At 42.6% G+C, this 144,179-nt stretch overlaps 1 protein-coding gene across 1 annotated transcript; it reads left to right on the plus strand.

The window, feature by feature from the left end:
• The first annotated feature begins 3,109 nt into the window (after positions 1-3,109).
• BTC (betacellulin) lies at positions 3,110-108,994 on the plus strand. Its single transcript, XM_073601023.1, has 6 exons — positions 3,110-3,356; positions 53,273-53,371; positions 92,800-92,917; positions 94,052-94,198; positions 97,537-97,638; positions 104,125-108,994. The coding sequence occupies exons 1-5, from the start codon at positions 3,284-3,286 to the stop codon at positions 97,634-97,636; spliced, it is 537 nt and encodes a 178-aa protein (XP_073457124.1). The 5' UTR covers positions 3,110-3,283; the 3' UTR covers positions 97,637-97,638; positions 104,125-108,994.
• Positions 108,995-144,179: the final 35,185 nt, after the last annotated feature.

Consider the following 144,179-nt stretch of genomic DNA (forward strand, 5'->3'; position numbering starts at 1 on the left):
TGGACGCAAGATTGCTGGCAGAAAACGCTGGTTGAAAAACGCGCTTTTAACAGCGTTTTGTACTAGCTTTTATGCGTGTTTATGCACGTTTTTTAGTGTTTATGGGCGTTTTTAATAAAAGTACACAGAGGACACTCCAAAAATCCCACAATGCATTCCCAAACTCCCACAATGCATAAAAAAAAATAGAACGCCGAACGCAAATTAATGCGCGTTTATGAGCGCTTACCAGCGTTTTTTTAACATTTCTTGTGGTCAGAAAAACGGCACTTTGAATGCGATTTTATGGTGTTCAGAGAACAGCCCATAAACTCCAGTGCTGATAAAAGCTAAAAAACGTCCATGTGTGCATGGACTCATAGGATAACTTGTGGTCAGAAAAACGACTCCTGAATTTGATTTTATGGCATTCAGAAAACAACCCATAAACTCCACTGCTAATAAACGTCCAAAAACGTCCATGTGTTCATGGACACATAGGATAGCAGAATGGAGTTTATGGGCTGTTAAAAAAAAACACCCAAACTCCAAAAAAACATCCGTTTATGAGCTCCAGTGTGCATGGAGCCTTAATAATAATAATAATAATAATAATAATTATTGAAACAATAAACACTCAAACTTGAACAAAAAAATACATTATAATAATAATACATTTTGTGTTAGGGGGTTTAGTTAATTATTATTATTATTACTACATTTTTTAAGGGGTAAGGGTTAAAGTTAAGATTTAATTATTGATTTATTTTTACTTAGTATTCATTTATTGAATTTATTTATTTTTTATTTATGAATTTTATTTATTTGTGTATTTATTTTACATTCATCTATTCATTTATTATTGTTTATAGAATAATAAATGAAATAAAATACAGTAAATATAAATAAAACAATAATAAATAACCCTAACCCCAACTCCTAACCTAACCCTAACCTAAACTGAATTCGAACCCCTTACCCGAACGAAAAAACATTATAATAAAAATAATAATAATAATAATAATAATAATAAAAGAAGAAATAAAAGCTAATGGAAAAGCTAAAAAAGCTGAAATACCTAGCAACAAATGATGCAACAGATAATAGTTTTCTCTATTGGCTAATAAAAAAAAAACGCAAGCCGTGCAAAAAAATGCTGTAAAAGCGCTCAAAGACGCTATGCTCAGATGTTATTGCAGCCTCAGAAAAAAAAACCTCTGCCTTTACAACTGCTTTAAGCAGCTACAGAAACAGTCCTTTTTTTTCTTTTTGGATAAAGGTTTTACATAAGTAAAAGCTGACCGTTGTGAGCACCGCTGTCAGTTGTAAATAGTTTGTCTCAACCCTCCAACTGCCACTTTTGCTGTACAGCTAAGAAGTTGAAAAAAAAAAAAAAAAACAGCAGGATCAACAGGTAAAAAAATAAAGTTCAGAGGAGACTCGGAAAAACAAAGACTGCGGAATTAATACTAATAACAGACTGCATCATATAGCTCATGTTAGTAGCATTTTAGGAAGATGCAGTAATTCATGATAGGAAAAGTGAAGGACATGTGGGGTTTCCCCTAAGTCCCCATACACACTATTAGATTTTCTGCAGATTTTTGTCTTCAGATTTGTAGTGCAAGGGCCTGCCTGATTGCATACAAATTGAAACTCTTAAGGTTTGACCTCATATTATATGGTTTTGGTAAATCTGAAGACAAAAATCTGCAGAAAATCTAATAGTGTGTATGGGGCTTATATCATAAGACATGGCAATTCTTGAGGCGGTGGCAGTGGTAGAGGGCACAGCATGAGTGGTAGAGGGCACAGCATGAGTGGTAGAGGGCACAGCATGAGTGGTAGAGGGCACAGCATGAGTGGTATAGTTCACAGAATGAGTGGTAGAGGGCACAGCATGAGTGATATAGGGCACAGCATGAGTGGTATAGGGCACAGCATGAGTGGTATAAGGCATAGCATGAGTGGTATAAGGCACAGCATGAGTGGTATAAGGCACAGCATGAGTGGTAGAGGGCACAGCATGAGTGGTAGAGGGCACAGCATGAGTGGTAGAGGGCACAGCATGAGTGGTAGAGGGCACAGCATGAGTGGTAGAGGGCACAGCATGAGTGGTATAGGGCACAGCATGAGTGGTATAGGGCACAGCATGAGTGGTATAGGGCACATCATGAGTGGTATAGGGGCACATCATGAGTGGTATAGGGGCACATCATAAGTGGTATAGGGCACAGCATGAGTGGTATAGTTCACAGCATGAGTGGTAGAGGGCACAGCATGAGTGATATAGTTCACAGCACGAGTGGTATAGGGCACAGCATGAGTGATATAGTTCACAGCACGAGTGGTAGAGGGCACAGCATGAGTGATATAGGGCACGGCATGAGTGGTAGAGGGCACAGCATGAGTGATATAGGGCACAGCATGAGTGGTAGAGGGCACAGCATGAGTGGTAGAGGGCACAGCATGAGTGGTAGAGGGCACAGCATGAGTGATATAGGGCACAGCATGAGTGGTAGAGGGCACAGCATGAGTGATATAGGGCACAGCATGAGTGGTAGAGGGCACAGCATGAGTGATATAGGGCACAGCATGAGTGGTAGAGGGCACAGCATGAGTGGTAGAGGGCACAGCATGAGTGATATAGTTCACAGCATGAGTGATATAGTTCACAGCATGAGTGGTATAGGTCACAGCATGAGTGGTATAGTTCACAGCATGAGTGGTAGAGGGCACAGCATGAGTGATATAGGGCACAGCATGAGTGGTATAGTTCACAGCATGAGTGGTAGAGGGCACAGCATGAGTGATATAGTTCACAGCATGAGTGGTATAGGTCACAGCATGAGTGGTAGAGGGCACAGCATGAGTGATATAGTTCACAGCATGAGTGGTATAGGTCACAGCATGAGTGGTAGAGGGCACAGCATGAGTGGTAGAGGGCACAGCATGAGTGATATAGTTCACAGCATGGGTGGTATAGGTCACAGCATGAGTGGTATAGGGCACAGCATGAGTGGTATAGGGCACAGCATGAGTGGTATAGTTCATAGCACGAGTGGTATAGGGCACAGCATGGTGTGATTGTTTTGGGAATAGCTTGGGAAGGTCTTTCAGTGACAGAGGAGGAGCATGTCCCTGGGACTGAACAAGCAGTGTGCTGAGCTAGTCACCTCCCTGGTCCCATACACAGTCAGTGTGTCTCCTTCTAGATCTGCATGAACAAGGCAAGAGCCCTTCTGAAGTGTACAGTCCTGGTGTGGCAGGAGCTCTGTGCCTGCCTGCCCTTCATACCCCATGTATGCTGGTTGGGCACACATTGATGGACGCCCTGAATGTCACCGAGCACCTGCTGCTGCTGGCCCTTGTGTGTGGTAAGGAGCATTTTCTGCACTGATCTCTGCTTTACTAACTACAGCTGGGTTCTGTAAAACCACCTAAAGTCATAGCAGTAAATGTAATATTAGCACAGATCAGGTGACATTCACAGCTTGGGTTTCAGAAGGCTGACAGAAGTTGACAGACTATTATGTCAAAGTATAAAGTCTGCATGTGTTTTCATTTAGAGAGTATATTGTATTTATGTATAATCAAACAATGCCGGCAACGATGCAGCACTCAATAACATTGTTATTGTTATTATGTTATTATTGTTTGCTATACATCTGGGATCCTGGACTAAACCCTGGTTGATGGCACCAGAGGGGTGAGATAAAGCAGTGTGGTACACCTGTTTGTTATAATATACTGTGTGTGTGTGTGTGTGTGTGTGTGTGTGTGTATATATACATACAGTATATGCATGTTTAATTGATAAAGAACTTGGTTTGTTAAAAACTGTTGCTTATACCAGGAAAATGTGATTTGTATGACCAGGCTTAGATTTACAAGTAAAACAGCAATTTAAAAGATTTATGGACTGTACATCCTTTGATCCGTTATATGTTTGCAGCAAGTATAGAGCCTGCTTGATGTAGTGGTCACTCTTCAGTAAATATTTACACTATATTACCAAAAGTATTGGGACACCTGCCTTTACACACACATGAACTTTAATGGCATCCCAGTTCAATATTGAGTTGGCCCACCCTTTGCAGCTATAACACAAGGTTTAGGAGTGTGTCTATGGGAATGTTTGACCATTCTTCCAGAAGCACATTTGGGAGCTCAGGCACTGATGTTGGACGAGAAGGCCTGACTCGTAGTCTCCGCTCTAATTCATTCCAAAGGTGTTCTGTCTTGTTGAGGTCAGGACTCTGTACAAGCCAGTCAAGTTCCTCCACCCCAAACCCACTCATCCATGTCTTTATGGACCTTGCTTTGTGCACTGGAGTGCAGTCATGTTGGAACAGGAAGGGGCCATCCCCAAACTGTTCCCACAAAGTTGGGAGCATGATATTGTCCAAAATGTCCTGGTATTTTGACACCTTAAGAGTTCCCTTCACTGGAACTAAGGGGCCAAGCCTGACCCCTGAAAAACAACCCCACATCATAATCCCCCCACCACTAAATGATTTGGACCAGTGCACAAAGCAAGGTCCAAAAAGACATGGATGAGCTAGTTCTGGGTGGAGGAACTTGACTGGCCTGCACACAGTCCTGACCTCAACCCAATAGAACACTTTTGGGATGAATTAGAGTGGAGACTGCGAGCCAGGACCTTCTTGTCCACATCAGTACCTGACCTCACAAATGCGCTTCTGGAAGAATGGTCAAACATTCCCATAGACACACTCCTAAACCTTGTGGACAGCCTTCCCAAAAGAGTTGAAGCTGTTATAGCTGCAAAGGGTGAGCCAACTCAATATTGAACCCTACGGACTAATGCCCTGTATACACGGTCGGAAAATGTGTGATAGGACCTTGTTGTCAGAAATTCCGACCGTGTGTAGGCTCCATCACACATTTTCCACTGGAATTTCCGACACACAAAGTTTGAGAGCAGGCTATAAAATTTTCCGACAACAAAATCCGTTGTTGGAAATTCCGATCGTGTGTACACAAATCTGGATGCTCAGAATAAATTAAGAGACGAAAGCTATTGGCTACTGCCCCATTTATAGTCCCGACGTACGTGTTTTTTGTCACCGCGTTCAGAACGATCGGATTTTCCGACAACTTTGTGTGACCGTGTGTATGCAAGACAAGTTTGAGCCAACATCCGTCGGAAAAAATCCATGGATTTTGTTGTTGGAATGTCCGATCAATGTCCGACCGTGTGTACGGGGCATAAGACTGGGATGCCATTAAAGTTCATGTGCGTGTAAAGGCAGGTGTCACAATACTTTTGGTAATATAGTGTATACCAAAAGTATAGACCTGTCAGTTTTTTTGCCGTCTGTGCCCCCATTAGGGAGATTCACCTTCTCCATTGGTCCTGGTGACCTGGTGTTATCATTGTATCCGGGCAGTCATAACAATACAGTATTTGGCAGTGAAGACACCTCCATTCATGCTGTGTAGTTTGGATAGGGGTATCGGTTGATTCTCTCTCTCATTTAGCCCGCAATGTTTGGATAGTTTTAGACATTTGTCACTTCGGCAATAAGCATTTCTTTTCCAATGGCAATTCACATTTTTAATTTTTTGCCTTACTTTTTGTTATAACAATAGTCACTATGAAAAATAAAGAGTGGGGACACAGCCAGCAAAAAGTACCTGACAGGGTTGATGACCCTTCCCTTATTTATCCAAAACAAAATATTTTTGGCCTTATGCCGCGTACACACGATCGGACTTTACGGCATACTTGGTCCGGCGTACCGGATTTAGTTGGACAATTCGATCGTGTGTGGGCTCCAGTGGACTTTGTTTTCTCAAAAGTTTGAAGGACTTAGATTTGAAACATGTTTCAAATCTGTCCGACGGACTCGAGTCTGGTCAAAAAGTCCGCTCGTCTGTATGCTAGTCCGATGGACAAAAACCGACGCTAGGGCAGCTATTGGCTACTGGCTATGAACTTCCTTGTTTTAGTCCGGTCGTACGTCATCACGTACAAATCCGTCGGACTTTGGTTGATCGTGTGTAGGCAAGTCCGTTCATTCGGAAAGTCCGTCGTAAAGTCCGCCGGGCAAAGTCTGCCGTAAAGTCCGGTCGTGTGTACGCAGCATTAGATACACTTTAAATGGCCTCTTTGCAAGAGTTCATTAAAGTGCCATTCAAACTTATGCGGCTTGTCCTGCGACTGCAAAGTCGCAAGACAAGCCATACCCCATGATTTCAAATGAATACCATTCATATCTGTGCGACTTCAAAGTAGTTCCTCCACTACTTAGGTCTGGCTTTGATGCGACTTGAGGTCCATGGACCTCAAGATTACACAGGCATTGTTTCAAGTCGCGTCAAAGTCTTGCCTAGATCGCACAAGTGTGAATGGGGTCTTAAGTGTATCGATGGTCAAAATTTGAAATCATATGTAGCAAAAACTTCATTTGGGGCGACACGGGTGTAAAACAGGGTATATAACAGGGTACTCTGCTTTCCTCAGAGATGTGCTGTGTCCCCGTATCAGATTATTACATTAATCTCTTCAACCCCAAATCTGCTAATTATTTTTTTTCGGGCTTACAGTTACCTTGCTTCCAGTGTCCATTCTAGGAGTACTCATCACTCGTTCAATTGAAACACTGGCTCCAACACTTAGTCCTTTTTTTCTCTTTCCAAGCTTTATTCAGTAACATCACATGAAATAGAAAGACAGAGGGTGAAAAAGGGATTCAGGTACCTTGGACGTTGCGATCAGAGATAATTTCTACATCCAGCAAATAACACTTTCAAAGCTGGATTCAGCAATCACCAGTTAGGTCCCTCTCACTGACCTAGCAGCCGATGCAATGCTCGAAGATGGTCTCTGCCACAGACCGTACAGTCTTGAAAGAACTGACTGTGATACTAATCCAAGATGCGTCTCCGACTGAGTTCCCAGGCTCTTCTCAAGATACCAGCCTTATGCTCGGTCCTCTCCTGAAGAGTCCTCCCCTGGTCACTGCAGTCCATTGCTTCTTCCTGCAGGCCTGACAGCAAAGAGACCATCATGCTGACCCATAGGCCACTAAGACTCTGATCCTTCCTTTAGTAGTTAGGCCTTAGTTCTGCCAAGCTCAAGGCAGAACTTTAAGGATTCGTAGTCTCCCAGGCCAGGAGGGCCACGAGGTGGGGAGCGTCAAACCACCCCCCGAGCCTGGGGGGTCAGGAAGCGCGGACCAACTGATATCCATAAACCCTGTCAAGATGGCGTCTGTGCCCCTAAATACCCCTACCCAGAAATGTCCGGTGTGTGAACCACTCCCACCGAAAAGCCTCTGAACAATGAGTAGTCAATGTGTCAGACCAGACTGTATTTCCCAATCCACCAATGGCGACAGCACCACCCATGGTTAGATGGAAATCTGCACAGTTCAGCCAATCTGGCACAGAAACCATTACATTTAGGCAATAATAAGTTGAGCCAAAACTGCAGCTACAACTAATTTAAATTTCAAAAGAATAGCATCTGCTCTTCAGGAGCAGGGCGCTATACATATATTGATTTCAACATTGCAATTCAATTACTTCTAGCCTACCCTATTAATCTGAATGATCTTGAAGTTTGTAAACTTTGTGAAGATCCCCACACATTTACTTCCTTGAATTCTGTGACCCATAGTCACTAATCCCTGTGAGTAGGCACTGCTATGTCAAACAATTCACAGAGCATGTCCACTGAGCTACAGAGGTGCTGAGAGGAGGATTTTCAGGAGGCGAAGTCAGTACAGGAATCGCTGCTTGCAGGTAGCAAGGTACCATGGGATATGTAGTCCTTAGAAATGTAAAGTAAACAGCAGGAGAAACTGCAAAGCATGCAGGGAATCCAGGAAGTTGTAGAAAGAGATGGCCAGCAGACAGGCAGAACTCACTACAAGAAAGAAGATTTTTCTTTTGGATTGTGAGCTATAATATTGGATTGCCAAATATAAATATTGTTTGTAATGGTATTACAATGCTGAATAAAAAAAAAAAAATAAAAAAAAGTGTATGCTGTGATCATTGAACACTTTTAAGTTAAACTCGGGAGCGAAATTTTTGTACCTTACGGAGTAGGTCATATTGAAGGTTCTGCTATCTGCAGTGCAGGTAATCCAGAGGAACTAGTCAAAATGATTTTTTACTAGTCTGTCTACAGTAAAGTGACATGCTCTTGGTCGTTACAGGTAACTGGGCTTTAAACATCATTAATGTTCTTTGCAATGGTTTACTAAATAAACTTGGAGGTGTGGGAAGCATAGCAAAGCTTGGCTTTAAAAAAGAAAACCGAATGAAATGCTATGTGAAGAATGTGTATGTTGTGACATACAGCAGGATGAGACTGCTTCTCTTTTACATAATGTATGTAAACAGAAGTATTCAGCTCTCACAATGTGAAGCATACAATACCTAAAAAGAGTTGTTTTCGTCTTAATAACAATGCATTTTAGATCATAGGCAGGGTTGGTTTTCTGCTCAGTTGTTCTAAGTCAATATAGCTGTAGGCCAATTGCACACGGATGTAAGAATGTACTCATGCTTATATTCAGGATCTTGTTGACAAAAAGATACTGAAATGTTCTGTAAAGACCTTGCGTGAACACGCTGTAACATGGGGGACCCTTAGCTCTAGTGGTAGATGCATTTTCAAGTGATTCACATCAGTCAGCACTTCAGTTTTAGGGCATGGCAGCCCATTTTTAATAAAAAGGGAAACAGAAAGTCCAAAACATATAAAAATATAAAGGATTTCTCACACTGGGGTTCTTCTCCACTAAATACAAATAAATGCTTGCCCACCTGGCTCTTAAAGGAGAAGTCCATCCTCAGCTTTTAAAGCTGGGCTTCTCCTTTGGGTCACAGGAGTGCAATTCGTTTTGCACTCCTGTGACCCGTTTTCAGTGAAGAGCGGTCTGAAGTCCGCTCTCCGCTGACGTCACTGGAATCAGTCCAGGCACCGCGTCAATCCGACTTAGGTCGTCTGGATCCACCAGGTGCCTGGACTGATGGCAATCTCAGCCTCTCAGCCAGCCGCTGAGACAGCCGCTCCCCACCCCTCCACAGCTCAGCGCTCCAGTGAGCATGGCAGAGCAGAGCAGGAGAGCTGCTGATTGACAGTCAGTATCTCTCTGCTCGGGGAGGTGAGAGAATCGAGCCATCGGCAATGTTCGGTGGCTCGGTTCTCAGTGAAGAGGCGGCGGGGGACAGATGCAGCATCGGCCTGATGCTGCATCCACCTAGGTGAGTATGAATCTACAAAAAAAAAAAAACTATACTTCTCTTTTAAAAAGGAGGTCCAGTCCCCCCCATGAAAAATTCAGCAGCTACAAATACTTCCCTACTGCACAGGCACAAAGCGCGCTGCACTAATTGGTCCAGTGGCGGAGGAAGGAGGAGGGGGCCGAACTTCCAAGAGACGGCACTGGGAAAAACAGGTACCTGTTCCCCCCTCCCCCCTAAAAGGTGCCAAATGTGGCACCGGATGGGGGGGGAGGAGACGGATAAGTGGAAGTTCCACTTTTGAGTGGAACTCCCCTTTAAGCTCTCACTCAGCTTTAGTCACAGTACCTCTGCTCCTTATGCTGGTCACCCAGACCAAAGGTTCTTAAGTGCAGACGACTTCACTTTAGCACCCACAGCTCTGATCTGTTCTTAGTCCTCAGGCCATTACCTGTCTCTTGCAGACATACATGCTCTGGTTACCCCGTGCAGCCTCTGAATCCTGGAGACCTCCCGTCTCTCTTGGGTGAAGCATTCTCCAACTGGACCTCCTAAACATCCTCTATAAGGGCTGTGTGCACCTGAGCACACACCCTACTAGTCCTCCACAAAACCTGGACACTGGGTTGGAGATTCCGTCCCACCCAAGATACAATGGAATGTCCAAACTACAGAGCCCCATCCAGATATACCAAAACCTGGAGAACACTGCAAAGACAAATTTCTCCACTCCACATCTACGCTCTGTAGTCCTGCATTGAGCCAATGTGCACACCCTGTGTCCTTTAAATGACCAATTTCATAGTGACAGCATCTGTCACAGTTGCATAAAGTGGTGTAAAGGGATAAGCGTATACAAGAAAACAATTATTTTTCATTGCCAGTATTGTAATATACGCATATACTCTGAATGCGCGTAAGCATGTGTATATGTGCATAAACATGTTTCATATACTACACTCAAGTGTAAAATTTTTTTTTTTTTTTTTTACGACTCTGTACTCTCTTTGTTATAGATCTTTATGCAGCTGTGTGTATACATAGTTCCATAGACAACAATGCATCTATATCCAGATTAGTAAAAAAAAGTTCAGTTTTTTAATCCCGTGTGTAAGAGGCCTAATTTGGTTGTTCTTGTTGTTTATCATCAAAAAACTCTGATGTGAACTTAAAGTATTTCAGCCAAATATACAATTGTAATTCACATATGTGTAGTGCTACCCCCGCAGGAGCCACTTAAATATTCTCTACTTCTTCAACCCCAAGGACAGTCTCAACCCCACTGGCACACCTGGCAGTAGTGTAGTGTAAATAGCACAGTAAAGGACACAGGTTATGGTGAAATCAGAAAGTAACTTTTACTGTGAGCTTGCTTAAAAGAGAATGGAACAAATAGTCACAGTAATATAGGGCAGTAAACAAGTATGGTGAAATATAACAAAGGACAAAAAAGTTACAAGAAAAATGAACAAGATCAAGGCTGTCTGCTTTCAGGGGACTCCTTTAAGTGAAATGGGCCCCAAGAGCAGAGGTAAACACATGAGAATAACAAGTAAAAAATGTAACGTTAACTTCAATACCTGGCAACCTCAAATAAATTGGGCTATATGAGTCCAGGCAGGAGGAGGGTAGAAGAATGACCTGGTTTTTGTCTGTCAGTCCTCTCCCTTCCTCACCCCAGCACCACAGTCCCAGCAGGCCTCCTTAACCACAATACTTGACCCAGTGCACTGAATCGACCACCAGTGTGGATCCACTAGTAAGTGACCAATGTCCTGATACAGATGGGGCCCTTAAGACTTCGGGTGACTTTAGGGTAGTGTACTTGTTAATCTCCTGTCATTAGGTGAACACAGTACATCCAGAAGGGCTTGGCATGCAACTAGTATTGTAATCCTATTGGTTAGTGGATAAGTGTGTTCATTGCCAGGCAAGGTGTAACAGCATCACATTCCCGTGTAACTAAGAAAGGCAGAGCAACAAAGATGATTCACAGTTCTGGCTTAGGGAGGATTGGGCGAAAGCCCTCTCACCAACCCCTGTGTACTGTGATACCGGTCCTTACAAGTGCCCGATTGACGCCTCCTCATGGGAACATCACATGCTGAATGGTGATGGCTGGAGATGCACTCGGGGTCCTTCTTTAACTCTGGACACCCGCCGCTGACCTCCTAGCTGTAACAGGCATGATCCCCCAGATCTCAGGCCCACATCCAGACTCTCTCGCGCCTTGTGATAGCTCCCTCTCTCCCAGAATGCCTCCCAGGGTAACCTCTCCTAAACCACAATCCTTGTTGGGATCTGTAGTTCTCTCCGTGCCAACTTAAATGAGGCAGCCTGTGCTGAAAACTCCATCTCCCAGAGTTCTTCGTAGCTTATCCAGTCCTCTCTTGATTGGCCAACTTGACTCTGCCTATGAAGAAACAAAGGCAGAGTGGGCAGTTCTGCCTGTAAATATGTCTATGGCTCATGACTCGTCCCAGTGTAAGAAAAAAAAGGGAGGTGGGGGGGGATATCCCTCCTTCAGAGCTGACAGACTATGTCTTTCCTCAGTGAGAGTCCCCACAGCTTGACAATGTATTTAGATGTGGAGTAGCTGCTACACATGTATGACTGTTTTACTTGTTAGGGCATATGTAATATTGTTCAGCCATTTTTGTGATTCACATACATTCCTGCCACTCTGTATAGCTAGAAAGGTATCATCAATAATTTCTGTTGGATTTCCCTTTATCACCTGTCTGTTCATTGTATTATAAAAGAGCATCATCATACTGAGAGGATTCTCCGTGCCTCCATCACACCTAGAAGATAAAAAATAGGAGAAAGGAGAATAAGGGAAAAAGACGGGGGGAGGAGAAGATGACTTTTGAGATGTCACTGAACTGGGGCGCTGTCCCTAACATGGACCCTCAGAGGCAGAAGAAAAATGTGGGGCTTTTTAAAGACTTGCTAGACCCAATGCTTGACTTCTATAAAAGGAACAGTCTGGGTTTTTCATGTGCAAGCAATTACCTATTTGGCTGCAGTAAAAGTGTGTTTGATGAGTTTGAATTGGTTAACACATACTTCAGGCTATTTCTTTAAATGGGCCTTATAGGGGTTTTTGCAAAAAGACCTGCCTGTGGCCGTATATATCATTTGATCCAAAAATACCTTTGGGCAGTTCCAGTAAGTTTACCTAAAAAAAGATTCCACCTGACAATCGGGAAAACAAAACGAAGAGTAAGCTTGAATTGTACAGGATATTTGTGTAGGGATCAGACAACACTGAAGGAGGAATTGGTACTTGTCCTTCACTGCAAAAACATAGGCAGAACTACTGGCTGTACTGTCCCAAGTCTAATTCCAGTCCTCTTTTACCCAATTCTTTTTCTCATTTGAGAGCATTGAGGGAAGGGTGCAGGAAGCTTGTGCAAGCAAAAAGTACTGAGTACTGGGATAATGGCCCCCTGTGCAGGAGTGACATCATCCTGCACAGGCCAATGAAGAGGGCTAAAGACTGGCACTCAGCAGAGGATCCTGGCAAGGGACCATTGGTCAGGTGGGTAATAACCCTTCAGTTCTGCTGTAAATGTGATGGCTACATTTGTTTTTCTTTTGAGGCTTTTTCTCTTTTAATTTTACTTGGTGATCCGCCCAGTAATACACTTCTTGTCTCCACTAAGCAGCAACTGAGAAGGAGCAGCAACTAGGGAGAGAGTAGTGTTAGATGTACAGTACTAGTGGATTTAGAAGGACTTGACTATTTAGGGCCTGGATCACACCTATGCAGGTTGCAGTTTGCATATCCCAGGTGCATTTTGCGTTTTTCAATACACGTTTTTAATCCATTGAAGTCTATGGAACCAAAAACTAGAAAAAAGTCCCTGGCCCTTTCCATAAAATGCACAGATGTGAACTACATCCATAGGAAACCATGTTAAATGGACTGTAGTGTGTTTCTGCAAAACTGAAAACGCACTAAGAAATGCATAGGTGTGAACCAGGTCTAAAGCTCAGCTCCAGCTAATACTTGAATCCGGAAGGACCCCAGGATTGTCACCTGACTGTGGCTTCAGGTAAGTATATATCCTGGAGTGGTACTTTAACCTCCCTTGCGGTATGATTATTTCAGATTTTTGCGTCTCAAAGTGGTACAATTGTTTTGCATAGAAATTTGGCGGTTTATATTGTAGGCCTGTAATTCTTAGCAATAACACACTTAAATCTGTCCAAACCAGAGTCTAGTAGATATCCCGGGTATGATGAAGTTTGAAACACAAAATCATAAATTATAATATAATAAATAAATATAAATAATTAAAAAAAAAATATAATAATAATAAAATAAATGTACCCATGATTCACTATCGCTCAATTCTGCAAGTGTTCTAATTTACTATCGCTGTTTTCTAGCTGGTCTAAAGCCACTTGACGTAAAGGGACACTTTTTGGTTCCTATGGACAATCTCCAGTTTCCAGACAGAAAGAACAGTATATATAACATAAAACTGCATGCAGGGCATTGGACAAAGCACTTGGGACAAAAGGGATGTGAAATGATTTCATACAGTACTGTAATATGTAAGATTACAGTGTACTGTATGTGTTATGATTTTGACTTTTTTTTAATTTGCCACCAGGCTCAGCCCCCGTGCGTCGCAACGCTCGCAGGGAACGGAGCCTGGCACAGAGAGGCTTCAGGCAGAGGACGGAGCCCGCAGACAGCGCTGGGGGACATCGCAGGATCCTGGGGACAAGACAAGGTAAGTATACTGCACCAGGATCCTGAGATGTAATCCCAAGTGTGGCTCGGGGTTACTGCTAATGGTGCTGAAATTTAACCCCGAGCCACACTCGAGAATACCGTCAGGGAGGCTACGGAGGTAGCGGTGTAAAAGCTGGCCATACACGATTCTTTTTTTTTCTTTGTTCAGCCAGTGGCTTGAACGACAAGAAAATCTGATTTCCTCATTCACACATTTGATGTGGATAGAAGAATCCTTTCCACTGCGTTATTGTGTTTTATTGGCAGGGAGCCTTCCCCGCCCATTGGAACACATTGATCAGTTTTGCCAACTACAGCCGGGGACACTTATTATTTGGCAAAGAACCGATTAGTAGATCGACTTGTGTACAACCATATTGTCCATACATGGATAGAAATTCGGTCAGTCCCTGCTGAACCTGCCAAATTTTGATCCATGTATTCCTTAAGGTGTTACTAAACCCAGGGCCCTGCATTCACTATATCTGGTCTCCCACAGTACACAGAACATGGAAATGCAATCATTTTAGTAAATATAAACAGCTAAATACCTTTTCTGATCAGCAGTTAGAGCTTGTGACTTCTAGCAGTGTCCAGCCATGTACTGGCTAAAGCTTGTAGAAGGAGTTATCTGACTGTCCTATGAGACTGCAAGACCCCTGAATCTTTGTCTGGACAGTGATGATTGGCCTTGTCCTGATCACATGCACTCTCCGAAAAAAAAAACAAAAAAAAAAAACAAAACCTCTCTAGCAATACACATCCAAACTGAGCATGTGCAGCCTGACTCCATAGACTCTGTGTTATCAGGAAATTATCAGGGGACAGTGGAAGGAGGGGAGGATCAGAGAAGCCAGTATAAAAAAGCCTTTTTAAACAATGTGGAGGGTTAACCCCTTAGGTTCCACAGAGAGTTTAATAAGCATGCTTTACTGGATATACAGACTGATTTTACTGTTGTGGGTTTGGTAACGCTTTAATTGAAAGGTTTATGTTTTTTTTTCTTTTTCTCTGCAAAGCCTGACTGGTTAAGCTGTGTAGGTTAGTTTTTCTTTTGTTTTAAAGCAGACATACATAAAGAGGATCTATTATTAGACGTCCTGAGAAGGGGTAGATTCTAAAGCTCAGGAATGAACCTGTCCCTCACTGTCCCTGTAGTTACTGTGTATTTTGTTTCTTTTTTACATTCTAAGTGGGAACCTATTTTTAGACAAATATTTACCCTGCTATATGTAGAGCTGCTATATGTATTACTTAATTAAGTAAAAGAGAAAATATGAGTGGCAGTTGTGTGGAGGAAAATGCCTTGTTGATGTCAGAGGTCAGAGGAGAATGGGCAGACTGGTTCGAGATAATATAAATGCAACAGTAACGCAAATAACCACTCATTACAACCAAGGTATGCAGAATACCATTTCTGAAAGCACAGCACATCAAATCTTTAAAGCAGATGGGCTACAGCAGCAGGGGAATGTGGGTAAAGTAAAAATCAGAGGCCAGCAACTCAAAAACAACTTGGACTCACCTTACTCTAGGTTCACATCTATGCGGTTGATGCGTTTTTCTGTTGCGTTTTGCATTTTTGAACATGCGTTCAAACAGGAAAGGCTACTTAACAAACTGTGAATAGCCGATTGTTAAGGATCGGGCGGTCGCTGCGTCCTTTACAACCGATGACTCATCAGCTGTTAGCAGGATTCTCCGCTATGAGCTGAATGTAAACAAAAGAATTCCGGCATTAAAGGCCCTTCAGGTCTAGTACAGATTTTAAGGGGAACCCCAATGCCCAATTTTTTTTTTTTTTTTTTAAATGGTCCACCCAAAGTTCAAAATGTATTCTGCTACATGTCTTTGGTGAAAAATCCCAAAGAGTGTATATGAATTGGTTTGTGCAAAAGTTATAGCGTCTACTGGCTGGGAAGGGGTTAACAACTAGGGCAATGAACGGGTTAACTGTGTGCCTAACAAGTGTTTATTTGTGTAATGTTTTCTGCTTTTTACTAATAATCGCTTTAGTTCCTATCCCTGCTTTGCAGTGATAAGAAACAGAGAGATTGTTTCCTCTCTACAGAGCCCTGTGTTGATTGTCAACACAGGGCGCTGGGCTGTGATTGAACCCAGCCGATCAGCAGGTCCCGACCATGAATCATTTGCCGGGGTCTGTGTGTATTGGCAGGGGGGCATACATGTGCACGCCCTAAAGCTAGAAACAGGCAGCGATGTACCAGTACGCAAGTAATTTAAGTAGTTGGAAAAGCTTAAGGATTTTACCTGCATGCATTCTAGTGATGCATCCAGTTATGTAAACAAGACCGGCTGTTGTCGCAGTTCTCTGTGTGTCTTATGGACACACAGAACAGGGCTCAGGAGCAAGCAGGCACAAGTGCCCTCATAGCATGCTATGGGGACATTTGGCAAGGGGGAGGAGCCAGGAGTGCTTGCGGGGGGGCCAAGAAGAGGAGTACTAAACCACTGCATGAGCAGGTAAGCATGACATGTTTGTTTGTTTGTTTTTTAAGTTTGAGCCTTTAGTATTACTTTAAGGTGGGGCTGGGGAGAGCAACTTTTGAAGTTTTTTTTTTTTATCTTAAGGCTGGGTTCACACTGCTGCGGTGCGGGAACGCTGCGAATCTACTGTGGGTTCCCGAATCGCACCGACTCGCACAGCAGTTCACACTGCCATATGCGAACTGCTGGGGAGTGTCATACAATGTTAACGACACCCCCAGTTCAGCTCGCATATCGCACTGCGAACTGACAGTTCGGACATGAATCGGATCGCATAGGTGTGAACACCCATGCGATCCGATTCTGGTCCAAACAAAAAAAAAGGGTCCTGTGCGTGTTTGGACCGAATGCGGTGCGATATCAGCCATACTATCTGTATGGCTGATATCGCACCGCACAGACATCGCATGTGATGTGAACGTCGCAGCAGTGTGAACCCAGCCTTATGCAGAGAATGCATTAAGGTAAAAAAAACTTTTTTTTTTCCTTTATAACCACTTCAAGTTCTAATAGGCCTAAGGCTGGGTTCATACTGGTGCTATCACAGACATGTGATTGGCTGAAATCGCATTGCATTTGCACCATTTCGCACCATTATGGTGCAGGGCCCTTTTTTTGGTCCACACTTTTTTCTTAGTGACAATGGTCATAGTACAAATAGGAAGTGAATCTCTCCAATAAGGACACAGACTGCAATAAAAACTTGACAGAGTGTATAACCTTTCACCAATCTAGTCAAAATAATAATAATAATAAAAAAGCAACACTTTTAAAAGAACTTTAAGAAAGTTCAACCTTGCATATAAAGTTAGCTGCCAATTTCTCTGCATCCACTGAAAGTTTTGATGTACATTTTATATGGAAAGTAAGATCAGTTATTATAAAAATTTCATTGCGTGATTAGTTTGCTTAGGTTTCTGAAATACTGTACTAAAAGGGTCAATAATTCCAAAATTATACAAATGCTTCTAGTTTAGCAGTACAGAAGACAGTCATTAGGATATTAGAAACATTTTTGTTTTTTGGTAAAACTTTAAAGGGTTATATACGGTAGTCTATAAAAAAAAGAAAAAAACTGTTCCCTGTAGGTCAGCTTTCTAGCTTTTTATCAGTGGTCTGTGTCTAATTACGATTGAAACCTTCATTTGTTCTGTTCTTCATGACAATACTGGAGCTGGGGTAAATGAGGTAAGTAGTTTGCAAGATTGGTTCCTTGTGTGAAATAAATCTTTCATGAAGAACGGGCCATGTTTTGTCTTTTCTTTTAAAAGTGGAGAATGTTATCTTTGCACATTATCCAATGTCTTGTCTGACTCCCTTAGATTTTTTTTAGTTCCAGTAGTTTAATGTTAAGTCTAAGACCCCATACACACTATTAGATTTTCTGCAGATTTTTGTCTTCAGGTTTACCAAAACCATATAATATGAGGTCAAACCTTAAGAATTTCAATTCTTTGTCAGGCAGGCCCTTGCACTGCATGGTTTTGGTAAATCTGAAGACAAAAATCTGCAGAAAATCTAATAGTGTGTATGGGGTCTTAGGCCCATTTCACACGGGGCGGGCTTCGCTTGCTCAGCGGGAATCGCTCCATTGATCTCCGCTGAGCAGACGGATGACAGGTCCGTCTCCGCTCACTGTGCCTGTCTCAAAAACGGACAGGCAGATCCAATCGGTCTGATCGTGTGAAAGAGGCCTTAAAGTGATTGTAAAGCTTTTATTTATCTATTTATTAATTTTAAATAACAAACACGTTATACTTACCTGCTCCGTGAAATGGTTAGCATAGGGTAGCCCAAATCCTCCTCTTCTTGGGCCCCCCGTTGCTGCTCTTGGTTCTTCCTCTTCGGCAAGTGCCCCCATAGAAAGTTGCTTTCTATGGGGACACTTGTGAGGGTTTGCTACCAAGCCACCCTGTCTGTGTCTATAGACACAGGCAGCTCGGCCCTACCACCTGCTCCCTTGGCACAGAATTTAACTGACAGCAGCCGGAGCCAGCCGATGGCTGATTTTAGCCCACTGTTGGCTGAACACGGGTCACAGCAATGTAGAACGAACCTCACTCCTGTGATCCCCTGGAGAAGTAGGGTCAAAAGCTTTGGCCCTACTTTTCCTTTAAAAATTATTCTTTGCATTGGGGCTGCACAGACACAGCAACACTTACTTGCTTGTTAAGGTCTAGGAGGCATAGAAAAGAAGATCTACTTACCCGATCCTCCACTCTGCTAGACCAGTCTCCGTAGCGTCTTCTTGCCCATGCTCCAGCAGTCTAATGCCACGTACACACGACCGGACTTTCTGGCAGAAAAGGTCCGACGGAATCATTCCATCAGATATTCCAATCGTGTGTGGGCTTCATCTGACTTTTTCTTTAGAAAATTCTGGAAGATCTAGAAATAGAACATGTTTTAAATCTTTCCGACGGAATCAATTCCTATCGGGAAAACTGTTCGTCTGTATGCTATTCCGACGGGCCAAAAACGACGCAAGGGCAGCTATTGGCTACTGGCTATTGAACTTCCTTTTTCTAGTCCCGCCGTACGTCATCACGTTCCAAACGATCGGACTTTGGTGTGATCGTGTGTAGGCAAGTACATTTCAGCAGAATTCCGTCGGAACTCTGTCGGAAAAAACGTCAGAGTTTATTCTGACAGAAAAACTGGTCGTGTGCACGAGGCATTAGGATCTGATGTCATCAAAACCTATTGCAGGGTCCATAGCTTTGCACTGGATGTGATGATGCCAAAGGGTCAGTCCACCGAAGGAACATGGGTATTAGGTAAGTAAAAGTGATAAATTCTCTCTCCTAGACTAGAATTTAAAAACAATAACACAAATTTAACCCTTGCAGTGGAGGCACAAGGGATAATTTTTAAGTGTCCTGGAGTTGGGCTGTAAGTGTCTCCTTTTGAGGAGGACATTGTGGAATTCAAGCATCCACAAATTTATACTTTCAGCATATTCCACAAAGCATATTGTTTCAGGTGGAGATAAGGCTAGAAAAGTGTTAATTTTTTGAGCGAATCCATAATTCCCTGCTGCAGAAGTCTTCAGGCTGGGCCTCTACTCTGCATGTGCAAAAAAATCTCCATGCATTGCTATTGCATCCTCTTTTGTGATGGAAAGTAGCCTGCCTCTATAGGAATTACTAGAGATTCTGAAACATGTCAAACCTACCCAGGGGACGTCTGCAATGGTAGCTGTGTGGCTCCCAGAGCAGTAAAGATTGGCAAGTATAAGATGCTGGGGGAGTTGTTGGAGGAGGTGGGTCATTTAAAATATAGGTCATAATAGTGGTTAACACATAGCTCCCAACTGTCCCTGATTTCGAGGGACTGTCCCTGATTTGGAGCAATGTCCCTCTGTCCCTCACTCATCCTCATTTGTCCCTGATTTTGGTCTGATCTATAGAGATGTATATAAAATGCACTTTTTATCTATCAAAAAGTGTTTTCCAGTGCTAAACTTTTAATCTGATTTCTAAATTGCTGCATTTGTAAATTCCAAAAGCCAGTATAAAGGAATAGTAGTGGTAAAAAAGCAGTTGTAGGTTTTTTGTACAATTCTCCTTTAAGGGGGCGTGACAAGGGGTGTGTCCTATGCCTGCATACTTTTGCTGATAGGTGTCCCTCATTCCCATCTCAAAAAGTTGGGAGGTATGGTTAACATTACTCCTCTTGAGCTACAGGGCTTACAGCCGCACCCCATACACATGCATGGCTATATAACTTTTTGTGATATCAGTGTCACTGTTTACAATCCCATAGCTGGGTGGGGGTGACACCCTCCAGCTCCTTTCCATTGTCCTGCGGTGTGTGCCCTGCATAAACATGCTAGGTGAGGTCTAGTTGGCATTCGTGCCTGCAGACTGCCTTTGGTTGTGCACCCTCAAGGGTGATGAGGCCATCATTTTATTAAAATGCAGCGATTGTTGGCACTTTCAGATCAAAAGTTGAGGTGTCTGGCTTTAAAGTGGGAGTAAACTCTCCTGGTTGATATCTACCTATAGGTAAGCCTATAATAAGGCTTACCTATAGGTACAGCCTATAGGTAACCCTATAGTAAGGCTTACCTAGAGGTACAGCCTATAGGTAAACCTATAATAAGGGCTTACCTAAAGGTACAGTAAATATCTTGTAAACGTGCACTGTTTAGGAGATATTTACTTGTGAATGGGCCAGTGACGTCACCAGCGCATGTGCTCTGAAGGAACAGCATACCCCTGCCGTTTCTTCAGAGTTTTGTGCCGTGAATAGCGGCTCGGCCAATCAGACGCCGGAGGACGAGAACTCGGAAGGAAGACCAGGTGAAGATGAAAGTCCTGTCAGCGGTGACAGCTCGTTGCTGGAGGGCTTGATTTTAAGGTAAGTTTCACATAGGTGTCCGTTTATGAAGCAGTGATCAGTGGTGATCCCGAGGATCGCCGCTGATCACAGTCCATAAACAGTTTATGAAACAGTGATAATTGGGGGAGAACATGTTTGAACTTGTTCTCCCGCCGATTATCTCTACACACGGAGAATCCTCATTGACTGACACAGTAATGGCCAGTTTATGAAGCGGTGATCTCAGCGCTTCACTGGCGATCTGTGTCAGAATTCACACTCCCAGGTTCACCAGCTCAGAGGTGGTGAATCGGGGAGTGAAGAGGAAATCTGGGGGGATCTGAGGGGGAAGGAGGAAGATTTTTAACTTCCTTATGCCTCGTTCAGACCCCCCAACACTGTAAGCATGTCCCCCTGTCATATTTATGTGTATACATATATATACATATATACATATAATGTATATATATATATATATATATCCACTGTTTGAAGCATTTGTAGATCTCTTCACTCCTCCAAAGGTGAAGCGATCTACACCGCTTCATAAACTGGCACACAGAGGAGAAAAATCTTCACTGTGAATGCCAGAGAACGAAGCAGTGATTAGATTTCACTGCTTCATAAACGGACACCAAAATGTGCTAGTATGTGATGCATACTATAGCACTTTATAAATTTACCTTGCAGGTTTGAAAAAAAAAAAGCATGGCGGTTTACTACCGCTTTGAAAAAATATTGGTAAGAATAATGCAATGAAGCATGCACAATTAGGGTTCATATACATTTTAAAGATAAACTCCGTTATGCAGATAAGGAGAGGGAAAGGTCTTCTTCATTCCAGCTATGAAGAGCTTTGGCAGGGCTGGCAATGCTGCTTGGAATTTCATTGCAACAGAAGCCCTGTGTCATAAGTTCAGTAGAGGAAATTGGTAGCACATTGGATTACTGGCAGGTCAGCAGGTATTTTACTGTATTTGCAGAGTTTTTAAACAGACAGAAAATAGGAAAATGCGCATGTATTCAAAGATGTATTGAACAGGTTTGCCCAACCATACACATTAAAGTGATCGTACAGTCTAGTTTAAAAATAATAACAAACATGTTATACTTACCTCCTCTGTGCAGTTGGTTTTGCACAGAGCACCCTGGATCCTCCTCTTCTCGGGTCCCTCTTCGCTGCTCCTGGCCCTTCCCTCCCGTCGAGTGCCCCCACAACAAGGAGCTTGCTGTGGGGGCACCCGAGCCAAGTCACAGCTCCGTGTATCCATTCAGACACAGAGCCCCGACCTGGCCCCGCCCCTCTCTCCCCTGATTGGCTAACCGACTTTGATTGACAGCCTGCAGGAGCCAATGGCGCCGCTGCTGTGTCTCAGCCAATCAGGAGGAGTGTCCCTGACGGCTAAGACACTTGTGGACATCGCTAGAGAGAGATGCGGCTCACGTAAGTAATTAGGGGGTGCTGGGGAGGCTGCCACACAAAGAAGTTTTTTTATCTTAATACATAGAATGCATTAAGATAAAAAAACCTTCTGCTTTTACAACTCCTTTAACCACTTCCCTGCCAGCCTATTGTCAAATGACAGCTGGGCGGGACATTTGTCATTTCAGGTGGACGCCATATGACACCCCCACGGGCCGTGCTGCGGCGCAATCTTTCACCGGCTGTGTTCACTGGACAAAGCCGATGACTGATCAGTGTACTGGTCCACTGCCAGTGCCATGTGATCACGGTGACCAGTCACAGCATATCACACGACAATTGTAAACAATGAATGTCTTTGATTTATGACTATTTGATTCAGAAAAAAATGGTTGCTTATAACAGTGAAAACCAGTTGGAAATGCACACAAAACAATTGCAGATCTTTAGAAAAAAATGAAGTTCTTTAGATTTGCACCAAATAAGCACCTGATTCTGTTGGTATCCAGCTAAATAACCAACACCCAAATAAAACTTTTGGTTTATTTGCATTTCGACATTTTGCAAGATATCTAAATTTGTACACTAGTATTTATAACATAAATCATTGTTCTGCTCTACATAAATCCTGGGCTATTATGTTAGACATTTGCAGACCCCTAGGAATTAGGCGTTGGTTTATAATCTTGCAACACTGCCAGATACTCACGAAAATCTTTATTGGTAAGAGTGTGAAAAATAAGTAAAGTGAGCTGAAAACTTATTTGGGTGTATGTACTGGCATCAGTTATACAGCAGAGTAATATGTCTTCAGCGCATACACTACACAGATAGATTTCAAGCAGGTCCAATGGAGGTTTTTATTTACAGGCCCTTGTAGAGGAAAAAGTTGATTATAGTAAGTGATATACAGTATGGATTGAAATCAAATTTGAAATTACAGGTCTGCTACGTGACAAATACCTCACCACTGATTTAACTGCCATCACTTCACAAATTTCTTTTCAAAACATATTGCATCACTGGCAACACATAATCTAATCACATTTTTTATGTTTTCTTAAATAACGCTCAACACTTTCTGTAGTCACTGGGTGCAGAATTTATAAAAGTCACATTCATGTGACTTTTATTTGGTGCAGATGGTAAGATTTGGCAATGAGCATGGAGAGTCATGTTAAAGTAGGTTTGCATGTTTGGATAGTGGGTGTGTCCCCTCCCTCGTCTGTGCTTTCATTCATGAAATCTTTAATGTTCCAATGATACTGGATGTTTATCTAATGAAGTTTTGGATGTCATAGTCCTCCTTGAATAAAATAGATGCTGTATGGCCATTTTCTGGATTTTCACATTATATAAATAAGATATTTCCAATGATCTAAGTTCCCATTCATACCAGTGCACTGCAGTAATGAACCCTTCACCACAATACAAAGGTAACACATGTCATGTGCATTGGTATGCTGCAGTGCTATTTATTTTAATCATCGCCCTTTGTTCTTTACTGCTGCACCTGTGTTGCAGTGCACTTGCGTTGAACTGATCAGACTTGCTGCAGGGGAACTTTTGTCCCCTGGGGTGCGCTGACATGATGAATATTTTGCAAAATGTCTGTTTCTATGTTCTGGACTGAATTATGAAACATAAAGAAACAATTTTTAAGTGATTTTTTATGTGAACTGTTTTTAACGCATACTGTTAGACAGGTTGATTCAGTTGTCCGTGGGCTGGTTGGTAAGTAAGCTTGGAATTTTTTCTTGGATTTATCCTTGGCCTTGTTTATATGCTATGGTAGACAGCCTTTCTTTATTCAAGATTTGTGAAGCTGAAGGCAAAGCAGACCAGTCAGTATGTGCCAAACTACACTTAGCCCATTTAAAACCCAGCTGATATGCTGAAAAAAACATAAGCTAATAGAAAGGTCACTAGACCAAATGATAAAAGGGTTCAAATTCATTTATTGGTTTGCACTAAAAAACGGCCATGTTTCGGGGGCTAGTAAAAACTCACCCTTTATCAGGGCTACATAATACAATACATTAAAAAAGGAAGATGCGATTGATATACCAACAACATAAAAGGTCATGAGAAACATAAATATATACATATATACGTGCATACATGCATGGCTTTTTTTCAGTTGGAATACGGCGGAACAGAGTTTCATCACCTTTAGCACTGGCGCTGTGCTTGCTGTTCACTACTTTCACTTGTAAACAGAGAAGCCCAGTTGTTTACACATGACAGCACTCCTCTCCTGGCGCTGCCACAGAACCCTCCCTGCCCTGCACCTCCCTGTGATAGCAGATGGAGTGTGCAGGGGATGTACATAGCCACGCTAGTCTGGCAACAGCAGCTCCTCCTGAAGTCTGTGCCCTGCCCACAACCTACACTCTCCTCTCTTCTCCTGAGGTAAGTTGTTGCTTTTCTGCAGCATCAGTTCTCTTTCTGGTACTCTAAAGGTGGGGGACTTTTGGGTGGGAGAAGAGCTCTGTAATGGGTTTGGGGAGGAGTGCTCCATCCTGGCTTTGAAGGGGAGAGCTCTGCATTAGGTTTGGAGGGGAGAGCTATGTACTGGGGGGGGGGGTGATATGGGAGAAACAGGAGTGTCATTTTTGGTTGTAAAGTGGCCGTTGAGATATGCACTACCGAACCCTACACTCTGTACGCAGTCCACTCCAGAACCCTGCACTCTGCACATAGCACACTCCTGAACCCTGCACTCTGTACGCAGTCCACTCCAGAACCCTGCACTCTGTACATAGCACACTCCTGAACCCTGCACTCTGTACGGAGTCCACTCCAGAACCCTGCACCCTGTACGTAGTCCACTCCAGAACCCTGCACTCTGTACGTAGTCCACTCCAGAACCCTGCACTCTGTACATAGCACACTCCTGAACCCTGCACTCTGTATGTAGTCCACTCCAGAACCCTGAACTCCGTACATAGCACACTCCTGAACCCTGCACTCTGTATGTAGTCCACTCCAGAGCCCTGCACTCTGTACACAGCATACTCCTGAACTCTGGACTCTGCACTCTGTACACAGTGCACTCCTGAACTCTGCACTCTATATGTAACACACTCCTGGTATATAACATTGCCCTTTTAAGACCCTCCCACTGTTAATGCAATTTAGTCACACCCACCATTTGATACGACGTGTGGGGAGGGGGTTCTTGGTGGAGGGCGTGATTGAGTTCCTGCACCTATTCTCCGAGGAAAAAAAGCCCTGTATACATGCGTATATACTACACATGTATACACATATTGAAAGAAATAAAGATAAAGGAATATCAGATGGTAAGTTATAGTTTGTAATAAGTTAATTTGGAAATTATTATAATCAGATACTACTTGGTCCATACATACCATTGTACATATAACTTAAATAAATACTCATAAGATAAAATCATAAAAAAAAAAAAAAAAAAAAATTTTATGTTTAATTTTTTATTTGGAAGTAAAGGGAGATGGATTAGTCTGCCCTTAGTGAAAATTGTCACCATGAGAAGAATAGGAAAGGAAAGAAAAATAAGGTATGCAAAGTATAAAAAAAGCTGCTATTATCTATAGGCATCTGTAGATTGCCATTACTAAACATTTCATATATATAATATATAATATATATATATATACAGTGTATGTATGTATTGGCAGGTGCTGTCACCTTTTCATGTATGTTTTGGCTTTTATAACCTGGTGAGAGGTTGTGCTCATTGATAAACTGCAGCTGCTATTATTTCCACTGTATAGCTATTAGCACTTGGAAATTGTCTTTCTTTTACGATAGTTTTTGCTCAAATATGAGCGTACAGGCTTCTTTCGTATGGGAGACATGACGTCCGAGGGTGAGCCTACAGATCTAATGGGCAGCTTATCAAATATGTCATTGGAAAACATAAGGGTGTGTAGAGATTGTCGTATGTGTAATTATTTCTTGCTCTGGGTGTTATTCCTGCTGAAGTTTGGGTACTATGACAGCATGGGATGAGATAATCTGATATGATTATGATGCATCTGTCCCTGCTGAAATCACTCAGCTGTGCAGTCCATACTGTCATGCGTATTTACTATAGTAATACTAACACAGACATTGCAGGATAGAATAGCCAAAATGTATGCAGGCACTGATGTAGTATGTTACTGGGACTTGGAGAATCTGTTGTTAAATAAAATTGGTTGTAGCAGGTGGAAAGTATAAGCATTCTGGCTTAATTCCAGATTGCTTTGATGGGCAAAGCTTTGACAATTCCAAGTAGTGTTATGCCCCGTACACACGGTCGGACTTTGTTCGGACATTCCGACAACGAAATCCTAGGATTTTTTCCGACGGATGTTGGCTCAAACTTGTCTTGCATACACACGGTCACACAAAGTTGTTGGAAAATCCGATCGTTCTGAACGCGGTGACGTAAAACACATACGTCGGGACTATAAAGGGGGCAGTGGCCAATAGCTTTCATCTCTTTATTTATTCTGAGCATGCGCGGCACTTTGTCCGTCGGATTTGTGTACACACGATCGGAATTTCCGACAACGGATTTTGTTGTCGGAAAATTTTATATCCTGCTCTCAAACTTTGTGTGTCGGAAAATCCGATGGAAAATGTGTGATGGAGCCTACACACGGTCAGAATTTCCGACAACAAGGTCCTATCACACATTTTCCATCAGAAAATCCGACCGTGTGTACAGGGCATTAGAGCTTGCTGCTAACCCCATATTCCTGTTGGGCCACCACTAGTGGGCTTCTGCACTGGTCAATAGCAATGTGTTGGAGGGTGCTAAAGCATTTCCTGATGGAATTGCATGGGATTCGACAATGACGAGAGGGAATGGGGGGCTGTTGCAGGTCTATGTAGTTACATCTAGGTTCCTGCAGTCTATATCAGGGTTCTTTTTAATTTTAGTTTTAAATCTGTTCTAAAACAAATATTTTTTTTTTTTGCATTTTATGCTATAGTGATATACAATGCAAACTGTTTTTGAACAAATCTCAACACATAATCTGATTGTATACCTAATTAAATTCATATTGCTTTATATTGTATCCCACAAAACCTGAAGGAATTTGCATTGACATATTGTATTTTTTTTTTTTTTGTACAAAAGATTTTATTGAACATATAGATTATTAATAGTACATAGAGAGGAACACATAAATAATGAGCATAGTACGAATACATGTTTACATAGTCTTATTACCAACAAAAGGGAAATGTGTTACATAACCATGCATCAATAAACAAAACACTGAAAAGACAAAATATGTTCATGAACCTTTGTCGTCTTGTACCTTGTCCCTGTCAGGGGTAAGCCTGCGGGTTGAAGGGTATAGAAAAGTAGCAGAAAATGTAGGTGGAGAAAGGGGGTAGAAAAGAACTGACATCATTTTTTAGAAAAAGAAAGAGAGGGGAGAAACAGAGAGGAAAGGGTGAGGGGAGAGGGAAGATGGGGGGAGTCCGCGGAGTGGGGGGCCTGAAAACTCGCTACAGGGAGAGTAGTGCCGAATCGAATCTGGAGGGGTGGGCATAGCTTACCCATGGTTGCCATGTCCGAAGATATTTGTCATGTGTGTCTGATAACACTGCTGTCAGTTTTTCATTAACCATGATATCATTAATGCGGTTTTTAACGGCTTCAAAACTAAGGGCCGGGGTTTTCCATGCTTTTGCAATAGTTAATTTAGTTGCAGTAAATATATGAGATGCCAACTGACGTTCTGGTCGCAACAGTTCAGTGATTGGTTTCCCCAAAAGAGCCTCAAAGGGATCCCTTTTTATAGTAGTGTTGAGGAGGTTTCGGAGAAGTGCATAAACTCTGACCCACAGTCTGCATACCTTAGGGCACTTCCACCAAATGTGTGCCATTGTGCCTTCTTGTGAACACCCATGGAAGCATAAAGGGGAATATGATGGGATGAAACTCGCTAATCTGGCTGGGGTATAGTACCATCTATAAAGTATTTTGTAAGCATTTTCCAAGGAGAGAACATTCTTGGAACACTTGGATAATGAAATAGTCATAACCTGCCAGTCCTCTGGGTCTAGCTTTTTACCCAATTCTGCCTCCCAGTGGAGATGATATGCTTTTACAGGCGGTTTTGTGGAGCCAATAATGGCAGCGTAAATTAAAGAAATCAAACCTGGGGACTGGGGTGGTGATCTGCAAAGATGTTCAAAGGGAGTTAATGTATAAGGAGTAGCTTGGAATTTTATAAGGGATAGGAGGAAATGTCGTATTTGTATATATCTAAAATGTTCCCTGAGGGGATGTCATGTGAGGAGCGTAAAGCTGCAAATGTTGTGATCCTGGTTGGGGAAAGCATAGAGTGGACATCCACAAAGCCATGTTCGGTCCACCACCGGAATTTCTGCGGATTATCGTGCCCCGGCGGGAACAATGGACAGTGAAGAAGGGAAAGTAGAGGAAGGTGTGGAGAGATTAGGCCTGCAGAGTATTTGACTGAGTCCTATAACCGTAGTGAATGGGCCAAACATGGGCCCATTACACTTGGACAGTATTCTTGAGGGAGCCATGGAAGAGAGGCTAAGGGTATCGGATGAGAGTCTACCATATCCATAGTGGCCCATAACGGCATCTGAGTTTTCTCATGAAGATGGGATAATGGAGCTATGGCTGCCGCTGTGTAATAAGCTTGTAGATTGGGTACTGATAGACCTCCATTAATCTTACAAGCAAAAAGCACCTGCTTCTAAATCCTAGGTCTCTTGGAGCCCCAAATGAACTGCATGATTTTGCGTGGGTGAATACGGAGGATATGGGAGGGGACCTGGACCGGCAGAACCCTGAAATAGTAAAGCAGCTTTGGGAGGTAGGACATGCGAATGGTAGCAATCCTACCAAACCAGGACAGCGGGAGAGCGGACCACGAGGAGAGCATTTCTGTGAGTTTTCTAAATAATGGGTGAAAATTAGCGTGAAATAAACCTGAATACTTTGGGGTAAGTCGGATACCGAGGTAAGGTAAGGAGTTTAACCACTGGAAAGAAAAGTGTGACTGTAGGGTTTCTAATTCAGAGGGTGAGAGATTTATCGACATTGCTTTGGATTTAGCGGAATTAACAGAAAGGCCCGAAAAGGTGGCAAAGGTATCCAGAAGAGATAGCAGATTAGGGAGGGTGATTCTCGGTTTAGTAATAGTCAATAAGATGTCACCTGCGAACATGGACAATTTATGCGGGGTACCTGCTATTTCCACGCCGGTTATATGACATATTGTATTTTTAAAGGAGATCTTTGGTCACACCACACACTTTTTCCCTGCTGCTGTGGAAGGAGACTGAGCAGCTCTCATTAAAAGATCGATTTCCCTCTTCCCCTCCCTCCTGGCAAACTGTGGAGGAACCAATAAGCACAGAGAAGAGGAGGATGATGGGACATGTAGTCTCCAGACAGCGCTGCCCATTGGAAGTAGTGGGGCATGAACTTTAGCCCCCACCAATCTTTGCTACAGAGGAGGAGAGAGAGAGAAAATGTTGAGCAGGCAAATTCTACAAAAAACGTTCAGTACAGGACAGGCAACCTCAGTGAGAGGGCAAGCTGTGGGATGTCATCCTGAGAGAGACAGAAACTGAGCCACTGGAAACCATTGCAGTGTGGGGAAGCCAGAGAGAATGTGGAGATACAGAGCCATTGCAGGGATACAGACTTTGCTGTGCTGCCTATCAGAGTAGCCATAGGCAACTCAGAGCGTGCGGATGCCTAGTCAGAGGGACCACTGCTGCTGTGTTGCTGGGTCTGGTGAGGGGGACTTGTGATCGTTACTTGATACCACCACTAGAGACTGAGCCCTTAGGAACTACCTAACCAGCTAACTTATAACTACATTACTGCCTACAGGCCTTGTTGACTATCTCTATGTGCGCTATCGGATATTGGGCCCCATCATTTGGCCAGCTGAAGAGTCAGGACTAAAGACTGTCCTTTACCTGCTACTCAGACATCTTTGCTCCTTTGCTTAATTTAAGAGGTACCTTTCAGGAAACTCTAGTCCATACTCATAACCATAAACCAATCCCTTAGACTGCACTTCAAACCAGTGTAGTATTATTATCACTCATGCTGCATTTAAAGCTGATTTCCATGTTTCCTGTCACTTTAAATTGTTTGTTTGGACCAAGCTGGTTTAAACAAACTATTTCCTTCACTAACTGCTGCAGTGTCTCTAAGCGCTGCATAAGCTGCATGTATCTTCAGCATCATACAGTATACAGTGCTTTGTTGCAGCTGTGAGACAAAAACTTCCCATCTCACACCTGAAACAATGCAGAGTCAATCTGAGTGGTGCTCAGCCTTTCATAGGCAGCTTTGTATTCTGTGAGTATAAAGCTTCCTCTGATTGACAAAGTCAGAGATTGTGACATCTGAACTTCTGTCTGTAAATGAGGTCAGTTTAACCACATAAAGCGAGCCTTCAGTCATTTTTTAATATTTTCATCTATTAAATCCTCTGCCCTTGTTGTTAAAAAACTTTGGATAGTAAAACATTTTTTTTTTTTCTGCCAGTAAATACCTTCTACAGCCCACTTCCTGTTTCTTGTCTGGAAAAAAGCCTATGCTTATGACATCATGCACAGCTCTCTCTCTCTCACTCTTGTGAGAGTTTGCCAGGAAGGGAGGGGCGATGAGTCATAAGAGGGCCAATGAGAGCTGCAGAGCTGGAGGTGTGCCTCTGTGTGTCTCTGTAAATCCAGGAAGTGAACAGGCAGCAGCTTCAGCTGTCCACAATTAAAATTGCTGCAGCCAGACTCAGTGGAGGGAGATTTCTGCAGCATATTTGGCAAGTACAGAATCACAGTATATACAGTGGGGACAGAAAGTATTCAGACCCCCTTAAATTTTTCACTCTTTGTTATATTGCAGCCATTTGCTAAAATCATTTAAGTTCATTTTTTTCCTCATTAATGTACACACAGCACCCCATATTGACAGAAAAACACAAAATTGTTGACATTTTTGCTGATTTATTAAAAAAGAAAAACTGAAATATCACATGGTCTTAAGAATTCAGACCCTTTGCTGTGACACTCATTTATTTAACTTAGGTGCTGTCCATTTCTTCTGATCATCCTTGAGATGGTTCTACACCTTCATTTGAGTCCAGCTCTGTTTGATTATACTGATTGGACTTAATTAGGAAAGCCACACACCTGTCTATATAAGACCTTACAGCTCACAGTGCATGTCAGAGCAAATGAGAATCATGAGGTCAAAGGAACTGCCTGAAGAGCTCAGGGACAGAATTGTGGCAAGGCACAGATCTGGCCAAGGTTACAGAAAAATTCTGCTGCACTTAAGGTTCTTAAGAGCACAATGGCCTCCATAATCCTTAAATGGAAGACGTTTGGGACGACCAGAACCCTTCCTAGAGCTGGCCGTCCGACCAAACTGAGCTAACGGAGAAGAGGAGCCTTGGTGAGAGAAGTAAAGAAGAACCCAAAGATCACTATGGCTGAGGTCCAGAGATGCAGTCAGGAGATGGGAGAAAGTTGTAGTAAGTCAACCATCACTGCAGCCCTCCACCAGTCGGGGCTTTATGGCAGAGTGGCCCGACGGAAGCCTCTCCTCAGTGCAAGACACATAAAAGTCTGCATGGAGTTTGCTAAAAAACACCTGAAGGACTCCAAGATGGTGAGAAATAAGATTCTTTGGTCTGATGAGACCAAGATAGAACTTTTTGGCCTTAATTCTAAGCGGTATGTGTGAAGAAAACCAGGCACTGCTCATCACCTGTCCAATACAGTCCCAACAGTGAAGCATGGTGGTGGCAGCATCATGCTGTGGGGGTGTGTTTCAGCTGCTGGGACAGGACGACTGGTTGCAATCGAGGGAAAGATGAATACGGCCAAGTACAGGGATATCCTGGACGAAAACCTTCTCCAGAGTGCTCAGGACCTCAGACTAGGCTAAAGGTTTACCATCCAACAAGACAATGATCCTAAGCACACAGCTAAAATAACCAAGGAGTTGGCTTCACAACAACTCCGTGACTGTTCTTGAATGGCCCAGCCAGAGCCCTAACTTAAACCCAATTGAGCATCTCTGGAGAGACCTAAAAATGGCTGTCCACCAACGTTTACCATCCAACCTGACAGAAATGGAGAGGATCTGCAAGGAGGAATGGCAGAGGATCCCCAAATCCAGGTGTGAAAAACTTGTTGCATCTTTCCCCAAAAGACTCATGGCTGTATTAGATCAAAAGGGTGCTTCTACTAAATACTGAGCAAAGGGTCTGAATACTTAGGACCATATGATATTTCAGTTTTTCTTTTTTAATAAATCTGCAAAAATGTCAACAATTCTGTGTTTTTCTGTCTATATTGGGTGCTGTGTGTACATTAATGAGGAAAAAAATGAACTTAAATGATTTTAGCAAATGGCTGCAATATAACAAAGAGTGAAAAATTTAAGGGGGTCTGAATACTTTCCGTCCCCACTGTATAAAATAATATGCAAAGTGGTTGGAGGGAAGCTTCAGAATGGTAAAGATGTTTTTATTACAAATTATGTGAGCAGACTACAGTTCCTCTTTAACCGCTTCCCTACCAGCCGCCGTCGTTAAGCGTAGGCAAGTCGGCTCTCCTGCTCAAAACGCCATAGCTGTACGGCAGCTCGCACAAAAAATAAAAACCACAGAGGTGATCAAATACCACCAAAAAAAAGCTCTATTTGTGGGAAAAAAAGGACGTCAATTTTGTTTGAGTACAGTGTTGCAAAACTGCGCAATTGTCAATTAAAGCGATGCAGTGCCATATCGCAAAAATTGGTCTGATTCTAAGGGGCAAATCCTTCCGGGGCTGAAGTGGTTAAAGACAAAACCTTTTTTCTTTTTTCTTGTTGGTTACTAGTTAAAATCAGTATTTTTTGCTAGAATATTACTTAGAACCCCCAAACATTTTATATATATATATATATATATATATATATATATATATATATATTTTTTTTTTTAGCGGAGACCCCAGAGAATAAAATGGCGGTTTTTGCAATATTTTATGTTACACTGTATTTGTGCAGCAGTCATTCAAACGCAATTTAAAAAAAAAACAAAAAACGAAACAGTAAAGTTAGCCCAACTTTTTTGTATAATGTGAAAGATGATGTTATGCCGCGAGAATCGTGATCTTTATTCTAAGCAAAAAAATCGTGATTCTCATTTTAGCCAGAATTGAGCCAGCGATAGACCCCGAGAACAAATGCTCAGGCCCAGTACCAGTGCTGCCGCCAGCGAAAGACCCTGAGAACAAATGCCCAGGCCCAGCACCAGTGCTGCAGTATCACCCCCAAGTACCAGCTCAGGAATTTCAAATCCCCCAACTACCAGCACTGGAGTGTCACGTCCCCCCAAAAGTTAGGCTACATACCTCCCAAATGCTCTTGCCAACCCAACATGGGTGCCTTCCAACTCGTGATCAGTATCCCCCCTTTTACCGTACAGCCAGGTGTGCAGGCCAATACGCAAAATTTCTCAGAAATTGAAAGTTTTTATCTATTTTTGCTGGACACTTTGCTGCAATTTATCGTGGACCAGACCAATCTATATGCCCAGCAACATGGAGTTCAAATTGTTTATGAGCCTCAACATAAACATGGGGCTTACAAATAAAAAAGAAGGACATGCTTTCTGGTCCACCAACCCCATCCACCATATGCCCATTTATTCTGTTGTAATGTCCAGGTCCTGATATGAGTTAATAATGCGCTTCTTAACTTCAGCGACAGCACCCAGTGCCCTCCCCGAAATCATCCAAATTATGATAAATTATGTAAAATTTGCCCACTCATAAATTTTTTTCCCAAAGATTTGCAGAACTCTATGTCCCCGATCAGCATATATGTGTGGATGAGTCCCTGGTACCCTTTTCAGGCCAGCTAGGAATAAAACAATATATTCCTAGCAAAAGGGTAAGATACAGAGTAAAATTTTATAAGCTTTGTGAGAGAGTCACGGGATAACTGTATGCATTCCGCATATATGAAGGAAGAGATTCCCAGCTCCAGCCCCCTGAGGGCCCGGCCTACATAGGCACAACTGGAAAAATTGTATGGGACCTGATACCCACTGCTGAACAAAGGTTATATAATATATACCTGGATAACTATTACACCAGCCTGCCCCTTTTCAAACACCTATACCTTGGAAAAACCCTGGCCTGCGGAACCTCCAGAAAGAACAGGAAGGACTTCCTACGATCTATAGTGAACAAAAACCTGCAAAGGGGGGAAAACAAAGTGCTGGCCTTGAGGTGAAAGGATAGCAGAAATGTGTACACGATGTCCACCATTCATGACACTGCAGTTAAGGTTCAAAGAAGACGAGGTCCCATTGAAAAGCCAACATGTGTCCAAGAATACAATCTCTACATGGGGGTGTGGGGGGGGGGGGTGGATTTCAATGACCAAATGCTTCAGCCCTATTTGGCATTAAGGAGGACCCATTTCTGGTACAAGAAAGTAGCAATTTATCTCATCCATTTGGCCATTTATGATGCTTACATAATCTACACCAAATCCAGGGAAAGCCCCACGCACTTCCTAAAATTAATCGAAGAAGTTGTCACGTCCCTCATCTGTCAACAAAGACCCTCCCAGAAAACCTTCGCTCTGATGCTGTTAGCCGACTTCATGAGCGCCACTTCCCAGACAACATTCCACCATCTGAAGCAGGCCAAAGACGCCAAAAAATTATGTCGCGTAAAGAGTATTTTGAGGAGATACCAGCTATGATTGTCCCCAGTGCCCCACCCAACCCGGCATTTGCATTGGTGAATGCTTCCGACTTTATCTCACATCCCTAAATTATTAGCCCATATTTTTAACCATTTCTCAATTTTCATCACCTGTGCTGACCATTTTCCATGCTTCCTTAAATAACCATGCCACTGCCTTCCACGTGAACTGACCTTGGCTTGTTTTTCGACTATGCCTCTGCCTACCATTTGGAGTGCTTCCATGTGAACTGACCCTGGCCTGTTTTATCGACTATGCTTTTGCCTATCACTTGGACTGATCTGTTGCCCTGCTACTGTAGTACACTGGGGTCTCACTAATGTAAGGGGCTTCAGAATTGTTTTCCTGGATGGAGAAAACAAATTTTTTTGTTTTCTCCGGGTTTCATAATTTCCGGATTAGGGTCCTGAGTCTGGAGGCTTCAAAGAGATTTGGGTGGGTAAAGCCTCTTCCCCCGTGCCCAGGTCTTACCTGACTGAGGCCCACAGCCTGCTGCTGACTTACTGACATCATGCCTCTGCCTGCCGCATGAACTGACCACACCTCAGCTTGCTACCTGAACTATGGAAATAATTAACTGTAGCAAGAGGCAGTATGTTTATGAAGGGCTGGAGAGAGGTACAATGAGTGTCTGCAGGTAACAGTGTACCAGGACCAATATTATGGCTGTGCTGGCTGTCTCTGCCTGAACCATTCCTATGGACAAATGTTTTGGTTGTGCTTACAATATCCTTGTACTGACTATGACAATATTTCTGCCTGCTGCCTGGATAATTACTATTGCTGTCACTAAGCACATCCCTGCCTGATGCCTGGACCAATGCTCTCCTCTGTGGACAAATCCACAGGTAATACTTTTTTTTTTTACCCTTTCCTCAATAGAATTTATTATGGATTGCAGGGTCGCCATCAGGGGGGTACAGGCATTACACATGTAAGTGGCCCGAGTGTCCCCGCCAGTCAGGGCCCGCTCCCCCCCATCCAGAACCGCAGCAGATGTGACACAAGATGTGACACTTTCACTTCCGACAGCACCCCCGCCCCCCCCCCACGGTGGGTTGATGTTAAGCAGCTCATTCGATTTGCAAACAGGTTCAGAAACATCACGACAGCACCCCCAACCCCCCCGCCCCCACCGGCAGATATCAGATCTACAAATAGGAAAGGTTAAGCAGCTGATCAGAACTTGTATGCGTGCGGCTGCAGAGAATAATCCAAGACACTGTAACCTGCACCATCCATCCCTCCAGTCTCCACGACGCATTCCCATCCACACCCTGCACCATCCACGCCCTGCACCATCCATCCCTCCAGTCTCCACGATGCATCCCCATCCACGCCCTGCACCATCCACGTCCTGCACCATCCATCCCTCCAGTCTCCATGACGCATCTCCATCCACACCCTGCACCATCCATCCCTCCAGTCTCCACAATGCATCACCATCCACGTCCTGCACCATCCTTCCCTCCAGTCTCCATGATGCATCCCCATCCACGCCCTGCACCATCCATCTCTCCAGTCTCCACGACGCGTCTCCATCCACGTCCTGCACCATCCATCCCTCCAGTCTCTACGACGCATCCCCATCCATGCCCTGCACCATCCCTCCAGTCTCCACAATGCATCCCCTCCACGCCCTGCACCATCCATCTCTTCAGTCTCCACGACGCATCCCCATCCACATCCTGCACCATCCATCCCTCCAGTCTCCACGACGCATCCCCATCCACACCCTCAAGTCGCTCTGACTTAGAAAAAGGTTCCTGTACTACTTGAGGGCGACTTGGGAGCGGCTTGCATTGACTTCTATTACAGAAGTCGTTTGCAAGCCCTGCTAAAGTGGCGCTGTATGGGGCGGCTTCAAAGTCGCATGACTTTGAAGCTGCCCCAGTGTGAACCGGCACTTAGTGTCTCAAGAAATGAGATAGGCCTTCAGTACATCAGGTGTGATCAGGTGTGATCAATTTTCAATGATTGGCACCATGGCTTGTAGACTCTATAACTTTCACAAAGACCAAATACATTGATTTGGGTTATTTTTACCAAATGTAGCAGTATAAATTTTGGCCAAAATTTATGAAGAGAAATTACTAATTTGCTAAATTTTATGACAGAAACACAGAAAAAGGCATTTTTTACAAAAAATTTTCGGTCTTTTTTTATTTATAGCACAAAAAATAAAAAACCCACTAGTGATTAAAGTGTTTGTTAACTCAAAAGGATAACTTACTGCCAGCCCCTCTATTATAGGCAGGCATACCACATTGTATAAGTCTTTTCTAAAAATGAGGATTGTAAATACCTTTTTAGGGCGATCTTCAGGCCAGTCACGTGACTTGCAGCCACTGTATACCTCCGATACATGGCTGCTTCCAGAGGGGCCGAGATCTCCCTCTGGTTAACAAACACTTTAAATACCACCAAAAGAAAGCTCTATTTGTGTGAAAAATTGGACGCAAATTTCATATGGGTACAGTTTTGAATGACTGAGTAATTGTCATTCAAAGTGTGAGAGCACTGAAAGCTGAAAATGGGCCTTGGCAGGAAGGGGGTGAAAGTGCCCTGTAGGCAAGTGGTTAATATCATTGGCGCGCAGAATGATAAAAATGAGTGTAGTGTTCAACAGCAGTCTAGTGTAAACTTGGGCTCATTAGATGTGTAGACTCCTTGAGGCAGCAATGCAGAAAGTGGAGCCAGCTCTGAGGACAGCTAGGGTTATAAGGACTAGGATACTATGTAGCAATGGGAGACAGATAAGAAGCAGGGCAAACTCAGCATTCTGGAGTATTAATGGCCTTATGCTTTATATTTGGCTTTGATGGCCACTGCTTAGTGATGGAAGCAGCAGCAAATGTGATAGATTTTGTGAGGCAAAGTGTCAGTGGAGAGAAATGGCTCTTTATCAAGTGTAAACTGAAGGGTTAACAGATGGTTGTAACTGTAATGCAGGTCAGAAAACCTCTCACTGGGTCCCTCTGTAGGCAGTCCTCTAATGGCAGCAAGTGGTTTGTATTGTGGAGGGGTCCCCTTATGATGTGGTACAGCAGACGGCAGCAGATGTGATGGTGACTTGGACAGCGACTCTGGATGCAGATGTCCCCACTCGGATCAGGCTCATGCTTCCAGCATCCAACACAATAACCTGCTCTCCCTCTGACACTGCACTCCAAGTGATTTTCTTCCATGGCATCTTTATTTTCTGTTTCATGTATTGTATGTGGGCTGTTTTTAAATTTAGATCACTCAGATGTAATTCTTAGTTAAAGTGGAAGTCCATGCAAAATCTAAAATCCCTTCATCTATAGACACCAGAGATCTAACACTAACCTCTCTATCCCTGTAAAGAAAAAACGAGTATACATTAGGGTTGCCACCTCATCCCTTTAAACCCGAACACATATGAATTACACAGATTCTGAGGCTAATTTAATGCAGATAAGGCACCAAGTGAGTTTAAAGCGGGGGTCCACCTATCTATCGTTTTTTTTTTTTTTGAGTTCATTCACAAACTTTTCTTCTCAGCATTACATACTCACATATTGTGTGTAATATGTCCGCCTGTGTCAGATTTAGTCGGAAAGAATAACTTATATTATTCACTGCAGGCGGTTTCCATCTTCATTGTGGGCATTTGAAGCCCACAAGCATTTATTTCCTGGATGCGGTGAATGCTGTGCTCCCAGCATTCACCGCTCGTTCCCGTACATGCTCAGTGACATCCTGGGAAGCCTGAGACTAGCTCCCAGGAGTCTGGGAGAGGCTAGAAACACGCCTACTCCCACGGGAGGAGAACCAGGAAGTGCAAAGAAGAATAGAAAAATAAAAGGTAATTACGGCAATTTAAATTTTTTTAAACGGCATGTCAGCATCTAGACAAGGAAGAGAATACATACAGATATTGTTCAAAATTTGGGTGGAACCCCGCTTTAATTACCACCTTAATCAGCCACAGAACCCATGTAATTAATATGTGTTCGGTTTTAAATGGATGAGGTGGCAACCCTAGTATACATACCTTTTTGAAAGCCGATCTGAACCGCTCTGACTGGATCCCACACTGAGCTGTCAGCTGCAGCTTCTCTGTAGAGGCGGGTGCAGAGGAGACGGAGGACAACGGTGACGTCACTTCCTATTCATTGTACAGCCGTTGTCCTCCGTGTCTTGCAGAGCTTCAGGCGTTGGAGATCGGGTCAGAGTGGGTCAGATCGGTTTCCAAAAAGGTATGTATACTAGGGTTGCCACCTCATCACTTTAAAACCGAATTACACGGGTTCCGTGGCTGATTAAGGTGGTAATCTTTCCTTTACAGGGATAGAGAGATTAGTGTTATGCCGTGTACACACGACCGGCTTCATCGGACCTTCAGCGGACTTTTTCAGTTGAAAATCAGACGGACTTTAGATTTGGAACATGTTTCAAATCTTTCCGATGGACTTGAGTCCGGTCAAAAAATCCATTCGTCTGTATGCTAGTCCGACGGACAAGAAAGGACGCTAGGGCAGCTATTGGCTACTGGCTATCAACTTCCTTATTCTAGTCCCTTCATACGTCATCAAACCAACTTAATTTCGAATGTACTTTAGTCCGTTCATGTGTGGGCAAGTCCGGTCGCTCGAAAGTCAGTTCTAACGCCGTCAAAAGTCCGTCGGAAAGACTGTCGGACCTTTGATGTTGAAAAGTCCGGTCGGGTGTACGCGGCATTAACTCTGTGGTGTCTATAGATGCAGAGATTTTAGATTTTGCATGGACTTCCATTTTAAAATACATCAGCCCAAGCAAAATGTTTCTATTGCCATCTGCACTGAAATAATATAGAATATTATATAGTCAAAATACAAGATGGGAACATTTGTAAGGTCTCATTTTGACTTGAGATTGGAGAGCATTAAAAATGCACATTCATAGCAAGAAAGTCGAGTATTATGGTCTATAGACATGGGCATTAAAAGAGGACAGTCATTGTTAATTCCTAGCATTCCTTGGCACTGTACTTGAACCTTAACACACACAAGCCCTAAAAAAATGTTTGAGTAACAATTCTTAGCGGTCCCACATTCCTTCTGCTTGGGCAGACTGCAGTCCTGATAAACTATGCTGGGGATTTTTAAATGACTGTGACATGAGATTACCAAGCTATCAATTTACTTTATTTGAAATAGGGTGATTTTAATATGCAGCAAAAGATGAATTAGTCTAAAAGGTAATCAAATGCTACTGAGCACATTACACATTCCCTGTGTAGTAGCCTTATATGAGTTATACAGAAGTTATAGTGACAGATCCCCTTTCCTATGTGTATCACAGAAAAGATCTTAGCGTAATCACAGAGGATACTTTTAGAAACTGATGCACAGAGCAGCTGCCAAACCCACTACCTTGCACAGCCACAAAAATAGAAACTCACGTGATCTGATGGGAACACAGATCTATGAGTCACTCTGTTTTGGCTTCCATGTAGGTAATTTTGTTCCCACGTACTTTGACAAGAAAGAATTCATTGAATATCTTCATAGACGTGTTTGGAAGCTACAAAATGTTAACGTAAAAGGGTCACTTGTTGTAGTAACTTTGCCATCTGAAAGCAACAAAATTTTACCACTTACAGTATCTACTGGGACAGTTTTTTTCAGTCACAATCGTTTTTATTAAACGTTTTAGTAAAACAAAGAAAAAGGAGATCATTTGGAGCAGTGAACAATCCTCAAGCGCTCCAGGCATGTATCTTAAGAGACATACTACTGGGACAATTTTTTTACATTTTTGCCTGTCTGTGTCTGCAATGTGATGGTGTTTTGTCAGATAAGGCGACCCGTCAGATTTTGTAATGGAAGTGACCTTCCGTCGCCACCATCTTGCTACACCCCGCACTCGTCCACAGTAAGGATTCAGTGAGAAGGCGGCATGCGGACAGGGCCGCTGATAAGAAAGTACAACTGGCCCTGTTGTATGGGGCCGGCCAGCAGGGGGGCCCAGGCAATCTAAACAGAGAATGAAAGAATGCTAAGTAATAATAAAAAAATAAATAAAAAAAAATTCTCCAACAAGAACCGCCCGGTACCCTCTGAATAGATGTTCTTGTGGGTGTGTGGGAGGGACTATTTCTTGTAATTCGGGCACATGTAACTTCCGCAGCCGCTCTGCTTTACTATATGATGATGATGATGATTGATTACACACTGTATCTTTTTGCAGCATCTACACATTATGACATTGGCAGCATGGGTGGCACTGTCTCTGCAGGCAGCACAAATATAAAAATCCCTTCATCTATAGACACCAGAGATCTAACACTAACCTCTCTATCCCTGTAAAGAAAAAACTAGTATACATTAGAGTTGCCACCTCATCCCTTTAAACCCGAAGACATATGAATTACACAGGTTCTGAGGCTAATTTAATGCAGATAAGGCACAAAGTGAGTTTAATTACCATCTTAATCAGCCATAGAACCCATGTAATTAATATGTGTTCGGTTTTAAAGGGATGAGGTGGCAACCCTAGTACACATACCTTTTTGGAAGCCGATCTGAACCGCTCTGACTGGATCCCACACTGAGCTGTCAGCTGCGGCTTCACTGTAGAGGCAGGTGCAGAGGAGACGGACGACAACGGTGACGTCACTTCCTATTTATTTTACAGCCGTTGTCCTCCGTGTCTTGCAGAGCTTCAGGCGCTCGGGTCAGAGTGGAGTCGCAATGTCAACTGTCAGCTCAGTTGAGTTGCTTCCTCTGCCGCCATTCAACTCACTGCTTCTTCTGCATTATGGGCCATAACGCATATGCTGCCTGTAGAGACAGTGCCACCCATGCTGCCAATGCCATAACGCATTTGCTGCCTGCAGAGACAGTGTCACCCATGCTGCTAATGCCATAACGGCGTTGGCAGCACGGGTGGCACTGTCTCTGTAGGCACATGCATTATGGCATTGGCAGCATAGGTGGCACTCTTGTCTCTGCTGTTATGGAATTGGCATGGATGGCACTATCTGCAGCACATTATGGCATTGCCATGTCCCACTGTCAAGTCGCTGATCGCCACCATTACTAGTAAAAATAAATAAAAAATACATCCCATAGTTTGTGGATGCTATAACTTTTGTGCAAACCAATCGTCGCAGAATACATATTGGCCTAAATTGATGAAGAAATTAGATTTTTAAAATTTTTTTATTGCATATGTTTTATAGCAGAAAGTGAAAAATATTGTTTTTTTTTTTCAAAATTGTTTTTCTTTTTTGTTTAAAGTGCAAAAAGTAAAAACCGCAGAGGTGACCAAATTCCACCAAAAGAAAGCTCAATTTGTGGGGAAAAAAATGACACAAATGTTATTTTAAGGCGGGAGTCTGGGGAGGGGCCAGGGGTGGGACTAGGGGTGGGGCCAGGGGTGGGGCTGAAGGGGGCCCCGTCAGGTAGGCTGCACAGGGATAAAAAGGAGGGAGGTACCCGGTGTAAGAAACCGGGTGAGGGGTTACCTTGGCAACAAGTATTAATCAAACCAAAAGTTTCACAATTTTTCAAAAATATAGACTAGATTTTATTAAATATATTGTTTTACAAATATCAAAAAATATTAAAGAAGCGGATGGTTAAAAAGCAGGATCAAAAAAACTACTGATCAAGTCCAAAATTGGACCTTGTTACAGTTATCATGATCTAATTGAACAAACAGGACAAAACATAAAACAATACAAAACAAAAACAAAACAACATCAGACGCCGTCTGGACGCATTGAGTTGGCAAGCAGTCATTCAACTATTTCTTGAAGAAATTTGAAGGTTGGGGAATGGAAGCCCCCGAATCCCCCGAGGCTGTACAGGGCCCCATGATTTCTATCAGTGGCCCTGCATGCGGACATCTTGTGACACCTGCCGGAGTCATGCATTTCACACTTAATTTTAACAGTAAACTCAGCTTATATAGTGAAATACAGTATTTAAAAATCCATCTAACTGTTTAGATTTTGAATTTTAAAAGCAGTGGCAAGTCTGCTGATCTCACAGGTTTGTTAATCTGACAGAACACCGCTGCTTTCAAAAATCAACATCAAAACAGATTTCAAAATACTGTATTTCACTATATAAGCTGATTTTACTGTTAAAAATAAGTGTGAAATGCAAGACTCTGGTGGGTGTAACAAGATGTCCGCTTGCCACCTTCTCACTGTATCCTTACTGTGGACGAGTGCAGGGTGTAGCAAGATGGTGGTGACGGAACGTCACAATTCTGTTACAAAATCTGACAGGTCACCTAATCTGATGAAACAATGGCAAACAAGAAAGATATCTGCTTCTTGACATATCTGTTTAAATAATGTCTTCTGTGCCAGACGTTATAAAAGTTCAATTCCACACTGCAGTCATGTAATCAATGGAGATCTCAAACTGCCATAAGCAGATAGCCCACTGCATAAATTTAGCAATAGCATAGGCAAGTCTCCAGACCAGAATTACAAACTTTTCTTAAAATTTTTCTGTATGCTGTTCTCATATCGAAAATGAAGACATTACTAAAGTTACGAAAATTCTCGTACACTAGAATACAGCTTCGGAAGGGATGTAATGTATTGTATTGTATGTATTCTTTCATATCCGAACAAGCGCAGTCTTGGTCACCTGATTTTTTTTCAGATGAATACTGTACTGATTAAATTTAAATTGTTCGTTCTGGTATTGTAACGAGAAAAATTTTCATGCTTGTCCCTTGGATAATTTAGCATGAACTGTTATGATCGGCTCTCAAAGCTGTGTACCAACGATCAGATTATGGCACGGCCGCTTCCAAAGCTGTATTTTTCATCCAATTTTCTCATTGTGAATTAGGCATAAGCAGAATTTAAAGAGGTGTTCCGGGCGCCCACGAAAAAATTAAAAGTCAGCAGCTGCAAATACTGTAATATTAGGACACTTACCTGTCCAGGGTTCCCGTGTTGTCAGGGAAGGAGGATGACTGCAGTAGGGCATGAAAAAGCGCTGGTTATCGCACTTATTACATCTGTGCAGGAACCTTTCAAGATGGGGGATGCAGCAGTGGGTGCGGTGGAGAGACAATACCTCTTAAACCGCCTTGCGCGGCGAAAGCGTTACCTTTTACCTCTTATCTTGACAATATTGTCCTTGAAGACTGGGAGGGTCTAGAGTGCGTTTGTGTTTCTAAAAAAAAAAAAAAAAAACTGCTTGCTGTGAGGTACCCATTTGGAAATTCCCCTGCCATTGCTGCATTGCTGGACCTATGGTCTAGGCACTGCAGTTTGTCAGCTACATCTCATGGCCGTAGTTCCCCTGGTTGCTGACCTTCTAAGGTCTCCTCAGTGGTGCTTAGACAGGTATTTTGGGGGCTACCCTGGATGTCAATACTTCCAATGGGCGTCTACTGCCGGACCGCTTGCTGTTCTATGCTTAGGGGGGATGTGCAAGCTCTGTTGCTGCAGAGTGTGGTTGTCACGGTTCCCATGTCGGGAAAAGCTTAAGGCCCTGACCTGCCTTGTGTGGGTACAGAAGGTCAGGATGGAGTCCGTTAGCACGGCGGTAGCACCCCTTCATCATGGGGACCTGGTTTCTATCGACATCACGAATGCTTGTTTACGCATTCCGTTACGTGCCCGACTCCAGCACTTTCTCCGTTTTGCTGTGGGTGCAGCGCATGATCAGCGCATAGTCTGGCCACCACTCCTTGGGTATTCGTGAGGTGTTGGCCCCGGATCGGGCATGATTGCATCTGTGGGGGTTTGCGGTCCTGGCTGCCTGGACGATCTTTTTCTGCCACTCCTCTGCTACCCCAAGGGGCAGTGTAGTTTCTATACAGACCTTGAATGATTTCAGTAGGCATCTATACTATCTGAAGTCTGCCTGGGCCCTTCCAGAATGTCGGATTATCTAAGCCCGAGCTTCAGCTTTGGCCAGCGTGTTTTCTTCTCTTGGACAAACTCCAGAAGTTGCATGCCGCATTTTTTATTTTTCTGTCCGGCAGGTAGACCCACTGCGGACATGCGTGTGAGTGTTGAGTCTGAGAGGTTCTACCTTTTTTAAATGATTCCATTTGAGCAGTTCCATACAAGCTCCCTTCGGGGAGATCCTGGCATGAGACAAATGCCCGAGGGCTTAGGAAACCAGGTCTGGTGGCTCACTCTCCGGTTCTTCGGCGGGATAAACCCTTTCTCCCCTTGTATTAAACAGGGTGACCACCAATGCCAGTCGGTTCAGGTAGGATGTCCTGGGACTGAGCTCTGCTCAGGGTCATTGTACGCTGGTGGAATCCGGACTACCAGGTAATGTCCTGGAACTTCGAGCGATCAGACTAAGTCTGGATCATGGACGGATCGACTTCGGGGGCTCCCGGTATGGTTCTAGTCAGACAAGGCAACCACGATGGCTTTTGCCAGTATTCCCCGGGGGACAGAACGTTTCGTCCGGCCCTTTTCCGGTGTATGCATTCCAGGAGTGGAATGCTGACAGGCGGATACCTCAGTTGGCGAGGGTTGGACCACGGATGGGCCCTTCACCGGGCCGTGTTTCTTCGGGTTTGTTCCCGCTGGGACACTCGAGAGGTAGTTCTCTTGGTGTCCTGGTTTAACTGGATGGTACCAAGGTTTCTGGTAAGGTCACAGGTTGCTCTGGCAGCTCTGGTGGCCCATGGGGCCAGTGACGTTTCCCTATGCCTTTCCTCCTCTCCAGCTTCTGTTGTGGCTTTTACGCAGGATCACGGCTGCGGGGGTTCAGGTCATTTTATTATCCCAGGATGGGTCCAGTCAGTCTGGGTACGCCGACCGGGTGTCTGGTCGCCCCCGTACCTTGTTGACTGCTTCTCAAAAAGGATCTATGGTCCCAGGGCCGTTCTTCCATCCTACCTTAGAGTCACTGGTTTTAACGGTCTGGCTCTGTTGAGCCAGGTGCGGCAGTTCCGACACTGTTGATGGCTAGGTAGCCCATCTTTTAGGAGGTTTTGACCTCCGGGTGTGGAGAGCGCATATATCCTGGTGTGAATCACTGGGCATTCATCCTTGTTCTTTCTAGGTGGCTCCAATTCCGACCCCCATTTACGGGGGGGGTTTAGCAGGAATGCACCTTGAGTACCATTGAGGGCCAGGTGTCAGCCTGGGTGGTCGTCTTCAGCATCCCCTGGTCTCGTGCTCCCAGGTGCGTACCTTTTTTCAAGGGGTTAGACGTCTGTTTCCACCGGTGCGTTTTTTTTCTACCGCCGTGGGATCTGAACGTGGTGTGGCATTATCTTCTCGTTCACCTTACCTAAGTTTAGGTGGTGCTTTGCCCTTTTCTATAGTTCTGTCCCTGGGTTTCCATTTGAACAAGGACATTGTGTTTCCTTTCTTGTGTCCCTGGCAACACATCCCAAGGAATTTGCCTTATCTGCCCGGGATGTGGTTTGGGGGATTCGGTTGTACAGTCAGGTCCATAAATATTGGGACATCGACACAATTCTAATCTTTTTGGCTCTATACACCACCACAATGGATTTGAAATGAAACAAACAAGATGTGCTCTAATTGCAGACTTTCAGCTTTAATTTGAGGGTATTTACATCTAAATCAGGTGAACAGTGTAGGACTTACAACAGTTTGTATATGTGCCTCCCACTTTTTAAGGGACCAAAATTAATGGGACAATTGGCTGCTCAGCTGTTCCATGGCCAGGTGTGTGTTATTCCCTCATTATCCCATTTACAAGGAGCAGATAAAAGGTCCAGTGTTCATTTCAAGTGTGCTATTTGCATTTGGAATCTGTTGCTGTCAACTCTCAATATGAGATCCAAAGAGCTGTCACTATCAGTGAAGCAAGCCATCATTAGGCTGAAAAAACAACCCATCAGAGAGATAGAAAAAATATTAGGTGTGGCCATATCAACTGTTTGAAACATCCTTAAAAAAAAAGAACGCACTGGTGAGCTCAGCAACACCAAAAGACCCGGAAGACCACGGAAAACAACTGTGGTGGATGACCGAAGAATTCTTTCCCTGTTGAAGAAAACACCCTTCCCAACAGTTGGCCAGATCAAGAACACTCTCCAGGAGGTAAGTGTATGTGTGTCAAAGTCAACAATCAAGAGAATACTTCACCAGAGTGAATACAGAGGGTTCACCACAAGATGTAAACCATTGGTGAGCCTCAAAAACAGGAAGGCCAGATTAGAGTTTGCCAAACAACATCTAAAAAAGCCTTCACAGTTCTGGAACAACATCCTATGGACAGATGAGACCAAGATCAACTTGTACCAGAGTGATGGGAAGAGAAGAGTATGGAGAAGGAAAGGAACTGCTCATGATTCAAAGCATACCACCTCATCAGTGAAGCATGGTGGTGGTAGTGTCATGGCGTGGGCATGTATGGCTGCCAACAGAACTGGTTCTCTTGTATTTATTGATGATGTGACTGCTGACAAAATCAGCAGGATGAATTCTGAAGTGTTTCGGGCAAAATTATCTGCTCATATTCAGCGGAGCATCACCAGGGATGAAACCCAGCATCTGGTGATTTCTATGCGTTCCAGACTTCGGGCTGTAATTGACTGCAAAGGATTTGCAACCAAGTATTAAAAAGTGAAAGTTTGATGGATGATTGTTAATCTGTCCCATTACTTTTGGTCCTTTAAAAAGTGGGAGGCATATATACAAACTGTTGTAATTCCTACACCGTTCACCTGATTTGGATGTAAATGCACTCAAACTAAAGCTGAAAGTCTGCAGTTAAAGCACATCTTGTTCGTTTCATTTCAAATCCATTGTGGTGGTGTATAGAGCCAAAAAGATTTAGAATTGTGTCGATGTCCCAATATTTATGGACCTGACTGTATTTGCCAGCCACTGAGTCTTTTGGAGGTCAGGCTCTCTGTACTCACAGACAGGCCAAGAAAGGGGCTGTCTGCTTCTTCTGGGACCTTCTTCTGGATGGATCAGACAGTTGATGACTCTGGGCTATTCTGTCAGGAATCGGGTTCCTGCTTTCCCTGTTATGGCGCATTCTTCTCGGGCACCTAGTGCGTCTTGGGCCTTCTGTCTTTAGGTGTTCGTGGCGCATTTTTCACAAGTTCTACAAAGTGGATGGGTTGGCATCTGCGGGTGCCTTTTTTGGCTGCAAACTTTTTGCAGGCTGCTGTTAAGAGGGGGTCTAATCCCTCTTGAAGGGATATAGTTCAGGTTAGGTTTCAGCTTGTCCTGTGTGAAGCTCCTGTTACCTGGTTGGCTTTTGTGTTAGCCTTGTGATTTTTTGCTGTCCTACCCCTCATGTTCAGCACTGCTTTGGGACGTCCCTACTGTTCTGAATAAAGAAGGCTGTGTCTGTCAATGAACGAATGAGAAAATAGGATTTTTTACTTACCGTAAAATCAGTTTCTCTGAGTTCATTGACAGACATAGCACCCACCCCTCTATGGAGTTTTTTGATACTTCTATTACTGCTTGCTACTAAACTGAATACCTAGAGCAGGGATGGGGTTATATACTGACGGAGGACAGTCCATGGGCGTAGCCAGGGGTTGTTTTTTTGTTCAGCCTAGTCCTACTCCTGCAGAGATAATATAACCCTACCGTCCTGAATAAAGAAGGCTGTGTCTGTCAATGAACTCAAAGAAACGGATTTTACGGTAAGTAAGAAATTCTATTTTTCCTTGAACCTGATTCGGAATTCTTTACATAGTGAGGCTATACCATATTTACTAATCTCTGGTGAAAATGAGTGAAACTGCCCTTGCAAAGTGTATAGTCTATTTGCCCTTATTAAAACAACCCCGTTGAATACATACCTGTCTGGTAGGCGGAAAATCCAGTGCTCTCTTTGATAGTAAAGGGCACTGCTGATATCCAACACTTCCTGGTGTGTTGAAAAACATGTTTCCCCATGTGTTGTGGTTTCACTAGCTGACTGCTATGGCACTACTGTGGTTTTATCCGCTGACTGTTAATGCTCTACTGTGGTTTTACCCGCTGGCTGCTAAGACATCCTCTAGTAGCTTTGCAGGTGCTAGATGGAAGCACAGAGCATTATGTGAGACATGCTTTCAGACATGCCAGGAAGTGTCAGACAGCAAGAAAGCAAAGACTGGTATTGCTGCCCACCAGTCAGGTATTTATTTATACTGCATCTTCTTTTACAGTGTGCTTTGGTCTCAAATTTTTTATCCTAATTACAAGGTTGCTTTAAAGTAATTTTTCATGTGGTGTTTTTAAATGCTTCCTCTCCCATGTTTTTGTCAATGTAGTAAATGTAGTTTGTAGTTCAACGTGGTGGCTTAAAAAAGGTAGATCCAAACAGAAGCTGTAATCTTTAGGGCCTGTTCACATATGCAATCTGAATGGCACCCCAAAGCACCTTCTCAGTGCACTTTCTTGCAGCTCAGTGCAACATGTGCTGCAGTGAGCTGACATAAATGCTACATGCAAGATATTATGTGGTTCATTAGGAATTCCATTCAAGCTAATAGGCTGCTCTAATGCAAAGTAATTTAAAGTGATTGTAAAGTCTCCTTTTTTTCTAAAAAAAATAACAAACATGTTTACACAGAGCAGCCCAGATCCTCCTCTTCTCCGGTCCATCTTTGGCTCCCCTGGCCCCTCCCTCCTGTTGAGTTCCCCTACAGCAAACAGTTTGCTCTGCGGGCACCCGAGCCAAGTCACAGCTCCCTGTGTCCATTTAGACACGGAGACGGGGTTTGGCCCCACCCCCCTCTCTCCTGATTGGCTAACTGACTTTGATTGACTTTGATTGATTGATTGATTGTTTTATGAAGGACAAAAAATGGCCTTTAAAAAGTACAAAATGGAGTGGTCAGTGTCAGCATTCAAACAATACAAGGAATGCAATGTGAGGTGTAAGAACGCAATCAGGGCGGCTAAAAAAGACTATGAGAGACACAAAACGGAGGAGAGTAAAAATAATCCCAAGAAGAACCCATAGGCGCCATAAAGGATGAGGAAGGGAAGGTGGCTACAGATGACAAGCAGAAGGCAGCTGTGCTAAATGCTTTCTTCTCCTCAGTCTTCACACAGGAAAAGGAGGGGTATAATGACCACGCCATTATTGTTAGCAACACGCCACAGGATCTACCCTTGTGGCTAAAAGAGGCCGGAATCTGGAAACGATTACAGAAGCTTAACATGAATAAATCACCGGGACCAGATGGCTTACACCCGAGAGTCCTTAAAGAACTCAGTCAGGTTATAGCCAGGCCGCTATTCCTAATCTTCCTAAGCTTACTGACAGGATTGGTACCATCTGATTGGCGGAAAGCCCACGTGGTGCCAATATTCAAAAAAGGGCAGAGATCTGTTTCTGGCAACTATAGGCCTGTCAGTCTAATGTTGGTAGTTTGAAAACTATTTGGGGGGATGATAAGGGACCATATCCAAGAATTTGCTAATGAAAACAGTATAATTAGCAGTAATCAGCACGGGTTACGAAAGGTCACTCTTGCCAAACCAACCTATTAACATTCTACGAGAAAGTGAACTGCCATCTGGACAAAGGTAGGCTGGTGGATGTGGTGTATCTGGATTTCGTGAAAGCATTTGATATAGTCCACCACAAACGCTTAATATACAAGCTGAGGTCTGTAGGCATGGACCATAGGGTATGTACCTGGATAGAAAACTGGATACGGGGGTGTCCAAAGGGTTGTGATAAATAACTTATACTAAGAATAATCTAGAGTGGTTAGTGGGGTACCCCAGGGCTCTGTCCTGGGACCAATTCTGTTTAATTTATTTATAAATGATATAAAGGATGGGATAAATGGCTCGATCTCAGTGTTTGCTGACGACACAAAAATATGCAAGGCAATAACAACACAGCAGGATATAGAAACTTTACAAGAGGGCCTTAATAAATGAATGGAGTGGGCTACTACATGGCAAATTAAGTTTAATACTGGTAAATGTAAGGTAATGCACTTGGGGGGTAAAAAAAACGCAAGTTACTCTTTAGGGGGAGAAACTCTAGGGGCTTCCAGAATGGAGAAGGATCTAGGGATCCTAGTAGAAGACAGACTGAGCAATAGCATGCAGTGTCAAGCTGCGGCTTCCAAAGCCAGCACAATATTAGCATGCATTAAAAAGGGAATTTACTCCAGGGATAAAACGATTATTCTACCACTTTATCAAACTCTGGTTCGGCCGCATCTGGAGTATTCCGTACAGTTCTGGTCACCAATCCTCAGAAGGGATGTGCTGGAACTATGGAAAGTCCAGAGAAGGGCAACTTAATTAATACGGGGACTGGAGGACCTCAATTATGAGGAACGACTACAAGCGCTAAATGTATTCTCCTTGGAGAAGAGAGGAGATATTATTACAATGTACAAATATCTCAATGGGGATCCCAGCATAAGTATGAAACTTTTCAGTCCCAGAGAGTGTAATGCCCCGTACACACGATCGGACTTTGTTCGGATATTCCGACAACAAAATCCTAGGATTTTTTCCGACGGATGTTGGCTCAAACTTGTCTTGCATACACACGGTCACACAAAGTTGTCGGAAAATCCGATCGTTCTAAACGCGGTGACGTAAAACACGTACGTTGGGACTATAAACGGGGCAGTGGCCAATAGCTTTCATCTCTTTATTTATTCTGAGCATGCGTGGCACTTTGTCCGTCGGATTTGTGTACACACGATCGGAATTTCCGACAACGTATTTTGTTGTCGGAAAATTTTATATCCTGCTCTCAAACTTTGTGTGTCGGAAAATCCAATGGAAAATGTCCGATGGAGCCCACAAATAGTCGGAATTTCCGACAACACGCTCCGATCGGACATTTTCCATCGGAAAATCCGACTGTGTGTACGGGACGTAAGAAGACACGATCCACACAATGAGACTGGAAGAGAAGCGATTTACCCTTAAGCTGCGTAGGGGGTTTTTCACTGTCAGGGCAGTAAGGATGTGGAACTCTCTCCCACAATCAGTGTCAGCAGGAAGTATGGAAGGTTTTAAAAGACTCTTGGACGTACATCTTAACGTAAACAATTTAAGGGGATATAGGAAATGACTTTTCTACACACACACGCACCTACACAGGTTGAACTGGATGAACTGTTGTCTTTATTCAACCTTACCAACTATGTTACTATGTTAACCTTCTGACTTTGGACAACCACTTTAACAGATAAACCAATGCATGGGCAGTTAACACTCTGCAGCTGATCAGGCTGGTAAATAAAGGGGCCCTTACCCTTTACAGGTTAATGTTCAGAGCATAGCTAGGTTTGTTCCACAAACCTCAGATCTGCTGCTTAGAGCTAACAATCTTGTAGGTAGTGGCTGTGCACAGTAGTTACATACAGTAGTGCAGGGATCTCCAAACTTTCTAAACAAAGGGCCAGTTTATTGTCCTTCAGACTTTTCAAAAGTAGAAAATGCCTCAGGCTTGGTGGTCAGTGAAAGAAAAAAAATGACATATCGCTTGTGGTCGGGAGGAGGAATAGTGCCCCATCATTGGTGTCAGTGGAAGGATTAATGCTCCATCGTCGGTGTCAGTGGAAGAAATAGTGCCTCATCAGTGTCAATAGAAGGAATCCTGCCTAATCGTTGGTGTCAGTAGTGGAATAGTGCCCCATTGTTGGTACCAGTAGCAGGAATAATGCCTTGTATCAATGAGAGGAATAGTGCCCCAAGGGCCAAAACTTCATTCATATGAGTATGACCTCTGTGACTGCACTTGACTTCCGTAGTAGAGAAAGACTTCCCACTATAAGTTAATGGTTGTATATAATTTTTAAAAAGTAATAAATAATATTATACATTAGATAATGTGTCCATACAGCCTTTTTCCATTAAACCCCAACCCTTGTCTTAGCAGAGGGGTGACTGGTAATAGCTGCACCGCCACTTCAGGCAAGCAGAGGAATTTTGGGTTGACAGGACTAGGTTTTTTTTTTTTCAGTTTTTGATACAACGGAGAGGGATTAGAGCGCTTATTAGGTTTTTATTGCTGTCTTTGCCCCCATTAGGGAGAATCACCCTCTCTATTTGTCCTCTTTACTGTTTTCAAGTAAAAACAAATCCCAAATTTTGGGATGTCCCCAGAACAGTAATAGAAGGGATATCTTCCAATGGGGATACTAGTTCTGGTGACAACCATGGATTCTCTCACTTGGAGGGATTTCCTCCCACTTGCAGTTGTTGCTTATGGGACAGGAAGTGAAAGAAAATCCCCCCAATCAGACACACATGGCAAAATACAAACAAACAGCAGGGGTTAATTTTACTTATAGTTCTACTTTAATACCTAACCTAGATTCTGATAACCAGTGTTGTTTTTGCTGCTAAAACTATGTACATATCTTTTCTTTTTTTTTTAAGGTTTTACTGTTTTTCCATGGGTGAGTTCAGATGGAAACTCAACTGCACAACCAGAAACAAGAAGTGTTCCATGCCCTATGTACATAGAGAATTGCTCAGGTATGTGATTGGAAGCATTGGAATATTATATTAATAATATTCAGCACATGGCCACACCTACAGTATAGCTTTAAAGTGGTTGTAAACCCCCTCATATACCCAGTGAAGTGAAGAGAATAGCTTCAGATGATACACAGAGATGCAACAAATCCTCCTTCATAAGTTTTACTTGTTTATCTGCAGTCTCCTTTACATCCCTTCAAAAGTGCAGATGTGTAATAAAATCCTTCTTCATCTGTGAGGAGCAGAGAGGAGGGTTTGGAGAGCTGCAGTTACAGTGTGTGAGAGCTGATTGGAGGAAAGGGACGCACCCCCCCACCACCACCACCATACACTGCACAGGACCCAAGGAAGAATGCAGAGCTGTTTTCTGAATAGACAAGCTGTGTGCTGAGCTCTCCTTCCCCATCACAAATGTATCTCATGTGTCAGGAAAACTTCTCAGAAGTGACTCATGCTGATAGCAGAGGAAGGAAGCACCAGAGAGAAACAACGCTTAAAGCTTTGGAGATATGTAAACACTCCAGATATATATGCTTTATTCAGATTTCATTACTGAGGTTTACAACCTCAGAGTGGCCCAATAAGAGTTTTTTTAGGAACAACAGTAATGAAATATTAAACTAGCTTTTTCAGATAGGGCTATAAAGTGAATGTGAGGCAGTATTATTTGCCATCATTTTCTTTATCCTTCTGCAAGCAGACCACAGGACATCTCTGTAGCAAACTGCAGATATCCTGTCCAAGTAAGGAACAAAATTCCCCACAGTTTTAGTCACATCACTTACCTGTACTAAAGTATGTCCCACATTGCGCAGACAGCTGGATCTTGGAGATATCTTCACTACAGGGATGCCTGTCCTCTTCCTGTCTCTGAACTTCTGGTGCTGCGGTGGTTAACAGCTTTGGGTCTTTAAACAGAACAGCAGTACAGATGGCCCCCCTCCTTCCTCCTTTCCCTGGGAAAAGTTTTAAGTTCAGAGCCAAGAAGGGGATTGGTCATCCCTGCAGTGAAGATTTCTCCAGGATCCAGCTGCCCGTGCGACATACTTCATTACAGATGAAGTGATCAAAACTGTAGGGATCTATTTTTTTTTGTAGCTGAAATTTAGCTTTGAATTATACCATAGTCTCTCTGTATTTAGAGGCAGGGGTACTTAAAGAGTTTCTCTGTGAGCAACAAATGTATTTCCTAATCTTCTTGTATTATGGTATGTGCTTGATTTTGGGGAAAAGGTGGTCAGAATAAAAATATCCTAAAAATTTTACATAAAGTTGGTTCATTGGAAAAAATGTTACTTTACCAATTTCATAAAAAACAAACATGTTTGCTGGAATACATCACACTTTATTCTGAAAGGGATTTTCTCTATGACTCATTACTTGACACAACACCAAAAGGAAGACATGATGCAAGGAGCTAAGATCTCATTAAAACTGGAATTTGCCAAGGAAGACCAGTATTTATACAGAGTTGCAAAGCAGAGTCTTGTCACAGTATACTGCACATAAAAATGCACTGCAAAAACATGTTCAGTAATATGAATTTTTATGCATTATTGTGGGTAGCGGTTTGAAGAAGGCACAGAGAAAACCAATGTTTTCTATGTGCCCTTGAGGTGATCTGTGTTTATCCAGTGCAGAAGAATGTAGGTCACTGGACATGGCGTGAACGAGTCCTTATACTTTATAAGGTAAGCACATCTTAGAGGCTTGAATGTAACTTATAATAAAAAATATTTTTTTTTTTTACTTAATTATTTTAAATTGCTTTTAGTTACTGTGGTGACTGCAACTGATTCCCTTTCCTTCTAAAAATGACATTTGCTTGGCTGTTGATTCAGTGTTTGTTGTGTCTCTGACAGATTAAATTGCAGCTCCACCCAATAGGTGAAGTTCCGCTTGTCTGAACCCCCTCCCCCTCCGGAGCTACATTTGGCATCTTGTAGGGGGGGGGGGGGGGCGGGTACCTGCTTTTGACAGGTACCCGCTCCCACCTCCTGCTGAGTTCGCTGTGGTGAACTTAGCCGGAGGTTCGATCCTCATCGCAGCTAGCCCATTGAGAAAGTGCAGCGTGATTCGTGCATGCGCAGTAGGAATCTGGCTGTGAAACTGTGTTCCTGAATGCTGCCACACCATTCACAGTGTCACAAGATCAGTGCAGGCAGCAACAGTGTTCCAGAGTGCCGCCACACCAGGGCCAGTGTCACCAGACCAGTGTAAACCAGCAACAGTGTTCCTGATCCCTGCCACACCAGTCCCAGTGTCGCCAGATCAGTGAAACCAGCAACAGTGTTTATGATCATCATCACACCAGTCAATGTCACCAGATTTATGTAAGCCAGCAACATGTTTCCTGATTGCTGATTGTCACTACACCAGTCCCAGTGTCCACAGACCAGTGGAAGCCAGCAATAGTGTTCCTGATTGCTAGCCACACCAGTGCTAGTGTCCCCAGACCAGTACAGCTAGCTTCAATGTTAATGAGCGCTGGCACATCAGTGCTATTGTTTCCAAACCAATGCAGCCAGCAACAGTGTTACTGACCACTAGCCATACCAGTGTCAGTGTCATTAGAGCCAGTTCAGCCAGTAATGTGTTACTGATCACTGCATCATCAGTGCAGTGTTACCTCTGCCTGCAGCCTACACTAACCCTGGTCTGTTTGTTGACCATGCCCTTGCCTGTCACCTGAACTGAAGCATCTGGACAGCCCTCTGACTACATTCCTCCGAGACACCAGGCCCAGCCATCCCCTGCGGACAACTGCACTTCTGAAACCACAGGAACTCTTTTCTTCACCCTTTGTTCGGCCTTCAGCACTTTCTGTTCAGTGATAATAGGACTAACCATGTTTCTTAAAAATACTTTGGGTGTGTTTGCATTCCAAAATGCGGTGCCTTGCGGGTGTTTGTACTGTCCTGGTGCTCCAGGGCCTCCAAACATGTGATGGGTAGTGAGAAACTCAGATGCCTATTTTTTGCCCCTTGAAAGCTCCTTGGATTTTGGGCCCCTCTATGCAGCTAGGCTGCAAAAAAGTCTCACATATGTGGAATACTTGTAGGCAAGTGCATACAGAAGAGTTTTTTTTTTTTTTTTTTTGTGCTGACTCATGTTCTGCAGCAATCTGGGTCAAGTCTGCTGTCTGTTCTGTAAAACTGTTACAATGTAGATGTGTGGTGGATCTGAAGGGTTAATTGGCTAGATTTTCCTGCTAATTTTTCACAGAACCACATAAAATTGGGCCCTTCAGTGCCCCAAGATAGAGCTGCTGGAAATACTGACAAGATGTAGACCATTATGCTGCCGGATGGCATCCCCAGCTAGGGGGGGTCACTCAGGGCTCCCTGAGGGACTAGGAGCTTGAGATTTTTTTAACTACCAATCTTGGACTTACTTCCATGGACTATATGGACTCTGTGCTACTTCAGGTGGATTAGTTATCAATCATGGACCCTGCCTCTAATGGACACTAAGGCTGGATTCACACCTATGCAGTTTTAGTGCTTTTTGCATTTTGCAGATTTGCACTACAGTCCATTTAACATTGTTTCCTATGGAATGCGTTCTGTAGTGCAAATCTGCAAAATGCAAACAGCACAAAAAATGCATAGGTGTGAATCCAGCCTAAGGACTATCTGCTGTTATTCAGGTAGGAATACCCTATGGGCACTAAAGCACCTGTGCAGTAATTCATGTGAGAAACTGCCTGTTAAGAACTGTTCCTCTGTGTTGCCTTTCTTCAGTAAAGTTACTGTAAACTGTTTAATGCCTGGTCTAAAGTCTCTCTCTAGTGGTATATCCAAAGAACAGGGCTTGTAACAAGAGGACTGTAGGTTAGAGTAGATACAGTACACTTTAGTCCAGCATGTAGTTTGCTGTCTAGTGTAGGCCATATGGCTGTATATGTATCATAGCTTAATGTGGATATAAACCCTTACATGTACCCAGTGAAGTGAACATCTTCAGATGATACACAGAAATTAAACAAATCTCCCTACATAAGTTTTACATGTATATCTGTTATGGAAATGATTAAGAGCTCCAATCGAGCCCAAGGTTATCTGCTGCTGTCTCTAATTTGAAAAGTGTTGATATGCATGCATATAAAAGTAAACACTCTGAGACACGCTCAGCACCATTACTTTTTACACTTCTAATTTATTCAAGGCGGTGTTAATGTTTTATACACACAAATACGTCATTGCTATGTTAGTCTAATAGGTACATCTCATTGGTTAAGATAGAAAAAGAAAATGGAGAATGTTCATAACGAGGTCTGGCTGATCTTTGGTTTTATCTTGTTCCGCGTTCTTCTGATGTGTGGGATGTAGGGGGTACCCGCCATCTTGAGAAAATATAGGAACAGAGCAAACCTGTATACTTATATAATGAGTAAGGAGAAAAATATGTATGCACATAAGAAAATAGACATTTTCAGAATACTATTATTATTATCTACATCACATTCCTTCACAATCCCCCCTAAAATGACTATTTTCTCTTTTCTGTCCCTAATACTAAAGGTCCCACTTTAGCCTGGCCCTTCTCCTCAGCAACTCTTTTAGGCTGTATATAGAATTGGGCAGCAACTGTTCACTTCCCTCCTCGATACAGCTGGAGAGGCAGTCAGGTGCTATCTATCCCTATAACCCTATAGGATTGTGAGATTTTGGACAGGCAGTGACTGTAGAGGAGTGAACGGTTTGTCATCTTCCATCATAAGGGGGTCCTCTTCTTCTTGGTGGAGAAATGTAGGTGTGCTATTGTCTACAGCCTTGCTCATTAACTTTTTATGAAAGGTAGAATACAGCATACAATCAGGGCTAAAAGAACCAGGATTATTAATACTGTTACCCGTATCTGGGCGAGCACCTTCTGCCACCCACTCATCCAGCTAAAATATTGGTCCCATGGGTCTGTGATACCTGAGTTCTTCTTCAACTCCAGTGACAGATCTTCTAATTTCTTTATAGCTAAAGTAACCTTACCATTTGGCCCAGTATTATCAGGAATGTATGTACAACAGGTTCCCGTTTTTTCCTATGATTTTACAAAACACCTCCTTTCCCAGATAGCACCATGTCTAAGGCCATCAGGTCCTGGAATGTCATGTAGGAAGTGGAGGCTAACTGGTCAGCAATTCGCTGGAGGGCATCTTTAGTGCAATTTACAAATCTCTGTTGGTTATAATATGTGTAGTGTCAGGTCACCTAGAGGCTGGGTGACAGATGCACACCGTCGGGATCAGGAGTGTACCGCAAGGTAGTGGACCCTACGGCTGACTGCTGCGGATTGAACCCTGAGAGGTTCGGGAAGCAGGTCTACTGGATCACTGACACAGATCCCACTGGGAGCTAGAGCATAGATTCCCCAGGGCGCGGAGTCTAAGAGCCAGCAGGTGTTCACCAGAGCCTCTAGTGGTGAGGATGGACTGCGCTGCAGTCTGGCTCCAGGTCGCGGCCCCCAGGGTCTCACAGCTCACGCTCACGGTAGACTACAGGAGAAGAGGAAGGAGGCAGCTGGCTGGAACATCAGGGTCACAGGCAAACAGGGATGGTCGGGAACAGGCTAAAGTCGGTAACAGGAATCAGATGTAGGAAACATAGCAAGTACACACAGAGGCTAACACACAGTGGTTGATCAGCACTGCTGGCTTGCAGTGCACAGGTTAATATAGGGTTCCCTGATAGGGCCTGGGGTGGGGCCATGCTTATAGGAGAGGTTACAAAAGCAGTCTGGTGAGGGTCAGCTGGTCTCTAGAGATGAACACATGGAGACAGGTATGCTGATCGACAAACTCTATTGCATAACCATGACATGTAGTTAATCCAATCTACATTCTTGCTGACAGTTGTTATGGGGATCAAAGACTCAAAACCAGCTTTTACCTGATCCCTGGCTTTAAACTCATCAGGGACCCCCCTTGTAACCCTTATGACATGTATGTATACATGAGGGTCAAAGCTTCCGGAGAGAGCTGCTCGCTTCCTCCTCTGACTGTGTGCTGGGTCAGTGCATGTATCAGGGGTATCTTTGGTTAGGATATGGGGGCTTTCTATTTTCATCTTTTTTGTCTAATGCACTCTGTGGTCGCCCGCCCCCACAGAAACCACAACTCTGTCCCCAGTAACTGTCTGTGTGGCATACATATATGTCCTTACCGTCAGGGATATCACTGTACCAATTGCATCACCATGAAGGGTCAAACGGACAAGGTACTATGTCACAGTAATCTAAGGTAAAGGTGGTCACATGTGTACCTGAAGAGTTACACCAAAACGTAATTATGTTATCATTTTTGTGATGGCCACCTCCTGGGCCCCTCCCCCCTAGATCAAACAGGAAAAGGATATGCAGCACCCGAAAACACGCTCTCCTGCAGTGATAAGCATGCATTCAGGTGTTCTTCCTGGCCAACTTGACTGAGGTGGCTGTGGTCAGCAAAACTTGGAATGGACCATCATAACTTGGCTCAAGTATCTCCAGACAGTAGTTGGTGTGTTCCTGTATTTAATTCAGGATCTGGAATGGAAGAAAACACCTGGACATGCATTCAGGTTAATTCTCGTGATAATGTGGTTACATAATTAGTCAACACATCAGACTGTAACTGTAACTGTTGTGGAAAGTAACAACCAAGTCTGGGAGCTGAACCAAACAAAATTTCATAAGGGGATAGGGCATGTTTCCCCTGGGGGTGTGTCTGACACTGAACAGGGCAATGGGCTAACTGTCTGGCCAACTCATGTTAGTCTCTTGGGCCATCTTTAACATCCTGTTTTTAGTGTCCCATTCATCCTTTCTACCTTCCCGCTACTTTGAGGGTGGTATGGGATGTGTAGTGCCAACTGAACCCCCAGTGCTGCCCAAATCTCTTTAGTAAGGGTTGCTGTTAAGGCTGGTCCCTGATCTCTCAATATCACCTCTGGGACCCCAAATCTACATACTATCTCACTCAGTAGTTTCTTAGCTGTGGTCCTGGCAGTCATGACCACTTCCACTAGGGCGTATTCGAATCTGCCACTTCTTGGCACTTGAGAATGATCAATTTGCATCCTCTGGAATGGGGTATAGGGCTTTTGCCAGGTGCTTCTTCTGTGCTTCTTCTGTGCATCCTGGGTTACATTTGGTGCAGATAATGCATGATCTGCAGAAGCTGTCGGTCAGTGGAGTAACTCTTGGTGCAACACTTGTTGATAAGAGAGTTCATAAAAGTCTTTGTCAAGTGGGCAGCTCCATGTGCCCATTGCACCACGGCTGGGTACATACTCCTGGGTAGACAAGGCTTCTTGTTGCACTCGAATAGTCCATTTCTGAGAGTTGCTCCTCTCCTTTTCCAGCTTTCCTTCTTATCCGCACTTGTTGTTTCCTGTAGTTCTTTTAGATAAACTCTGTCCACTGGGAAAGTCTGTAAGGTAAGCACGGGGTGGTCTTCTTCTACCACCCTGCTGTCCACTTCCCGTGGACCACCAGCTGTCTGTTTGGCAGCTGTATTGGCTCGATGATTGCCTTAAGCTTCCTTTGAGTTCATTTTGTCGTGTGCTTTACTCAGAATAGTCACTTGGGTTGGGAGAAGCAAGGCATCAATCAAGTTTTCACAAGTGTTCCTGCAGCCATCAGGAATCCTCTGTCCTAGATAACACCATAATCATGGGCAATGCTGAAAGCATATCTTGAGTCCATATGAATGTTGGCTCTTTTTCCCTCTGCCCATTTATATGCTGTAGTAAGTGCTTACAGCTCTGCCTCCTGTGCAGACATCACCAGTGGTAAGGCTTCAGCTTGTAGAACAGTGTTTTCAGTGGTGACCGCGTGTCCTGTGTGGTCATGGGGTAACAAGTCAAGACTCTACTCCTCCTCCTTTCCCCCCTCGAGAAGTGGAAGAAGGGTGGTAGGGTTCAGTGTTTGACAACTTAATAGAGTAATGCTGTCCAGTAGGAGGGAACACAGGAGTCTCAAGTGTCTGGTAGTAGACTAGTGTTTCGGCTGGATCTTGGTTGAATATGGCAACAACGTCATGGGGAGCAAGCAGAACGAGGCAGTGTCCGAGGACCAAGTTCAAAGTTTTATCAAGCAAGGCTTGTGTAGCAAAGCCAGCTCACAGACACAATAGGCCTCCTCTTGCTACCACATCCAGTCGACAGGAATAATATCCTACAGGGCATAGGCTGATGCCGTGTGATTGGGTGAGTACACCTGCAGCATGTCCCAGACGTTCGGATACAAAGAACTTGAGCGTTTTGCCGTAGGCTGGGAGCCCTAGCGCCGGGGGTGGCGCACTTAAAGGCTTCAAACTTTAGATATTTCTTCAGGAGACATCTGGAAGGGTCTGATTGCAGAGCATCAGTAGGAAGGCTTCTGGAATCCATGCTCTGCACTCGGAAATTAGTCCAAGGAAAATGACAGGTGTTGAGCACCACTGCAATTTGGGCTTTGAGGCTCTGCAGCCCTGGTTGGCAAGATAGCACAACAGGCTTTCTGAGGTGACTTCAACAGGGGGTAAGTCAGCTGCACAAAGGAGAAGGTCATCAACATGTTGGAAGAGAATCACTTCCGGCTGTTCCTCTTGTCATGTGTCAAGGATGAAAGCCATAGTTTTTGCAGACTGGCTTGGAAAGTTCTGTACCCCTTGTGGCACAACTGTTTAGGTATGTTTCCGTTTCTTTCCGTGGATTAATGCAAAAAGGTACCAGCAGGAGGGGTGAGGGTGGACACTGAAGAAAACGTTTGTAAGGTCCACCTCTGTGAGGTATTTTGCAGTCAAAGGCATCCACAGCAGGTACCTGGTTCTCCTTTAGGGGTTCTCTTCTTGGGGTTATTGTGGTTTCCGGGGCAATGATGCGCCCTCTTTTAGCTTGACTGAAACTGGTGGCACCTTTAAGTGACCGTTGTCTTCCGGTCCTGTGGACCATAGGCACGCAGGGATTCTGTCAAGTACTTCCTGCAGTATTGAACTTGAAGTTGTTTCTTCATTAAGTGTCATCAGGAGAGGCAGAGAACACAAGGCAGATGAGTCTTCTAAAGATAGGGGAGTATGTAACTTCATCCCCCCTTCAGGCGTGTCCTGATTGAGGCCTGTAGTCCGGACAACACATCAGCTCCTAGTAGATTCAAGGGACATGTAGAGGACACCACAAATCTGGCAAGCAAATCAGGAAATGTCCCCACTTGGAGTGGCTCTACAAATGGACTGGAGCGGAGCACCCCATCCACTCCCACGCAGGAAACGTGTGTGTCTCTTTTCATAGTGGGAGAAACTCAGATCATCAAAGGCCTGTACGAGTTTAGTATGATACTTCTTCAGACTCCCCTTTATCTTGGGTAATATCTTGGATTGTGGTCTTCTGATCCGTCAACTTCTCCTTTGCCCAGTCGTGGAGTTGTGCACAGAACTCCACGCCTGAGGTGTAGGAAGTGGCACTTGTCAGGCTGGCATCATTGAAGGCCGTCTGCATGACTGGTCAAAAGACATATCCTGCTTTGATTTGGCATAGGCTGATCAAGTCTCTCTAGGAGGCTGAGTAAGTTTTTTGTATCTGCACTATCCTGTTGTAGAAGGGAATTGGCTGCTTCTCTGGGTCAGGCAGACTTGTCACTAAGGCCGCTGCTTGTGATAGAGTAAAAGCGACATACATCACTGGTGCCCCTTCTGGTAACCGAGACTGTTGTTGGGGCAGGGGCTGGCAAGTGGCACTGTTCTTTACGGTTGCCAGCATGTGTTTGAGATCCTCTCGGAACTGTGAGTCCGGAGCCGGATTGGGGGTTAAATCAGTGGGTGGCCTTGCTGCCTGCTGTTGGGCTTCCCACTCAGACGCTTCTTCATCATTAACATATCCGGCCTGGGAATGTGATGCTCCCGTATTGGGGAAGACAGGTGTGTGGTATGAACCATCTTGGTTTAAAACAGGGAGGGCTGGGTACAGGCTGTTTAAGCTTACTGGGTGTACCAAGATGGCCGCCGGCAGGAAGTGCACTGGACTGGGTAGAAAGTGAAGGCATGGGTGCACTAAGATGGCCGCCGGGCTGAGTTGTCACAGTGGGTTGTGCTTGGGTGGTGAGAAAGGAGTGGTTGTTAGACGGAGGGCAGTGCTGTCCCTTCCCTCCTTTGTTTCAAGTTCCAACATATCATCAGCTCTGTGATACACATACATAATACAATCACCATCTTTCTTAACTTCCTTTATCCAATTTTCTTTATCACACAGGATTTTTCTCCCTGTTTCTTCTGCAACATCACTTTCTTTACAATATCACTTTCTGTTTCTCGGCTAACGGCTTGAGAGGGGAATACATACAACCAAGGAGTTAATATTTTTCTCAGCGTTCTTTATCAAAAATTCCTTCGGTGGGGGCACTTAAGACTAATGTACGGTTAATCTCAGAACAAGAACAAACACATCAGGGGTAATAGGGAGCAACGTAGCAAACAGTAAATCACAAATACAATCAGGACAGGACATTACACCTGCCACTCTCTGAACCGTAAAGCCTCAGCAGGCTAAGATAACCACAAGGGCAGACCACCCTGGAAAAATAAACCCGTTTTATAGACGTTTGCTACAAGGGAAACCAACTCATTCCAGAGACCGATAGTTCATCTGGAGATGAGAGCACACATTCACACATGTAGCACTTTAGACTGCAAAGCCAGCAGCTAAAATAACCCTCAAAGTTTCGTTAAAAACCTAGAGTAATCCGTCTATAAACGTTTGCTACAAGGGAAACCATCTCATGTCAGAGAGCACACATTCACACATGTAGCACCCTTAGACTGCTGAGTTTCGTAGCCCAAAGAATGGCAGACAGTGAACAAATACAGTCAGCAGAAACCCATCAGCAGGTTAGTTAAAACAACCTCAGGCGAGGAAATACCTGCCTCTAAGACAGTCTCAGCATACCGACAGAATCCAGCCGTCAACCGAAAGATAAGAGAGTCGTACAGTGGTAAGAATATAAATCAAACTCACCGGTACTGTTAGGGCTGCGCAAAGACCCCACTCTCATCAATCAGTTAATGCCCGAATGCTTGTTTCGGCACCATCTGTTATGGAAATGATTAAGAGCTCCAATCGAGCCCAAGGTTATCTGCTGCTGTCTCTAATTTGAAAAGTGTTGATATGCATGCATATAAAAGTAAACACTCTGAGACATGCTCAGCACCATTACTTTTTACACTTCTAATTTATTCAAGGCGGTGTTAATGTTTTATACACACAAATACGTCATTGCTATGTTAGTCTAATAGGTACATCTCATTGGTTAAGATAGAAAAAGAAAATGGAGAATGTTCATAACGAGGTCTGGCTGATCTTTGGTTTTATCTTGTTCCGCGTTCTTCTGATGTGTGGGATGTAGGGGGTACCCGCCATCTTGAGAAAATATAGGAACAGAGCAAACCTGTATACTTATATAATGAGTAAGGAGAAAAATATGTATGCACATAAGAAAATAGACATTTTCAGATTACTATTATTATTATCTACATCACATTCCTTCACATATCTGCTGTCTTCAGCTTTGTATATACTTTAGAAAGTGCAGATTATGTTAGATTTTCTCTTCCTGTTTAGCACTGGGAGTGGATTATTGGCATACAGCCAAGACAGCTGATTGGAGATAAGGCACACACCCCCACTCCACATTGGCAAAAGGAAGGAATTAATGTGCAGAGCTCTGCTCTGAATTGAGCAGCTCTCTGCTAATCTATTTATAGCAACCTCAGAGGACACAAACATCAAGCTGCTTTTCTCTCCTGTCGAAGAGAACTTGTCAGAGGTTATCAGGCTGATAACGGGACAGAAGAAACACACGGGATTCAGTGCTTTAGAGAGATAAGATCACACTACAGATATATGTTCCCAGCTCAAACTTCATGAATTGGGTTTATATCCAGTTTAAGGCAGCCAACCAACCCATAGTTACAGAGTGAGGTTCATTTCCTGTATCCACTGGTAACTGTGGACATGCCACTGGGAGTGAGATGACAGGGATTGCTGGGTTGTTGGGTGCTGGTGCAGGCTCTGCAGCACAGATTTTCAAATGCTGCGCACCTGGGAGATTGTGTTCTGTAACTGTGGTAGTGTTTGTAATGCTTAGTGCAACAGTATAGTCAGTTAGCCAGCGGGTTAACTGTGTTCATTGTGGCTCATTTCTAAGCCAGGCGTTATGCTTAAGGCTCCATTCACACTAGCGCGTTTTTTGATGCATTTTGCATTTTGCAGAAATGCACGGGAATTTTTTAACATGGGTTCCTATGGAACATGTTCACATCAATGCCTTTTTGTTTCTCTGCATTTTTGGAAAGGGTCGGGGACTTTTTTTCATGCAAAAAGCAGCGTTTTGCATGTAATGGATTTCAATGGACAAGCATCAAAAACGCAAGTGCACCGTTTTTGCAGCGTTTTTAATTTTTTTTTAGACTGTAAAAAAAAAACTGTAAAAAAAAAAAAAAAAACGCAAAACGCAAATCGCGGCAAAAACGTGGCAAAAACGCGGCAAAAACGCTGCTCAAAAACGTGGCAAGCATGAAAAAAAACCCTCCAAAAACGCTCAAAAGCAACATGCATAGGTGTGAATGGAGCCTAAGGCTCCATTCACACTAGCGCGTTTTTTGATGCATTTTGCATTTTGCAGAAATGCATGGGAATTTTTTAACATGGGTTCCTATGGAACATGTTCACATCAATGCTTTTTTGTATCTCTGCGTTTTTGGAAAGGGTCGGGGACTTTTTTTCATGCAAAAAGCAGCGTTTTGCATGTAATGGATTTCAATGGACAAGCATCAAAAACGCAAGTGCACCGTTTTTGCAGCGTTTTTGGTGCGTTTTTGGTGCGTTTTTGCCGTTTTTTTTTTTTTTTTTTGTAATTTTTTTTTAAGACTGTAAAAAAAAATGAAAAAAAAACAAAAAAAAAAAACACGCAAAACGCAAATCGCGGCAAAAACACCGCAAAAACGCCGCAAAAACGCTACAAAAACGCTGCTCAAAAACGTGCCAAGCATGAAAAAAAACCCTCCAAAAACGCTCAAAAGCAACATGCATAGGTGTGAATCGAGCCTTAATGCTGATTTTCACATGTAAGCAAACTCCTACCTAGAACCTAGACAATTAGCGAGTGTAGTTCTTTTGTCCCCCACTGGGGTCGCCTAAGCCCCACCCACATACCCATACTTGGGAAGAATAGCAGAGAGTATTTTATGGTTTTATGATGTAATTCTAAGTATGCTCATGCAGTGCATAGGAAATATCTTTAAGAAATATCTTTAATTGACAAAAAAAAATAAAATAACATTCTTCATTTTCCAAAAACTCGTGGCAAAAAATGGGATCGCACCATTCCTCTAATAATATACGTTACAGTGCCTATTTTGCAAAATGTGGTCATTTTGAAGGTTCTCCTAGGGCTCATTTACACTCATTTGCGGTGGATCGCTTTTCAGGGGACATTTCCCAGGTGGTGGGGTGGGATTATATCACCTCCTTACTACCTGTTTCACCCCTCAAAGCTTGCGCCACTGTGTTGCAACCATGTTCATTGCACTTAAATGGGACATTTTTAGTGGGCGGTACTGCAAAAGGGGAGATCATTTTGCAATGTGTATATCCTGTACAGCTGACTTCGCAGTTTCCAAAGGGGTAGGTAGGGAGCAGTAAAAACACAGCTCAGTCACCTAGTTATACTACCCCCTTAACTGCAAGTGTAAACTAAGCCTAAGGCTCCATTCACACTAGCGCGTTTTTTGATGCATTTTGCATTTTGCAGAAATGCATGGGAATTTTTTAACATGGGTTCCTATGGAACATGTTCACATCAATGCCTTTTTGTTTCTCTGCATTTTTGGAAAGGGTCAGGGACTTTTTTCATGCAAAATGCAGCGTTTTGCATGTAATACAATTCAATGGACCAGCATCAAAAACGCATGTGCACCGTTTTTACAGCGTTTTTGATGCGTTTTTGCCGTTTTTTTTTTTTTTTTAAACTGTAAAAAAAAAAAAAAAAACGCAAAACGTGGCAAAAATGCCGCAAAAGCGCTGTAAAAACGCTACAAAAACGCTGCTCAAAAACGTGGCAAGCATAAAAAAAAAAAACGCTCAAAAGCAACATGCATAGGTGTGAATGGAGCCTAAGGCTCCATTCACACTAGCGCGTTTTTTGATGCATTTTGCATTTTGCAGAAATGCATGGGAATTTTTTAACATGGGTTCCTATGGAACATGTTCACATCAATGCCTTTTTGTATCTCTGCATTTTTGGAAAGGGTCGGGGACTTTTTTTCATGCAAAATGCAGCGTTTTGCATGTAATAGAATTCAATGGACAAGCATCAAAAACGCAAGTGCACCGTTTTTGCAGCGTTTTTACAGTGTTTTTGATGCGTTTTTGCCGTTTTTTTTTATTTATTTATTTATTTATTTTTTTAGACTGTAAAAAAAACTGTAAAAAAACAAACAAAAACAAACGCAAAACGCGGCAAAAACGCTGTAAAAACGCTACAAAAACGCTGCTCAAAAACGTGGCAAGCATCAAAAAAAAAAACTCCAAAAATGCTCAAAAGCAACATGCATAGGTGTGAATCCAGCCTAAGGCTGGATTCACACCTATGCATTTTTAGTGCTTTTTGCATTTTGCAGGTTTGCACTACAGAACGTGTTCCATAGGAAACCATGTTAAATGAACTGTAGTGCAAATCTGCAAAATGCAAAAAGCACTAAAACTGCATAGGTGTGAATCCAGCCTTAGGCTGGATTCACACCTATGCATGTTGCTTTTGAGCGTTTTTGGAGTTTTTTTTTTCATGCTTGCCACGTTTTTGAGCAGCGTTTTTGTAGCGTTTTTACAGCGTTTTTGTCGCGTTTTTGCCGCGTTTTGTGTTTTTGTTTTTTTTTTTACATTTAAAAAAAAAAAAAAACAGCAAAAATGCATCAAAAACACATCAAAAATGCTGTAAAAACGCTGCAAAAACTGTGCACTTGTGTTTTTGATGCTTGTCCATTGAATTCCATTACATGCAAAACGCTGCATTTTGCATGAAAAAAAGTCCTGGACCCTTTCCAAAAATGCAGAGATACAAAAAGGAATTGATGTGAACATGTTCCATAGGAACCCATGTTAAAAAATTCCCATGCATTTCTGCAAAATGCAAAATGCATCAAAAAACGCGCTAGTGTGAATGGAGCCTAAAAGATATAAGCAAATGGGAACTGCCCCAACTTATAAATGGCTTTCACAGCAAGGAGCACATGAAAGGGCGACGCATGCCAAACAAAAACAAAGAAAGATTCCCAGCTCAACTTACCAGCCAGCCTGCAGGAAACCGAATTGTCCTGTCTGAGGCTGGATTCACACCTATGCATTTTTAGTGCTTTTTGCATTTTGCAGAGTTGCACTACAGAACATGTTCCATAGGAAACAATGTTAAATGGACTGTAGTTCAAATCTGCAAAATGCAAAAAGCACTAAAATTGCATAGATGTGAATCCAGCCTAACAGTTCATGTTAAAAACAGAGGTTTAGTTTGCACACATTTATAAATACATGTGTAAGCTGCAGAGGCCATGTCATGGCACCCCAGTATTATCTGCAGTCCTATCTCTTTACATTTTGAGAGCCTCAAAGGAGGAGCACATATATAATAATGGATAGATTGAGGGCAGGTATGCCTGGAGGGAGCCCACTCCTCCTCAAAGTCACAGATGCACACTGGACACCCAGCAAATGGCACAATGGCAGCGAAGGTGTCCGGTGCACCCCCCCCACCATATAACCTAACAGTACAAACAAATGGCAACTGCCCCAACCTATATCTGGCCTTAACAACAAGGAGCACATGGAGGGGAGACACATGTCAAACAAAAAAGGCTTAAAGATATACAGGCACCATAAAAATAGGTTTATATCACATGAAGGATTGTCTTTTATTAGATTTTTTATTTTTTTGCAATAACCATTATGTCATTATTTAATAAACTATGATTAGTGACAGAGACATAGTTAAAAATCACAGGGCCCCACAGCATAATTTTATTAGGGGCTTCCTCCCACCCAAAAAAATCCAAATTACAGTAGTTTCCCACAGTAGCACCCAGTTCTCACTCTTACAGCTTTAAAGTTTGGAAGGTGCTAACGCATGAGAGCGTGAGGCATATCATGCACAAATACTTTAGTAGAAAAGTTTGACTTATACTCGGTTCACACTAGCTGCGGCCGCGGCTCACAGCAGGGGATGCGGTGCGTCCTTGTTCTCCATTTCAGGTGTGAATCAGGTCCGAATTTTTGCCTAAATTCAGACTTGAAACCGAGCCAAAGATGCACAGGACCCCTTTCCAGTGCGCTCCTTGCCCACTCCGGAATTGTGTGAACTGGCTCCATTGAGAGCCGGTCACACTATCCTGTCATGCGAATTGGAATGCGGGTAAACCACATCCAATTTGCATAAGTGTGAACCCAGCCTGAAGGATGCTACACTGGGGCAACCTATTACCAATATCCCAATGACAGAGAATAGGACTAGCAGCTTCCTCACTTGCAGAAGCTATGACATGCAGATACTTCAGGGGCTACAAGATTGGAAGATATCTTAGTAGCAGAGGGGGTACAAGAATGGAAGATAACTTAGTAGCATAGGGGGTACAAGACCGGAAGATATCTACAGAACAGAGGGGGTGGAAAACTGGAAGCTGAGGGGATAGAAGACTGGAAGACAACTTGGTAGCGGAAGAGAAATAAGTGTAGCACCCTTCTAGATAGGTGCTAGGATTAATTTTAGGCTGGCTCACTGTGTTCAGTGGAGCTGTATTTTTCATTGGCAGGTAAAATTGAACTTGTCTCTGTAATCAGTGTGGCTATAATTGTTGTGTTAGGTAAATTTAGTTGTGCTCACTGTAATCAGTGCAGCTGCATGTGATTAATTAGGTCTGCTCTGTGTTTCAGCTGCTGCTAGTTTGCTGTTTCCTCTGGAGAACTGGAGAACTCTCTGGAACATAGGTGTTAAGCAATGCTAATAAAAGCATTAATATTTTTACAGCCCTGGTCAATCCCAGGGAGGATAGTCCTGAAGGCTTCTGGGAGTCTGTATAAATAGGCTGAGACACAGAGCTGCTGGGTCTTTGCCTGCAGAGGGAAGGTCCAGCCTGTAGGGCAGAAACACTGCCATGTGCATGCTGCTCGTGAGGCCTCAGGTGGAAGACCTGAGGGTCTGGATGCTGAAGCTACAGGGAGCTGACTGTGGGGTTGTCCGCTGAAGATCTAGTCTGGTATCACTGGAGAAAGGTGTCACTTGGAAGTTGGAAGGTGGCAACCAATTGTCCCTGGACATTTTGTGAATACAGACTTTTGGGCTGTTGCCACTTTCTTGCGCTAGAGTCAGCTGTGTGTTTGACCAAAGGGGACATCGACTGGTTCCAGAAGAGATTAGTCTATCCAGTGCTTTGTAAAGGGACTCTGTTCTTGGTGTTCTAAAGAAAGAAGCCTGCTTCTACTACAAGCCAAGTCCATGTTTTGCTATTGCAAGGACTTCTGCTTGCCTCAGCTCTTTCAGAAGGTAGTCTACTGTCCTCAACTTGTACATAGTTCTTATATTTGTTTTTGAGTATCCCACCTAATTCCCTTAACACTACCCCAGTTACTCCAAAAATAAAAACAACAAAAAGAAGACCCCTGAACTTGTTTTTGAGCCAAAGAGTGAATGTGAACATATGCCTGGCTCTGGGGGAATCTACTCGGAAAACCTGTGCAATTTTCCAGTGGAACCTACGGGCACTATACGAGACTTAAGGATATCTTAGTAGCAGAGGGGGTACAAGAATGGAAAATATCTTAGAAGCAGAAGGTATACAAGACTGGAAAATATCTTAGTAGCAGAGGGGTTACAAGAATGGAAGATTTCTTAGAAGCATAGGGGGTACAAGAATAGGTGATACCTTAGTAGCAGAGGGGGTACAAGACTGGAAGATACTTACAGAGCAGGGGGGGGTAGGAAACTGGAACATATCTTGGTAGCAGAGGGGATACAAGACTAGAAGGTATCTTAGTAACTGAGGGAATACAAGACTGGAAGACAACTTAGTAGCAGAGGGGATACAAGACTTAAAGATATCTTAGTAGCAGAGGGGATACAAGACATATCTTAGTGGCGGGGGGAACAAGAAGGGAAGCTATCTTAGTAGCAGAGACGATGCAAGACATATCTTAGTGGCAGGGGGGTACAAGAAGGGAAGATATCTTAGTAGCAGAGGGGATGCAAGACATATCTTAATGGCGGGGGGTGGGGAGGGTACAGGAATGGAAGATATCTTAGTAGCAGAGGGGATAAAAGACATATCTTAGTGGCAGAGGGGGTACAAGAATGGAAGATATCGTAGTAGCAGAGGGAATACAAGATTTATTTTAGTGGCAGAGGGGGTACAAGATGGGAAAATATCTTAGTAGCAGAGGGGGTACAAGAATAGAAAATATCTTAGAAGCAGAGGAGGTACAGGATTGGAAAATATCTACAGAGTTGAGAGGGTAGAAAACGGGAATATACAGTATCTTAGTAGCAGAGGGGGTACAAGACTGGAAGATATCTTAGTATCAGAGGGGGTACAAGAATGGAAGATATATTAGTAGCAGGAGATAGATCATGTATTCTCCAGGGTCAACAGCTGTGGCAGAAACTCAGTCATACATGATATACTCCAATAGCAGGGTGCAGAAGTAGAGTGTCACCAGCTATAAAATGACAGGCACAGTGACACCTGCCATTACAGTATTTCTACTACAATTGGAGGCTTGAAGCAGCACAATTTAATGTAGTTCTTCACCAGTTTGAGCATCATTTCTGCTTCCAGCACCTCTCCATTTCTTAAACTATGGTTCAGAATTGAAACTGGGTCACGAACTGGTTTGTAATGAGTTGCTACATGACATTGTAGTAAATGAATGCTTTGACCCCATATTACAGAGCAGTCAAAACTAACTTGTTATATAGCTAGGCTTCCACCACAGAGCCGCCCACAGTCTCCACATACTGTAGGTCAGGACTCACGGTCACCCTCTGATTCAACAGTGTATCTTAATTAAAAGAAGAACCAGAGGAACCGCATAGTACAAAACTGATAAAAAGCACTTCTCATTTATTTAAACCAAGTAATATAGTTCGAACATTCTATTTGTAGTGAAACACGTAGGGTGGAGACTAAGTTTGTGACATCATCATGTCATGTGAACCTAGAAGCCCCTCTTTTGGAACCGGCTGCGATTCACGTATGTACTGTTTTTACTGCTTTTTTAACTATGTTCTTCTTTTAATTATGATACACTGTTGAACTGGAGGGTGATCTGTGAGTCCTGACCTGAAGTGGAGACTGTGGACAGCTCTGTGGTAGAAGCCTGACCATATAACAAGCTTGTTTTATCTGCTCTGTATTAGGGGGTTAAAGCGTTCTGGTAAACAGGATCTATTTGGTGGAGGTACACGTGTGTACATGCATACACCTAGGGTGTACGAATATATAGACACTTGCTGAAGATTTCACACAGTTTACATTTGGCACTTTATTGGACTTTTTTCACTTCCAGTGGACTTTATTGATATAATTAAATTCACTAGTTTTCTTTGTTATTTATAATTTGCAATATATTGCACTATCTATAAGAAGGCCAGTATGGTGGCCTGAATTTATGGGAGGAGTCCGGGGGGTAGTTAAGCAGCAGTGGTCTTTGTCGGTTCCTGTGCGCGATTCGGTGTTCATTCGGTGTTCGTGAGTTGCGTGTCCGAACTTCAAAGGCTTATGATTCTCCGTTCGTGGTTTTTAACCAGTTGCCGACCGCCGCACGACTATATACGTCAACAGAGCGGCACGGGCAGGCAAAAGGACGTATATGTACGTCCTTGCCTGCCCGCGGGTGGGGGGTCCGATCGGACCCCCCCCCCCGGTGCCTGCGGCGGTCGGCAAATCTCCCCCGGCGATCGGAGGTGAGGGGGAGGCCATCCATTCGTGGCCCCCCCCTCGCGATCGCTCTCAGCCAATGGGATCATTTCCCTGCCTCTGTATTGTACACAGAGGCAGAGGAAATGATGTCATCTCTCCTCGGCTCGGTATTTTCCGTTCCGGGCCGAGGAGAGAAGACTGCAATGTAAGTGCACCAACACACTACACACAGTAGAACATGCCAGGCACACTAAACACCCCGATCGCCCCCCGATCCCCCCCCAATCACCCCCCCCCCGTCACAAACTGACACCAAGCAGGTTTTTTTTTTTTTTTTTTTTTTTTTTTTCTGATTACTGTATTGGTGTCAGTTTGTGACAGTTACAGTGTCAGGGCAGTGAGTGTTAGGCCCCCTGTAGGTCTAGGGTACCCCCCTAACCCCCCCTAATAAAGTTTTAACCCCTTGATCACCCCCTGTCACCAGTGTCGCTAAGCGATCATTTTTCTGATCGCTGTATTAGTGTCGCTGGTGACGCTAGTTAGGGACGTAAATATTTAGGTTCGCCGTCAGCGTTTTATAGCGACAGGGACCCCCATATACTACCTAATAAATGTTTTAACCCCTTGATTGCCCCCTAGTTAACCCTTTCACCACTGATCACTGTATAACCGTTACGGGTGACGCTGGTTAGTTTGTTTATTTTTTATAGTTTCAGGGCACCCGCCGTTTATTACCGAATAAAGATTTAGCCCCCTGATCACCCGACGGTGATATGCGTCGCCCCAGGCAGCGTCAGATTAGCGCCAGTACCGCTAACACCCACGCACGCAGCATACGCTTCCCTTAGTGGTATAGTATCTGTACAGATCAATATCTGATCCGATCAGATCTATACTAGTGTCCCCAGCAGTTTAGGGTTCCCAAAAACACAGTGTTAGCGGGATCAGCCCAGATACCTGCTAGCACCTGCATTTTGCCCCTCCGCCCAGCTCGGCCCAGCCCACCCAAGTGCAGTATCGATCGATCACTGTCACTTACAAAACACTAAACGCATAACTGCAGCGTTCGCAGAGTCAGGCCTGATCCCTGCGATCGCTAACAGTTTTTTTGGTAGCATTTTGGTGAAATGGCAAGCACCAGCCCCAGGCAGCGTCAGGTTAGTCCCAGTACCGCTAACACCCACGCACCGTACACCTCCCTTAGTGGTATAGTATCTGAACGCATCAATATCTGATCCGATCAGATCTATACTAGCGTCCCCAGCAGTTTAGGGTTCCCAAAAACGCAGTGTTAGCGGGATCAGCCCAGATACCTGCTAGCACCTGCGTTTTGCCCCTCCGCCCGGCCCAGCCCAGCCCACCCAAGTGCAGTATCGATCGATCACTGTCACTTACAAAACACTAAATGCATAACTGCAGCGTTCGCAGAGTCAGGCCTGATCCCTGCGATCGTTAACAGTTTTTTTGGTAGCGTTTTGGTGAACTGGCAAGCGCCAGCAGCCTAGTACACCCCGGTCGTAGTCAAACCAGCACTGCAGTAACACTTGGTGACGTGGCGAGTCCCATAAGTGCAGTTCAAGCTGGTGAGGTGGCAAGCACAAATAGTGTCCCGCTGCCACCAAGAAGACAAACACAGGCCCGTCATGCCCATAGTGCCCTTCCTGCTGCATTCGCCAATCCTAATTGGGAACCCACCACTTCTGCAGCGCCCGTACTTCCCCCATTCACATCCCCAACCAAATGCAGTCGGCTGCATGAGAGGCATTTTTATGTCCTCCCGAGTACCCCTACCCAACGAACCCCCCCAAAAAAGATGTTGTGTCTGCAGCAAGCGCGGATATAGGCGTGACACCCGCTATTATTGTCCCTCCTGTCCTGACAATCCTGGTCTTTGCATTGGTGAATGTTTTGAACGCTACCATTCACTAGTTGAGTATTAGCGTAGGGTACAGCATTGCACAGACTAGGACACACTTTCACAGGGTCTCCCAAGATGCCATCGCATTTTGAGAGACCCGAACCTGGAACCGGTTACAGTTATAAAAGTTACAGTTACAAAAAAAGTGTAAAAAAAAAAAAAAAAAAAACACAAACAAAAATATAAAATAAAAAATAATAGTTGTCGTTTTATTGTTCTCTCTCTATTCTCTCTCTCTCTATTCTCTCTATTGTTCTGCTCTTTTGTATTCTATTCTGCAATGTTTTATTGTTATTATGTTTTATCATGTTTGCTTTTCAGGTCTGCAATTTTTTATACTTTACCGTTTACTGTGCTTTATTGTTAACCATATTTTTGTCTTCAGGTACAGCATTCACGACTTTGAGTGGTTATACCAGAATGATGCTTGCAGGTTTAGGTATCATCTTGGTATCATTCTTTTCAGCCAGCGGTCGGCTTTCATGTAAAAGCAATCCTAGCGGCTAATTAGCCTCTAGACTGCTTTTACAAGCAGTGGGAGAGAATGCCCCCCCCCACCGTCTTCCGTGTTTTTCTCTGGCTCTCCTGTCTCAACAGGGAACCTGAGAATGCAGCCGGTGATTCAGCCAGCTGACCATAGAACTGATCAGAGACCAGAGTGGCTCCAAACATCTCTATGGCCTAAGAAACCGGAAGCTACGAGCATTTTATGACTTAGATTTCGCCGGATGTAAATAGCGCCATTGGGAAATTGGGAAAGCATTTTATCATACCGATCTTGGTGTGGTCAGATGCTTTGAGGGCAGAGGAGAAATCTAGGGTCTAATAGACCCCAATTTTTTCAAAAAAGAGTACCTGTCACTACCTATTGCTATCATAGGGGATATTTACATTCCCTGAGATAACAATAAAAATGATTAAAAAAAAAAAAAATGAAAGGAACAGTTTTAAAATAAGATAAAAAAGCAAAAAAATAATAAAGAAAAAAAAAAAAAAAAGCACCCCTGTCCCCCCTGCTCTCGCGCTAAGGCGAACGCAAGCGTCGGTCTGGCGTCAAATGTAAACAGCAATTGCACCATGCATGTGAGGTATCACCGCGACGGTCAGATCGAGGGCAGTAATTTTAGCAGTAGACCTCCTCTGTAAATCTAAAGTGGTAACCTGTAAAGGCTTTTAAAGGCTTTTAAAAATGTATTTATTTTGTTGTCACTGCACGTTTGTGCGCAATTGTAAAGCATGTCATGTTTGGTATCCATGTACTCGGCCTAAGATCATCTTTTTTATTTCATCAAACATTTGGGCAATATAGTGTGTTTTAGTGCATTAAAATGTAAAAAAGTGTGTTTTTTCCCCAAAAAATGCGTTTGAAAAATCGCTGCGCAAATACTGTGTAAAAAAAAAAATTAAACACCCACCATTTTAATCTGTAGGGCATTTGCTTTAAAAAAATATATAATGTGTGGGGGTTCAAAGTAATTTTCTTGCAAAAAAAAATAATTTTTTCATGTAATCAAAAAGTGTCAGAAAGGGCTTTGTCTTCAAGTGGTTAGAAGAGTGGGTGATGTGTGACATAAGCTTCTAAATGTTGTGCATAAAATGCCAGGACAGTTCAAACCCCCCCAAATGACCCCATTTTGGAAAGTAGACACCCCAAGCTATTTGCTGAGAGGCATGTCGAGTCCATGGAATATTTTATATTGTGACACAAGTTGCGGGAAAGAGACAAATTATTATTATTTTTTTTTTTTTTTTGCACAAAGTTGTCACTAAATGATATATTGCTCAAACATGCCATGGGAATATGTGAAATTACACCCCAAAATACATTCTGTTGCTTCTCCTGAGTACGGGGATACCACATGTGTGAGACTTTTTGGGAGCCTAGCCACGTATGGGACCCCGAAAACCAAGCACCGCCTTCAGGCTTTCTAAGGGCGTAAATTTTTGATTTCACTCTTCACTGCCTATCACAGTCTCGGAGGCCATGGAATGCCCAGGTGGCACAAACCCCCCCCAAATGACCTCATTTTGGAAAGTAGACACCCCAAGCTATTTGCTGAGAGGTATAGTGAGTATTTTGCAGACCTCACTTTTTGTCACAAAGTTTTGAAAATTAAAAAAAGAAAAAAAAATTTTTTTTTTTGTCTTTCTTCATTTTCAAAAACAAATGAGAGCTGCAAAATACTCACCATGCCTCTCAGCAAATAGCTTGGGGTGTCTACTTTCCAAAATGGGGTCATTTGGGGGGGGTTTGTGCCACCTGGGCATTCCATGGCCTCCGAAACTGTGATAGGCAGTGAAGAGTGAAATCAAAAATGTACACCCTTAGAAATCCTGAAGGCGGTGATTGGTTTTCAGGGTCCCGTACGCGGCTAGGCTCCTAAAAAGTCCCACACATGTGGTATCCCCGTACTCAAGAGAAGCAGCAGAATGTATTTTGGGGTGCAATTCCACATATGCCCATGACCTGTGTGAGCAATATATCATTTAGTGACAACTTTGTGCAAAAAAAAAAAAAAAAAAAAAAATTGTCACTTTCCCGCAACTTGTGTCAAAATATAAAATATTCCATGGACTCAACATGCCTCTCAGCAAATAGCTTGGGGTGTCTACTTTCCAAAATGGGGTCATTTGGGGGGGGGTTGTGCCATCTGGGCATTTTATGGCCTTCAAAACTGTGATAGGTAGTGAGGAGTAAAATCAAAAATGTACGCCCTTAGAAATCCTGAAGGCAGTGATTGGTTTTCGGGGCCCCGTATGCGGCTAGGCTCCCAAAAAGTCCCACACATGTGGTATCCCCATACTCAGGAGAAGCAGCTAAATGTATTTTGGGGTGCAATTCCACATATGCCCATGGCCTGTGTGAGCAATATATCATTTAGTGACAACTTTTTGTAATTTTTTTTTTTTTTTTTTTTTTTCATTATTCAATCACTTGGGACAAAAAAAATGAATATTCAATGGGCTCAACATGCCTCTCAGCAATTTCCTTGGGGTGTCTACTTTCCAAAATGGGGTCATTTGTGGGGGTTTTGTACTGCCCTGTCATTTTAGCACCTCAAGAAATGACATAGGCAGTCATAAATTAAAGACTGTGTAAATTCCAGAAAATGTACCCTAGTTTGTAGGCGCTATAACTTTTGCGCAAACCAATAAATATACACTTATTGACATTTTTTTTACCAAAGACATGTGGCCAAATACATTTTGGCCTAAATGTATGACTAAAATTGAGTTTATTGGATTTTTTTTAGAACAAAAAGTAGAAAATATCATTTTTTTTCAAAATTTTCGGTCTTTTTTCGTGTATAGCGCAAAAAATTAAAACGGCAGAGGTGATCAAATACCATCAAAAGAAAGCTCTGTTTGTGGGAAGAAAAGTACGCAAATTTCGTTTGGTTACAGCATTGCATGACCGCGCAATTAGCAGTTAAAGCGACGCAGTGCCAAATTGTAAAAAGTGCTCTGGTCAGGAAGGGGGTAAATCCTTCCGGGGCTGAAGTGGTTAATAGATCGAGTCTTGCTCAGCTGTCGCAGGTAGGATTCGTATATCATTTCTTCATTGCACGCATTGTTGTTTGCCAGGTACCCCGTAACACCGAAACCCCGCTACGGAACTCACAAGTCATTCGTCAAGTCTCCGTATGCAGCCTTATTTAGCCTCATGCAAAACCACAAACTCATAGCTCAGTTTGTGAGCACAAACACCAAGCCATTTTTTAATTGGTTTAATTCGTACATTCTCGTATTTTGTTGTTACACGCCACATAGTCGGCCCATTTTCACAAAAAAACACTATCACTTCAGTTTTTCTAGTTCGAATGCTACCCTACACTCCACGCCGAATCCAGTTGCACCAGCGACTCACAGATTCATCCAGGCTAGTTTATCATGTCATCTCATGCCATGCTCCGCAATCCGGTTCGCTGTCAGTCGCAATCACGGCACACTGATTCGTGTCTCTGTCATGGCATCCATTGTTATTCATGTTGGCTTGGTTTAATCATCTCATTCCGTTCCATGCTCCACAGTCCGGGTTCGTTGTCAGTCGCAATTGCGGCACACCAATTCATGCATCGTCATGGCAAATCATTTTATTTGTTACATTTCACATACCTTTCACTCCAATTCAAATTCAGTCGCATCTGCGACGCATTAATTCATGTCGGCTCGTGTTAGCCACTTTTATCTCATTTCGATCCATGCTCCACAGTCCAGTTCATTGTCAGTCACAATCACGGCACACCGACTTGCGCCTCTGTCATGGCAATCATTTTGTTCATTCCATATACCCTACACTCTGATTCGAATCCAGTCACGTCAGCAACGCACCGATTCGTGTCAACTTATTTTAGTCGTTTCACCTTATTATCATTCCATGTTCCACAGACAGGTTCGCTGTCAGTCGCTATCGCGACACACCGATTCGTGCCTCTGTCATGGCAATCATTTCAGTCATTACGTTTCATATAACCCACACTCTGATCCGAATCCAGTCGCTTTAGCAGCAATCCGTTTCGTGTTGGCTTCATTCGGTTATTTAATTTCATCTCCACTTCATCCCATATTCCACAGTTCGGTTCATTGTCAGTCACAGTTACGGCACCCCGATTCGTGTCACCATCACTTCAATCATTCAGTGGTCTTATTTCGTATATTGCCTGTCATGTTCTCCTTAGGTACAGCAGTTGCTTTGTGTCGGTCATTCGTGAATTTTTCGTTTCTTTCATTCCGTCTCATACGCTTTAAAGTTGTTCGATGTCGGTCGCCTCAGCAACTCAACGATTCACTTTTAATTCAGATCGCTGTATGATTCGTCACGTCATCGATGGATACCCCACAGTAATGGCCCATACACACGATCCGAATATCGTACGAAAATGGTCGTCCGAGGAAGGATCGTACGACATTCGGATCGTGAGTACACTACTTTCAACAGCCGATCATGACCGATATTATTTGATTAGACATACCCGGAAATTTTCCTCGTACGATTCCAGATCATACGATTTTCGTTTAGTCAGTATAGTTGTCGTCCGAAAATACAATACAAATACATTACAACACGTGACATCACTTCCGATTTTTTTTGTCTGTCGTACGAGAATTTTCGTGACTTTATTTTAGCTATTTAATTTCTACTTGCGACTATTAGCGAGAACGGTCGTACGATATTTGGATTGTGTGTACGGGGCATTAGGCTCACCCTACGATCCAGTTTCGAATCCAGTCACAACATGGCACATCGGACCGCATTGCTTCAGACCAACTGTTCTCAAAACCGTTTTCCTTCAAATTCCATTAATTGTTTTAATTCGTTTGTTTAACCATTGTTCGCTTCCTGACAAGGTTTGCCTTGCAGTTGCCATAAACGCATCTCAAAGTCGCACGACCGGCCACTCATTCACCTCCAAATGGCATGTAATTGAGCCACTCACCGTTGTCCATCTGTCATTTCTCCTCTAGGTCAGTCGAGTTCAGGTAGTTCCCTCCTGCACCAGGTTGGACGTTATTCCCCCAGATAAAAAAACAAAAATAATATGGACAGGATAAGACAAGACATAAAAAAACAAACAACAAAAATGGACTTTCATGTCGCCCCCACTACAGGTTGCGATCGACTGAGTTTTTGACCTCAAAAACCAGGGCACAAGTCAGCCAGAGCTATGTCACAGGCCGGCAGCGAAGACCTTACATCTGCCCCTCTGTCACCCTCTCCAGTTTCAGAGTGGAAGCGTGCAGTCCCATAGGGGATGGACCATCCCCAAATTAACAGTGGAATTAAGGCGCAGGGTCGTTCCCTTTCCCGCTACAGCCAGGAAAGCCAAGCTTATCAGGCTCCTCTTCCCACCGCCAGCGACAGACGGGCCCAGCACCCAGCAGACATCTCTTCAGTCCATATCCTCGGCCATTTCTCAGCTTCACATACTAGCTGGAATGGCACAACCATGTTTATACCATCAGTGTCACCTCTGTCACCGCAGGTAGTAATGGATACCGCAGCCTCCACAGGCTTCGCTGTAATTTTTGGCCATCATTGGTTTGCAGGGCCATGGCCTCCAGAGATACTCCTAATTTCGGTTTCATCCAGTCTTCCTCATTGTTTGAACTATACCCGATCATGGCAGCCGCTCAGTTCTGGGGCCATCCCTGGACCGGACAAACGGTGGCCTTCGACACAGACAACCAGGCCACGGCTGATATCATTAGCAAGGGCAGGTCCAAGTCGCTCGCCATTATGTCCTTCCTATGCAGGCTGGTACAATCATCCCTGCAGCATCACTTCAATGTGCACTGCACATACATTCTGGGCAAGTGCAATGTCGCAGCAGACACACTGTTCCGTTTTAACTTCATTTAACTTTTCAGCAGAAACCCGGAGCCGACCCAACGTCATCTCTTATCCCACCTTGGTCTCAGCTGATATTGGATTAAAGCAGCACCTTAACAGCGAGACCCAGCTCATCAATTAATCCTTATCTCGCAACACACTTAAGGCCTACCACACAGTTTGGAACGCCTTCTGAATGTTTCTGGCATCCTGCCCCGGGGCAACTTCACCAGACACTAAGCACGTACTAGCTTTCATTTCATATTGCCACACACAATTGGCTCTATCACACAACACCATCAGGCTATACTTAGCCGGCATCCAACACTTCCTGGCCTTACAGGATCCCACAAAGCCGTCCTTGTTCGCAGACCATGTGATCTGAGCCATCCTGCGCGGCATTCAGAAGCAGCAGCCCATAGCCAACTCCAAACGCTTGCCCATCACGAGTACTATCTTCAGAGACATGTCGACTATCCTTTCTCGGCTTTACCTGTAATAGCCCTGCCGGCCAGGTACTTTGTAGACGTCACCTGGCTCAGTTCCAAGATCATTTCATTCTCCAACTCGCAGTATCCAAAACCCTGCAATCTGGCCCCGGGGTCGACATCCATCTATTGAAGGCAAACAACATCCGGTGCCCAGAAGCGATACTCGACCGACTACTGTCGCTCCTACCCAGTCAGTGGAATTCTAGTCCCCTACTACCTTTCCCCACCAACCCCTTGAGTGGCTGCTAGTTCATCAAGCACGTCAGAATCCTCCTGCGCAACCTAGGCCTCGACCCCAGTTGGTACTTTGGACACTCCTTCCGAATTGGAGTAGCCTCGGCTGCATCCCAGCACAGAGTTCCAGACCATATCATCAAGAGATTAGGCAGGTGAAATCAGTCAGCTTTGCCTCGAATCCTCAGATAGAAATGTTGCAAGCATTTACCAAACTTGCTCAGTAAATAACACTAAACCAATAAAGATCTTTCACCCCTACCTGAATGTTTTTGCCCCTTTTTTGGTATACCGACCAGCAGACCAGGGCACACTTCAGGACCATTTCATGTTGTAAGTCTTGTGGCGTGTTTATGTGGTTCACATCCATCCCAGTTGAAGGGCTTTGACCATAAATATACATATAGAGATATATAGATATATATATAACTATATATCTATATATATATATATATATATATATATACCACTTTTGAATATTAGTTATTGTGACCAATTTATATCTGTTGGTGTGCTTGCTGCTATATTCTTGTTATATTTTCACTTTTAGCGCAGTTGCAATGTTTTTCCTTTTCATACTTGTACATTTAGTCACCCTACACTCTACGCCCAAAAAAGTATGTTTATGACAGTTTTTGTGTCCTCCTTCAGAACTGCTCTTGTCCCCTTGCCCAGCCCAGGAAACAAATGCCTGATGCTGGATACACGTGCAAAAACATAAGCATAAAGCTTGTAAAATGCATGTAAAACACCCCAAAAAATCAATAGGACTATGCTCTGCTCAAGTGTGAATGCAGGCTTATTGTTTTAAATCATATGCTACCATAATCTGAGATGTAGTTTAGAAATAATACTGTTAATGCATCGCAGAGAGTATTTGTTTCTGTGAGATGAAAAGAAGAACAGGCAGGTAAGGTTGTCTTATTACAGAAGAGACATAGCATTGTTTGTTTGCAATAAAGAACAAATAAAGAACCTGCCTGCTCACAGCTTTTATCTTTAGTTCCACTTATGGGCATAGTGGAGGATGTCTGGTTGGGGTTTGGATGCAAGCTTTTTTGGGAAGAAGTGTCAGTGCCAGACATCTCAACCTGCAGAAACTAATTTCAGGGAGGTGGCACTTCGCGCCCGCAAACGCACCCCCCCACCCCACCCTCTGTGGCAAAATATTTTTTAAATCACCTTTTCAATATTTTTTCACATTGCTTTTGGGGAAGGGGGTGGGTGGTATGTGGACGGTTTCAGTATTTTTTTTTTATTTTTAATAATTGATTTTTTTACAATTTAATTTTTTTTTTTTTTCCACAATGCTTTTTGGAGGGAGGGGATTGGGGCAGTGGACAGTGTTGGTAGGGCAGGGGAGAGTGGTGTTAGTAGTTTTTTATTTTATTTTTTTTTACACTTTTTCATTTTTTTAGAATCTTTTAACAATATTTTTTTTATATTTTTTGGGGGGCTTTGGTGAGACGTCAGGGGTCTAAACAGACACCTGACATCTCCCCTTTGAGACAGACAAAGGGACTGAGGACACATTCCCCAGTCCCTTTCTCAGCACTGAAGATGAATGAACAGGAGACAGAGGCACTTGTTCATTCATAAACTGAGCAGAGTAAACACAGTTTACTCTGCTCAGTAATCACAGGGCACAGGAGTGATCTGGCTCACTGTGACCAATTACTATCCCCCCCCCCCCCCCCCGCAGCCGGCTCCCCTCCTCTCCAGACGAGGGGGGCCAGAGGAAAACAGGGAGGGGGGGGGAGGACGTGGAGGGGGTCGAAGGAGAACGGGGTGGAGAAGGACATGGAGGGGGGAGGAGCACACAGAGCAGCTGGAGATGATCGGTGCGGCTGGAGGGACAGCTGTGAACACTATTCTCCCTGTATAGCTTTTTAGCTGCCAGCCGGAGGGAGAGAAGGAGAAGCGCCTGTCAGCTAAAAATCGATACAAAGGAGATTGGTGATCACAGCTGTTCCCCGCTGCACCAATCATTTCCTGGGAGAGGCGCTTGCGGGTGTGCGGGAGCCGCCGCAGAAATGCAGAAGTCTCCCGCACCTCGCGGGAGACTTGAGATGTCTGCAGTGCACAGCAAAAGTTATACCAAAGGGCTCATTTACACTAGTGTTACCCTCTGAAGAACAATCCATTATGAATCTGTTTTCAGAGGGCATTTGACAGGCAGTGAGGAGGCGTTATGTCATCTCCTCACTGGCTGTCTTATGAGTAAGTGCTATGGGGTGTAAAACGCGTTAACATCCCTCCTACCTGCATTCCTGTTCTGCAAGCTATGGGTTTTTACATACGTTTGTGATATGGATCAATAAAGTTATTACATTCCAGCAGAGTGTGTGGCCATCCAATTTACTTGTTACTGTTTCCGGAGGTGAGCACCTTTGCAGCGGATGTTATATGTTGATCCTGTCTGCACCCACCTCGAGCAATGTATCTCCCAGTTTACCATCTGTTATAATCCCTAAAAGCCCACACCGCCCTTTCACAACCACTTGCATAGCATGTGGTTGTGGGGCAGTTGCGGTGTGGCCCTATTCAGTTAAATGTGGGGATTATTTTTACCACACTGCAATGCAAAGCATACCTCATACGGCTGCCTTTGCAACTTAGAGGCAGTGGTTAGGAGGTGGTAAACTAGGTCCAAGTCAGCTATCAGATGCTACCTTTCAAATTGATGTGGTGGAAAAAATAGGGACATACAGTATGTATAGCAATGCACAATAAACCCCTTTCAGAGACCATCACTGGGCCTTCCCTGCACTACTATAGCACTAGTCATGCAGTTACTTTATAGAAATCATTAAACATTGAACAGGTCATATAATTCAAATCTAAACTCCTGGTTATCTGCTTTTGTAAATAAAAATCTTGTGATCATAAGGATATCTGATTGGCTTTAGTAAATACTGTACATGACTGCCTGGGCCTGAGTCCAGTATGTGCATTCCATATACATGCCTAAGGCGTTCTCTTTTAGTAAATCACAGTAAGGCATTCTGCTACAATTCGAGGATTGACTGCCTGTCAGATAAGCTTTCAGCCTTAGTAAATCAGGCTCTGAGACTGTATGCAAAACCTAATTTGAGAAGTGTTTGTTCTGCCAGCCCGAATGGAAAAGATGCCAGCTAGTTATAAGGCTTATGTTTATATAACCTTTTTTGCCAGGGAACAGGATAAGTATATTATTAAATTTCCTCTTACCTGTATTGTGCTTCACTAAATGGAAAAATACACACTGAAGAAGACAAAAGACCACTTTATAAGAGCTATTCATTCACTATATTAGCTCTCAATTGTACTTGTTATTCATAGGCTGAACTATCTAGGATTATTGTATTAATTCTGCTTTATTTACCTGTACTGTTTCAACTGTCGCTATCACCTGCTCACAAGTTGAAATGATTTGGACAATGGGAGCACCTGCACAGGCTGCTGAAAAGGAAGAGACGGTAGCAAGCTAGATTAATTGACTTCTCTCAGTGAGTAAATTCAGCTTGCTTTAGGCCTCCTGCATACTAGCGTTTTGGCCAATGTGTATCAGTTCCCAGCATTTTTGGATGCCCAGAAGGCACAGGTGTAGTGTCCAGCCCTGCTGTCAGCAGTCTGTTCAGAATCAATGACAGGCTAAAATATGCAGCAGCTGGACACTTTACTGAGTGGTATTCGTGTTTAAGGCTGTATACCTTCATGGACATATTCAGAGAATTCTGACACAGAGGGAAATGTAAAGATCTCTATACATCTGGTAAGGATTTTATAATTGAGTTTCTTCTGCACAATTAGAGATTGAAGATGTTTCTGTAAATAGAATGCCTGTTTGCCAATTCCTGGGGGAGATGATAGGTCTATGTCAAGGTTTCAGGCAGTTGTAATAGTGAGTAAGGGGTCATTGAGCTTTGCCTGAAGTATCTTGTAGATAACTTAAAAGGCATGGCATGTCAGTTCCACAAGGGTACACTGCTCCTCATACTCAGTAAGGGAGGAGTTGAATTACTTGCAGAGAAGGGACAATTGGTAATCTGTAAGGCAGTCATATGTGGAGGTGTTTAAGGATGGCAGAGGTTAAAGTGATCCTGTATGGGGGTGGGTACAATGCATGGCTTTGAGCCATGGGGAACATGAATAACCTCCTAGTGTGAACATTCCATGTCCACTGGGCATGGCTATATTTTGAATGACAGGTGTAAAAGGGCAATTTTTTTTATTATTCAGCTGTCAGCTGGGAAGCCCATTGACAGCTGATGGCTCATCGGTTTTTAAGGACGATGCGGCCGGCTTCCTGGCCCCACTTCTTAACAACCAGCTTTTACTGCGCTCTTATTGGGCAAAGCTTTGCCCAATCAGGGCACAGAATGCACTGTGCAGCGTGCAGTGCATTGCAGGGCATTGTCGTTAGGGTGGCTGTGTCAGTCAATACAGTGTCCCAGAATAAAGGTGCCCGGTACAGGCCTACAAAATGCGGGACTGTCCCGGGCAATCCAGGACAAGTGGTCATCCCAATTATACCACTAGAGGAGGTTTTCTCTCAAAGGGGCCTAACATTTAATTACCACTTTCCCTTTACCAGGCTATCTTGGGAACAGAGTCATCTAGTGGCAAGCAAGCTAAGTACATGTGCTTACAGGAGTCTAAAGTGTAGTTTGGAATATATACTGTGCTGTATAAATCTGATCAACAATGATTAAAGGTTTTGAAAGAAAGTGTTTGTGGGGATAATGGGGATCGTTAAAAACAGGTATAGGAGTTTAGGGAGTATGTCCATGTTGAGGGTATTTATTCTCCCGGACCACGAGATATTCATTTGGTGCCAGGAATCAAGTTCCTTAATAATCTTAACCAGTAGAGGATTATAGCTGAAAGAATATAAATCTGTTAAGTGAGCAATTATCTAATACTGCTAGGTTTCTATTGGATAAAAAAAATTATTCTGAAGACTGGAGAGTGAGCTTTGTGCAAGGTAGATATTTAGGGCTTCTGTTTTGGACTTATTGTTTTTAAAATGATTGAAGATGCAGAACCTTAGAGAGCAGGGAGGGTAGGCTAGTGTGGGGTTGTTGGATGTACAAGCAGGGGTCATCAGCATAGAGCTATAGTTTATGGTGAAAAGATGGGGTTTGAATGCCTTTAATGGAGCTGTTCTGTTTAATAGATTGGGCTAGATGTTTGATTTCAAGGACAAAATGGAGAGGGAATAGGGGACATCCCTGCCTTGTACCATTTGAGATGGTAAAGAGTTCGGACCATGAGCCATTGACTAAAACTGCAGCCGTGGGGGAACAGTATAGAGACATGATTTTGGTAATAAGGCTATCACTTAGTCTGGTCTGTTCTAAGGAGAGATGTAAGAATTTCCAGTTATCCCTATCGAATACTTTTTCCAGAGTCAAAGTATAAAAGGCAAGCTTGCAAATTATGTTATTATATGTAAAAGATCAGGTGTAGGGGTTTAGTGGTATTGTCTTGGGCCTTGTGGTCTGGAACAAATCCAACCTGTTTTCTATGTATCGGTTTAGGCAGGAGAGGAGGAGCGCAATTCGCCAAGGCTTTGGACGTTAGGATCACAGTTCAATAGGTCTAAGACTACTGCCAGAGGAAGGGTGTTTCCCAGGTTTTGGGATGACTGATGTGATGTGTGCTGCTAGTAATTGTGTGGGAAGGGGGATGCAGGCATGGGACATCACTGGGGCTAATAGGGGGTGCAGGTTTAATAGACATGAAGAGTGAATCCCTCAGGGCCAGGGCATTTTGCAGATTATAGGCTCTTAATGACCAATAGGAACTCTGATTCTGTCAAGTGAATTCCAAAGTGAATGAGGTAGGGGGGTGGTGGAAGGTATAATCCAGTCTCTTGAATGTATGCTTGCAATGTGTCATCTGACTTTCTGATGCTAATTGGGGTAGTAGAGGGGGATATATTATGAGGGTCTGAATAATTGCTGTGAAATTCAGAATAAATCTCTTGATTATTATAGATTTTAGTGTTGTCAGCTATAGAAATTAAATTTATGGAATGTAGTGGGGATCTGGGGTGTAGATGTTTTCTGCATTTACTGGCCAATTTGTAATGTATTTTTTTCATAATGTCTCTAACTATTAGAGAATTGATCAAATAGGCAGAAGAGGTCTCTCCTAACACTTGACAGTTCAAGATATGATGGCTGTATTAGATTCCTTTTTAGACTTTCTTTGTTCGATTTTCATCTGATGATCCTGTCAGTAAAGCTGGGTACCCATGGGTCAAATGTCGGGAGACAATGGGCGGTTAAAAATAAACTGCTGGCATTTGGCCCGCATGTATGTCAGTCTGTCTGACAGAAGCCGGCTGTTTGGCCAGCTTCTGTCGGACGTGCATGCTGGAAAACCAGTATCCAACCGAATCCCGATCAGTGCTCTCAGCCAATAGCAGAGAGTGCTGATAAGGGCCCTTTCACACTGGGGTGGTTTGCAGGCACTATTGCGCTAATAATAGCGCCTGCAAACCGACCCAAAAGTGCCACTGCTTTGTCTCCAGTGTGACAGCCCCGAGGGGCTGTCACACTGGAGCGGTGCGCTAGCAGGACGGTAAAAAAAGTCCTGCTAGCAGCATCTTCGGGGCGGTGAAGGAGCGGAGTATATACAGCTCCTTCACCACTCCTGCCCATTGAAATCAATGGGACAGCGCGGCTATACCGCCGGCAAAGTGCCTCCGCAGAGGCGCTTTGCGGTGGTTTTTAACCCTTTCTCGGCCGCTAGCGGGGGGTAAAACCGCCCTGCTAGCGGCCGAATACCGACGGTAAAGCGACACTTATAATAGCGGTGCTTTACCGCCGACACTGCCCCCGCCCCAGTGTGAAAGGGCCCTAAGTGTTCTGGTGGTGGGGCATGGTTAGTACAGTGGCTGCGACCGGAGCTGACCGTTTTTTTTCGGGTTGAATGCAAAAAAAACTAATAGTGTGTCTGTTGTTTCTAAACAGAACAATCTCTCTTGGGGGGGGGGGGGGGTCGCAGACCATTTAGCAGGGTGCTTAAAATGGTCAGGTTTTATTTATTTATGTAAAACCTTTATCCGAAAAAGAAAAAAAAACCTGTTACTGTAACAGATTATAAAGTATTAGCTGGAGTCTGGCTTCAATGTTGCTGCTGTCCAAATCTGCCCCCTGTGCTCATGCATCCAGAGTGGAGGCATATTAATACAGGAGGTGTGTTACTAGTCAGATTACCAGAGGAAACAGAGGGAAAAAAGCATAACAAAGAAAACAAATGCAGCCTCCACATCTATAGATTGGTAAGCTGCAATATATAAATTTTTTGGTTTTGAGTTTAATACTGCTTTAGGTCTGGAGCCATGTTATTTGATTATGCCTCAAAGAACATACTTGAAGGTCCCCTGTTCTGTTAGGGGTGAGTGGGGTCTATAGTGACATGGTGAAGTCTTCAATCACCTTTGTGATGGCATTAGAGCAGACAAAATCCAAGTTATCATTCAAGCGCCATGAGAAACTGCAAAAGATTTTGGAAGTGCAACGTATAGTGAGATGAAGAGGGGCATGATCCGACCATATTCCTAGACTGAGAGGCATAGGGGGCAGTGTTAAGGAGGTTTTGAGAATTCAAATCAATCAATTGCTATTGGGTTTGTACTATACCATGTATTCTAAAACTTGGTATTAATAAATGGGAAAATACGGGTATGAAAATGTTTTTTTTTTTAAGAAAAAGAAGAAAAAATAGAATTTTGGTTTTGGGTTTGTGATAGTGAGAAAGTATTTGCTTCCTCTTCAACAGCCGGGAGTGTTAAACTCCCGGCTGTTAAGTGAGGAAAAGGTTATGTAGTTTGGTGTAGGTATTATATGGATTGATAAAGGGCAAGAATAATGTCCCAGGTCAGGCTAGGGCAGAGAAAACAGAAATATATACAAATTACAGGTAACCAGTTTAGATAGCTTTAGCATGAAATTCTGGTAGCAAGGTAGGTGATGACATCTAGTGGTTAAACAGTAAACTGAATAAAGAGATTTTAACCTTGTCAGAAGAGTTGTCTTCAGACACAAAAGTTCAGTGTGCCAACATGCTCCGAAGGTCCTAAGTGAGGGAAACATGGAAGTCACACCAGGCAGCTCCTGCCCCTAGGTTATTTAACACTATAAAAATCAACAGAGGATGAAATAAGTGTTATAAAATGAGAAATGAAACTCTAGTTATTTTGAGTGCAGATTATAACAAAACGTTACATGTTCCAGTCTCTGGTGTAGATAGGAAACTGTAGTATAATAGTCAAGAAACTATAAGGTGTATAGTTTTTAGTGTGTAGACCTCTATTAAACGAGGGGAAAAAAATGTATCAATTTCCCTGGTTTAAGAGAGTGAGCTGGAGTCTTTCACAAACAGACATTTCAAAGAATGTTAATCACGTTAAGTACAAAGAAAGATCATGTGTTCTCTTGACCTAAGCAACCGAAAAAGGTATATCTAGAGTGGAAGACATGGGATCAAGACAGCTATTCTTGTGGATAATGGATATTTTACTTAGGTCTTTATTTACTTTCTGAATTGTTGCTGCCAACACAGTTTAGCTGGTAACCTGGGTGTTTTTGATTTCAGGAGCCAATAAGGCAAAGTGATATGGGGTGGTTACAATTTTTCTAAAAATGCAGCCCAATACGGGCGTCGTGCCTTGGCAAGCCCCACCGGTATTTTATATTTTGGCACAAGGAGCTTCTGTCACGGGCTTAAGAGCTCTGCCTATGGCCAACATTTGGCATGATAAATCTGTCAATAGAAGGATTGGAGTTCCATTAAATAATATGGTATGCTGTGCTCTTGCTGCGTGAAAGGCTTCTTTTTTTATTTTTAAAAAATGAATCCTACAAATAGAGTCCCTGGTAAATACCGGGTCAGGATCTCTATGTGCTAAAGATTTGGTTTTCTCGATAAGAGAATATTTGCTTTGGAAGCAATTGGTTAAAGATTGCAGTGGCAGCAGCAGCCAGATCTTTGGTTTCAACAGATTCTGGGAGGCCTTATATTTTTTTGACGATTCCTGTTTTCAAGGTCATCTTGCTGGTATAGTACTTGGTGTATCTAAATTGTGTGTTCCAATAGGGTTGCATCATGGGTTCATTTAGGATCCTTAGAAGTCTGTTCTAGTTCTTCTATTCTATTTATTCTATTCTACAATGTCTTTTTTCAGATCAGCTATTATATGTATTTTCTAAACATTTGACATAAGATTAAAAATCCTGTCTGCTGAGCAGAGATTCAATACAGGACTTCATGTCTCGGTCCTCCCAAATCTGAGAGATGTTCAGGACAGGCTCCTGGATTTTGTGGATAGTTTGTCTGAGCTCTGAGGGGAGGGAGTTATCACTGAGAGCTCACATGTGCAGCAGCATTAAGTTCTGAGCATGCAAGGGAGGAAGGGTCAGGCACCATCTTCTTTTCCTCTTTGTTTTGCTGTCTGCCCATCTGTGCTGTTGGGTGATCATGTCAGAGGTCAGGAGTCACTGAAATACCTGTTAAAAGTGGGAACTGCAGTCTAAAGCGTCTCACTGTGCCATGCGCCAAGCCACATCCCCTCCCAAAATTGTTTAGTAGCGCTGCTTTCCAATACAGTACACAGCAGTGTTCAAAAATAAAACCTGTGTATATTGGTTGAACTTTCAGTCCTCCTGCACATGGACAGTGACGGGTACAAAATATGCTGCACATAAATAAAATGTTTTACTGCGCCCAAGAAGCCATAGGTGCTGTGTACAGCTTGCTATACAAGTGAATGCGGCTGTAAACTCTGTTGCTTCTCTGTATCAGCATTGCCATGTACACGTGCATACATTGTATTTTCGAAATGCAAAACTTCTGCATTTGGGAAATAAGTCATACATGGGTAAACACTGATGTTTGGAAGCATCAGCACTTACATGAGTACAGCCAGGTACAACCTTTCATTTATAGAGGGTTGTACGCAGCCCCTTTTATTTTATAACATCAGCATTGTAATCAAAATACAAACAATAGTTATTTTTGATGATCAAAAATATGCTTACTTGACAAATCCCCATTCATCTTGTGAGTGCAGTTTGCTGGCCATCTTTTCCAGAGTTTCCTGGATTCCCTGCATGCTATGCAGCTTCTCCTCTGCTATTTGCATTCAGTTTCTAAGGACTGCATATCCCATGGTACGTTGCTGCCTGCAAGTACTGATTCCTGTACTGATTACGCCTCCTGAAACTTCTCCTCTCGGCACCTCTGTATTTCAGAAGGTAGACTCTGTGAAATGTGTGACACAGCGGTGCCTACTCACAGGTATAGTGAATGTGTCACTGCATTCAAGGAAAGCAATGCGTGTAGAGCTTCGCAAAGTAAGTTTACAAACTTCAAAATCATTCAGATTATTTGGAGTAGGCTAAAGATAGAAATGCAATGTGGAAATAAATATATGATTTATAATTTTGACCATTGATACACTTTAAGCTAACATTCTTTACAAGCCAATAGAAAAATACTTGAATTTAATTTAAAGCATAAAATATGAATGTTTGCTAATCTTCCTTGCAGAGATTTCAGAGCCAGCAAGATGGAGGGGTTATTTCTCTCGATGTCCAAAGTCATACAAACATTACTGCGTAAAAGGAAAATGTCGCTTTGTTGCGGCTTTGAAGGAACCATCTTGTAGGTAAGTGATAACATGTTCAAGTATGTGCTTCTCTGGAGTATATGGCTACTTCATATTGCTTCAGACAGTACTTCTTCAGGAACAGTGGCGGCCCATAATGCAGGGCGCAGCCCCCCTATCTATGCGTCCGGCCCCCTAATCTATATGCGGGGCGCCAAACGCATGGATTCCAATCACTATTGTCACACTGATTCTCCTCCTGGCCATTCAGGAAGCGGGTCTTGGTGACCCCACTGACCGGGGGGGTGGCTGTGGGTGCATTGTTTGCTGCCCACCCTCCCCCAAAAAAAAAAACCCACCCCCCTCCACTGTTCAGGAACAGACACCTCTCCTAAACCCTGCCTGCTCACAAGCTCCACTCTTTCAAATGGACCAATCAGCAGGGAAGTTGTGATAGATTTGGTAGTCTCTAGCAAAGCAGTAACCCTATCAAGTGCACAGCTCAGTGTATAATATTAGTATTTGCTGAGATAAATTAACTCAACCTGGACAATCAAAGCAGCCAAAAATCTGAACCTGGAAGAGGACTGTCCGAAGATGTTAGTGGCCGGCAAAGAGCACCTGGACATCTGCATCGCTGGAATGGAGGTGAGTATAGTTCTGATCAGTGACGGCCCATAATGCTGCCCCCCTATCCATGCGTCTGGCCCCCCCAATCTACATGCAGGGCGCCGAACGCATGGATTCCAATGGGGCTTTTTTTTTTTTTTAGCATGTGATTAGAGCCTGAGGCTCTAATAGGCTTCAAAAAAGGGTGGGCTCGGGGCACAGACCCCACCCAGTTGTGTGACAATAGCGATTGACCCAACTGACCGACCGGCCCACTGCCGCCACAAGTACAGCAGGTCACCAGTCTAACAAGTAATTCAGAGTGGAGGACTGTTTGATAAACCCTTTGACTACAAAAGGTATATTAAAGATCATGGCTGTACCTTCTAGTAGTGAATGGCCATTAATGTATGTAATGGTAATCAAAGGATTAAAAGCTCACAGCTGCAAAAGTAGCCCTGAACTTGTATTAATTTTAATCGGTGTAGAAGTGGTTCTCTACTTCTCCCCCCCCTCTCTAGTTATGAGATGTAATGTAAGTCACACAAATAAAATTAATTATCTAATTTTAATATTTTCTTCCAGGTGCGAAAAAGGATATACTGGGAAAAGGTGTGAATACCTTGATTTATTTTATTTAAAAGAAGATCGAGGTCAGGTTGTTGTGATTAGTCTGATTATCGCCATGGTGACCCTCATAATTGCCATTATTTCCATATGCATCTGTTCACAGTAAGCTGTTTGTTTATTATTCATCTGTATTTTTTGTCTGAGCTGCCTACTCTGTGGTTTTGTAACAAATAACTAATGGTTGAAAATATTAATATTATTTTATAACTATACTACAATTGTGAGGAAAAAGTTTGAATTTGTTTTTGGATTTTCTACATGAAAAGCTCAAAAAATTGAGGTTGATTATCATTTGTGTCATACATTCATTTAAAGAAGAAGTCCAGCCTGAGCTTTTTAGGCTGGGCCTCTCCTCTGGGTCACAGGAGTGCAATCCGTTTTGCACTCTTGTGACCGTTTTCAGTGGAGAGTGGTCTCTGCTGATGTCACTGCTGTCAGTTGAGGCAGCACATCATCCCGACTTTCCGAAGTCTGGATCCGCCAGCTGCCTTGACTGATGGCAGTCTCAGTGAGTCGTTGAGACAGCCGCTCCCCGCCCCTCAACAGCTCAGTGCTCCAATGAGCGTGGAGGATCAGAGCAGGAGAGCTGCTGACTGACAGTCAGCAGCTCTCCTCTCGGGGAGGAGTGAAAACCGAGCCATCGGCGGTGTTCGGTGGCTCGGTTCTTAGTGCAGAGATGCCGGGGGACAGCAGCAGCATTGGTCTGATGCTTCATCAACCTAGGTAAGTATGAATATTAAAAACAAAACATACTTCTCTTTTAACAAACATACCTCAAAAGATTTATTTCCATTATGGTATTAATAGTTTAAACAATTGAATTGACAAAAAAATGTTTAACCCTTTCATTTAGCAACTAGAGAAAGTGCTATGTTGACAGTAGCACCAGTGGAGCACTTTATGTGACTGCTTTTTTGTAGCAGCGTAGTTATTTTGCTTCACTTCTCTGTACAAAAACAATTCAGTTTATGCAACATTTTTACATATCCTGTTTGTGATGCCTGCTTCAAATTCCACCACAGCAAAATCTGCTGTGTACAAAAAGTTAAAACTCTGCTTATGTGTATGCCAGGTCCAGGATTGTTGCCCTTTCTTTACAGTTTACATTTTTATTTATGATGAGTAGTATAACTCTTACTATACTTCCATCCCGTTGTGCCACTGAAGCCATAGGGGTTGATTTGCTAAAGACAAATTGACTGTGCACTTTGCGAAGTGCAGTTGCACTCTGCAAGAGCAGTTGCTCCAGAGCTTAGTAAATGAGCAGAAGCTCTGCTGACTTTCATCATCCAATCATGTACAGGCAAAAATGCTGTTTTTTAAAGTTTCCTGGCACACGATTGGGTATTCTTTTCAAAGTGAAGCTTTCCACATTTACCAAGTCCTGGAGCACCTTTGCAAAGTGCACAGTCTATTTGCCTTTAGTAAATCAACCCCATAGTGTTGTTTATCTTCCCCCTTCCTCCATCTTGTCCAATCACACAACACATATTTTTCGAATGGTTCTTGAAGGTCTTCTGTGAACCATGTACCAAAAATTCTACTTTTGTTCTGTTTGTGGCTAGAGCAGGGTTGCATCAGTGGTGGTTTCTTTAGTGGCAATCTCATCATTCATTTCAGTTTCACCCTGAAAACCAAAAATATTGGCACCTACAGATTTTGCAAAAGTGTCTCACAAGTGTTTTAAAAGTTGTGCAGCATGCATCAAATTCATGTACCTGTCTAGAAATCATACTTGAATTTGGTGCATGCTGTGCCACTTTGCAGGTGAGACACTTTTGTGATTTCTGTCTGTGCCAATTTCTTTCTGTACACCAAAAAGAATTTGGTCTTATTTGGCTCCACTTTTGTAAGATAGCAACTGTTGGCATTTTATTTTGAATTTGCCTCATCCAATGCACCACAGAGTAAAAGTGGCACATTTTAGAACTTCTGTGGACAAGAAGACCTGGCTCGCAGTCTCCGCTCTAATTCATCCCAAAGATGTTCTATAGGGGTGAGGTCAGGACTCTGTACAGGCCAGTCAAGTTCCTCCACCCCAAACTCGCTCAACCATGTCTTTATGGATCTTGCTTTGTACACTTGTCCAAATAATGTAGTAGAGGGGGGATTATGGTGTGGGCTTGTTTTTCAGGGGTTGGCCTTTACTGGAACTAAGGGGACTCTTAAGGAGTCAGAATACCAATACTTTTTTGACAATTTCATGCCCCCAACTTTGTGGGAACAGTTTGGGGATGGCCCCTTCCTGTTCCAACATTACTGTGCACCAGTGCACAAAGCAAGGTCTATATAGACATTTATGAGTGAGTTTGGGGTGGAGGAACTTGACCGGCCTGCACCTCAACCCGATAGAAACCTTTGGGATGAATTAGATCTGAGACTGCGAGCCAGGCCTTCTTGTCCAACATCAGTGCCTAACCTGTGCTTCTGGAAGAGTGGTCAAACATTCCCATAGACACACTCCTAAACCTTGTGGACAGCTTTCCCAGAAGAGTTGAAGCTGTTATAGCTGCAAAGGGTGGGCCAACTCAATATTGAACTCTACGGACTCAGACTGGGATGCCATTAAAGTTCAAGTACGTGTAAAGGCAGGCGTCACAATGTCATTATGATGGCACAACAGTTTTGATTAGTGCAAATATTATTGGTCTTACTATAGACTGACACACCTCCAATACTCCAACACTACTTTTGTAATTCTTTCAGAGCTTCAACAAATTATCTTGCTGTCTTCTGAAGTATCTTAATACAGCACTTCAACAGAATTGTCTGTTTATATATTTCCATTTACTTCCTGTTCTATAGAAATAACAGGAAGTGGGAGGTATTCTCTTGATGGCAGGCGGTTGTCACCAAAACAAGTGTCCTTATTGGAAGATTTCACCTCTATTTAATTGCTGGTGACATCTCTAAATTTAGAATTTTGTTTCAGTCTTAGTGAATGGTGACAGTAGTTACTAGGACAAATAAAAATATTACAGGGATTGTCAAGCTGGCCATGCAACATAATTGAGGTAGATAGAGCAATACACTGCCTGGACATTCTGCTGCTGTCAGAATACTCTGTTTAGGGGCTGAAGGTGATTGGCTGTAGCCACTTACCAATGGAAAATTTTCCAACATGTGTGGGCTCATTGTATGATCATTGTAAGGCCATGTTTACTCTTCCACACATCATCCAAGGTTTAAAAAGGTTTCGACTTTAAATACACTTTAAGACTTTAATGCCATAATATTCAAAAATATATATAAACATCAGAATCTGTGCAGCTGGTTAAATTGTAGAAAATAAGTACAAAAAGGCAGACAGAGCTAGGAAGTAACTAGGAAAAACATTAAAGAAGCTCTGAGTAGGTTAGCATGGCTTCTCAAAGGGCAGGCTCATTGTGATCACATTGTTTGGATGCCTTTTATAATGCACTGCATTTGTTCTTTGGCAGTCGGTGCAGAAAAGCGCATAGAAGAAAATTGAAAGCTAAGGAAATGGAAAACCTGAAAAATGATTCCACAGGGAAAATAGAAGAAACCCATTTTGCCTAGAGGTAAAAAAAAATTTGACTAATAACAATATTAGGTTGTACGCAGAAGAGAAGCCCAGAGAACATCAACTATGAATATGTGGTAAAGGCAAAAAACGTTTTTGCCTTTTATGTATAGCTCAAAGTGGATGTAAACCCTTACATATACCCAGTGAAGTGAACAGGCTCAGATGATACACAGGGATTAAACAAATCTCCCTACATAGGTTTTACATGCATATCTGCTGTCTTCAGCTTGCTATATTCTTTAAAAAATGCACATCTTGTTAGAACTTTTCTCTTCCTGTTCAGCACTGGGAGTGAAGTCTTGGCATACACTGTGTGACAGCTGATTGGAGGAAAGGCACACACCCCCACTCCACATAGGCAGCGAAAGGAAGAAATGTGCAGAGCTGTGCTGTGAATAGACCATTTATAGCACCATCCCCGACACAAATTTCAAGCTGGTTTTATCTCAGTTGTCGGAGAACTTGTCAGAAGTTATCATGCTGATAACAGAAGAATGGAGCAGCTGAAAGACACAGGACTTAGGGCTTTGGAGAGAGATGAGAAAACACTGCAGATATACAGTATCTCACCAAATTGAGTACACCCCTCACATTTTTGTAAATGTTTTATTATATCTTTTCATGTGACAACACTGAAGAAATGACACTTTGCTTCAATGTAAGGTAGTGAGTGTACAGCTTGTATAACAGTGTAAATTTGATGTCCCCTCAAAATAACTCAACACACAGCCATTAATGCCTAAACCGCTGGCAACAAAAGTGAGTACACCCCTAAGTGAAAATGTCCAAATTGGACCCATACTGTCAATATTTTGTGTGGCCACCATTATTTTCCAGCACTGCCTTAACCCTCATGGGCATGGAGTTCACCAGAGCTTCACAGTTTGCCACTGGAGTCCTCTTCCACTTCTCCATGACGACATCACAGAGCTGGTGGATGTTAGAGACCTTGCGATCCTCCACCTTCCGTTTGAGGATGCCCCACAAATGCTCAATAGGGTTTAGGTCTGAAGACTTGCTTGGCCAGTCCATCACCTTTACCCTCAGTTCTTTAGGAAGGCAGTAGTCATCTTGGAGGTGTGTTTGGTCGTTATCATGTTGGAATACTGCCCTGCGGCCCAGTCTCCGAAGGGAGGGGATCATGCTTGGCTTCAGTATGGCACAGTACATGTTGGCATTCATGGTTCCCTCAGTGAACCGTAGTTCCCCAGTGCTGGCAGCACTCATGCAGCCCCAGACCATGACACTTCCACCACCATGCTTGACTGTAGGCAAGACACACTTATTTTTGTACTCCTCACCTGGTTGCCACCACACACGATTGACACCATCTAAACCAAATAAGTTTATCTTGGTCTCATCAGACCACAGGACATGGTTCAAGTAATCATGTCCTTAGTCTGCTTGTCTTCTGGGACGACAGCCATGCAGACCAATTTGATGCAGTGTGTGGCGTATGGTCTGAGCACTGACAGGCTGACCCCCAACCCCTTCAACCTCTGCACCAATGCTGGCAGGACTCCTACATCACTTTCTCAAAGACAACCTCTGGATATGACGCTGAGCACACGCAGTCAACTTCTTTGGTCTACCATGGCGAGGCCTGTTCTGAGTGGAACCTGTCCTGTTAAACCGCTGTATGGTCTTGGTGACCGTGCTGCAGCTCAGTTTCAGGGTCTTGGCAATCTTTTTATAGCCTAGGCCATCTTTATGTAGAGCAACAATTCTTTTTTTCAGATCCTCAGAGAGTTCTTTGCCATGCGGTGCCATGTTGAACTTCCAGTGACCAGTATGAGAGAGTGAGAGCGATAACACCAAATTTAACACACCTGCTCCCCATTCACACCTGAGACCTTGTAACGCTAACGAACCACATGACACCGAGGAGGGAAAATAGCTAATTGGGCCCAATTTGGACATTTTCACTTAGGGGTGTACTCACTTTTTTTGCCAGCGGTTTAGACATTAATGGCTGTGTGTTTAATTATTTTGAGGGGGCAGCAAATTTACACTGTTATACAAGCCGTACACTCACTACATTACATTGGAGCAAAGTGTCATTTCTCAAGTGTTGTCACATGAAAAGATATAATAAAATATTTACAAAAATGTGAGGGGTGTACAGTACTCACTTTTGTGAGATACTGTATGTGCCTAGGTCAAATTTAATTAATAAGGTTTACATCCACTTAAAGTCCTAAACTGGTATAGATCTTAACAAGAACCAAACAAACACAAAATGATGTAATTCTGACAGCTGTTCAGAACTGTTTTCATTGATGGAGACTATAGGTTACCACTGGAGGGTATGATGGGTGGTGGAGGATGGAAGATTTCAACAAAGCCATCAGCAAAAGGTACACTTTTCATTGAATATAAGTACTATAAAAATAAATAAACTTTGGCTTAAACTGAAATATGGCGACACCCTACTAATACCCACTTTTAACTGCAGCCATAAAACGGCACCCACATTTGTAGTCACACACACAGAATCATGCTCAAAAACAATTGGACAAACTGATCACAGACTTTTGGAAGAGGAAGCAAACATTGAAGGTATAAAGACGAAGTGCCTTGGGCAATATTAGTATAGAAATGATGTGGCGCAACTAATTTTGGGAGTGGCCAAATTGATGTAACAGTTGGAGGGTTTTAAAGGGGTATGATAAACAAAAACTGGGCTTATTCAGCTGTAGGTGAGGAGTGCATAACGCACAGAATGCAGGAGCCTGGAGTGTGTAACACAGAGTGTAGGGGTCAGGAGTGTGTAAGGATTCCCCAGTACAGACAGGGAGAAGGTGAGGGAAAGCCTTGGCTCTATATAGCTGCTGTGTCTGAGATTTGAACAGGCCAGCACTGCAATGACAAAACTTTGAAATTAAAACTCAGGTGGTCACAGCGTCAAGACCCGGAGCCCCCTACAAGAGATGTGGAAGCTCAAAGCTAACAATGCCCTGGGACTGTTCCAAGGAAACGTGGAAGAATGGTAACCATGATCTAGGCAATATTTTTCTTATTAGAAGAAGGGGAGCAATGACAGCCCTGCATTTCTCTAGGCACAAATATCCTAGAGGAAGCTAGAATGAATTTGACAGGACTCAGGTACAGCGCTCCCTATAGTTAATCTACAGATATGTGTACCTTAACCGCTTCAGCCCTGAAAGATTTTACCCCCTTCCTGACCAGAACACTTTTTACAAATTGGCACTGCGTCAGTTTAACTGACAATTGCGCAGTCGTTTGACGCTACCCAAACAAAATTTGCGTCCTTTTTTTCCTACAAACAGAGCTTTCTTTTGGTGGTATTTGATCACCTCTGCGGTTTTAATTTTTTGTGCTATAAACAAAAAAAAAGTAACAATTTTGAAAAAAAAAAACAATATTTTTTTTACTTTGTGCTATAATAAATATCCCCAAAAGTTTTTTATAAAAAGCAAATTTCTTCATCAGTTTAGGACAATATATATTCTTGTACATATTTTTGTTAAAAAAAAAATCGCAATGAGCGTATATTGATTGGTTTGCGCAAAAGTTATAGCATCTGCAAACTATGGGAATGATTTATGGCATTTTTATTATTATTTTTTTATTTATTAGTAATGGCGGTGATCTGCGATTTTTAGCAGTACTGCAACATTGCGACAGACAGATCGGAGACTTTTGACACTCTTTTGGGACCATTGGCATTTATACAGTGATCAGTGCTATAAAATGTACTGATTGCTGTGTAAATGTCACTGGCAGGGAAGGGGTTAACACTAGGGGGCGATCAAGGAGTTAAATGTGTGTTCCCTCAGCATGTTCTAACTGTGTGGGGATGTGAGTGACTAGGAGAGGAGCCATATCGTTTTTCCTACTTCGTAGGAAGAAACAATATGGCCCCTCTCCTCGGACAGCACAGGGATATGTGTGTTTACACACACAAATCCCTGTGCTCGCGCTTGTGCACGCGATCGCGCATGGCCAGCGGCAATCGTGCCCTCCGGCCACACGCATCAGGCCCCCTGGCACGCGCCGGCACCCTCTGGTGGCGAAAATGGGTAGGACGTACCCGTATGGGATTTCGCCCAGGAGAGCCATTGTGCCACAGTATCTGTGTGACACGGTCGGCAAGTGGTTAACAAAAATAAAAGTAAAAATCAAAAAATGACCTTAAGCTAACGCAAAATATGTAACCCTTAGAAACGTGTCCAGGTACTTCCACGTTTGGGAATCTACACCCATACATGTGCACCTGTATACACAAGAGCCAAAGCTAGATACTGTCGGACTTTACTAGTAAGAGTAGTTTAGATATAGGTGCATCCTCCAAATGAGTTACCAGGCCCTCCCGAGAGACCAGCCGTCATCCTGGCTCTCTCCAGCAAGGGTCCTCCCCTGGATCTCCTCAGCTTGGCTCGGCTTCTTCCACACAGGCAAGACAGCCTAAGGACCACCACAGGATTAGTAGGCCCCAGACAGGCTTCTGGGCCTACTTGCAGAACTTGCAGCAACATAGCCTCAGGCCAGGAGGGCCCCGAAGTAAGAGACGAGAATGAGCACATGACTCTGCCCAAGAAATACCTCTTTCCAGAATGCACAGTGGCCAGGAACATCCTACTGGGCTGTTCTGGAAAAAGAACATTCATTACATAGCTCAACCTAGTTGTAATTCTCATACTGGTCTGTGGTACCAGTGACACTCACTGGCAACAGTGAGAAATGCACAATTCAGTTAAGTCTAGAGCAGAACCAAATAAACTATATAATCAAATATGAGCTGTTTACAGCTCAGCCAAAAACTAAATTTACATTATAGCCCCAATTTTAGGAACAGGGGGGGCTACACAAGCATGATATGGAGCACAAACAAAATGGTAAAAATACATATTTCCAAGATCCATCAATAAAATCAATCAAGTATATGCTGTGTGTTGTAGCAATCGACTATATGGTTTCACAAAAAATTGTAACATCATACATTACACAGCTGAATTGCCTAATGGTTAATAATACTGTACATTGAAATATTCCTCATGGGTCAACACGTTTTTTATTCAAGCTTCATCAGGACTCGTGAAGATAGCTGTAATAATAGCTATATGGAGAACAGGATTATATACAGTATTACAAATTTGCACAGACATACCATGGCTCAAGTAAAATGTGAAAAGGGGTCGCACCTTCATGCCCATGCACTGCCAGCATGTCAGAAAACTCCTTGGCCGGGCACCGGAATATCAAGAGGGACTAATCAAATAGGACATCGTGAATAGACACTTCTTGATAGGAAAACATATAATTATGGTATACTAATACAACTGTCTAGCAATATATAATTCATCGTCACATTCACTTACTTAATTGAAATAAAGTAAAAGGTCCAAGTGATATAGCTGAGTAACTCTAATAAGAAGAGTTGAAGGACAAACAGAATTTTTATTAAAAGCCCATATGACATGGAAGGGGAACATCCCAATTAGAACGATTATCATAATACTATGGGGCAAAACAAACTAACTTGTATCACAGGGTAAGAAGTACACATATGAGGAGGTTGGTACTAATAATGCATTCTTATTAATAACCAGTATTAAAGCTGAAGGTACATCAAAATCTGTATGCTGTGGCCTATTAGACAGTTAAGGTTTGACATGCTTTACTGAATATGGGTGAAAGGCTCTGCATTTCCCTGTGTATATTGGAAGTTCTGGATCATGTATGGTAATAGTTATGGTGTTATATAAGAGACTGGTATGCCGCGTACACACGATCAGTTTTCTCGTTGGAAAAAGATATGGCGGCTTTTCCGACGGGATTCCGCTCAAGTTTGCCTTGCTTACACACGGTCATGCAAAAGTTTGTTGAAATTTCGACCGTCAAGAACGCAGTGACGTACAACACTATGACAAGCCAAAAAAATTACGTAGGGATTTTGCGCTTCGGAATTGCCACAGACGTGCCACAGACGATCACATTTTCGGATAGGAACTTTTTTCAACCGAAAAATTAAGAACATGCTCTCAATTTTTTGCTGGCTTGCAGCAAAATTCCGATGGAGCATACACATGGTCTCATTTTCCGATGAAAAAATCTCATCGGTCTTTTGCGGGCCAAAATTCCGACCGTGTGTACACGGCATTAGAGGTCATGGAGAAGTTTATTGTTACATATGAAAAAATGATAGTACATCAAAACAGTGGGGTTGATTTACTAAAACTGGAGCGTGCAAAATCTGATGCAACTCTGCATTGAAACCATCAGCTTCCAGGTTTCTTGTCAACGCTTAATTGAACAAGCTGAACTTTAGAAGCTGGTTGGCTACCATACACAGCTTCACCAGATTTTGCACTCTTTTCTATTTTAGTAGATGAACCCCACTGTGCTGTGTACTGGTATTGGTATCTGCAAGAGGCAAAGAGTGGCTAGGAAAAGCCATGGTACTGATTTTGAACTCTTAGTAACACTAAACATAATTTTTATTATTTTATTTGTACAGGTTACAATGAAGCGACCTGCAGGCAGGTTTAATGCTGCTGTTACAGAAGAGAATAGGCTCTGCCACTGGATACATGTGGAAGGCCATGCATGTAAAACATAAAGACTGTAAATCCAGTGGCTGCGATCAGGATTGAGTGTTGATGATTTAGTATGAAAAATGTTGTTCTAAACACAAGGTATCATCATCCAGAACCCCTCGTCAGTTCTGTGTTGCCTGACTGAGCCCTGTCAATTATGTTTTGTAATATTTATTTTGGCAGATATAACTGATTGTGGAAATTGTTAAACTGATCAGTTTTTTTCTGGTTAACCTTAAGCTGCTCATTGACTTCAGAGTGTTGTTGATCTCACTAGTCTGTAGTTCTCTATATACTTGCAGACTCGGTGCAGCCAAATTACTTCTATAGGCAATCGCTGTGATCAAAGATGTAAACACACTACTATTTCCTTTGGAGAGTCCTCCCCTTCCCCTTACAATGGAAGAAAGGGCGGTTGGAATAGAACAAATGAATAAATTATTTATTGATGAATTATTCATTAATTAGTAGATGATCACAGGCAGCAGTAGATAATGAAGGTATTCATTTTCTTCCATCCTATTTCTGATTATTAATCCTGTCACCTCCCTTATCCTTCACATTAACCCCCTTATCCCATTCTCCCACTGTACGTTACCTGTACTTTACCCCCATTCACCTCCCCTTCTTCTATATGTAGCGCTACCCCCGTAGGGGCCGCTTGATGATGCTTGTCCCCAGTTGTTGCTCTGAACTTGCAAGCCTCTTGATTCCTCTGACACTCCAGGTTCAAATATATTTCAGCAACAGCAAATAACAAAGCAGAAGACACAGTTTAATAATAATTTTTCTTTAATAACACTTCTGTATTATATTTTGGTCAACCAATACTCAATTAGTAGTTAGATCAGCATACGCATTCTAATAAAGAGCATAGAACAGTGAACTCAGTATCAACAACCAAATTGCAGTGTTTATCTGGTTAGACAGTTTAGTGCAATTAGAAGCAACCATTCCAATGCAACATTGTCAGAAAGGGGAAAGACAATAACAGTTTGTCAGCTCCCTCTGGGCCACTGGTGCACTGAGCTATATAATTATAAATGAAATGCACTTATTGCTTTAATAATGGCCAACAGGGGTAGAGTGCTTCCTTTAACTAAACAAATTGCATTTGAGAATCCTATGTAATAGGTCCAGTTATCTTCTGCTAGCAATATTGGGGCCCGTAGACAGTGCTGAATACTTGTAGGCCACTGAGGTTAAACAGATAAACAATTGAAGTGCTTACAGCAAAGGTTTCTCAGTGACTAAGGTGTAAAGATGTCTGCATGCAGTGTCTCTAAACAGCTGGATGACAGAAAGAATTTGGGCATCCGCCCGCTCACCAATCCTGATGATAAGAGTCTCCATGGAAACAGAGTGTCATGTGCAGGCGCCTAAATCTCAGTAGGGAGATAAGGAATAGCCACCCAGCAGGCTGTCAAAGTGGTGCAACAGCAACAGAAGTGTGGAGGTGGATTACAAAGTTCTGGAGTGAAGATAGATGGATGCAGTCCCAATTTGATGATCTGCGTCATAGCGATGCAGTTCCGTTGCTTGACCATCATGGCAACCGGTTAGGCGGCCAAAGTCCGCTAAATCTCTGCAGTGACAGCAGCCTCCAATTGTCCAGACAGGAATCCCACACAGAGAGAGCGAGCCCACCTCTCGCAGTTGAATATATCTGCTCTCCAAGAATCATCTTTGCTCCACCAGCCCTCTGGTATGTGCAGTTCAGTCAGCACTCAGAAATGCAGTATGTATTGGCAGTGGGACTACAGATCTCCCAAGATTAGGAGATTATCCCTCACTCTGCGTACATGTAGTTATCTGCGTACTGGGCACTAGAGTGAAAAGGCTTAAGCCATAGTCCCACTTATCAGTATCCCTAGATTTCATTATAACATAGCCAGCACCTGGCTACATACACTGAGCAAAATTCTAAACACAACACTTTTGTGTTTGCCCCATTTATCATGAGTTGAACTTAAAGATCTATGACTTTTTCTATGTACACAAAAGGCCTATTTCTCTCAAATATTGTTCACAAATCTATCTAAATCTGTTAGTGAGCACTTCTCCTTTGCCGAAATAATCCATCTACCTCAAAGGTGTGGCATATCAAGATGCTGATTAGACTGCATGATTATTGCACAGGTGTGCCTTAGAAAGATACAAGGAGAGAGGTGCCTCTGGGTGTGGAAGTAAAACAATTTATTCACAATTCACATGTACAGGCAACTCACATTTGTGAAGTCATCAGTAAGCGTGTATATTGAAATAACCCATTGTGGAAGTGGCCGAAGAAGGAGCGTGGCTGCCACGTCTTTGCAGCTCATACGCTCGAGAAACGCGTCGCTTATCAGTGACGTCATCTCCCCTTGCCTGCCTTTCAACTGCACTCCAGATCTCATTTTGAGTTTTTGCTCCACCCGGCCGGCTTCACCATCTTGCGGTGTCCACAATGAACAGCCAAGTTCCCCAGCAAGCAGGAACAGACTGATGGACCTGATGACCACCCCCACGATGGGTTATTTTAATATACACGCTTACTGATGACTTCACAAATGTGAGTTGCCTGTACATGTGAATTGTGAATAAATTGTTTTACTTCTACACCCAGAGGCGCCTCTCTCCTTGTATCTTTCTCAGAATCTCTGGAACTTGGTTTTGGTTCCCCCTTTGAAGGCAGCCCTGAATGTGGATCCCTTACTATCATCCCTCCCTCCCTTCTTGGTCTTTGGACTTTTATAATATTACCATTAATTATGGACTCTTTTTATTACTTTCATGCATAAACCTTTATGCGTTTTAATTTATATATAATTTTGAATGCTATGGGTTAAATATTGCTCCAGATCTTTGCACCTTTACTTGTATACAGGTGTGCCTTAGGATGGCCATAATAAAAGGTCACTCTAAAATGTGCAGTTTTACTGTATTGGGGGGGAGGGGGGTCCGAAAAGCAGTCAGTATCTGGTGTGACCATCATTTGCCTCACGCAGTGCAGCACATCTCCTTTGCATAGAGTTGAACAAGTTGTAGATTGTGGCCTGTGGAATGTTGATCCATTCCTCTTCAATGGCTGTGCGAAGTTGCTGGATATTGGCAGGAACTGGAACACGCTGTCGTATACGCTGATCCAGAGCATCCCAAACATGCTCAATGGGTGACATGTCCGGTGAGTATGCTGGCCATGCAAAAACTGGGATGTTTTCAGCTTCCAAGAATTGTGTACAGATCCTTGCAACATGGGGCCGTGCATTATCATGCTGCAACATGAGGTGATGGTCATGGATGAATGGCACAACCATGGGCCTCAGGATCTCATCACGGTGTCTCTGTACATTCAAAATGCCATCAATAAAATGCATCTGTTCATTGTCCATAGCATACGCCTGCCCATACCATAACCCCACCGCCACCATGGGCTACTCAATCCACAACGTTGACATCAACAAACCGCTCACCCACACAACACCATACACGCTGTCTGCCATCTGCCCTGTACAGTGAAAAACGTGATTCATCCGTGAAGAAAACACCTCTCCAAAGTGCCAGACGCCATTGAATGTGAGCATTTGCCTACTAAAATCGGTTACAACGACGCACTGCAGTCAGGTCGAGACCCCGATGAGGATGACGAGCTCTGCACATGCATGGGTTAGGAGCATAGTTCGAATCGTTCTTCCAACCATTGGCTTGCCTAGGCAGCACGGCAATAGCTATCAGGTTAGGAGTTTATGAGACAGGCTTATAAGGCTGAGCATAGACTACAGTTATTCCGTTGATAACAAGCTTCTTTTGCCCAATTTGAATAGTTGATATTGATTTAGTGAGGATGCTTGGATGCATGGGTAGTTTTAACGTGAAGTCAAACACTTATATACACTACAGGTTCTCTTCTCACAGAATACAGTAAACCCTAAAAACAGCAAGTAGGTGTCAGGCCCTGTTGTACAGATTATGACACTGATAGGGTATTGGCACATTATAAATTTCAGTGTACACAGGCCCTTAGTAAATAGCAACAAAACTAAAGCTGTCAATTTAATTGTACAATCTACAAAGTTTAGAATTATACAGAAATCTAATTGTAAGCGGACCCATGTATAAGCCAATTATTTAAAGCAAAGTATTCCACATTTAGATGAAGTTGCACAGCATGGTGGACACATGGAACCAAACTTAGGCTAATTACAAAGCTGGCTATACAATTTACAATTAATTTTTTTTATCTGCTTTGCTTATATTTTGATTGCATGATATTTTCATATTTGCCCCATTTAACTCACATTACTATCAGATTGCAAGTATGCGGCTATGTGTAGGTCTAGCTTTTGCCTACCCTTGAAGTTGGGGTATCTTGTGTACTATAACATAACATTTTTCTGAAAAGCTCCTTACAATTAGAAAAAGTTATGATATTTAGAACATTTTAAACCATTTCTGTGCCTGAATAGTCATTTCTGAACTATTCAGGTACAGAAGTCTAATATATCAAAGCTTCCATGCTGTATTGATACCATATATTAAAACTGGGATTAACCAGAAGCTTTCAAAGGTTGTCATAGAAAGGAATTATTAAAAAAAATCATACCTTAGCTATGGTAGCTGCTTTTGAGATAACGCATCCATTCATCCAATGCCGTGTCGTATATGGGAACGTCAGATGGAAGATTCGCCTGTCTCCAGCCCTATTCTCACGGATACCTCCTTCTCCTTTATTTGCAATGTCAAATAAGCCAAAAATCTGATCGGAAGAATAAGACTTTGTAAAAAAAAAAAAACAAACAAAAAAAAAAACAACTCTCATCCATCAACATCTACACTGAACTGCCAGTTTCCAGCGAGCTAACCATTTAGCCATCCAACATTTCAAATAAAGGTTTCTGAAAGTTTCCTTACCCTTTTTTTATTCTGCCATGCTGACCTGGTTGCCTCGCGATTCATCTCCCAGCCCCATAGAAGTATATGGGATTCTACTGTCCATGCGCAGGCAGCGGATTATAAGTCCAGGCCGACCAGAGGTAAACATTGCCCCAGCCCCGGCTGGACTGGGTACCAGAACTAAGAAAAGTACGGAGCTTTGAAGGAGGCGCTGGCAAAAAATGGTAAGGAAAGTTTCAGAAAACTTTATTTGAAAGTTTCCTTACCCTTTTAAGGAGACCTGAGCTGGGAAAAAAAATCATAGAGGCTGATTTTGCTGACCTTTCATTCTGAAACGGCTTGTCGCTTGGATGCAAATACAGTGGGGGGTTATTTACGAAAGGAAAATCCACTTTGCACTGCAAGTGCACTTAGCAGTCGCTCTAAATCTAAGGGGTAGATCTGAAATGAGGGAAAGCTCTGCTGATTTTATCATCCAATCATGTGCAAGCTAAAATGCTGTTTTTTATTTTCCTTGTATGTCCCCCTCAGATCTACAGTGACTTTACTCCTAAGTGCACTTGCAGTGCAAAGTGGATTTTCCTTTAGTAAATAACCCCCAGTGTCTTCAATATACTTGGAGTGACATAGAACAACTATGCAAATCAGGATGTCTGACTTTACTGGTTGCATGCTTGTTCAAAGTCAATGACTCAGAAAGCATAAAAGTTACTTGCAGCTAAACAACTAGAATTGTCGAGGGAGGTCAGCAATGGCAGCTTACATGTCTTTGTCTTAATAGGTTTCCTTTAAACATAAAAAAATTGTATTTGTATCTTTTGAACATTTTATTAATGGAAAGTAGAACAAAAGTATGTTAACATTATTTGCAACATATCTAAGTCGTTTGGCATGTGCTTTGTAATTTAATAAGCTAATATTAAATTATTTTACATTCATATATGGTTTATACTGTATATATTTCTGTTTATTTGTATTGTAGCTATAGACAGGCATAAAGCTAAAATCTCCTGTACCATCCAGTTAAAATACCTCCCTCCCCTCCAAAAGCATGTATGTTCATCTCATATCCACCTTTGTTCTTCATTTATCTGTGCAGTATTCCCTTTTTCCCTATACTTTATCATAATGCCTCGGTTGTTCCACTACTAAAGATAGCATTACAGTTGCTCACATTGTAAAGCAATTTAATTCTCTAACTTAAAGCTGAACTCTTGGCAAACAGCTAAATACAGATATGAAAAACATTTTTGAGCTGTCTTATCTGCCAAAGGATTTGTATATCCATCCATCCATTCCTGAGATTTACAGCCCTGCTCGACAGCACAGCCAAACGGAACACCACCTACAGTTCAGGATAACACTGATTTATTCTCTCCACCTCCACCCTTCTGGCTGGATAGGGAAAGAGTAGTGGCAGACTGACAACATCATTCTTCTGCTTATCCTATTCTCTTCTGTCAGCATGTTCTTTAAAAAACACATTTGCATGCTTCACATCTGTTTGACTCGCTGTCCTGCCCCTCTCCTCCCCTACTCTAAGGGTGGCTTCACACTGCCCCACCGCCCTTTTCCATGAAAACCGCAGGTTAGCTGTACTTTTCCATAGACTTCTATGTGGTCCTGCAGTTTTGGTGAGGTTTCAGGAAGCGCAGTAAAACTCCTGCATGCTGCATTTTTGGTGTACCTTGTGAAACTGCACCAAAACCACGGGACATCATAAAAGTCTATGGGAAAACGCAGCTAACCCACACAAAATCCACATGTTAGCTACCCTTTGCCCAAAGTACAGTGGGACCGTGTTGGGGCAGTGTGAAGCCACCCTTAGCGCTGTTGCACAATGGATTGCAAGAGGCTAATACCGAGCCAAATTCAGGGACTTAAGGAAAAAACAGGGAGGGGGAGGCACCGACCTGAGTGTAGTATTAAAATGATGACTTTAATAGGATAAGATTAAAAACACTTACAAGATGATAGAAGATACATGCTCGTCAAAGTAAAGTGCAGTCCTGGCATTACACATGGCTCTGTGGGTCCCACCGCTGTTCCGGATTTTTGGAAAGGACTGAGCAGCTGGCTGGAATGGATCACAGTGTTTCTCCAGGAGCAAAGGAACCAAGCAGCTCCGCACAGACCATCATGGACCATGGAACAGGAAGTGATGTCACCGGCATCTGATTGGACCTAGGCAGGGCTGAAATCTTGTCAATCAGGGCTGCAATAATTAAAGGCTACATGCTCAGAGCTGACTTCTCCTTGTATTGGCCTCTCAGCCTCTCAGCTCTGAGCACGTAGCCTTTCATCACTGCAGCCCTGATTGACAAGATTCCAGCCCTGCCTAGGTCCAATCAGATGCCAGTGACATCACTTCCTGTTCCATGGTCCATGCTGGTCTGTGTGGAGCTGCTTGGTTCCTTTGCTCCTGGAGAAACACTGTGATCCATTCCAGCCAGCTGCTCAATCCTTTCCAGCTATCCGGAACAGCAGAGGGACCCACAGAGCCATGTGGAATGCCAAGAATGCACATTACTTTGATGAGCATGTATCTTCTATCATCTTGTAAGTGTTTTTAATCTTATCCTATTAAAGTCATCATTTTAATACTACACTCAGGTTGGCGCCTCCCCCTCCCTGTTTTTTCCTTACGTCTTGCAGAGTTCTGGACACATTCTGAAGGATGGCTGCCTTCCTTTTTAACCCTTAATACCCCTTTCTATGAATGCATCACCATCCAGCTATTACGGCCACAGACTATACCCCTAAGGATTACTCCATCTGGAGCGTCAGATAAACACTGACTATACTGCAAATTCAGGGACTTATACTAGTTGAATTTAAAAAATACATTTAATGATTTAATAATTTATGCAGAAGTGAATCAATTTGTGTCTTTATCCATCTGGAGTACAGCTTTATTTTAGTGGATTTAATAACTGCTTAAGCCAATTTTTTTTTTTTATGTTTTAAAGCCTAATTCTAAACTTATGGCTCTTGAGGAAGCATACTAATCAAGTTATAAGCAGCTCTGATGTTTGGGATCATGGGGGTTTCCAGTATGCCATTTCTTTATCTGATGAATGATCCTGTTTAGACACCAGTAATACCAACAGGAAAGCCACATATAGAGGGTTACATTTTTACATTTTTATTCACACAAACTACCAATATGTACTTACTTGAAGGATACATGGTCTCATTACGTTTCATTTAGTGGCACCACTACACTTAATTTGGTCTTGTTCAATTGTAGTTCAAACATGGTAACAACCCCGCACTTTGGATAAGTGGAATTTATTTTGGCATAATTTCTGTGAAAATCTGGAATTTTCAATCACATTTGGCTGTTTTATTTGATTTAATGGCTCCACTTAAATCTCCCCACCTGAATAGGGGAGATTAATAACCCTTGCTTTGGCAAAAATTTGCAGATGGTGACATCACCTTTCACCAAAGTCACTCCTCTTGTCCCTGTTCATCAGGTGGCTAAATTCTGCCTTGACCACTGCTAACATATTAGCCATGTGTGGAGCTAGGAATAAATATGTTTCAAGTACTTACTCTTTTTTTTTTTTTTTTTAATTCGTCATTTTAATACATACAAAAAATGGAAAAATATCAACAATATATATTAGGCTGTGGACCAGATGGTAGTTACCATAATCTATATGATACTGTATAATGTACTAAAAGTATGACATAAGCATTTGTATAACATTACACATATAAACAGATATAAAAATCAATGATGGGAATAAAATAATCCTTAAGAGTATAAATCCTTTAAATACACGGCATAAGATCAACTCCAATTGCTTTTTTTGGTAAATTATTCTAAGTCGAAAGGCAAAGAGAGAAAAAGATGGAAAGGACAGTAAGGTCAGTTAGAATGGTGAAGGAATGTGTTAGGAAATTTTTCATCAGTGCCTTTAAGAGATTTTGTAAGGTTATCCATATGTTTAATGTTGTTTATTAAATTGAATCATTGTTGCATTTTAGGTGGTTGTGACTTTTTCCAGAGGACAAATGTGTGCAGTGTTTACCAAATGCATACCAATCCTTTGTAAAGTTTGAGGGGAATGGAGTTATGATATAATAAAAGGAAAATAGGGTCTGTTGGAATTGTAAAGTCATTACATTTCTGCATTATATTTCAAACCTTATTCCAAAAATGTGACAGTTTGGGGCAAGGCCAAAAGATGTGTAATGTGTTTACAGATGGGGAGCCACATCGCCAGCAACCATCAGGAGAATCTTGAAAAACTGAACGAATTGAATACTATCATGTTACAATTAATCTCTTAGTTTTCATATTTTATTGTTTTCTGATTAAGTTCTGAGCTTCCTAGTTATGCATTTTTTTCTGTAAACCATAGATTCCAGTACAGAATTGAGATGTTATGTTAGTAGAAGGAGTCAAGGAAAAAGGTTTTTTACTTTTTTTTTTTTTTTATTTACATTCTATTTATTTTTTTAAACATACACTATATTACCAAAAGTATTAGGACGCCTGCCTTACATGAAAATGAACTTTATAGACAGCCCAGTCTTAGTCCGTAGGGTTCTGTATTAAGTTGGCCCACCCTTTGCAGCTATAACAGCTTCAACTCTTCTAGGAAGGATGTCCACAAGGTTTAGGAGTGTATCTATGGGAATGTTTGACCATTCTTCCAGAAGAGCATTTGTGAAGTCAGGCACTGATGTGGAGGAGAAGGCCTGGCTCGCAGTCTCCGCTCAAATTCATCCCAAAGGTGTTCTATCGGGTTGAGGGCAGGCCAGTCAAGTTCCTCCACCCCAAACTCGCTCATCCATGTCTTTATGGACCTTGTTTGTGCACTGGTGTGCAGTCATGTTGGTATAGGAAGGGGCCATCCCCAAACTGTTCACACAAAGTTGGGAGCATTCAATTGTCCAAAAATGTCTTGGTATGCTGATAGCTTACGTGTTCCTTTCACTGGAACTAAGGGGCCAAGCCCAACCACTGAAAAACAACCCCACACCATAATCCCCCCTCCACCAAATGATTTGGACCAGTGCACCAAGCAAGGTTCATAAAGACATGGATGAGCAAGCTTGGGGTGGAGGAACTTGACTGGCCTGCACAGAGTCCTGACCTCAACCCGATAGAACACCTTGGGGATGAATTAGAGTGGAGACTGCGAGCCAGGCCTTCTCGTCCACATCAGTGCCTGACCTCACAAATGCGCTTCTGGAAGAATTGTCAAATGTTCCCATAGACACACTCCTAAACCTTGTGGACAGCCTTCCCAGAAGAGTTGAAGCTGTTATAGCTGAAAAGGGTGGACCAACTCAATATTGAATGCTACAGACTAAGACTGGGATGCCATTAAAGTTCATGTGCGTGTAAAGGCAGGCGTCCCAATACTTTTGGTAATATAGTATAGTTGAACATCTTACTTTTGTGATTATAGATTTAAGTACTATGTTTATTCATGATAGAAATATTTAACCTCACTCTATATTTTTATATGTACACTGTATAAAAAGTATATAGTCAGAGTCTTAAGCTGGCCATACACTGATTGATTGAAATTCAGCTGGTTCAGCAGGAACTGGATGAATTTCGATCAATGTGTGAGCTCTCCTACTCAACAGAAGTCGATTGTTTAATGGTCTTCTGTCAAAGAACATTTTGGAAATATTTTCCATCGATCAACAGCTACAGCCAATTAGCTGGTGCAGTTGTCAGAATATAATGTCCTGCAGGGGAGATTACTCCATTCACCTCATTTGTGTGCCCCATGGCTGAACAAAAAAAAACAGTGTATGGCCAGCTTTACACTGGGACATTTATCATGTCTGTTGCAGGGAAAGGCAATGCTAACCAGGGACTGAGATCCAGATCATGTGACAAATTGAATACAAGGTTTCAGCATGAGTCATAAATTCCTCCCTCAGCTGCTCTAAAGTTGAACTGTCGCTGAATGAATCCTGATTGGCCACTTCTTAATAATAAGTGGGTTTAGTAATAATCTGTCCTATCTTCAATGATAAATCTGTTGTAGCTGGCTGCCTGGGAATTCAGACGCATGAGTTACATATGCACTGTAAACCTGGTGCAGAGATTTTGCTAAGTGAGAAGCAGACTGATGTGCATCTAACTGTGTTGCTAATTTGCTGGATAAATGTCCACCATTGCTTCTGTCTTATTTTAATGCATTATTTACTTCAACATCATAGCTCCCAACTGTCCCTGATTTCAAGGGACTGTCCCTGATTTGGAGCAATGTCCCTCTGTCCCTCATTCCTCCTCATTTGTCCCTCATTTTGGTCTGATCTATATAGATGTAGATAAAATGCACTTTTTATCTATCAAAAAGTGTTTCCCAGTACTAAACCTTTCATCCAATTTCTAAATTGCTGCTTTTGTAAATTCCAAAAGCCAATATAAAGGATGAGTAGTGGTAACAAAAAAGCACTTGTGGGTTTAACCAATCTTGTTTTTTTTTTGTATAATTCCCCCTTAAAGGGGGAGTGACAAGGGGTGTGTCCTATGCCTGCATACTTTTGCTGATAGGTGTCCCTCACTCCCATCTCAAAAAGTTGGGAGGTATGCGACATGCTAGAACAGTATTAAAACCTGTGCTGATTTATGACAGCTGGCATTGCTGACCTCCTTCTAAAAATCATAGATGTTATGAAAAACCCATCAAGCAAAAACATAAAGGTGTGAATCCAGCTACAGTCTTTTATAACTTGATTAGAAAAATTAGCAAAAAATGTAAAAAAATAATAATCCTAGCAGATACACCTGTAAACAAATCAAAGTGGAAAGTAGGAAAATCAAAATTAAAAAAAGAAATGCAGTCTATAATGCACTTGTGCTAAGCCTAAATTGAACCTGTTGCTTTGCCTTATATGGAGCATACCGGGCTCTGCAGCTGCTTATGCTTGTGTTTAATCAGTCTGCCATAGAAATCAAAGTGATTCCCATGTATTGTATCTGAACCTCTGCATGGACATTTGTTACTAAGGGAACCAACACTGTCAGTGGAGAGAGAGTCCTCAGCCCTGTCTATGAGGAGCTTACTCTGAACTCCTTTTCCTCGCTGTTAGCAAATTCTATGGTAGGGGAGTGAGGGTAAGGTAAGTAGCCCTTGGGGCTTGCTTTAAAGCAAACAGGTTGCATTGCCTGCATGGGCAAAGCATAAGTTCACACTAAAGTGGAGATTCCTCACGGGAAGAACATGATCTGAACCTGAACAATTGGTTTATAATGAGATGATATGAACACACTCCCATAATTACTCCATTCAGGAATGAGCACACATTTCCTAGTTATTAAATAATGTGAATACCTTATAGTACTGCAGCTTATTATTTTTTATATTTATGTGTCCCCCATATCTAAACATATTTATCAGCAAAATGTTATTTACATTGTAATTAAAGCTTTATATTTTTTTTTGTATAATTCAATTAGAAATGTATAACTTCAACAATGACTTTGTATTCAATTATATTTTTATCAAACAGTACTTGTAAAATTCTTTTTTTATTTATTATAAAATATTATAAAGTAAAACAAATGTGACCACAAGAACAAAATTGAACATGGATCCTAGCACAAAACTGAAATTAAAGCCAGATAAGAATGGAGGGGGAATAACCTAAAGTGGTTGTAAACCTCAAACTTGAAATATGAACAAAGCATATCCCTCTATAGGGTGTACTTGTCCCACTTAGGAGCATTGTCATTTCTGTCTGCTGTTCCCCTGTTATCAGCATGAGTCACTTCTGACAAGTTTTCCTGATACCAAGAGAAAAATGGTGACAGGGGGGGGACCTCCAGCTAATTGACAGACTCTCTGTTCCTGTGCGCTGTGTGAAGGGGGGTGCGTCTCTTCCCTCCAATCAGCTTTCAGAGCTCTTCTCGCTGAGCTCTGCAAAGTGTAACTTCAGCTCTCCACCCCTTTTTTTCTGAACTCTCAGACAAGCTTTAAAATGCAGCACTTTGAATTGCTGTAGAAAAGAGAGCTGAGGATAAACGGGTACAACTTATGTAGGAGGCTTTGTTTCAGCTCTGTATATTACCTGAGACTATTCACTTCACTGGGTATATGTAAGGGTTTACAACCACTTTTATTTTGCATGGCTTAACTACACACCTATCCATTGCTGGGGAGCTTCTTACCTTCTTGCAGTTGAAAATGACCTTGGGCTCAATTCCCTAAGCCTGTGATGGCAAACCTTGGCACCCCAGATGTGTTGGAACTACATTTCCCATGATGCTCATGCACTCTGCAGTGTAGTTGAGCATCATGGGAAATGTAGTTTCAAAACATCTGGGGTGCCATGGTTCGCCATCACTGCCCTAAGCTATGAGGATTATGTTAGGCCATAACGATGGTTATTTTATCAGTGAATGTCAATGAGTGGGAAACACACAAGTCCTCTTGGCAAAAAATACAACATGTTATAGTTTAGTGAACTGAACCTCTTGTTTTTAATAATCTGCAGTTTGGTAATCACTGTCCCTGCTCCAGTATGAATAATGTGCAACAAGGTACTCCCTACAATATCCATGTAATGCTCAGGTTTTGGAAAGGTGTCAATGTACCATCATGGTGTAACATCAGTGTAATGATGTCGACATCCCTTAGGCTCCTGTCATAGTGCTATCTAGCCAAAGGGCCTTGTGCTTCACCTTGTGTTTCCCGTACCAACACCCAAAAGGTCAATAGGATGAAAATCTGAGAAAATACCTGTTATTTGATCATAGCAAGCTTGCTTTCCAGATCTTCTACCCTACAAACTTGAAGGTGATGAATTTCCAGACTGTTATTGACAATAGGGTCCTTATATGAGAAACGTTTACTGAACTGAAGATCTAGCACAGACAAGAAGATGGCCAGTTACTCATGATAAGAACTACACATAACCAATTACCAAATAAGCATTTTCAAATATACTTGCTGTATCGTGTTTTGATACCAGGTGTAAATGTGTTGCAAACATTACTTTTGAGAAACTTACTACAATTCTCTAATGCTAAGGGAGTTACTGTGTGGCTAGATGATTGTACATTAAGCACACATCCCAATGCTGAGGGAAAAAAAAATCAATACATGTCTCAAAATAAAATTTTTTTAGCTCTCGCATCTCATGACAGCAGCTGCAGGTAGGTACATATGCCAGACAGAGCACAGATGTTTCCTCTGCTGTTGAGAACAGGAGCTCACTGAGCAGAGGCACATAAAAAGTACCTGCTATTGCTACGGGGACCAACCTCAACACTCACCTGTCAACATGCAATGGGGTTGATTTACTAAAACTGGAGAGTGCAAAATCTGGTGCAGCTCTGCATAAAAAACAATCAGCTTCCAGGTTTTATTGTCAAAGCTTAATTGAACAGTTAGAAGCTGATTGGTTTCTATGCAGAGCTGCACCAGATTTTGCACTCTCCAGGTTTAGTAAATCAACCCCACTGTGTACTCCTGAAACTTTGCTTGGTTCAAGATACAATGAACAGGTCCACAACTGAACCTTGCTTTAATTGATAGGTTTATTCCATGAATGGAAGGTATGTGCCATACAGACTGAGGCGTTTCGAACAAAGTACATGTGCAAAAACAGTCAGTGTAGTTTGGAACAAGAATTCCCATCAAGAACAAAGTCACCAGATCTGATTGACTTCTTCTCCAAGTTATCTTTGCCTCTCTGCTACTTCTCAGACTTTGACTAACTCAGCACTCTAGGTTTCTCTTCAGCATTGTCAACACTTTCCAATGTGCAAAGAGTGAATAAACTCCAAACAGCTCTCGTTATTTAAAACAAAAATTGCTTTTTCTTGTTGGTGGCAACAACAGGAGTACTTTCTCCTCAGGCCATTCATTCTGTACAGAGGACAAGGAGCTCTCTCTCAAAAAAAAAGAAAAAGAGGGAAATAAAGTAGTGTCCTTACATATGATTTAAATGGGCACCACATCCTCTAAAATGTAACAATATAGAAAAATTCCCTTTAAAGCAACTAATAGGCTTTTTACATTACCAACACAGTCAATTTAAGCTATAAAAATATCAAAAATTCTTTATCTGGACCCTTTAAAACCACATGTTGAAATAATCCATGCATGCCTTTTTGCCATTACACTTTGTTCATATACAGATATCATCCATTATATGTACAAGTAGTTCCAACATTGATTACGGTCAAAAAGATGATAGATGCGATTTCCACATTCATCGCGTTTCACAGGTCAGAGCCTGCTTCTTCAGGAAAGACATATTTTCCACTTGTCTGAAATAACATCAAGAAGTGTATACATTAAAACCAAAACATACAGAAGACACCTTCATGGATAGCCAGATCCAGATGCCAAGACGCAGGCCAGAAAGTAAAGGGATACTTAATGTGAGTGGAAATTTGGCAGGCAGCATAGTGTAAAATATATTCCCACTCATTGTAAACAGTGAGTAAACTAATGTGCAAACCAACAATGACCAACAGGCTAAAAAAGAGCTGCCAGCATAAAAGAGTGTCCTCACGTGAACCAAACCAAACTATTAAAATAAAACATATGCGGCGCTCCTTACGCCTACAAAGTATGGATCAAAATAAATGATAAGTAAAATAAAAATAAAAAAATGCAAAAATATTGATAATACAATCCAGCAATTACACTCCCCCCGTTCAGTAGATGTAGGCAGATAGGTGGTAAAAGAGAAGATAAGGCTCCATAGTGTAGTAGTTAAGGTTTATTAATAAAAAACAAGTAGTAACTTACATGAAAGAATCAGTAATAACAGCTGTAATAACAGCTGTAAAAGGATCCTTTGAGAAAGTCACGTGTGTTGTGATGCAACGCGTTAGAGAGGTGCCAGGTGCCGCTGCTGCCGGGTATGGCCGAACCAGGTAGCTTATGATTTTACAGCTGTTATTACTGATTCTTTCATGTAAGTTACTACTTGTTTTTTATTAATAAACCTTATCTACTACACTATGGAGCCTTCTCTTCTCTTTTACTACCTATCTGCCTACATCTACTGAACGGGGGGAGTGTAATTGCTGGCTGGATACTATATGTCCCCAAAAGCTGTGACTACCACCGGAAGCTGCTGTGCCTGTGGAGATCGGTATCGCTTGTCGGCTAACGCTCGACTTGGCCCACTGGGGCCGCTGCTACAGGTGAGAGGCTGGGGGAAACAGGTGTCGCACCCCGGAGCCCGATTGGAAACACACATCCACTTTGGTCATTTCTTGCCACAACAATTGTCCACTGCACTTGCACTTTCCTGTATGATTAGAAGATTTGTCTTTGCTGCTACTAGGAGTTACATTGCATGAAGTCGGGAAAACATTTTTTCACCTATTAATTATTTGGACATTTAATACACTTATTTGTGATTCACAGATTTATATGAACTTTTTGCACACCTATGTACTTTAGTGAATTGCACTTCACCATTTATGAATTTATTTTGATTAGTATTTAATTAATTTTAATATGTTTGATATCTATGCACAATTGAATGTTATTTATATATATTTATCATTTTTATGTGTGAGTTACTTTCATCACTTTTTTATGTGAGTAACGGGCTCTTATGATTATTTGCACACTTCCATGCATTTTGGTGGAGTCGCATTGCACTTTATATGAGTTTTTTGGGTTGTATTATCAATATTTTTGCATTTTTTTATTTTTATTTTTATTTTACTTATCGTTTATTTTGATCCATACCTTGTAGGCGTAAGGAGCGCCGCATATGTTTTATTTTAAATATTCCCACTCATATTCTCCATTGTGCTTGCTCCATACAAAAGCAAAGGTTCCCCCTTAATCAAAAGAAATCTGGAATTTGCTGCAACACTTCACCCTTATTGATTCTTCATGCAAAAGACATCACAGACAGTGCGGGGTACAGTAAAAGTTGACGTGTTTTGCACTGTGACTAGCACTCAAAACCTCAGCCTTCCTCCTTCTTCAATCCATGGTCAGGTGTCCTCCATTGTGCTTGCTCCATACAAAAGCGAAGGTTCCTCCTTCTTCAATCCATGGTCAGGTATCCTCCATTGTGCTTGCTCCATACAAAAGCGAAGGTTCCTCCTTCTTCAATCCATGGTCAGGTATCCTCCATTGTGCTTGCTCCGTACTAAAGTGAAGGTTCTTCCTTCTTCAATCCATGGTGAGCAAGTAACATTGCTTAAAGTGGAATAAAATTTTAATAAATAAAAAAAAGAGGTAACACGTACCTGCTCTGTGCAGTGGTATTGCACAGAAACACAGTTTTCCTCCTCTTTTCGCAGTCCCTCTCAGCACTGTAGGTTCTTCCCCTCCTTTTTGTGCCTCCTGTAGCAAGCTGTGTGTTCCTGTCAGGTTTTGTACAGAGCTGTGTGCATCCACAGACAAACACAGTGGTAGGAAGCCACACCCTCTTCTCCATCCTCACAGGAGTTTGACTGATGGCAGGAGGAGCCTATGGCTCCTCGCCTTCAGTTTCTTCTGTGAAACCAGGTAGTGAGGTGAGTGAAGCTGGAGCTGGAGGCAGTGCTGGAGAGGTGACATGGAAACAGGTAAGTGTTTAGGGATGCTTAGCGGTAGGACAAATAGTGGAGCATTTTATACCCTAATACAGAGAATACATTAAAAAGAAGTTTAATGTCACAAAAACACATTTCCTGAAACTCTGTTTTCTTTCTTATCATGAATTAATAAAATCTGTATAGCATAAACCTCTCCTGTCTTTAAAAAACTGGCCTTTTTGCAGACCTGATGAAGTAATCACAGTTTCCCAAAACTTCCTGTGTTCTTCTGAAGCCCTGGATGTGTGAGAGGAGCTAAAAAAAAGCCCACACATCACTGCAGCCTTTTTTTCCCTTACAGCATAACAATTCAGTTGGCATGTTCATGCTAATTAGGTTTGACCACACAAGCAGCAAAGAGGAAAGGTTTAGCAGATGGAGGCAGCCAATGGGAGTGAGTGGTAAGCTGCCATTGAGAGTTTAGTGTACCACAGGTGAAAAATGTAAAGTCAGCCGTTAGCGGAAAAAAAGTAAAGAAAACAGCAGCTAGCACTAAAAGGTCAATAAACCAAACCTTCCCGGTAAAATAGTAAAAACAGTGCTGCGCTCAAACACAACAATAAATAAAATTAAAAAAAAAAAATGTCACAAAACATAAATATATTAAGTGAAACATCCAAGTGAATAAATAGTTACTGTCCCTTTAAATGACAGGGGACAATAATGTGTGAATGGTATATGTGCAATTAAAACTCAGTTAATCATGTGACCAGTCCATGAAAAAATAAATAAACGTAAATTTAAAACTTTATTAAATACCACCAAAAGAAAACACTATTTGTGTGAAAAAAATTATAAAAAATTCATATGGGTTCAGTGTTCCATGACAGTGCAATTGTTATTCAAAGTGCGACAAATTGGCCTGGGCAGGAACGGGGTAAAAATGCCCAGTAGGCAAGTGGTAAAACATATATATCCAGATGAAAAAGTGTCTGTGCAGAATGCATAAATAAATCAATCCAAATAAAATGGATATATCATAATGCAAAGTAAAAATACCCACACTATACACGAATAAAGTGCTGAAAAAGTGCCTGCGCAAAATCAATCAATAAATAAATCAATCTGCATAAAATAAATATAACCTGAAATAAAAATTCCAAATAGAGTGACGTCCCCGCACTATCCCTTGGTGGCTCGCAGCCTGTGTGTGCCGCTGGAGCCGACAGTGCATGTAACCACCCTCAATCCCCCTGTATCGGGCATGACACATTTAAATGGAAGTGTAGTTGCTGGATGTTTAAAATAAATACTTGAATGGTTTTACACTATGAGGAGCTCTCCTTCTATTCCCCATATAAATACTGAACTGCTTGATATGGTGTTGACCAAAAAGTAATGATGTTGAGTACATTGAGAGGACGGAGCATTTACCTATCAAGGCTGGATAACCTTTTCATGGATGCAATCTGACTGAATCAGGATCTTGTGTATTGTGCTACTTCCCAAGCAAACAGATTTTCGCGGAGGTGAGAGATTTTTTTTTAGGTGAAAGACACTGGGTAATATTTCCATTATTTCCAATATTCCTTATATATTTTTGCACTATATATTTTTTCACTTTGTGGTTACATAGTTACATAGTTAGTCAGGTTGAAAAAAGACACAAGTCCATCCAGTCCAACCATAAAAAAAAAAAAAAAAAACGTACAATCCAATATACCCAATACTATACCCACACAGTTGATCCAGAGGAAGGCAAAAAACCCCAGCAGAGCATGCTCCAATTTGCTACAGCAGGGGAAAAAATTCCTTCCTGATCCCAGAGAGGCAATCGGATTTTCCCTGGATCAACTTTACCTATAAATGTCAGTACCCAGTTATATTATGTACATTTAGGAAAGTATCCAGGCCTTTCTTAAAGCAATCTACTGAGCTGGCCAGAACCACCTCTGGAGGGAGTCTATTCCACATTTTCACAGCTCTTACTGTGAAGAAACCTTTCCGTATTTGGAGATGAAATCTCTTTTCCCCCAGTCGTAAAGAGTGCCCCCTTGTCCTCTGTGTTGACCGTAAAGTGAATAACTCAACACCAAGTTCACTATATGGACCCCTTATATATTTAAACATGTTGATCATATCCCCCCTTATTCTCCTCTTCTCAAGAGTGAACAAATTCAGTTCCTCTAATCTTTCCTCATAGCTGAGCTCCCCCATGCCTCTTATCAGTTTGGTTGCCCTTCTCTGCACTTTCTCCAGTTCCCCGATATCCTTTTTGAGAACTGGTGTCCAAAACTGAACTGCATATTCCAGATGAGGTCTTACTAATGATTTGAACAGGGGCAAAATGATATCTCTCTCTCTGGAGTCCATACCTCTCTTAATACAAGAAAGAACTTTGCTCGCTTTGGAAACCGCAGCTTGGCATTGCATGCTATTATTGAGCTTATGATCTACCAAAACCCCCAGATCCTTCTCCACTACAGATTCCCCCAGTTGTACTCCCCCTAGCATGTATGATGCATGCATATTCTTAGCCCCCAAGTGCATAACTTTACATTTCTCAACATTAAACCTCATCTGCCACATAGTCGCCCAATTAGACAGAGCATTGAGGTCAGCTTGTAAATTGGAGACATCCTGTAAGGACGTTATTCCACTGCATAGCTTGGTGTCATCTGCAAAGACAGAAATGTTACTTTTGATCCCAGATCCAATATCATTTATAAAGATATTAAAGAGTAAGGGTCCCAGCACTGAACCTTGGGGTACACCACTGATAACCTTAGACCATTCAGAGTAAGAATCATTAACCACTACTCTCTGAATTCTGTCTTTTAGCCAGTTTTCTATCCATTTACAAACTAATATTTCCAAGCCTGTAGACTTTAACTTACACATGAGCCGTGTGTGCGGAACTGTATCAAACGCTTTTGCAAAATCCAAATAAACCACGTCCACAGCCACCCCTCTGTCCAAGGTTTTACTTACCTCTTCATAAAAAGAAATCAGGTTTGTCTGACAACTTCTGTCTTTCATGAACCCATGCTGTCTGTTGCTTAAAATGTTTTTTTCCAGCAAGAACTCGTCTATGTGGTCTTTTATTAAACGCTCCAGTATCTTCCCGACTATAGAAGTTAAACTAACAGGTCTATAGTTACTTGGTAAAGACTTTGATCCCTTTTTAAATATAGGCACCACGTTCGCCCTGCGCCAATCCAGCGGTACTATTCCCGTCATTAATGAGTCCCTAAAAATTAGATACAATGGCTTTGAAATTACAGAGCTCAATTCTTTTAGGATCCGTGGGTGGATGCCATCAGGTCCAGGTGCTTTATCCACCTTTATTCTGTCTAAATATTTCTGGACCATATCCCTTTTGAGCCATTGTGGATCATTGGGGGCTGTGTCAATACCACCCCCCTTATGGACATGAGCTTCCCCATGCTCTTTTGTATATACAGAGCTGAAGAAAGTATTTAATAAATTAGCCTTCTCCTTGTCCCCAGTCACCCACTCTAGATTATTTTGTAAAGGGCCTACATGCTCAGACCTGACCTTTTTACTATTAATATATTTGAAGAATTTTTTGGGGTTTGTCCTACTATTTTTTGCGATCTCTCGTTCATTTTGAATTTTTGCACCCTTGATTTCCTTTTTACATATTCTGTTAAATTCTTTGTAGCATTTAAATGACACTAGTGTTCCTTCATTTTTATATTTTTTAAAAGCTCTTTTCTTATTGTTTATAGCTTTTCTAACTTTGACCGTGAGCCACATAGGTTTTCTTTTTAGCCTTTTAAACTTATTGCCCATGGGAATATACTTTGCAGTGAGGTCCCAAACAGTCTTTTTGAAGAATTCCCATTTCTGTTCTATGTTTATCGCTGCCAATATTCCCTCCCAGTCTAAGTCCTCGAGAGCAGCCCTCATCCTTGGAAAATTTGCTCTCTTGAAGTTAAGTGTTTTTATCTTTCCCTTATGTATTTCTTGTTTACAGCTAACATCAAATGAAATCATGTTATGGTCACTGCTACCCAGGTGTTCCTTTATCTGCACATTAGTAATAAGCTCTGCATGGTTTGAGATTACCAGGTCCAACAGAGCTTCATTCCTAGTTGGGGCCTCAATAAACTGGACCATAAAATTGTCCTGTACTAGGTTTATAAATTTTTGCCCTTTAACTGTCCCAGCAGTGCCATTACTCCAGTCAATTTCTGGGTAGTTAAAATCTCCCATTATTATCACTGTCCCAGCCCTTGCAGCCCTTTCCATCTGTGCAAGGAGCTGAGTCTCCACCTCCTCGTTAACATTGGGTGGTCTATAACAAACTCCAATGATTAACTTTGAACTACGCCCATCTATATGTAGTTCCACCCATAATGCTTCAGACTCATCACACTCTCCATCAATCAGGTCCTCTTTCACACTTGCTTTGAGATCACTTCTCACATAGAGACAGACCCCGCCACCTTTCCTTTTTACCCTGTCTCTCCGAAAGAGTGCATAGCCAGGAATATTAATAGCCCAGTCATGTGAGGATTGAAGCCAAGTTTCAGCAATACCGATTACATCATAGTTCACTTCATGCACCAGAGCTTCCAACTCACCTATTTTGCTTGGCAGACTTCTGGCATTGGTGAACAAACACTTTAATGCATTATTACATTTTGGTCTGGTGTTTTTCATATATTTTTTAGTAGTACAAATGGCACTACAGTTTCCAATGGCTGTTTGCAACATGGGAAATTTCTTGACACCTGCCATAACCCTCCCCCCATCTGTCCCCATTCCACCCTCCATTAATGTCTGACCCCTAACTGACCTGTCTTCTTGATGTAATTCTAGTTCACCCTCCCCCCTCAATCCTAGTTTAAATACTCCTCCAGCCTTCCTATAAACCTCTCCCCCAGCACAGCAGACCCCCTTCCATTCAAGTGCAAACCGTCTTTAGCATATAGGTTGCACCCAAATGAAAAGTGAAATTAAGGTGTTCGGACTTTTTTTGTACAATAATTTTGGACACTGATTTGATTGATTTTATCAACTTTTATAATTTATTTGGATTTCAGGATTTATTTATTTTATGCAAATGTATTTATTGATTTTGAACAGGCACTTTTTCAGCACTTTATTAGTGCTTAGTGTGTGTATATTTACTTTGCATTATGATGTATCCATTTTATGTCCATTGATTTATTTATTCATTCTGCACAGGCACTTTTTCATCATTTTATTAGTGCTGTCATACTAATTTTGCACATTTTTACACATTTTTGTGATCATAGTGACCACGGCTCAATTTATTACACTTCAGTGATGCGGATTAATTTATTTCTATATATATCAGGATGGTTCTAGTCCACTTTTGCACTTCTCCACATTGGTAACCACCACAAACACACAGCACTCACAAGAAGATGTGGCTGTTTAAATTATAGGCATTTTGATATTTTCCCACCAAGGATGGATCACAGCATCTTGTTCTTAGGAGTGGTCCCTTTAAGGATAGTAACCCTCTACTGTTGGTATCGGTGTAAAGTGTAGTATTTATTTTAAAAACTGGGCTCAACAAACTAATATAAAAAGCAAGTATCAAAATCTCACAAAGATGGCTGCCATGTGACAGCACGACTTCAGCACTTTTTAGCTCCACCCAACGCGTTTCACACTCTAGCGTATCCTCAGGGGTCAACTTTGACCCCATGTATGCTGTTAACTGCTTCCATTACAAAGCCAAGTCCACAGTCTGCTATATGCAAGGAATCATTCTTCAGCTTTACAGAAAGGAGTTTACTGTCCTCAAATTGTACATTGTTTCTGTTTTTGGAGTATCTCACTCAATTCCCTGAACCCTATCCCAGTTCATTGTCCTCAAATTGTACATTGTTTCTGTTTTTTGGGTATCTCACTCAATTACTTGAACCCTATCCCAGTTCTCCAAAAATAAAAACAATACTCCTGGATTCGTTTTTTTTTTTAAACGTATAATTCTTTATTCAAAATTTGTAATTTGTACCAAAATATATAAACAATAATAAGAAAAGGAATAAACCTGTATTAGGATATAGAACAAGTCTAGCCGACAGCCCTGATCAAATAAATCAAATAAACCAGCAGCAACACATATTCAATTCATAGACTAACAAATACGGGTTACTACACCACCCTAATGGAAATTCATGACCAAATCAAATGGGATTATAGAACCACAAGGTATAACTAATATATAATTATTAAAACTACTATTAACCTGAAATGCATTACTTTCATATCACTGCTTAAATTCTTCCTTTATTATACCTTTCCTTGCCTACTTTAAGATAAAAGAAACCTTCTCCTGACCCCAACGCTTAGGGGTCTGGAAGAAAAATCTATTAAAATAAAATAAAAAAAGAACCACAAAATCAATGAAAGTGTTTGTTAAACCATTAAAAAAAAATGCAGATCCTGGTCCCTTAAAGCAGATTACACAGCACAGTGCTTGTGCTGTGTAATCTGCCCCCCTCTAAACTGTAAAAAAAAACCCCTGAATTTGCCACTTCCTGTATGCCCTCTCTAAATAGACCATGATAACCAGGGTAGCTCCGCCCTGATCACCGTGGTCAAAGTGCGTCCCTCCGTCATACGCTGCTGTCTCCTCTCTCCCCCTCCTTCCTGCCTATCATCTCCCTCTGTGTCTGTCAGCTGCCAGCTGCCATTTTCACTGCCAGCCCCTCTATTAGAGGCTGGCATAGCACACTACTGTCTGTAGTTTTAAAAAACGAGCAGTGTAAATACCTCATTTCAGCTGTGTTCAGGCCGGCTGTCTGACGTCAGAGGGAGATCACGGACCCTCCCTCAGAAGAAATAGATCAGAGCTGTAAAGCAGCCGCGAGTGATGTGACCGGCCTGAAGACAGCTGAAATAGGTGTTTACAACACTCGTTTTTTAAAACTACAGACACAGTGTGCTATGCTAGCCTCTAATAGAGGGGTTGGGATAGTTTTATGTGGATGGGTTAACAAACCTTTTAAAGGAAAAAAATAAATAAAAATAAAACAAAAAATAAATAAAAATAAATTAATTATAAGAGTATGAAAAACTAAGGAACTTCACGGCTTCCAACACCCCCCCCCCCCCAAACATCCTCCCATCGAACCAGGCCTTCCCTTGTAGATCGTAATCTTTAAACTAAACAGGAAAGCAATCAACATACTGGGCTGTACAAGTAAAGGTTGTCCATGGCCCCCAAGTGTCCCAAAATTCCTCCTCTCTTCCATAGATAGCCGCTGTCATATTTTCCATTGTCCTAATTTCATCTATTCTAGAGAACCAATGTTTCAAAGCTGGTGTGATAGTAGACTTCCACAAGTCAGGGATACATGCCCAGGCAGCATTTAGCATGTGCGCTATCAGCAATTTTTTATATTGATGAAGGGGCAACAAATTTAGGTGCAAGAGATATACCAAAGGGTCCGAACCAAGGTCAACTAATGTCAGTTATTTAATCATGTTTCTCACTTCTTTCCAAAATGGTGTAAGTAAAGGGCACAGCCAAAAAATGTGTAATAATGTCCCTGGCTCTTCTGAAATTAAGTGTGGGGGGCTTGAATTTAAGCCCCCACACTTAATTTCAGAATTTTATTCAATTCCATCCTCACTTATTTATTCAGTGGGGAGGATGCTATTTTCCCTGTCTGCTGCTTTTGAGCTTTGTTTGTTGCACATTTACATTTGCTGACTAAATAGTCTTACACATCATGCACTCACATTTTTATATTGCTACATATCCTATATTTAACATATCATTTATTATTTTATTACGGTACAGGTATATACATCTGCACATGTTAGTGGAGGCACATACATTTCTTATCCTTATTGTTCAATATATTGTTCAGCCATTTACATTTAACATGGAGCAGCTCTTCGGAGCTTGACACCAGGAAATAGTGAGATTTTTCTCTCTTCTGTCTTTCCTGTTGTCCCCGCCGCTATATTTGTCATTTCCGGGCTGTAGTGGATGGAATTACCTTCCCTGCTTACAGTTCGGACGAGTGGGAGATATAAGACTGTTCTATTGGCCACAGGAGAGCATGTGACTTCCTTTGTAGCCACATGACTCTCAGGCTTCTAGTGATTGAGACGTGATTCGTCTCTCGAGATCATGTGACTATGTCAGCAGACATGTCACAAGATCATTTCCCTGTGGTTCTTCCTGTTTACTGCACAGATCCATTAAGAAGGATCGTGCAGTATGCAATACGATTGGCCATGTTAGGAATGATGCGGTCATGTGACCCACACTTCCTGGCTGTGGTGGATGGAATTACCTTCCTTGCTTATAGTCCGGATGAGTGGTAGATACAAGACTGTTCTATTGGCCACAGGAGAGCATGTGACTTCCTTTGTTGCCACATGACTATCAGGCTTTTAGTGATTGAGACGTGATTCGTCTCTCGAGATCATGTGACTATATCAGCAGACATGTCACGTGATCATTTCCCTGTGGTTCTTCCTGTTTACTACACAGATCCAATAAGAAGGATCGTGCAGTATGCAATACGATTGGCCATGCTAGGAATGATGCGGTCATGTGACCCGCAGGGGGCTTTCATTAATAACCTGCATAATGTTTCCCGGGATGCCCACATTTACAATCTGGATTTAGGCATTATGTATATGCTTTTATGATAAATGTACTGATGTATTGTAGAACTCTCTGAGTGGGCACAGATGATTACAGCACTGCGGAAATCATGATCATTTGGGTTCTCTCCCTATCATCTTGATTGTTATTATCTTTATTCTTATTAATTCCCCATTGGTCGAGGGATACGTTCCTTCCCCATTAGTGGGTGGCCTCATTGGACAGTCCCAGGCAGTCAGCTGATTCCTCTTTGGCCTATCAGGAGTTGATTTGTCACATGACTCCATTGCTGGTGTTTGATTGGCCATATGATTGGCATAGTTTTTATATAAATTTGTACAGTGTAGGAGAGGAGTTTGATGCACAATAAAATACGTCATTTGATCTGCACTTTGATCGTACAACTCATGATATACAAGAGAAGATTTCTACATCAGTCCAACATTCATATTTAGCCTATGTTTGGGACTCTTTTGTATCAGATTCATAGCCATACATTGGGGCTTTACTAAATCCCATCTAGAGTTGCCACCTCATCCCTTTAAACCCGAACACATATGAATTACACAGGTTCTGAGGCTAATTAAATGCAGATAAGGCACCGAGTGAGTTTAATTACCACCTTAATCAGCCACAGAACCTGTGTAATTAATATGTGTTCGGGTTTAAAGGGATGAGGTGGCAACCCTAATCCCGTCTGATATTCAATTTTCTGGTATTATGCTTCATGTGTTTCAGCTATGTATATATTGGTAATGGTCACCATGTCTGATGTGCATTTTACCATTGGTTATCATTTTTAGCGCTGCATTTCACTTTTACTTCTGTTTACAATATTGGTCATATTTTATGTAGCTGCTTTTCACATTGGGTTAGCGCAGTGTTATTTATATTTTCTTTGTGGTACATGTTTCCCTTCTGCACATAGGTGCTCAAAGAATGTGGCCTAACATATAGTCCCGCATCCGGTATAGACCTTATGTAATGTGACAATTGGAAAGCTGACCAAGAGCTCAGAGGGGGCTGTCAAAGGGCAGATAGATCTTGAATAGACATCCAGCCCTGCGGGGTAGCGAAATGCATGCACCTAGTTATGCCTAGTCCTACCAACCCCCGGAGCTGTTTATTGTCTAGCCCAGGCATAACATATGGATTCTGAATCACTGGTGTTAATGGGGATGGATAAGGAGAAAGGCCTTTTGTTGAGAGTGTATGATTAACCACTTCAGCCCCGGAAGAATTTACCCCCTTCCTGAGCAGAGCACTTTTTGCGATTCGCCACTGCGTCGCTTTAACTGACAATTGCACGGGCCGATATGTATTCTTCTACATATTTTTGCTAAAAAAAAAAAATCGCAATAAGCGTATATTGATTGGTTTGTGCAAAAGTTATAGTTTCTACAAAATAGGGGATAGTTTTATGGCATTTTTATTATTAATTTTTTTTATTAGTAATGAAGGCAATCTGTGATTTTTATCATGACTGGGACATTACGGCGGACACATCGGACACTTTTGACACTATTTTGGGACCATTGTCATTTATACAGCGATCAGTGCTATAAAAATTCACTGATTACTGTGTAAATGACACTGGCAGGGAAGGGGTTAAACACTAGGGGGCGATCAAGGGCTTAAGTGTGTCCTACAGAGTGATTCTAACTGTGGGGGGGGGGGCTACTACTCACATGACAGCGATCACTGCTCCCGATGACAGGGAGCAGTAGATCCCGATGACAGGAAGCAGTAGAACCCTGTCACTAGGCAGAACGGGGAAATGCCTTGTTTACATAGGCATCTCCCCGCTCTTCCGCTTCGTGACACGATCGCGGACACCCGGCGGACATCGAGCCTGCGAGACCTGCGGTCACAGAGCATGTGGCGGGCGCGCACGCACCCACAATGCCGCATCTTAAAGGGGACATACCTGTACGCCCATTTGCCCAGCCGTGCCATTGTGTCAATGTATATCGTCGTGCGCTGGTCAGCATGTGGTTAAGGACTGCAATTGTAGCCCCAATTGTGGGGTGCCTCTTCATTACACGATAATATTTATGGGCGACCCAAGGAAGCGCAGACAAAATGATTGGTGAAGCTTGTTGTTCTACTTGCACCCAAAGTTTGGTCTGCGGGGAAGTACCCCACGATACCACTCTAGACAGACGTAGAGCTCGATAGTATGAGATCAGGTCAGTTAAACCAATACCCCCAGGGATTTAGGCAGAACTAACAAAGAATGGCGAAGTCTGGTTACTTTATTGCTCTAGAGGAATTTAGTCAGCATTGTCCGACACGAGAGAAAAAAGGCTTGAGGTAATTTAATAGATATCGCTTGCATTAAATATAAAATCTGGGGGAGCACTGTGATCTTAAATGCGTTGCACCTCCCAAACCATGTAAGGGTGAGGGTTTGCCAAAATTGAAGATGTAATCGCGTTTGAGATAATAATGGGCAAAAATTAATCTCATATAGTGAGGCAGTATCCCTGACCTCTCAATAACCTATTCGCTAAGATCTTTGAAAATCATTTTAAATCAGCATTTAAGAGTGCTATTGGCTGATAATTCCCACATTGAGTGTGATCTTTATCTTGCTTGGGGATCACAATATTGTGAGCCCTCAAAGCGTCATCTGTTAGCTTGCATTTGGCTTAATTAGAGTTGTAGGCGAGTAAAAAATAGGGAGAGAGAACATCCTGAAAAGTTTTATAGTAGCTAAGATTTAGCCCATCTGGGCCAGGGGCCTTCCCTGATTTATAAGATTCTATCACCGTGACCAATTCATTATTTGTTATGGGAGCTTCCATATCCTCAATTACCTCTAACGGAAGAGAAGGCATACCCGTGGATGACAAAAAAGTAGATATCAGGTCTGCCCGAGTGGGGCATTGCTGAGTTTGGGTGTTATGAAGATTATGAAGTCTCCAATAGAAATTTTGAAATTCCTGAGCTATAGACGCTGAATCTAACAGCTTAGTGCCAGACTCAGCTGTAATTTGAGTAATATGCGGTTTCGTTTGTGACCCTTTCAGTGCCCTAGCTAGGAGAACACCTGGTTGATTTCCATACTCATAAACAGACTGTTTATATCGACACAATTTCTCCCTCACTTCTGAGTTTGCGATTTGATTATACTGCTGACGTAAGGAGAGTAATTATTTCTGTGTCTGCAAGGCAATTGTTTTTTTATGGATAGCCTCAAGTTTACTAATCCTTAAGAATAACAAATCAGTTTCAGACCGCCTCGATTTCTTTATCCTTGCTCCATGTTTAAGAAAAATTCCTCTTATAAAGCATTTGTGCGCCTCCCACAATATTGTCGGAGACGTATTAGGTTGATCGTTCTGACTAAAATATTCCTCTAAACCCTGTAGAGCCCCAGTCATGGTGATAGGGTCCTTTAACAATGTGTCATTAAGCCTCCAAGACAAGGTCCTTGTGGCCACTATGTTCAAGTCTATATCCAAGTGAACCGGTCCGTGATCAGAGAACAAAATTGGATCAATAGTGGTGGCTCGGATTCTGTCCAAATCTTTTTGTGTAAGAAAAAAGAAATCGATTCTAGAGTACGTTGAATGAATGAGAGAAAAAAAAGTATAATCTCTATCATCGGGGTGTTGTTAGCGCCATACGTCTACCAATTGAAAAAGGTTTAGTTCTGCCTTCAGTCGCTTTAAATATGGGAATGATAAATGAGATACACCCCTTGAGACATCTAAGAGTGGATCGTATGCAAAATTAAAATCCCCTCCTGGAATCAATACGCCATCACTATGCTCCAAGATCAGAGGGACCAATGACCTTAAAAAAAGCAACTGATTCGAATTTGGAAAATACACATTGACCAGTGTTACCTGGGTAGCTCCAATTAGGCCCTTAACAATAAAGAATCTACCTTGCTCATCAGTAATATATGTGCCTAGCGACCATGGAACAGACCTTGTTGGAAGGATACTAACTCTCTTGGCTTTAGAGATCGGTGATGCACTATGGACGACCACTGGATAGGCTCTATTACTCAATTTTGGGATTTTCCTAGCATAGAAATGTGTTTCCTGGAGGAAAACAATCTGACTCCGCATTTTTGTCAAGTCTTTCAATAATCTAGACCTTTTTCTGGGACATTAAGGGCTTTCACATTAAGGGAGGATAACCTTACCGGGGAGGTCAGTTGTACCCCTGAACGGTCAGATGCCATAATTTCTCATAAGGAAATTGGGAGGGAAAAGGGGTAAGAGGGAGTGGCGGAATGGAAAAAAAAGGAAAAAAAAAAAAAAAAAGGAAAAAAAAAACCCAAGACACAACTCTCCCAAACTAACCCAATGGGACTGGGAGAAGCCTATTTGGGGGTGTGCCTATACCCAGCTGTGCTGGTGGTACCACTAAGGATGACGATACTAGAGAGATTCCTCCTACGAGGGCTTTGAAAGTGCATAATTATCTCCAAGCACGTGGATGGAAACTGGGAGCATAGCTAACTTCAAAAATCTATTAATAAAGCGCCCAAACAACCATGACATACAGAGATATACGATATAGTACTAGCATAGAAACATAAAACACACAAAGGTAGAGAACCAAAAAGAAAAAAAAAGGCAAGCTCAAATAAGGTCCAACCAATTAGGAACTTGTATTGGTTCACACCCCAAAAATCTAAATAGATCTTGAAGCTGATCCTAAGTATGAAGTGAGACTGGTTATCTCTCTTAACCTTCAAATGAAATGGGTTCCCCCAAGAATATGTCGCCCCAGAGGCTTTAATATGATCTAAGAGTGGACGCATACATCCTCTCATACATTGTGTGTTTCTTGATATATCTGAGAGGATCAATATCCGTGCTCCTGCATGTTCAATCTGACCCAACTGCCACGCTTGACACATTATCTCATCCTTTATGTTGAAGAAATGTATACGACAAAGAACATCTCGAGGGCCCAACCCCTGGTAACTTCTATACGGAGTGACTCAATGTACTCTGTCTATTATGAGTTCAGCTAATGGGGGTTTACCCAAAATGTTATCACTGTATTGTAGGTCTCAGCTCTGTGCCTTCAACATTATCGGGAATACCCCTAAATCATCTACCCGGAGAAGAATAGAAGTAAACTTTTAGTGTACTACAGAATTAGATAATACCAGTTCATCCAGGCGCTTGTTCACAATATCTGATGTGGATTCCTGGACTAGTTATTGAGGAAAAGTGTTGCTAAGATTGTGAGCCTGGCTGCGGGGCAATCCACTGGGGAAGAACCTGGGCAAAATTCCAGCGGCTCCCATGGGAATAGCGTTACATTTATTCAACTCAACATTCTATATTGCAATAAAATATTTGTCTGCATCATTTTATCACAACGCACACATGTTGCACACATGGCACTTTAGACTGGGCATTAGCACAAGCGCATATGTGTGAGGCCATCCCCCAGATTTTTTGTGATAGCTGCCTATTTACCATTTTGCAAAACTTCCATTTTCACTGTCTCACAAATTAAAATATACCATTTATGGTTATTTAGTAACTCAATAAACTTTTATTTTTTAGATTTAGTAGGAATTTTTGTAAGTTATGCTGTGTTTGTTTTTACTAATATTGATTTTACTATATAGTTCATTTAAATATTGCTTTGATAAACATTTTCACAGCTATCGTGGGACCTACAAAATTAGTAGCACCGTCTTTTAAATCAATTGGTTCTATGCTTTCAGAAAATTTATGACTTAAGGTGTTTTTTTACAGACTCTGAAAGCTGTAAGTGAAAAATAAAAAAAAGTTAAAAAAATTAAAAAAATGGTCTGGCTAACTAAGGTTAAAAGTGGAGCACAGGGAATGGCAACTAAAGGGTTAAAATTGGTCTTCTATCTATCCTGCAGATAACTTGACCCCATTCCATTCTGAAAAACAAAGACTTTCTAGAAGATTATGTAGGTCATCTGTAGGGAGGAGCTTGGTCTACTTTAATTGTTACTCCTGGTGGATGGAGTTGTAGTTACAAATACTGTAACTGCTGACTTTTAATAAAAGAGCACTCACCTGTCCAGGGGTCCAGCCTCACCTGAACCGGTTCTTCGCTGGTCTTCGGGTCCCAGGCGCTGGCATGTTTACTGTGGGCAGGCGGCTGTGATTCCTTGCGGCTTCACAGCCGGCTCCCCACTGCACATGTGCGAGCCATGCTGCACTTTGTAAATGGTCCCGCATCCTTTTGTGATCTGTGAGGTATCCCAAAGGGTTGTGGTCAGGGAGGGGGGAGAAGAATTTTCAGTGTATTGCCGCAGCGATCCAACCAGAAGTGGAAGAGACTACCGGTCAAAACCAGGTACCCACTCCCCACCTCTCAAAAAAGTGGCAAAAATAGAAGAGTAGGGAATGAAGTGGGACTTCCCCTTTAGGGTGAAGTTTCGCTATAATGCACATAGCTACGTACAAGGTTTATTAGATGTAACACGTTCCCCTCCTGCAGCTACTCCTCGATCCCCCCCTCCCTGTGACAGCGGGCTGGGGATCTTCTCCCATCATTCATGGTCACCATTTTAAAAGAGCGCGGCCATACGGGGCTCCACCCACACATCCATGTCATTCATTCACAGAGTTCTGTGAGATAATAAACTACAAGTACCGACAGCCTTTGCGGTTGACTGTAGTTATCAATGAAATACCAGGACCCTGTTGAGTGCTCTGGTAGTTCATTGTTTCATCCTTTCATTGTGTAACTGCCTTCCTGTACGTGGTATGAGCAGACAGAATACACTGACAGTCTGCAGGAGTACTGCATCCACGATCTTCTGATTGTGGGTGCAATGCTTTCCAGGCTCCTACAAAAAAAAATAGTAAATGCACATTTTTTTTTACTTGTGCATTTATCTTTTTTTACTTATCCTTTTACAGTGCCTTGAAAAAGTATTCATACCCCTTAAAATGTTCCACATTTTGTCATGTTACAACCACAAATGTAAATGTATTTTATTGGGATTTTATGTGATAGACCAACACAAAGTGGCACAGAATTGTGAAGTGGAAGGAAAATGATAAATGGTTTTCAGATTGTTTTACAAATAAATATGTGAAAAGTGTGGCGTGCATTTGTATTCAGCCCCCCTCAGTCAATACTTTGTAGAACCACCTTTTGCTGCAATTACAGCTGCAAGTCTTTTTGGGTATGTCTCTACCAGCTTTGCACATCTAGAGAGTAAAATGTTTGCTCATTTGCAAAATAACTTATGCTCTGTCAGATTGTATAGAGAGTATCTGTGAACAGCAATTTTCAAGTCTTGCCACAGATTCTTAATTGGATTTAGGTCTGGACTTTGACTGGGCCATTCTAACACATGAATACACTTTGATCTAAACCATTCTATTGTAGCTCTGGCTGTATATTTACGGTCGTTGTCCTGCTGGAAGGTGAACCTCCACCCCAGTCTCCAGTCTTTTGCAGACTCTAATGCCCTGTACACACGGTCAGATTTTCCGACGGAAAATGTGTGATAGGACCTTGTTGTCGGAAATTCCGACCGTGTGTGGGCTCCATCACACATTTTCCATCGGAATTTCCGACACACAAAGTTTGAGAGCTTGCTATAAAATTTTCCGACAATGGAAATGTCGGAAATTCCGATCGTGTGTACACAAATCCGACGCACAAAGTGCCACGCATGCTCAGAATAAATGAACAGACGAAAGCTATTGGCTACTGCCCCGTTTATAGTCCCGACGTACGGGTTTTATGTCACCGCGTTCAGAACGATTGGATTTTCCAACAACTTTGTGTGACCGTGTGTATGCAAGACAAGTTTGAGCCAACATCTGTCGGAAAAAATCCATGGATTTTGTTGCCGGAATGTCCGATCAATGTCCGACCGTGTGTACGGGGCATAACAGGTTTTCTTCTAAGATTGCAATGTATTTGGCTCCATCCATCTTCCCATCAACTCTGACCAGCTTCCCTGTCCCTGCTGAAGAAAAGCATCCCCACAACATGATGCTGCCAGCACCATGTTTCACGGTGGAGATGGTGTGTTCAGGGTGATGTACAGTGTTAGATCATTGCATTTTGCTTTTACCCCAAAAAGTAAAATTTTGGTCTCATCTGACCAGAGAACCTTCTTCCACATGTTTGCTGTATCCCCCACATGGCTTCTCACAAACTGAAAACAGGAATTCTTATGGCTTTCTTCTTGCCACTCTTCCATAAAGGCCAGATTTGTGGATTGCATGACTAATAGTTGTCCTGTGGACATATTCTCCCACCTGAGCTGTGGATCTCTGCAGCTCCTCCAGAGTTACCATGGGCCTCTTGGCTGCTTCTCTGATTAATGCTCTCCTCGCCCGGCCTGTCAGTTTAGGTGGACTGCCATGTCTTGGTAGGTTTGCAGTTGTGCCATACTCTTTCCATTTTAAGATGATGGATTGAACAGTGCTCCATGAGATGTTCAAAGCTTGGAATGTTTTTTTATACCCTAACCCTACTTCTCCACAACTTTATCCCTGACCTGTCTGGTGTGTTGCTTGGCCCCCATGATGCTTTTTGTTCACTAAGGTTCTCTAACAAACCTCTGAGGGCTTCACAGAACAGCTGTAATTATACTGAGGTTAAAATACACACAGGTGGACTCTATTTACTAATTAGGTGACTTCTGAAGGCAATTGGTTCCACTAGATTTTAGTTAGGGGTATCAGAGTAAAGGGGGCTGAATACAAACGCACGCCGCACTTTTCACATTTTTTATACCCTAACCCTGCTTTAAACTTCTCCACAACTTTATCCCTGACCTGTCTGGTGTCTTGCTTGGCCCTCATGATGCTGTTTGTTCACTAAGGTTCTCTAACAAACCTCTGAGGGCTTCACAGAACAGCTGTATTTATACTGAGGTTAAAATACACACAGGTGGACTCTATTTACTAATTAGGTGACTTCTGAAGGCAATTGGTTCCACAAGATTTTAGTTAGGGGTATCAGAGTAAAGGGGGCTGAATACAAACGCACGCCGCACTTTTCACATATTTATTTGTAAAAAATGTTAAAAACCATTTATCATTTTCCTTCCACTTCACAATTATGTGCCACTTTGTGTTGGTCTACCACATAAAATCCCGTTAAAATACATTTACGTTTTTTTTCAAGGGGTATGAATACTTTTTCAAGGCACTGTGGGGAAGTTGAGAGAGTATAGGCTTACAGCTATTTTTCCAAACACCTTCAGGCTTTGTACCAGTTATTTATGCTCTGCAAAATGACTATAAATATATTTGTATCCAATTGTAGCAATTAGTTCTTACAAACAAGAATCAGGAATATCAGTGATATCTAGTATACAAACATGCCAAGTACATAAAAGTTTCCTGTGATAATACTACACCTGTATTTTGCTTACTCAGCAGGGAAAGCCTAACAATTTGTTTGACAGAACAATTTCCCATGAAAAGTACAGTGTGTGTTTGGGTGGAGTCCTGGAACAGTCTCTGTCTAGTCCACTGTCAGCCAAATAGATTGATTCATATCAGTCTGATTTCTAATTATTTTGTCACTAGGCAGTATTTTTAGTCAGTAAGTCACTTGACAAAATGTTCTGTGTCACTTACTGATACAGATCTGAGTTGTGAGAAAGTGTGATACAAATGAGAATTGAGTCTTGCTTACGACAATCTAGTTTTGTTGTGACAGACACTAGTTGTTCCATACAGTCTCATTATTGTCTTCAGCAATTCACCTCCCTGACCTTTCACTTGCCAGGTATTGCTATATCCCATTACTGGTATGTCCCAAAACAACAATAACATAATGTAGTTGAAGGTGTTTTCCTGGGGTGTGGCGTGGATGACAATTAAACCAGATGCACATACAGAGACTCCCACCAGCCATCCTGACTAATTCATCCTAAATCAGTGCACCTGCCATCATCTAGTGCAGTAGATAGTGCGGGCAAAATGTCCAAGTTGGCACTGGAATGCTTCTTCCCAGAGTGGCAGAAACAGAGGCAAAGTTACTGCCACTTGCCTAGAGCAATTTGCCCAAACGCCAGCTAAAGGCCTTCCGTCTAATGCCGCGTACACACAGTCGGACTTTCCAATGCAAAATGTGCAATCGCAGGTTGTTGTCAGAAATTCCGACCGTGTGTGGGCTCCATCGGACAGTTTCCATCGGAATTTCCGTTGAACAAAATTTGAGATCTGGTTCTCAAATTTTCCGACATTTTGCTTGTTTTTTTATCAAGATCTCCTGGTTTTTTTTTTTGGTGATCTCCCTAATTTTTTTGTGGGGTTTTGTGTTTCAAGTTACCACAATACCACTATTATCTTGTATTTTTTAACCTCAAGGAGGTTGTTTGGTGTTGGTGTCCCTTGTTAATTTGACTTTGTGTTTTTGAATTGTACCTGCCTACTCACAAACAAACTGTCCTTTTTGAAGGAAAACACATAGCCAAGTATTTGTGAAAAATAAATATCCCTTTATTAGGGGTCATAACCAAATAAAGAGGAAGGCAACGCTGGAGAAACTGCTGAAGTTGGCAAAGCCTTTGTACCCCAGGGCACACACCAATTATTTGCCAGCCAAAATTGGTGGCCTGAGGAGTCCTTATAATAGTGAGCACAATCCGATCCCAGACTACAAGAGATCAGGAACAGCAGCAGATGACATGTCCCCAGGCTGTGGTCATACAATAGCCTGCGTCTTTTGTCAGACCAGACTGAACCCAGGCCATCACTTTCTTGTCTTCCTTCCACTCTTCCTTCCAGGCTTACATCCAGGCTGTGGCCGAGGTGTTGGAGGTGTGGCAGGAGGAGGAGGATGGTCCAACTCACACAGGTGGGTTTTGTTGGTGATTTCGCCCCTCAAACTCTTATTTAGTGTGAGGAAATGATTTCCTCACACAAGAGGCATTGGCCCTCCTCCATTTCCTGCAGTTTGCATGCAGCCATGGAGACAAAGGCCTCTTGAAGAGTGGCTGTGGTTCTGAGGGCCGCAGAAGCCTCCCCAATCAGTCTGAGCGCTGACTCCTCCATGTTCCTCCCCTTCCTGGGCCTTGTTGGTGGAAGGCGGAGGGGAGGGACCTGTGATTCTGTCAGGCTACTGGGCCTGGCCACCTCCTGGCTGCCACTAACCCCTGCCACCTCCTGGCTGCCACTAACCCCTGCCTCCTCCTGGCTGCCACATTCCACAGCCTCCTCCTGGCTGTCCTGTGTATGAAAAAGGGACATAGTTTTAGTTTTTTGGTCATCAATCACACACAATTTTCAGCTCATGACCGTTGCAAATTGAATGTAACAAATAGAAAAGACTATCATTCTGACCCAGTATTTTTCATTCTTGTCACAATCATTTCTGGCCACTACTGTCTATTGATATGTAAAACACTTTATTAAATCAGCAATTAGTGATCAATAATAACATCTAGTTAACATCATTCATTTTTTGACAAGAAATATGTTGAACAATGCTATACCTGGCTCAAGCTGGGCTCCTCTACTTCTTCCTGGCAGGAAGGCCCAGGTTGGGTGTCGGAAGGACTGCTGAGGTGGAAGGAAGCAAGAAAAGAAGGGTGGAAGGAAGAGTGGAGAGTGATGGCTTGACTTCAGTCTGGTCTGACAGAAAATTCAGTCTCTCATAGTACCACAGCCTGGGTACATAAATGTCATCTGCTGCTGCTCCTGATCTCTGGGAATCCTGGACCTTTTTGCGCTCCCTAAGATATGTGCTCCTCAGGCCACCAATTTTTGTTTTTAAATAGGGGATGTTTGCCGTGGGGATGTGCGGCTTCACCAACTCCAGCAGTTTCTCCATCGCTGCCTGCCTCTTTAATTTGTTGTTATAATGTGGATGTTTGACCTGCCACAGACAGGGCAGCTCCCTGTACTTGTCTATGAAGATTGTGAGAAAGCTGTGGTTTTTGAACCCATCCATTTTCTCTGCAAGACACAACACAAGACAAACCCTAATGTCAGGCTAAACTCTCCTAATCCTGACCCAATATAGGCCTCAATCTATAAGTAGTATAGGGCCAGTGATGCACCAAGTTAAAATTGTACCTTTGTTAGAACGATCGTTGCTTCCATTAATTTGTCCTCCGCTCACAGATCGTATGTATGACGCACGCATGTTACGCTTTATATACACTGCGCATGCGTGAAAGTCTGCCCGCCCCTGACGTTCTTTCTAGTCTATTCCCTGCCCCTTGTCTTTCAGTGCAGTGGGGAAAGAGAGCAGATGATGGAGACACAGCAGGTGCATGATAATCTCAGCAACGAGGACGACGAAAGCCCGGACCCATGAACGTCCCAATCCAGGAGGAGATTTTAGGCCTCAAATATGTCCTTTGGTGAGATGCTGGAGATGGTGGACATCTTGAAGAGGGCCGACTATGATGGGAAGCATGGACCTTACCCAAACCCAAATGTGAGAAAGGCCAAGATCATGACTAAAGTTGTGAAGAGTCTGCAGAAGAATTTTGGGGTACGTCGATCCAAGGATCAACTGAGAAAACGCTGGTCAGACCTCAAATTGAGGGAGCAGGATCAGTACAGAAAGATCAAGAGAGTGCTTCTAAAAAGTAAGTAGTTGTCCTGTGTTCCTAATATTATTATTACTTGCATGGTTCTCGATGTGCTTTTCTTTACTGTTGTACAGTTTAAAATGGCAACTTTCATGGTCATGGGCACATAAATTGGTCGTAGGAAACATCGTTCGTTCGCCCACTAAAATGCGATTTTGGGCACATGTAGGTTAACTACATTTGTTCAGGCCTATTTGTATTAAAAGTTTGTTGTCTAGATGGGTTTGTATCTAGAATGAAATGCAAACTTGATTCAGTGTAAAGGAGAGGACACTCAGCAGCTGTTTACACATCTGGACGCAGGAGCACTAGTGTGGGACACCAGAACAAACTTTTTAGGGTGTCCCACACAAGTGCTCCAGTGGATACTTGGGGTGTCTCCATGTGTGAAACTTGTCCAAAAAAGGGAAGTATTCCAGCATTGGAAAGGAGATAAAAATGTCTTCAGCTTGGACATTTCCAAGCAATATTTCATATTACTATTTCTGCCCTCAAATATCTGTGTGCTAAGTATACCTTTTTTTTTTATTCACATAGGGGAGAAAAGACTCGGGACATCTGAGGACACCAGGGACCCCCCACTTCCGAAAGAAGGGGAAGTCACCAAAACACACGCAGAGGAGGAGGAGGGAGACGTTTTGGATGTGGGCGAAATTGTCACCACAACAGGTGGGTGTCTGAGACCAGAGGGGGTGCTGGGAGCCTTTTCTGCTGAGACAGCAAAATGATTACTGCTAGCGGCTATAGGCAATAATCGCATGCTAAAAATCTGACAGGTTGGTTGTACCCAAGTCGATCGATGGATCAACTTGGGTACAATCAGCATACCCATAAATGGATTAAATCTAAGCTGGTCCCTCCTGAACCAGGCAAGATTCAAACCATCTATCTTTAGTATGAAGGCGCTCATAACCTAGAATCCACCCTTACGGACATGTTAACAGCAGTCAACACATCCACCACCTCTCTGACTGCTCTTTACACAGTGACTTAATGGCTGATTCACCAAAGGTACAACAAATCATGTGCAAAATTTAGCAAACCCAAACTTAGATGTATATCCTATTGAAGTCTATGGGGGGGGGGCTACTTTTAGGGCTAATAGGCAAACTACTGGCAAAAAGGCACAGTAAGCTGGAAACTGGTGGGGGGGGGGGGTTAAATACTGCACAGTAGGGCATCGAGGGCAAAACAAATTCTTTAAATAACATGCTTGGGGTATGCCTCAAAGCTTTAAGCTGTATTATGGAACAGTGTGATTTTCATGGACAGTCTCAGTGACATACACTGGCAGTGTATATTTGGCAGTGGAATTTATTTTTTTTTTACAGTTGGCTTAGTGTACATACAGCAGCAGCATCCCAATCTGATTCTTTTCAGTTTGAAATTTAAGGTAACTTTAGTAGCAACACATGCCTTTTTAACAAACGGTAATAGACCCACT

The sequence above is a fragment of the Aquarana catesbeiana genome, linkage group LG01, assembly GCF_042186555.1.
Source record: "Aquarana catesbeiana isolate 2022-GZ linkage group LG01, ASM4218655v1, whole genome shotgun sequence".
Taxonomy (NCBI): Eukaryota; Metazoa; Chordata; class Amphibia; order Anura; family Ranidae; genus Aquarana; species Aquarana catesbeiana.

Coding starts and splice junctions, on each gene's coding strand:
- BTC (XM_073601023.1), top strand. CDS start 3,284: ATGCTGGTTGGGCACACATTGATGGACGCCCTGAATGTCACCGAGCAC. Junction 53,372..92,799: donor GTACATAGAGAATTGCTCAG/GTATGTGATTGG, acceptor TCTTCCTTGCAG/AGATTTCAGAGCCAGCAAGA. Junction 94,199..97,536: donor TCCATATGCATCTGTTCACA/GTAAGCTGTTTG, acceptor GTTCTTTGGCAG/TCGGTGCAGAAAAGCGCATA.